General features: G+C 39.0%; 1 protein-coding gene across 1 annotated transcript; it reads left to right on the top strand.

The window, feature by feature from the left end:
• The first annotated feature begins 1,989 nt into the window (after window positions 1-1,989).
• On the top strand, window positions 1,990-64,743 carry CALCRL (calcitonin receptor like receptor). The gene is made up of 13 exons (XM_041487596.1): window positions 1,990-2,466; window positions 34,721-34,820; window positions 35,826-35,970; window positions 37,454-37,564; window positions 38,473-38,585; window positions 40,628-40,719; window positions 45,764-45,890; window positions 47,244-47,397; window positions 48,603-48,663; window positions 48,803-48,869; window positions 54,327-54,545; window positions 54,908-54,949; window positions 60,672-64,743. Exons 2-13 carry the CDS (start codon window positions 34,770-34,772, stop codon window positions 60,891-60,893), a joined length of 1,404 nt encoding a protein of 467 aa, XP_041343530.1. The 5' UTR covers window positions 1,990-2,466; window positions 34,721-34,769; the 3' UTR covers window positions 60,894-64,743.
• The last annotated feature ends 38,157 nt before the right edge of the window (window positions 64,744-102,900 follow it).

Genomic DNA, 102,900 nt, shown 5'->3' with positions numbered 1-102,900 from the left:
CAATGCAGGGAGCTTTGCACATTTAGGTCTCCTTGAACTGCTCCCTCCTTCGCTGTCGGCAAGCAGGACGGCCTGTAAGGGTCTGGTTTACGCTCCTGGCAGCCAGGGGATGGGAAGATGCAAGTGAGACACTGCTCTCAGAAGTGCAAACTGCACCAGCTGAGGGGTCTCGGGTATCTGTAGGGCACGAGTAACCAAGTTTTAACGTTACCTAAATCAGTAGAATATAAAACTTTGTAAAAATAAACCCCAAAGCCCTCCAGAGCAAGCAACCAACTGAAAAAAAAAAAAAAAAAAAAAAAAAAAAAAAAAAAAAAAAAAAAAAAAAAAACAAACCAAAACCACCACAAACAAAAGTGCTCACTCAAAACTCCACTGACTTTGACCACCCAAATCAAACGTAGCCTGTGTAATATGTATCCAGCTAATTCAGGAGCTGTGAGCTTGGCTGGAATACATGGATTATTATCTAAGCTAGAGTGTATAATGTACCCTGTTGCAATCTACAACCTAGACCTAATTGGTGTAAAGCAGTGCCACCAGGCTCACTCCTGATGATATTCCTGTATCTGAGATGACACCACGTCTTTTAGAGAAGTTAATTTCCATCACTGTTCAGAATAAGAGCTAATCCCCAGTTTATATGTGTTAACATTGCCTAGAGGTTTAGAGTGCCAGTCCTTAGTTCTTCACTGATTATAGAACTCAAAAATTCTCCTGTTGATGAGAGATCCTAGAAGCACCAACTCTCACATGTGCCAAATCAGTATCCAAACCTGCTTTTTTGGTAACCCTGGAGTGGGATTTCACAAATTGTATTGTCTAGGGGCCATTTGAATTTTAAGTATTCCTGGCCCTCTTTTCCCTCTTCCAATTTTTCCTAACCCTGGATTGGGGCTGGGTTTTGTTTGAAGTTTTTTATTTGTTTTATGGGGGTTTCCCCCTTCGCTTTGTGTTTTTTGCTGTTTTCCTTCTTGAGGAAAATGTTTTCAATGCCCAGGTAAATTCCTTCATTCAGTTCACAGTGAGTTCCACAAATGATTCTGCTGGGGGAAAAAAAAAGTGGACAAGTGGCAGGTAGCGAGAAACAAGCAGAATATTTTATGTTGTTTTTTGAGCAAATTCAGTGTTATAATTTTGATAGATCCTTGTCACAATGTGATTTTTGGGAGACTTTTGTGGGGTTCCCTAAGGAGTACTGTCACAGGTATTCATGTAATTTGAGTTTGATGCTCCATGATCTCCCTGCTTGTTCAGCATAGGGTTGTCCTGTGCATAAAGTGACTGGTTATTGGTTTAGAGGGCACATATTCCCTGCCCATAGTACAGGGAATTGATTGTACAAAATTGATTGTTTCTGGTACAATATTCTTTGAAGCTTGTAGAAAGAATGCTATTAATTTTGTTTTGTCCTCTGTCATTGCAGTTTTCAAACCATTCATACTTGTGCTTTCAAATCACCAGTGTTTAGAAAAAGATAGCATGGAGATCATCACTAACAATGCTCCTGTTGCTTTTTTTTTTTTTTTCCTACCCTTGATAATTCAAAGACTTATTTCTTTAAATACTTTGATTTGCACCCAAGAAAAAAATAGTGGCACTATAAATGATGTGCCCGTTTGTAAGTGAAAATTTGAATCTGACCTTTGCAGCTGCCTTACATCTGAGGTAATACATGAAGGTATTTCTGTGCAGAGCTTTTCAGCCCTTACGCTATGGGGTGTCTGGCAGCCGCTGGCAGAGGCGGTGGGTCAGGTCGGTGACACTGAGGAGGAATGCATCTCTCCAGTGCCCTTTGAATAAAGGTCCAAACTAATCTGTTTCTATGGGTCTAGCTGGAGGAGGAGGACGAATCTCAGTGGCTCCATACGTGAAAGGACAGGTCCCGTGGTCTCCTCCTCACCAGCGGAGCAGCGAGTGAGTGTTTTGAGGGCAGTTCCGAGCGCCGGGCGGGCGAGCGGAGCCGCCCGGGGCCAGGTGCGGGAAGAGGCCGGGAGCAGATGGCAGCGCCGGGGCTCGAATGCCACGGGAGCCCGGCTTCCCCGGGACATGCCATTCGGGAGAGAAAAGTAACTTAAGGCGGCCGCAGGCGGGGTCGGGTGATGTAACAGGAAGCTCTGATGTTTCGCTGCTGCCGCCGCTCCGCGCTGCCAGCGGACACGCTCCCGGCGCTCCCGCACAGCGCCGCTCCGCCGGGACAGCCCCGGGCTCTGGATTACACCCGCCGGGCACCGCGCTCTCGGCTGCCCGCGGAGGGACCGGGCCACACGGCTCCGCACACCGCTCTGTCCGAGACAGCTCCGCACAGATTTATCCGAGACAGCTCCCACACAGCTTCATCTGAGACAGCTCCGCACAGATTTATCCGAGACAGCTCCGCACAGCTTAGTCGGAGACAGCACGCACAGCTTTATCGGAGACAGTCCCACAGTTTGCTCGGGAAGCGCTCTGGCAGGCGCGCTCGCGGTGAGTGCGGTTTCATTGTTTCAGCCACGAGCAGCGGCTCGGTGCCACCCGAGCGCAGCCGGAGCCACGCGTGTGTGTGTGCGCGCTCCGGCTGTAACCTCGGCGTGGGATGCGGAATCCGCGCCGACACGGGCTGCGAGGAAAACCTTCTTTTATTTTTAGCGAGCGAGGTGTTGAGCTGATTTTTATAACTGGTGTTGTTATCGTCTGTGCTTGGTAGGATAGATAGATAAAGAGATAAAATGCCCAAAGCAGCGCTGTAAAGATTCTGCCTGAAACCTCTGACATTAACTAACCAAATTTTTGTCTTTGCATCTGGAGAGAATTAGAGGCACGTTGACTTGAAAAGGGTCCTAGACTAATTCAGTACAACTGCAGCTCTTTCAATAGAGGCTGAATTAGGTGATAAAGTGGTGTCGGTTTGCTTACTGAGTATTTCTCTAAACTTAGTGTACCAGAAAGAGGTCATACTTGAGTTGTTTCATAATTAGGTTTTGTGTTGTAATTACAGAACTTAAAAGATAAAGCTACTGTTTTGTTTGGGCTTTCTGTTTGCTTGAGGAAAAGTTGGGCTGCTCTGAAGCCTGTAGGCGTGCCGGCGTGTTGCTGTTTGAGGTTTTTAACCGCAAACACCGAGCTGATTTATTGACAGCTGATTGCCCACTTTTCCTTTCCTCGAGAAACTATTGAACGGTGGCGAGTGTGTGATTCCGTGCCTTCGAGTAACAGCTGATGGGCAGTTAAAAGTCTTGCTGCTCCTTAAGCTTTCCAGAACAGGTGTGATACCCTCTGGTTTTACAAATGCGGTTGCAGTGCTGAGATTGCTAATTCTAGTCATTTGCTCGTGTGTGTAAGCAGTGGAGCCATAGAACCAGGAAAATAAATCTTGTTAGGCAATAAATCACACTTGGATTTGATCTGCAATGAATCCTTCAGTTATCCATGCAGTTTATAGGGGAAGAGAATTAAATAATTATGAAAATAACTGAGGGGTTTTTTTGTCTCTTTGCCTTAATAAACTTACGCCGGGTACCTTGGGGATGGACTTTGCTGCTCTTACAATTGCGCCAATGCAGTTTTCCCAGTCTTAGTGTGCCTGCTGGGGATCTTGCCATTCCCTTGCACTAATAGTACTTCTAATAGCTGAAACCTGTTCAGGATGTGCTCTGAATCTGAGCTCCTCTCAGTGCATTGGAAGGAGGAACTCTAGATCTAGATCAGTATAAGACCACATCTGAAAACAGATGTGTTTTAAAGTACACATGCTGTGGTACTGTCTGAAATTCTTAAAATTAGGAAAATTAATCTGCATTAGCATGGTGTTTCTTCTCTAGTTTGCTTAAACTCTTATCTATTTCACTGCATATAGGAGTAATCCCAAAGTCTTTCTCCAACTTTGGAAATCTTCTGCGCAAAAGGCACTTGGTGACATTGTCAATGGAGATGGCACTTCACATAAAAGGTGTTTATGTTGTTTTAATGATCAGTGCAAGTGGGAACAACTGTCTTTAGAAGTATACCAGCTAAATGATTTAGATTCTTGTTTTTTGTGCTTCACAAGCAGCTGGTGTAGGTTGAAGTAGGTTTGCCCACAGAGGATGTGGCAGGCATGTGTGTGTTTGCAGGCTGGATGTCAGAATCTATGTTATTTGCAGGTTAAAGCAGAGACAGGCAGGGCATTGATACACGACAGGGTGATTTCACTTTTTACTGGACAAAACAAAGTACCTGGATATCTAAGATAGATTGCATGTCCAAGAATTGCATTATGTGTGTCCTTTCAACTTCAAATGTTCCTGCACACTGAATTTCTGGTCAGTTGGAGCTTTTCTCTGCGTTAAGAGATGTAGTACTTGTCCCTTTGAATAGTCTTTTCTTGATACAACACAACTGTTGAAATCCTGGCCCACTGAGAGCCAGTGGGAACTTTTCCACAGGCTGTCAAAGGGCAGGACATTCCTAAATGTGGGTATTTTTCCATTGAAGGAATTATACATAGATGGTCATCCATCCAGGCACTTTACATTCTGCTTCTGTTGGCAGCTGTTTTATTTTTTTTTTTTTTTTTTTTTTGGTAATTTGTGTAAATTTTGAGCACTTCGGCTGAAAAACATGACCTGACCTGAAAAATAGATAATGTATGTGATCAGTTGAAAAACAGATCTGCATGTGTCTCGCTGGGTGACCAATGCCTTACCTGGGTCACTAAAGGGACTTAGTCCAGGAGCCCAGGATTGTTCCATGGGCTATCTGGGAACTGCTGTTCAGGTTATAGACCAGGATACAATTAAGAACAAAACCGAGGGAAGAAAGCACACTAAAAAATTTCCTTTGACACGCATATATTTCCAACTTGCTTCTATATTCTGTGCATTTGAGGTAATCATCTTTCTCCAGTAGCATTCCTGGTTTGTGTAGGAGCTGGGTAGGATTGGACCCACAGAAGTCCATGAAGCCATGCAGTCATGCAATTTAAATGGGACCATGATAATTTGGAAGAAATTATATGTTTTATACTGATATGTTTTTTATAATACCATGTATTCAGGGATATTTAAAAGAAGTGTATTTAGTCGCTGCTATAGTAAATGTTGGGCATAAGCTATCTATTAAAACCATTGAGGAAAGCCCAAAGCTAGGAAAACAAAACAGGATTTCTCCCTTAGAAGTTGTTCCCATCTGTTGCCAATGTGTTTACAATGTTCTTGATTTGGTACCAAAATCCCTTCAGTGCTCCAGACCAGCTGCCACCCCTGTGGCACGCACACAATATTTGTCTTACCTGGTGCCCTGGCCACCTCTGCTCTGCAAGCTGGGCGGCTCTGTCATTGAGACAGAGCAGCTTCCTCAGCCAAGCTTTATTGAAAACAGCCTTTACTTGCTCGTGGAACTGCTCTGTCCCTGGGAAGTATTTTAAGTGATTGGTGTAGCAAATTGTCAGAGCTCTGGAATTAGCTATATCCCTGGTACTGCTGGTCGAGGAAGGAATGAATACTGCTACTACTAAAACAGATGCGAGTTGGCAAACAAATAACTTTTAGGCAGTAAAATAAGTGTGCTTTTATATGTGTTTATGTGTATTGGACATATAATAACATATTTGGTATATTATTTCTACATACAACATATGCAGGTCCATTTCATGCTGATTTCTATTATTGCCAATGTAGCAACTAAAGAGAGAACCTAAGTTTACAAAGAAATTTTCAAAGGAAATTAACCCTAGACCTTATCCTTTGTTTGGAAAACTCGATATCACACGTGCTAGTATTCTGAATTGCATACATCTGAATGCTGCATCTTTCTAATGTTGGAAACAAAACAAACATTTCAAAAGCTTTCTGTATGTGGACACAACCCCTTATTTTTACCTTTTGTATTCATGTTGGCAGTTCTGATGTTTCCAGTGTAAAAAACTTGCACAAAGAGCGCAGAAAATAGCTTTTTTCTTACCTTAATGGAGAAGTCCACAGCCAGTGTGGTACAATAGAAGATCTTATGAAATTGGTTTCCATTAGACCATTTCTCTTTAGCAACGCTTTGTTCTATTTTAGAATCTGGGCAGAGCTGAAAGGCTAAACTTTCACGTTTTCAAAGTTTTGTTTTAACAGTTGTCTCTCATGCTTCAGTCTCCCAAGTTTGTTTATACTGTTTACATTTTCCCAGCAAAGTCATCCTTTTTCTGCCCTAGCTCTGTGCAAACACTTTCAATCATTTCTGCAGTATATGCTGTCCTAAAGTGATCTATTTCGAGTTGCTTTTCTTTGGAAACATGCGTTTCAAATGCACTTAACTCATTCTAATGCACCAAAAAAGACTTTGCAGGAGAGAAGCCATGTTCTTGCTTCAAGAAAATAAATCAGACTCTTGTGGTAAATTTGCATGTGTGTTTGAGGCTGTTATCTTTCAGTATATCCTAGGCGTCACACAGCCTCTTCTGGCAGTTTTGGTGATTTTTAGGTTGTAGCTGACCATTCTAAATGGATTTTAGAAAATAAAACTATGTTGCATTTCTGGATTTATGTCTGGGTCATACAGGCTACATTTGGAAAATAGCCCCCAAAAATTGGTGATGATTTTGTTTAATGAAGCCCATACCAGTCTGACTTCCCATGTAATACCATGAACAAGGAGCCAACCAAAGAAATTAACAATGTTTTTCTCTTGATTACTATGTTCAAAACACCTACACCTCCCTCATACACTCTTGTTTACCATCAGCTGTGTGTTTAGGCTGAATATCTTAGGTTCCTAAAAACTGCATCATCTTTTCCACCTATTCTTTGATACTCTCAGCTTGAAAACTGCACTATCTTGAATGCTTGTATGGGCACAAAGCATCATTCTTTGAATTACCATTTAGATTTTCTCCTTATTTTTTTCCTCCCCCATTACAGTGGTAAAATCTTGCCAATCAGTTTTCATAAATTTCATCTTATCCCAATGCTGGCAATTCTGGTAGAGTTTTAGAGTTTCATTACAGTAAAACAAAGGATGTACTGAGAACATTTATGTTATACCAGAACTAATTTGTTTTAGGATTTAAAAGTATTTTTTTCCACATAAATAGTTTCAGAAATTAATCTAATTTGTCACCAAATGTTGTGCCCTAGAATCCTTCCTAGATAGAAGTTAAAAAATTTACTTTTCAGAAATGACTAAGACCTTTAGACATTATACTTCCTTTTTCTGTGGTTGCATCATGTGTTTATTTAGTACCCTAAATGGAGGGAAAGTATTCTGCTGCACAGCCCTTTATTGATAAAATGGCATGTTTTTGCAATTATTATCCTGAAATATTCTGTATAATGGCAATATCTGCCCTTTAGTTTCAGTTAGTGAAATCCAGCAGGTGTCACTCTGGGGATTAAATAAGAAATATTACACAAACAGAAATAAGCTTTTTTAGGAGCATTTAGAAGTATTTCTCTTAATACAGTTTTCCAGAGTAATTTTTTGACGAGGCATACTTCCTTAAGTCTGAAATTTGTTTTTTTAGTTATATGATTTAATGGGTGTATTCATTTTTCTGTGTGTCCCCTTGAGCATGAAAAAGGACAGTCAGAACTTGTACCTACAGGTGATGTGGCTGAAACATAAAGAGCTGTGACTCAGTTCACTATTGCCTTGATGACATTTAAAAAATGTTTTTGTCATCTTCTTTGGGGACCAAAATGGGTCTTTTTGTTGGTGGACATTCTGTTGCATGAGTAACGTGTTTTCAGCTGTGATGAAGTCAAGGAGGTGCTTCTTCAAGTGACTTACATATTGAGACAGTCTACATACTGTCTGTGTTTGATTTAGCTGAAATTGGTATGTGAGGTGGCTAATCATCCAAACTCTCACAGTGAACAAGTTTGGAGGAGAGAAACTTTGCCATGTGTCATGGAGCTTCAACTGAAAGTCAATGTTGAATTTTTTGGTGTGGGGAAATAAAAAAGACTAGTTTATTGCTTAGCGTTTCTTTAGGGAATGATGTACTAATGTTGTATTGTGGTGGATTTTTATGTGAGTGTGGAGCTCCATATTCTGAGAGTTTCATACTGAGTGGAATAGTAATGTGATCGTTAAAAATTTGTGGGTTTCTAGAGGGGATTTTTTATTTCTTAGACCATTTTAATTCCACCTTAAACAGAAACAAATACCTCAGCAGGCATCTTTGGAAGGCAGTCCACAAATACAAGTCTCTCTTGAAATGGAAAGAAGCTTTTTTTTGTAAATACATGCATACATTAACGTATTTTTATATATGCATATATATTTTTACAGATATATCTTCTATATGTGTATTTTAAAAATAATCTCGTTCTGGAACTTGTAACCTCAGCCTACTTTAAACAATCCAGTTTCCTTTCTCTCACTTCTTTCTCCTGTTTAAGCCCCCATCCTGTTCCGTTTTTGATTCTATTCAACTTCCTTTCCTGTGATGACTCTGAGTGAGTCACTTTGCCAGGCATTAAGAATGTAGCTTGACAGTATTTCCAACAGCTTATCCTATGCTGGCTCATGCAGATGAAATTAGCCTCTGCCTTATCCTTCCTCTCAAAGAAATGTCTGTCTTCACACGTCCAGTTTCTTGGAAGGGGAAGGTGGGGGTGGGAATCCTTTCCATAAATGACCGTGGTGAACTTCAGAGCCATCTTCCTTGCAGAGCGTGCGTACCGTACCATCACCACGGGGAACCTCTTCAGCATTGATTCAGTGTGTTCTGGGCAAAAAGCTAGCTTCAACAAGTTCAGGAAAGCCAAATTCAGGCTCTTTCCTGAGCGCTGTTCAAGTACTCTCTGCGTGGCTGCCACTGCACATTCTTCATTCTTTATTAAATGTGTTGTTTATTGCATTAAAATGCGTGGAGGGCCACCAGGGCTGCGCTGGGTTTGTGTGTGGCTGGCAGCAGCTGGGAAAAAAACACATGCTAAGTAGGCACTTGAACACTGAGCTGAGCTGCTGCCTTTCTTGTGGTTATGTTCGTGCCAGCCTAGTGTGGGGCTTGCGGGGGAGGGTTTGTTTTTTTTCCTTTGTTTTGGTTTGGTTTTTGGTAGTTTTTTTTTTTTTTTCCTCTCCAGTTTTAGAAGAAGTGGGTAAAGAGGGATTTTAAAAAATTGTTTTAATCTGTTAATTGTATGTGTGCATCAGGAAATGAAAGCTTTTCTGCTGAAAGCAAATGGGAAATTATAGTCCTAGAAAAGAAGAACTTTAGAAACCAATATGCAAATAAGAGTAAGAATTCCCATCAAGTTAAACTCTGCTATTGCAGTCTTCTCCTTGTTCTACAGAACCCAAGGATCTCACTGTCCATCGTTTTTCCCTAGAGAAAGTGAAAGATTATATCAGATGTAATTTTCTGTGTGTTATGTCCTAAGTGCAATTAACATTGCCACAGATTACACACTGGTGAAAACAGATTTTTGTTTCCTATTTATTTGCTATCACAGTGTAGGTTTTATCTAAAACAGGAGTAATGGTTACAATTGGAAGCTCAAACAATTCTCTCTGAAGTACAGTCGTATTCATTTGAATGTACTTTTAGTTTCTCATTCTGGAAATTCTTAATTTCTGACTAAAGGATGTGATCTTGGTCCATCTTTAACCCTTTAAAGTCTCATTATTGGGCTGATTATGGAAATCACTGCATGGTCCTTTCAGAGCCTTTTGTTCCCCCAATCTTGCCTGCTGCATGTGTTATATCAGCATTTTGAGAGTACCTAGGAAAATCACTCCGATGTTTTTTAACCCTTCAGCATGATCCACTGGGGTAGCTGCTGGGCCTGGGTTTTCTTTTCCTTTTTCTCTCTCAGTTATTTCAGAAGATCTTGCAGAAGTAGAGCTCTTTCTCTACAGAAGACCCCTCTTCTGAAAACTGTGCATGCAATCCAGGGGAAGAATTCAGACAATGTAGTTTAACTGGACACTTTTTATTTAGGGCTGCAGGGATAAAATAGTCTGCTGACATGCTAAGCTTTTCCTAGAGTCACATTACAGACCAGTGAAGGACATGGCAGTAATTCAGGGTTTGTTGGAAGGCTGGCAAAATACTTGTGCTGTCTTTGTGGGGGCACTAGGGCACCAGAGCACAGAAGTGGCTGCTGCCACCTCCAGGGTACACAGCACCAAAAGAGCCCTGGTTCAAAGCAGGTTTTAGGGAGCAACCTTTCTAAGTCAGCATAGGCAAGGGAAGAGAAGTTTATATTGTCCAGTGAAGACAAACTGGCGTGACAGAGTCATGGGTGATAACTCAGCTTCCTCAGGGAATGCATGTGAATGAACCCAAGTGTTCAAAAATAGCTTTATACCATACAGGAATGTGGGATTTTTTAAGCCAGAGGTTTGTTTTGTTTTGTTTTATTTTTACAATTTCTTTATCCCTCATGTTTCATAGAATTCTGAGCTTTTATATTTTTAAACGTTTACAGATTTTAAGCAGGACATTGTCCAACTCCTCCTTCCTTGAGTACAATTTAACAGTAAAACAATGAAGCCTGGTAGCAAGGAAGACTAAGTGATGGAAGGAATAACAAATGTACAAAGGAAAAAAAAAAGTCTGAACCTTAAAATATTGTTCCCATAGGAAAGTGAACTGAACAAATCAGTAAATGGAATGATGTTGCCTTTAGCATGACCCTTGCTGCAGAGACAAGGCTCAATCAGATGTCCTGTGCTCAGTCAGACTTCGATAAGCAGAAAGATTCCTTTAACTGGTGAGAAACATGTCTGTGGCATGAATTCACAGATTTGAATGTGAATATGAAATCAGTATTTTAATTGGATAGCAAAACCAGATGCTGGGTTTCAGTCTGTGGTCTAGTTAAGGTGTCAGTAACTGCAGTGCTGTTAGCTCATCTTTCCTCATACAGAGAGCAGGTGAAATGCCTGGTTGTCACACTTGGAAGATCTTTATTACCTCCTTTCCTCTTCATCTATGGAACAGAAGGACACCTCCTGTTTCTTCCACCATGTATTGTCTAAAAGACTCCACAGTCTCTCAGAATTATGATTTTTCCACTCTTCATTTCTGCTGTCCCTGTAATTTGCCCTTGACAGGTAAAAGGATTCTACTCCCTTCTCAGTTTACAAACCATTCAGGCACTTACAGCTGAATATTTTTGTCTCATTCAAGTTCTGCAGCCATGTGGGGTTGTTGTGCAGAACTCCACATCCAGTGAGCAGCCCAGGAGTACCAGGGCTGTCTCCTCACCTCCAGGATGGGGCAGGATTTGTGCACGTGCAGCCCCACGCTGCGTTGGTTCCTCCGCTGCCACGCATCCGCTATTAAAAAAAACTGCTGAATGACAGCAATAGAGAGGAACAATGGGCTATTACAGGATGTTCAGACAGGGCCATTACAGTATATTTTCTTGTGCAATCTTGTTATGAACAAGATTCATATTTACCAGCTTGTTTTATTTGTCAGCACCCTGTTATTAATTGGTGTTGTAACGCTGTGAACTGCTCATATTCTAGCAAAGGTCAATTTAATGAAATGAAGTTTTTTTCTAATAGCTCTGTGGAAAGCTGCTTTTCAATATGTATAAGAAATTTATGGATTTTGTAAGTATTGGGTATTTACTTATCATCACTGGTAATGACACAAAAGAAAAAGTAAGGAAGTTTTTTCACTGTCAAACTGCAAATTAGCCTTAATGTACTTAGCACAATGAAATCACAGAATCTTGTGATGGGGCTGTTGTATTGGAAAATTTAGGTAGATCATTTAAAAGAAAAATACGTTGCTTTTGAATTTTGAAAAGAAAGCAGCTTATTTGCAGCAGTGCTTTTTGACATATAGGATATTTTCCATAGTTTGCAACACTTGGAATCCAAATGTTCAGTTTTGTTTAAAAGGCAAAGATGAAAAATAGCACCTAGTTGAAGCAACAATTGTGGACTGTTTCTGTGTGCAGTTGAATTAACTTTCTGCCTGAAAGATACCTGCTAATGGGCACAGTTGCAAACATTGGAGATGGTTTCCAGCTAATCTGAAATAAGGAGCTCAAGCAAGAGGGGATTCAGACAAATTTGGGAAGACATGAATTTGGCATAAGGATCCAGGAATTAGTAGAATAGACTAGAAACCAGTCCATAGGGATTTGGGGTGCTGATGAAAACTGCATTTGTTCGGCATTGTATGAAAATGTTTCAATTTTTTATCAAGACACATCACTTTCTTAGACGTGAAAACGGTTGTCTTTGTGTTCCTGGAATAAACACAGCCCAATTTGGAATCCTGGGCTATATTTGCGTAAGAGAGGCTAAGGAATGGAAAACTGAGGGTACTGTAGGTCAGGGCTGAGGTTAGCAGGGCTGAGAGGGGAAGTCTGGCAGCCGAGGATCCCTCGGCGTGGCTGCGGCTGCCTCCTTTGCACGCGAGCTGGACACAGCAGGGATGTTCCTGCAAGGGAACAGGGGACATATCCACAGACACGAGGTGGCAGTGGGTGAGGCTGGAGTTAGTGCTGCTCCTTGAAAGCTTTTGTAGGCTGTCCTGCGTTTGTCCAGTTTGGCAAATGGCTCGTTAGAGACCAGTCATTTTTCCTCAGCTCTCTGACTCCTTTTGAGTCTTCAATCCTACAAAATCCTTCAAGTCCACACACTTAGTGAGTCTGTGTGGATGATGCTCAGAGCATGAAGCAAGGTCAAAGGTTTGCAAATCCTTTAAAAGCAGTAAAAATCAGGGGGGAAAAACTAGTGATGAGCAGGAAATGTTGAAGAGTAAGTATGTGATGCTGAAAATTCCTTGTACACTGGGTCCACAGCACTCCTGCTTTTGAAAGGTGAGATACAGAGGGGGCTCAGTAGTTATTTGCTAATGTTACTTGTATCTGCTTAAAAAAAACCAAAAACTGATGTATCACTTGGTATAGGAAGGGCCATGTGCACCGCTTAGTGTAAAAATAAAGAAACTAATTAATGCAAATCAACAGTACTTCTGTCTCAATTGACTGCAGCACAATAGTTAAGATGTTCCTCCTAAAACAGCATATCATCTTATGTGGATGAATGCAAGCAGTTTTATTCAACTTTAAAAGCTCCAAGAAATACATGTGAATTTCCAGAATCCATTGGTAACTTTTTTAAGCAAACATTTAAATACTCGGAGCATCAAGCATGACAAAAGAATTACAGGTGATGATTTTTTACATCAGCTGGGTTTTCCTAGATGGTGACCACTTCAAAGGGCACTGGGTTTTTTTGGTAGATATCATTCCAGTAAGGGGACCACAAAGCAGGTTAAAACCAATTTCTTTTGGGTTGCCAGAGGGGTAACCTGTAAATGACTGCTGAAAATGCTTGTTTTGATGAGAGAAGAGAGAGAAAGGCTGTAAGCAAACTTTGACAGAAAATAAATTAGTTCCAGTCCTAGAGAGAGGGAAGAACTCAGTTTGTCACAGACAGATAGTTGTTTCCTGACATTGGGCATTTGGTTAACAACTTCCAGTGTTTGATGATGTCATGGGTCATATGGATTCTGTGTGTTTGGGGCCCTTTTGGCTTAACAGGAAGGGCACCAACTTATCTAGCAACTTCTCTGTTTGAAGAGATTCAGCTGTCCTTCCTGCCCCACTTTGCAGAGCCTGAGCTTTCAAAGACAAGCCAGTGCTGCTCCTGGGAATTTGTCAATATGTAGACCTTTTTTCCCAGCTGAAAAGGTAAATACCTCAAGAGATGGAAGTAATTATTTTCATTTTGCTTTGTGTTCCTTAGATCCTATTGACTCTTCATCTGCCAGAATCTGTGTAATAACCAAATGTGTCTTCATTCCTTTTCCTATTCTCCAAGAGTCTAGGGCTTTCCAAAGATGCATTTCCAAAGCTGTCTTTATCCACAAATGTCAAGATAAAGGATTTCCACTTTTCTGCAACCCTCTGGAAGAACCTACTGTTCTCTCCCCATAAAACCAGAGAGTATGTGTTGTAATAAAACAAAGCACAGAAGCAAACCTATGTCAAAAACACAAAAGGTGTTTGAGCCAGGAACCTCCTCTCCCAGAAGACTTTTTAATTAACTTTGTCTTGACTGCACGAGAGCGTGGTTTTCAGAACACCAGTTTCTAAGTTGCATCTCTTGCAAAGAAGTGCAAGATACATGAGTGGAAGTTGTGGTTATGTCATTGTTTTCAGGAATGAAATGCCTCTAGTTTTTTTGCCAGCACTAAAGAGTAACAAAAAATCAGTTGTTAGGTTGGCTTTTTTTTTCCCTTCCAAAATATAGCGTGTTATTGTTGTTGCTGATGGAAGATCCCTTTTCACAGTCCTGTAATGACTTTAATTTTTTCCTTGTTTTTTGTGAGGAAGGTAACCTTTGCAACATCCTGCTTTATTTCCCAGCCATATCTGTAAGGTGCAGGAATCCTTCCTGTTCAGCTCACAGCACAGTGCTCAAGACAGAAATCCTTGCTCTTCATTAGAAAACCATTTGGTAACCAACTGAATAGTGCTGTGACTCCTGTCAGGCGTTTGTTTTAAATAGCACCAATTAATACATTTTCAAAACTAGAAAAGGCTGAAGTGACTTGAATGAAATCAGAGTTCTCTTGAGTCTTTCCCAAAATTCAGGCTGTACCATATTGTGCACTGGTCAGGAAAATGGGAAGTTTTGTGACTGATCTCTCTCTAAGTTTACACAGCTCTGCAGTTCCTCCTCTTTTGGTGGAGTTGGAATCCAAGTACAAAACTACTATGGAAAAAGGCTGCTCTTGCATTTTTTCTGGCAGACTTATAACCTGGGAGTATCTAAAATATCATCAGAAAGCCTGTTCTCATGCAAGTCCTGTCCAGATTTCCAACAAATCTGGAACATTATCCAAGGAAGCGTAGAAATCTACACAATCACACAGTTTCAGAGGAGCTTGTGGTTGAGTTTCTTTGATGTGGTGTGGCTTTGTTGGGTGTGTGGTTTTGTTGGTTTTCTTTTTTGCCTTTCGGGTTAAATTTTTTTTTCTGGTTGCTATTCTTCCTTTGTCACTTTGTATAAAAGTACTTTTGTATAATTTTAGCTTGTTTCTTTGTCCCCTTCCCTTGTTATTTTTTTTTTAAATTCAGATTGATAATTTTCCATTCTCTTAGAAATAAGTGTCATCTTTTTATGAACAAGGGTCTGTTAAGTTGGAGGATGATGAGAGTTTTGCAGAATGAGCTGTAGAACCAGTTCATACTAATTTTCTAATTAGAACTGGATCGCTAATGAAGATTCACTCAAATTAGTGGGTGGATATTATTAAATAAAATAGGGTTTGTTGCTTTGTTTCAGGTAGATGTAGTACAGAGTTTTATGCTAGTGGTATATCAAATTGTCCTTGTCCACAAATCTTTTCTAGATGTACATATTTCATAGTTTGGCATGGTCCCCTCCTTAGTTCTAATATTGCTCGAGATGCGCAGTGCATGCAGAACTAATTCTGGAGAAGCTCTGCGTGGAGGCACTGAGCACCATGAGCAAAACAGGCTCTTTGCTGGGCAAGGTGAAGCAACTGTCAGTGCTGGGGCTGAATTAATTACTCACCAGTAATTAATTCCATGGCCTGAGCAAGAGCGCTCTGAGACCATGTTATCATTCCAGCACAGTCCTGCCAAGCAGCTGGTGCTGCTCCTTGTTTTTGTTTTCTTCTCAGGGAAGTAGGATTGAGCTCACTGGAAATGTTTGTCATCCTTCACTGATATAAATCAGTAAACATAATCATTCAAAGAAAAACACATTTGCCACACATTACCTGTGTGGACAAATAGATGTTTTCCAGTGGTGACTCCTATTTATGGTTCCTGCGTTCTGTAATAGGTAAACTAATAAGATATGTGTGGTTTAAATTTTATTTATTTATCAGCATCCATATTCTCCTTAAAGAAAGTTTGATAATCTGATTAGATTAAATTAATTAGCCTTTTAGGAGGAAAGCTGTGTGATGAATATGAGGTAGGGGAAGCATTGATCAGCATAACTTGTGGTTACAGAATGTTTTAGGGTGCTCTTTTAGAATTTATCATTATTTACTTACAGGTGTTGTGCTGGGGGAAAAAAAATGTATTTTTCTAGCATCTACATACTGTTGCAGTGGCTCATGAAGAAGTGTTAACAATATTCCTGCATTAGGTGAGAGACAGGAAAATACATTCACTTCTGAGGGAGTAAGTCCAGCTCTTGGTAAACTGATAAGTGTTTTTGCACTGAGACCTGTCGTAGCATCATCTTATCAGCCTTAGTTCAGCAAACATTCATAAGCTTAGTTTCAAATTGCTCCTATTTGATAAATTATTGTGCCTCTGTGCACTCTGTTCATAATATGATGGAGCTTGCAAGAGCATTAAATATACAAAAGGCTACTTGGCTTATCCAACTATGCAGCTTCTTATTTGAGGAGCTGAATTTGTGCATCCATTCCTAAACTTTGGGCACCAGCCTCAGCACCATCTCACCCCACTTACTCTAAATTTGTACAAAATTTTTATGTCCCAACATGCAGATCTGCAGCTGTAGAAACAGCATATGTAAACCACATGTCTCCAAAATGAGTCAGGTCAGAGAGAACTTGCTACTAATAATCTGGTCTCAAGTCAAAGATGGTTGTATTTGTTGATAAACTTGGTTTTGTTTTCCTTTGCTCCTAATTTGTGATTTGGCTCCTGGCTATTGCACCTAACTGAATAAGTAGTTTAGCTTTTACAAATTTTAAGTGGTTATTAGGTAACTTTTGTAACAGAAGGACCAGAAATGTTCAGGCTTGAAAGGTTCCAGGGGGTCTGTATATGATCATACTCTATGTTCATACCATGTCCTGTGCATATTTGTACCTTGCAGCTGTAGCTGGAGAATGTTGTAAAACTGATAAACGTGCCAGGTTTCCAATGAGCTGAAGAAAATGTGCCAGTTTGTTTCCAGATACTGGGATTGAGCTCTTTTCCCCACTGTTACCTTCTGTCCCATCCTGATGATTCCTTTTTTTTTTTCTCCTTAAGTTTTTAAAAGTTCGTCTCCACAACAAATTGCTCTTAAGACCCATTAGTGTTGTGGAAACAGATGTTTTTGATTTGTTAGCTGTGACATGTTGTTTTCAGGGATCAGAATATTTCAGGGGTCAGGATATTATATTTTTGCAATGCAATTCATGCTTTTCGTTTATTTTAGAATACTTAATATTGTTTCACAGGTGTAATTGAATTGAAACCTTTATACTCAGGACATAGAATTTCCCATCCTGAATCAGATATAGACCAGTGAGCTTTAGTGTCCTGCTTTTAATTTCTGTATATGCCTTGTGCATGATGATTCCTGAAATGGGGGGAAAAAAGTATATGACCCCTTAAGAAACTGAATTTAATTGTTTTCAATGACTTGTTTACAGAAAAAAAAATAATTTCTCCTTAATAGTCTTGGGAACTACTTAGTACTTTGATACTCACATATCTTTAATCTAACTACACATTTAGCTAACAATGATAGTATGTAATATTATCCAGACTTGACTGAAAGGAGTGGAATGTAACATCTTCAGTGTTTATGAAAGCTATATGCTGCACTATATAAAGAAACACAGTATTTTTATAATTATCAGCCATTAATTGTGTTTACTTCCTTCTCCTCCTAGAATTAGCACAGAAAGGAAGGCACGCTTGTGTTTTGTTTGAAGCCTTGATCAACAACAACTCCCTAACTTTCCTTTTTACTTTACTAAACTTGTGGGTCAAACAGAGTCAGATTTTGTCAGAGCGACAAAATTCTTATTTGCCCTCTAAGCATTTGCTCAGAGTACAACTTCACTTCTCCAGGAATGGTGAGGAGCTGTGCACAAACACCATTTGAACATCTGGGTTATTGAGGGCAGGATCAAAATTTTGCTTCTTCCTTCATCCACAAGACATTGGATTAATAATGTCAGCATCAAGCATTGTGCATTTTAATAATTTTTGATGTCCTCAATAAGTTAGTTACATTTCAATAACTGTGTTTTTCCTCATGATAGTAAGGCCAATGAAGTATAGAAAGAATAAATGAAACAAGATCACAGTTTCTGTAATGAAGAAGGTTATGAGGGGAGAGCCAGGATCACACTCAGGTTTCTTCTGGGCAGGAAGGGCTGGCAAGGCACAAGGCACTCCAGGGGAGTAACCCTGCAGAAATGCCACGGAGCAGTCAGTTCCCAATGTGCCATCAAGCTGTGAGAAGTAGCCCAGGGAGAATGATAAATGTGTGAAGACTCACATTTGTAGTTGTCTCAACAAGTCTGTCTCTGCAGTTAAATTAAAATACCTTAATTCAAATTAACTGCTAGGTGCACCAAAAAATGAGACAGCTCAGAGAACTTCACAGTTTTGAAGAGTTTGTAGCTCTTTCACTCTTGCATGGGATGTAAATTTGTCTTAAGAGTGTAAAGATTTGCCTTTAGAAATGTTAGAGTTTTATAATTTAGGCAGCTCTGCTTTCTTACTTTTATAAGCTTCAGTACAAATAGGAAGTAGCATGCAATAATGAGAAATTATTGAAGCATTTCATCCCTTGGACATAAATGCAGCTAATTCTGAAATCCAGAGCTCAGACACTGGCTTTCTGCAATAATTCCTCAGCTGTCCCTCTGGGGTGTAGATCCAGCTAGGACAGGGAATGCTGACAAACCTTAGGATGGAGCAGCAAGTACGTCATAAACACTTCTGCCAAGAAACTAATCCAGTCCCACGGTGATCATCTCCACCTATGTCACAGTCCTGCAGGAGAGGGGATGGTGCTGAGAGAAATGCATTTGAGAATGCATTTCTACCATAAAAAAATATTTTATGGTAGAAAACAGCAGGAGATGCATAGGTTTTCAATGACAGTTTAACATAAACTGGGTGGGGTTTTTGTCTTGTTTTGTTTGAATTTTGGTTTTGGTTTGGAATTTTTTTTTTGCCTTGAAGCCTAGAACAGATTGTCATAAAGAAAATTTCAAGTTACACTAGTAAGAGGTCAATTACAAATGAAAGTGAAGTTAGAAATAGACTTTCCACAGCCTAAATTGTGCAAATTATTTTTCCCAATAAATATATTAGAATTACGCAGTGTACCTTTCAAAGCTCACTACCTGAATATATTGAGAAACAGGATGTAATTAAAGTCATGTTCGATTTTTATAGAGTAGGAACCTGTTGCTTAAAGTGTAGGATCTTTCATAAACAAAACATTTTTAACATTTACTAACGAACATTTTTAATAGCTAAAGTGGAATTATAAGAAGGCTCCATGAGCACACAGGGCAGTAATGAGTGATGCTCCTAACACAGTCCCCAGAGTCCTGGCTTTTGGAAGGTGCATTGTCAGGCTGGTGGCTGGGACTCAGGATATCCCTTTCAGCCTTCACAAAAATCTCTTGGACCCTTAATTTCCAGCTGAACAGTCACCAAAAGGCCCATGGAAGAGTCCTTGAGCAAAACTTAGAGCTCACAGAGCAATGTGAGCAGAGGATGCACGGATGCACTTCATTTATTTATCTATTTATTTATTTATGTATTTTTAGTGCATGTTCTGTTTGGGTTTTTCAGCTCTTCCAGATGTGGTGAAAATACTTGAGAGCACCAGTTTAATAATTGTTCAAGGGACTATCTAGATTCACAGCCTGGTTTTAGTGCAGAATAGCATTTCCCCTTGAGTATACACATCTCTTTGCCAAATATTGTCTCTACCAAGATACATTTCTTGGAGCTCCCTTGGTTAGCAGAGAAGGGTGCTCCTGTACTGCTTTTGGAAGGTTATACCTTCAGAGTTGCTGTTTTTAGGGCTGCTTGGCAAAGCTCATCAGTGTCAATTACAGCCTCAGAAACAAGAGTCTAAGCTCAACAAAGGATCATATGTAAGTAAAAATGATCTTTGATGGGAAAGAATACCACCCTTTCCTCCACCTCCTCTCTGCACTTAAAGATCACTTGACTCTTTTGGTCCCTTCAGCCCTGGGAGGAGCCATTTCCTGCAGAAAGGGCTGTGTAAACAGGACAAAGTAAGGACAGCCCCAGTGCTCATCTGTCCTGGGGCTGCTCCACTTGCAGCCACTGCAAATCTGCTCCACTGCAGCCACTGCAAATCTGCTCCACTGCAGCCACTGCAAATCTGCTCCACTGCAAAACTGCTCCACTGCAGCCACTGCAAATCTGCTTCACTCGTGTTCCAGATGCTGACAGCCCTGCTGAGGTGAGCGGTCAGCTCTGTGGTGGGAGCTCACCAAAAATTTTCATCCTTCTCTCTTGACTCTTATTGGGGTTTCTCTAAAAGCTGTAAGTAGCAGTGTGCCCTTTATTTGCCCCTTGGAGGTGGCCCAGTGTGTGTACCCCCTTTTCTCAGGACCTTTGTTTCTGACTCGTTTGCTTCTGCTGTGCCATGTAATGACTCGGTGACTTCAGTGAAACTGAACAGAATGCAAACATGCTGTGTGATTTTTTTACTCTTCATCAAATTTTTGGTGTGGGTTTAGTTAGGAGGGGCTCATTTAAAAAAAAAATTGTTATTATTCCTGTTCCTTCAGCTCAGCTCCTTGTAGGGGAAGGGTTTGTAGTGTTCATGTTAGGGGTGGAATGGGATGACCCAGCACTCATGCACCTGCTGCTTCCTGGGAAGCCCAGCAGGACTGGCTCAGTCCAGCAAGATGCAGCAGATCCATCAGGGCCAGGTTTGGCAAGTGTCTCTTACACCCTCAGGGCATCTCAGAGGAACTCTGTGAGAGGCAGGGAATTCAAATTCAGCCTTTGGTCTTGATCTAAGTGCAGTTACAATTGAGAGCAACCACGGTGTAAATGGAGGCTGGACTAGAGACTGATCGCCCCACCTGCAGGCTGGAGAAGGCAAAATGAGAGACAGAGGTTTATTTCTAATGGTTCTGTGCTCTCTGCAATATTTGTATGTGTTGGTCACCTTTTGCTATTGTAAAAGGTAAATTTAAAAAGGATGATCCTAATTAGCTGGGTAGGTCCATTTCCACTGCACCAGCAGGTAGGTTGTAGATGTCTCTGGGGTATTTTTTGGAGAGCAAAATAGCTGATGGTGCTGGTACTTAAAAAGCTCAAGTTAACTTCCGAAGTTAACACCCTTTCAGTTCCTTTGTTTTGTTTGGAGTGCGGAGATTTGAGAATTCCTTGGTGTACTTCGACCACTGTGAATAAATTTCCCAACTAAAAGGACCGTAGAGTTTTTCAAAACCATTTTTAGTTTGAGTGTTTCAAAATCTAAGTGAAGGCTTGACTCTGATGTCTGCAGATTTTAAAATTTATCCTCATTAATGGTAATTATCAGGTGTTGGATTTTGAATGTGCTGTGGTGTTAAATGGATACTTAGCACTAACATTTTACACGAGCTATTTTAAGGTACATTGTAGGGTTTTTCACATTTTTGTCTAGGAATACATTCTCTGACAAGTAATTTTCTCATGGTTCCTGTCCTTCCTCAATATTCTTGTCCTCTGTCAGGATGGCCTGCTTAAGAGCTGTGATTGCTTTGTGATGATGTGTAAAAGAAATGAGAAGGGGATAGAGCTGGAGGCAGGAGGTCACCTTAGGTCGTGGTGCCTTCTCAGCATGGGAAGAGTCTCTCTCATGTTTCTTAGGAGCAAAGAAAATGTTCCGGTAGATTGTCTCACTTGAGTCACACATAGCATTTCACACTTAGAATTCCTTGTGGGAGATGCTCCTTTTAACTCAGGTGTCCCTAGTGAGAGGCATTAATATCCAAACCACAGCCTTAGAAGGGATTTTTGTCCTGAGACCCTCTCAGAGGCAGTACTTCACAACTCCAGGTGAAAAGCTGGTGCAGATGATAAATGACTGCTAATGTACTAGCAGAAATATTGGTTTATATTTTCCCGACTTTTAATTTCTCTGGGTTTTCTCCTAACCCAAGGAATTTTACTCTCCATTTGCAGTTCTTCTGATGACAATCCCAACAGAAATGAATGATAAATCAATTGCCAGTTGCTGAATGGATATTTAAACCTCAGTTGTGACACAGTGTGCAAAGTGGTGGTGGGCAAATAGCTTAAATTCCTTTCTTTTTTTTAATTTTTTTCTCCAACACATTAAAGGTTTTATTACTTATGGCCTTCAAAACTGCCAGTTTTTGTAGGCTGCTGAAAAACTGTAAATATAAGTGGACTGGTTCTAAACACACTGCACTTTCTCACTGGTACTCACTCCTATAGAAAAGGAAAATTATATCTGTATTAGAAGCTGAAATCTATTTATATTCCACAGACTGTCAGACACGAAACTGGTTAAAATACCACCCACAATAGATATGTCTGTAAGAGCCACACATGCCTTAAGAATTCCTTCACAAAGCCCTTAGTGAATATATCAACTGACTCTCAACTCAACTTTGATTTAGAATCAGTTTATTTAAATTCTCTTCCTCTTGTCTGTCCTTTATATTCTTTTTTTTTTTTTTTTTCCAAGAATCCAGAAGTTATCTCTGTGACCTTACAAGAAAACTGCATTGAAGGGCTATTTTTTATGATTTTCTTGCTAGGACTGAAACCATTTTCTTCACAGGGTAATGATTTTACATTTTATAGCATTTGTATTTTCAGTAGCTGACTTGGCTCCCACATTTGGATTAGACTGAACTTCCCATCACTTTGGTAGTCTGATTCCCAACAGATGTAATATTTCATGTAATGTCTGACCCTCAGAGATCACCAGCCAAGTGGGGTTCAGAGTTCAGATCTCTGGGTGATGGCCACTCCAGATTTCAAGTTCTCTGTTCCTTAAAAACACTCATCAAAAATTTCTTTCTGTTCTCCAAAGCTTTGTAAAGTGGTGTAATGAAGCAGCCTGAGGATCAACAATGATTACAAAGATAGATAGAAGTTGCCTGGTGGCAATGACAAGAGAGTGGATTTACTTATTCTGGTGGTTGCAAATGATGCTTTCTGATATCTCAACATCTTACCAAATTAATATTTGGGAAATTATGTCTTTTAGAATAGAAACCCGAAACACAGATAAAGTTTTCAGTGTCCTTCTTAATCAAGGTTTTTATCTAATCCATTCTTGGCTTAGACAAAGCTAAAAGTATTTTTCTTCCTTCTCTAAGACATTGGTATGATATCTGGAATAACTAATGCTGTCAGTAAAATGTCACTAGTTTTGTAATGATGTGCAGGAAGTGTTTGGCACTGCAGAATCAGTAAAGGCTTGGGATATCACAAGGGAACACCAAGAATAAAAATGATTTTGTGGTTTCTGTACGCTATACTCATCGCTGAGTGGTAGTAAAATAGACTTGTGTAGTACTTGTTTTCTAATGCTCTCTTGAGAAAGGGAAATAGATTTACTGGTCGGGGAGGAAACCAACCAGGCTTTAATTCCTGCAAATTTGCATTTCTTTTGGAATCCTGGAGGAGTTATGGCAATGAGAAGTTGCCTCATGAAATGTTGCCTGTTCTTGGTGTGGTGTAGGCCTGTACCAATTGCCAGGCATTTTTGCTTCCATAAAATCACTGACAGGGCCAGTAAGACACGTACCTGTTATGGAATTCACCTGCCAGCAGGACTTGCATCCAGTTAGAATTCAGTACAGAAATCCTGTGTTTGTTTTCTCCTTTGGAAAAACACAGCCAGTTGTTCTTAGAGCTTCGGAAGAGAACACAATTCTCTCTCCAGCATAAATGCTGACTAATTCAGAATACTCATTCATCACCTGCTTGTTTCAGCAAATATCCTGCTCTATCAACAGCAGGAGGAAGCCAATGCAGGAGAAATCTGGATTTCACCAAAGGAAGCTTGGCATAAGCTACCATGATAGAAATAAATGCAGGAGATGTTTTATTTGTGAATGGTTCCCTCGCATGGAGCCGCTTGGGCGATGTTGTTTCCGTTGGCTCCAGCCATGTCAAGGCCATTGATGATGAAAGTTCTGTACTGTTTTTCCCTATTGCTTGGAAAATTGTCTCTCCCTCCTCCCTCCCTCCCTTCCCTCCCCATCCAAATCTCTGCCAAGCAAGCAGCTGTGAACAGAATTTCTCAGCAAGATGAAATTTGAGTTTTCACATGCTCTGTGGGACAGGATACACAAATACAGCTTTGAGAGGGTCGCAGTTGAGGGGTGCAAGTCCAGAGTTTCTGCAGGTGCATGAAATGGATGAGCCTTTGAGGTGTCTTAAGTTAAAGAATATAGGAAAAAAAATGAAAAATGCATGCCAAGTGCATTACTTAGTGAGTTTTGGTAACTCAGTCTGAGGAAAGTAATGCCTGCAAGTTTGATGTCCAAGCTGTGCATCAAAGCCAAACTAATGCCTGTGAGTTCTGCACTGGCATTTGAGATACTGACTTAAGGATGGCAGGATCTGCTCTGTGCAAATACAAACTCAAATGATTCTTTTTTAACTTAATTTGGGTAGACATCCTTATAAAAGCTTCCCATCAAATTCCATGCATTTTGTTTCTGCCAAGGACTCTTTTCTGGAGTGTGAAATCAGTCTGAGGCTTCTGTGAGGTTTATTTTTCTCAAGAAAAATAAATGCAGGATGTGAGTATGCAGAAAATATGGGCACCTATTTAAAGCCATATAATATTTTCCATGCTTGCAGGGAAAATTTTCATTTGCTTGCAATTTTGACAAGCTTAAAACTGAGATTTTCCATTACACTTCCTGCCTTTTATATTATTGATAATATTACATCTGGAGGGGAGAAAATGTGCTTAAATGAATTTATGTACAAATAAAATTTGCATGCAATTCATAACCAGAATAGCTGTGCTTGATGCACATTCCTCTGCTGTAGCTATAATGCTTGTAATGTTTTATTATATTTGATATGTAGTATTTCATATTCTTGTCCAAGTGAGACTCCAGTTTATCAAGATAGAGATTTTTGTGTCTGGTTTATGTAACATTTTTAACATCCACAGTATTTTGTTTTGGTTTTCATTCAGGTAAAAGAGGGCGGGATGCTGCAAAAGGATATGGAAAAGTCTGTTTGTAATTAAAGGAACACTAATTGGACTTCAGGGACCGCGTGTAAGATAGACTGGTCTTTCCCACGGCCACACCCTGAGCATATGATCTTCAACTGAATTCATGGAAACATTCACACTGCTTCCTACAGATTGCAGCTGGCACTGTCCGTGACAGCTCTGCCTCCCTGTGCAGGGAGCACAGGGCTTTGTGTGACAGTGTGGGATGCAGACAGAGAGCGAGGCACACAGAGCCAGCGTGCACAAGGGAGGGATGTGGCACTGCCCCTGGCTCTGGGCACGGCAGCAAGGGCTGTGCTGACCCCCAGAAATGTGTGTGTGTGGCTGTCAGACTGTGCCAGCCAAATTGTCAGCTCCCCCACCCACTGCTCCTGCTAGTTCAAACTCTTCACGGCAGCAGAAGCTCTTGTGCCTGCCCAGTTTTCAGCACTGTTGCTCTCTGGTATTTCAAAATGGGAATTAAGGCTTCAAGATGCAGTTGCTGGACAAATTTGAAAATTAGAAAAGGCTTAGCTTCTTACTTTCAGGTAAGGAATATATGCAGTTTCAGGTGGAAGAAATTTTGCTGAAGTGGTATTTCAGAAAAGATATAGAAATGTATTATTTCAGTTAGTGATAAAGATTTCTACTTAGTGATAAAGATTTCTACTTAGATACTTAGACTAAAAGACTGAGCTCAGGCAAAAAAGAAATTACTCTTTTAAAAGTAAGTGCGCATTAGCAATGATAGTTCATAAAGATCAGCACTCAGATATGTTCTAGGTGGTTGAAAATGGCATTGCCTGTCCAAACAGTCATAAGTGCCCTTTGGGGGATCGTATGTAGCAAAACAAGCTGAGACAATCAAGTTTATTTATACTGCTGCCAGTTATTTTTTGCCCTCTGTGTTCAGATCAGAATGAGGAATACTGAGAGGGGTTGCTGCAGCCACTGGGTAGCAGTTTGCCTCTGTTCCAAGGATCTCATTTTGTTAAGATGGTTAGATAATTTCCCTGATCCTGTAATTGACTTTTAAACTGACAACATCTCTAGCAAAGTGTTTCTTTTCCCTGGATGCTTTGGCCCATGTCAGAGTTTTGCTTATGTTGGTATTCCTGTGGTGTGGATGGAGCTGAAGGTAATTCCCATTTAGAAGACTTAGAAACAGCCATAGGTGACACTTTGCTCAGTTTGGCAAAGCTAATGTTAACTCAGATTGACAGAAAATAATGTTGATGCAAAATACACATTTGCTTTAGCAATATCTTGGTACATACCATCTGAAGGAAATGTGGGCAGAGGGTGGGAAAACCTTCTATCACTGCCTACTTTATGGCTGCCTTAAGATGACTTCTGCAGCCAGTCTGTGAGGAGAAAGACAGAGAGGATCTCCCTGTACATATGATAAAAAGGCAGGCTCTGGTTCTAGATGTAAAGAGAAAAGCTTTGATGTTGTTGTGTTCTTAGTCTGCCCTTTGGTGATGTGCATCCCTGATTTTCTCCTGTTAGAGGTCATTCCCAAGCCTTTGCCCTCCTCTGTGTGGACCTCAAAAAATACATATACCAATATGCATGTATAGAAAAAGATACAGAAGGTAATTTCCTTCCATACTGTTGAGATTATCTACCTCTGGTTTAACTTTGAGTCTCACTTCTTTACAGCCTGTGTGAGCTCAGCTTAAAGTGCCATTTTAGTGATGCAAAGACATAGGAAAGATGGGGAATATCTGCATCTAATTAAAGTAAGGGAGGCAAGCTGCACACCAGTAGAATTCAAAAGTTTGGTTTTGGCTGCTGCTTTTTCTTGGCTTTTCTACAGGATGGATTAGTAGTTTTGATAATTTAGCACAGCATAACATGTATTGTCTAATATTCAAAGGGTGAAATATTCCAGAGCTTGCACTTTTGACTTCTGGCATGCGAAATTTTAAATTTAGGAGGAAATGTTCTGAACTGTGGTGACTTAGGTTGACCTGGTAAAGGCTTTGAAGTAGCTGGTGGTTTATTTTCTTTTATATAAGTACACCAAGCTTAATTTTTCTAAAGCTGCCTTGAATTTACCTGAAGTTTTTTTTACTAGTAAATGCATCAGAAATATCTAATGAGAGAAAATGTAAATATTTGGCATGAACATTCCATCTGAAATTTCATCCTTTGCCAGACTAAAATTATTGTGAGTGAAAGCTGCCTTGGGGATATTTTAGTTCTCGTTTTGGGGTTTTGTTTGGTTGGTGTTTGGGGTGCTTTTTAAGTAAAAAAAAAGAAGTGCAACACAAAACCAGAAGACTATAGTGCTTCTGACATTTCCATGAAGAGTTTGTTGCTACACTTTGTTCATCAGTTCTGGTCAAGTCATTGACCAAAGGTGAACCCAAAGTTGGGACACCGGTTCTGATGCAGTGGCTGCACCAGCCCTTTGTTTATCCTGGCAAAAGCAGTTCCCTTTCCTGGCCACCTGCTCCCTCCCCATCCTGCTCTGAGCTGCTGCTGTGCCACTGTCCACCTGAAAATTAACAATTGCATTTAAAAAATCGTATTTTGAATCTTTATCGCTTTATTTAGAACTGAATGAGAATATATTTGTGCATAAATATTCACACTTCTAAATTCTAAATGTACTGAATTCACGTTTAGATTCCAAATGTGAATCCAAAGGAAATTGGTGTAAAACCTGTAAGTTTCATAGGATGTGCTCAGCTGCCAAACTGGGCTGGGGCCAATGAGAAAAAGCCTGAGTGGCAAACTGAAAAAAACAAAAGTCCTGGTACATTTTGCTTAACCCATTTTCCCACTGCCTTGTTCTGACCTTGAGAAAAGTCTTTGAACTGTGGAAATACTGTTCTTGTAAAATTAGCATGTGTCAATGAAGAAATAACAAAAAACTATTAAAACTCAGCCAGTTGAGAAAATTGCTTCATGCTGTAAACATTTTCACAAAGAAACCTTTGGGTCTCTTTTGGGTCATTACTTGGTAAACAGCATCAAAAGGAGTCATTCAAATAAAGAAAGCCCTGCCTGGAAGGGGCACACAGAGCAGCAGTACACTCTGCAGCTTTTAAACAGCACTGGCTGGGAAAAAAACCCCACTTCAGCATCTCAACCAGGGGTGTTACACAAGTCCTAAGGTCTGTCTGATGAATTCATAAATTCATACTGCTTTTGCTTTAATTCAAAACAGAACTAATTTTGCTTGAAGGTGGAGAAATTTTCTTTGGAGGACTATACTAGGTTTTCACATATATTGTAGGATTTCTGAGGTCAAAAGGGACCATGAGGCTCATTAGTGCATCTCTCTGCTCCTGCCAGGACTACCTAAAATTAAATCCTATGGCTAAGAGTATCATCCATATATAAATGTATTAGGTAACAATACTTACATACCTAGTAACAATGTGGGAACTCTCCAACTTGTTAATAGCATGAAATCCATGGAAAAGAGCGAATGTTATGAGCTATTCCCTTTTATTTGAAATAGCATGTTAATTGGAACATCCGTGCCACATCACAGCAGTTGTTTTGGAAGAAGTAAAATTTCAGGGAAGTTTACTGGATATATTTCAACCCACTTTAAAAAATTATTATAACAGGAATATAATACAGTTTAAAAATTTTTTAAAAGGGAAGTACCAAAACTAAACCACCTTGACCCATCAGCTATTAGAATTTAATATTTCGCTATTCTGCCATCTCCTTCCTTTCTGTTAATAGTTGTTTCTGGGATGTTTGATAGTGGATTTTTACAGATAACTTCATTCAGCAGAGCAGCCTCCCTTTTAATTTGCTTTGTGCTTGAGTGATTACTTTGGAATTTCAGTGCTGTGGCTCACAGAACTCTGAAGTGAACATGGGGAATTATGCCTGGCAGCACATGTGGCTGTGCTGATGGATTTTAGGCATCAAGATACAGCTGGGTTGGGGCTTGTAAAAAGGGTTAAGCTTGTAAAATAAGGAATAACAATGTGCTTACACAATAGTAGTCAAATAGCACTCATTGGAAACTCTGGAGGCATTAGGAACTATAAACTGTTGGGAATCACAGTTGCATCTCTTGACAGCAAAGCCCCAGCAGTCTCTTGGTAAAGATTTTATTTTGCCAGAATCTCTGTTGCCTTCCTTTAACAACTAGTTCCTCAGGAGAGACAAATAATTTTACTTTGCATCAATATTTTTAAAATTCCTCTGCATTTCTTTGGCAGGGTTAGATACCCTGCTGACTTGTAACTATAACCCTCAGTGAGTCCTTGCCATTCTTCCTTGTGGCATTGCACCCTCTGTACTCCTGGATTCATGTGTCCTGAAGTCAGTAGGAAGTTCATCATACTGGACAAGGAGGGACAGAGCCTTCATAATTTACAGGGGAAGCATGGAAAGCACAAGGGCCAAGAGAAGACTTTTCAATGTAAAATCAAGGAGAAAATATTCTTACCATTTTTATCAGTGGAAATCCTGTTTTATAGAGCCAAAATTGGTGTGATGGACAAAACCACAAAAAATCTACTCTGCAGCCTGCTGTGTGGAGAGGAGAAATGTTGACCAAGGGCAGAAGTTGTAGAATATGCGTGGGGAAGAACCTTGTAGACATTCCCTCCTCCAAAATCTTATTTAAAGAGCTTTGTTGTGGTGGCACTTTTTGCTCAGTTTTGGGGTTTTTTTTTGTTGGTTTGGATTTTAACTGGATCTTCTCAGAATAACTTGCAGTGTCATCCACACCTGTGAACTGCTCAAAAGAAGTGCTAGAAAACAGAGGAAAACTAGCACCACTATCACTCTGTCATAGGTTCTTACAACTTTAGGCGTTATTGGAACTGGCCACGAGTGTTGCCAATTACTGCTAGTAATTTCTCTTGGGTGCAGGTGACAAAACTTATCTGAATGGTTGCCAAAAGCTATTCATGGGAAGAAGCACCCAGGAGTAATTTAATCTCTGTAATCTCATATGCAGATGGTTCTGCAATCTCTGCGAGGCCTCTGACATGCAGCCAGAGTGGTGCAAAAACAAAAGCAAAAAGTGTGCTAATAAAGAGGATACAAGATGTGAAACATCCTGGTGAGCCAGTCCCAATTTCCTGCTTGCACAGACCTGCACCATGAGACCAGCACAGCACATGGCCCAGGAATTTAGCAGTGAGGACTTGCTCCTGCTGGGCTGACCTGCCACCTGCACAAGGAAGGTGCTGTAGAATAACTCGGGGATAAATTGGGATATGCCACTGTGTCTATTTCTTTTAATCCTCAAGAAGACAGTAAATGCCATTGTGTCAGAAGTTCTTCCTAGGAAACTCCTGGAAAGAAAGGTAGAGAGAGAATATTTGTGTTTTATGAGAGAGAATGTTGTATTTTATTTACCTTTACTTTCAAGCTCCATAATTGTCAGGAGAATGGAGTAATTCCCACACATACAGCTGTGAGCAATTATGGGATACCATTGAGCAGTTTGTTCAAATCCTGGCAGAAGTGATTCCCTCAGAAAAAAAGGCTGATTACCCAAATAGGAAGATTTCCAGACTGCCTTGCATTGTTCTCTAACGTAGGTGTGGGGATTTTGCAGTCCATGTCCAGGACTCAGTGAATCTGGTGTGTATTATTGCTTGGCTGGTGCTGCCCACTTGTGAAGCCTTTTTAGTCAGAGATGTATTTCCCAGAAAGTTTATGTGAGTGAAGATACAAGTGGAGACTCTATCTGTAATTCCATTTGAGGCTACTAGTTTTGTTGGTTTGGGGGAGTTTTTTATTACGAGTGCAGTTTGAGCAGAAATTCAAATTAGGGACACTTTGAAAAGTAAAGGTTTTGCCTTTATGTTGGGCTGAAACAACCAAACACTGCCCGAGGTTTTAAATACTTGAAGTTGTATGCCTCCCTCCAAAAAGAACCAGAAGCAGCAAAGTGTCAAGAAAATACCCATTGTGATCCCGTTTTCAGATGAAGGCGTGTATCTGTATGCAAACATGTTCAAGTCCAGTGTTACAAGGTTACAGCACGCTGCAAGGTAGATAATTCACACTGCACAAGTTTTGTGGCTTTCCCTTTGTTGTCATTGGGAATGGTTGTTTTTTTGGCTTCTGGGCAAATTAAAGATTACCAATTAATGAAAAATGTTTGGGCATTTATGGATGGACCTGCAGTGCCATAAGCTCTCCCTCCTGTCCCACTCCCACAGAGCTGCATTCTCGCTTGAAGTCAGATTTGAGAACTGCTTGAGGTGGAAGCTGTCTATGCTTTTGTTTTTTACAAAATGTGGTTTTCAAGTTCAAAAAATGATTTTTTTTTCTTTTTAATGACTCCTTTTTTTAACCTTTTACTGTATGGTTGAAAGGGGAAGTGTCTGGAGCTCAGCAAGGGTGCCACTTACTCCTGGGAGGATGGGGAAAAGTTAAAAGTAGAAACAGCTGATGAGGCAGGATGGCTCTGTAGAGAAAGCAGGAGGAAGAGAAATGGGAACATCTGTTAAAGCTATACCAGTGACTATTTTGGCTAAGTCCAGCTTGCAGTTCCTTTTTAATTCCTCGTTCTTCAGTAGGTGTCACTGCTATCAGTGACAAACACAACACAGGCCTTGGGAGTATCATTACTTGCAGCTCCTTTTTTGTCCTTGTTTTGTTTTGTTTAAGTTATCCCAGTCTTCACTAAATGCACAAACGTGCACCAGAAATAAAAATGATATTTCAAAGATCTGGAAGATCTGATTTCCTGTTAGAATTCCACATTCTTTTCTCTCTGGTGTTCCCTTTTAGACTGCCAGATCTCAGTTTCAGTCAATACCTGCCATGTAAACCCCAACCCTCCTGACTTTTGTGCAGATTCCCACTGTCACTGAGTGGATTCATTCAGGACACTCAGATTAATCTCAATCCAGTACAGGTCTTTTCTCTGCCCCATGATGGACTTGTCAGATTTACAATAGCAGAACAACTTGGGAAGCATCATTGTTTAAGGAAACCTAAGAATGGTCTCTTTTCACTATTAATTTCTTGTGTGCCTAATACCTCCCAGCTTTGAGAGGGAAGGAACTTCCAGAGAATTCGTTTTGGTTTGTATCTCATCAGAGCAGATGATTAATAAAAGCAGCTTGACTTTCTTAGCAGTACTGGCTTTCTGCCTCAGTCAATGGAATATATTGCTGTCCATCCCTAAGAAAGTTCTTCATTTTCCTTGGAAAGGTCTTGTCCAGACTAACTGGAATAAATGTTGAGTGAATGAATTCATGTAGTGATGCAAGAAATGCTTTCCTGCAGTTCAAACAGGCATCTGAATGACCTTCATCCTGCATTTTGTAATTAAGTCCATAAGTAGTGATGTCTAGAAAAGGGCAGTGGTTGGGGATTTTTTCTCTCTGTATGTTAGCAACTGAGAGAAATGAGTAGAAAGCATAAAGTGCATTATAGGCTTCACTTAACATTTTATCTCCTGGGAAGACTTAATAATTTAGCAGCAGGTACTGGAGCAGTTGATAGGAAATGTCTGCAGAACTACGAGGTATGAAAGGACTTGGACCACTAAAGGAACTGAGCTAAGGGATGACTTTTAATACTGTGAAACAGAAATAAACTTGGACTCTGAATCAAAGCAGATAATTTCTGCCTTTGTTTATATGATGTTGTATCTTCTAGATAAATTAAAATAAGCAAGGCTAAGTGAGAGCAATATACAAACGTGCATTTTGAATTTTTCATCCAACATTTGTTTTAGCATAAGGATTTTTGGAACTATTGTAGAGAAAATTATTTTGAACTCTTGTGTACATGTATGGAAAAATACACACTAAATTATTGTTGCTATTTTCTACTTGGTTCATCTCTCAGCCTCTCCTGTGTGCATCATTTGTGGGTTTTAACCCTGCACAGATGTGCTTTGTCATACTTGGGAGAGAAAATATTATTGAATTACTTTACAGTAAGTTATTACTTCAAATTTCCTTACAAGGTCAGGGGTTTTTCCCCTAGGAAAACAGACACAGCTGTAAATGAATGAAACATGTGATAAGTTTGAATTAATCACACTTGCCCCCAGTTGTCATGCAGAATTCAGCTCATATTGCCCTTCTGTTAATTTAGATATATTTTAAAGTCTGATTTTAGTCAAGCCTTAGTCACTTCACAAAGATATTTAAATTTTTCTTTAGCTAGCAGATCAAGGTCTTTAAAGTTATCCATTCACTTTAGTTCTTATCATGTGGATTTTCCAGGCAGTTAGTAGCTCAAACCAAGGATATATTTCGTGTGTACTAATTTGTCTTCCTTTAAGAGTTTTAAGATCCTTCAGATTTGAGTTTCAGAGCCTCACCTGTGCAATTTGCAGCAGTGTTCACCTGTGCAATTTGCAGCAGTGTTCCAGGACTGCATGCCACTGGTGAAAATAGAAGGAAGGTTATGGATACAACTTCAGTCTGGGTTAAACAGGCACAGCTGATTTTACAACACATTTCTTGTCTTTGCAGCAGGCTGTGCAATAAACACCAGTGACCTCATATTTAGTGTTAATATGTCCTGCAAGAAGCTGTTTATTGTACTGTAGTTGTATTAGGAGGACCCAGTCCCAGCAGAAGAGTTGGATGTTGAATGTTTGCTTTTTGTGACTGGGACAGGGGTGAAATGAGCTTTTTGTGCCGTAATCTCTGTACAGCCAATTGTTTGTCATGCCCCATTCTCTCACAGCACATCACTGCTGGAAAGGAAAACTTGCAGAGATGAGAGCAGCTGTGATGTGAGGGGAGTGTGGCTTGGGCCAGGATGCAGGTTTGTGTGCGGCACAGCACCGCAGCCCTCTGGATTCTCTGCCAGTGGGCTCTCTGAGCTGGGTGAGGATTTTGGGCATGCAAATCCTAGAATGTGTCTTAAATCACATTCTGAGAGTTGGAGTGAATTCATCTGTGCCAGGGAGCCAAGCTCATGCACACACTATTGCTTTTATTTTAGCTGAGAATAGCTTCATTAATGCTGCTGCAGTGAGATACCTGGATTTTGGAAATGTGCTGTAGTTGTAATAACTAAACTGGGTATTCAGAGGTCTTTTGCCACAAAGCAATCAGAAGAAAAGGTCTTATCTCTGTTCCAGGCTCAGCTTTGTGATCTTCTCAGGATAATTCAGGACACTGAAATATTAAAAGACAAAACTCCTTGACATTTCCCTACCTTTTGAGGCACTTGTCACAGAAGGGTTACACTGAATAGGTGTTCTACATGCTTCATAAATAATTGTGTGTATTTCATGCTTTGGGTGAATTTTTCACTTCAAGAATCAATTCCAAGAAGAGTCTACAGTGTAAGGTGGTCATTCCTGGCTTGGGTATTTGTGTTTTCTTCCAATGACAGGTAAAGAAACTACAGGTTCTGCATGTACAGAAACTAATTTACAGCTCACAATGAATTCTTGCATTGCTAATACCATCCTTGCAAGGCTGGAAGTTCGGGACGAAGTGGCTTCTCACTAGATCAGTTATTCCAGAAATGTCAAAACTAAATAGCAGGAGGTGGGAAGAAAATGGGAAATAAATGTGTGTATTTGAGGGAACTGACCTGCAGTTTGCTGTGGGCTCCCAGAGGCAGAGGTGGCCAGAGTGCAGTTTGTGTCTGGGGCTGTTTGTGGGGTTGGTGGCAGGGTACAAACCCTCTGGAGGTGTTGGTGGAGGCACTGGAGGCAGCAGAGCAGGAAAACCCTGCTGCTGGAGCTCAGTGCTGGGGAACTCAGTGCCTTGTTTTGGGGCATCCCCATGTATTTCACATGGCATCACTATGCATGAATAGAAATGGAGAGCACCTCCATCAATTTATTTTAGTTCAGAAATAAAATATGAAACTCTTTTATCAGTGTTGGCTTTCATTAATTCCTAAATTTCTTTCTTTTTTTTTCCTGTTGCAGTTTGAGTTCATTCAGCTACAACATAAGATTGACTGCAGCAGATATAAAAATGACAAAAATCTGGATCACATTTTTGCTGCTCCTCTTATTGGTTACTATGGTGAGTCTTATGAATTTTTTAAATCACTTCCAGTTTTAACAACCCTATAGAGAGTACCATAGAAATTATTAATATGGAAGCACAGAAAGAGCTAACCTTGTGTTCAGATGTAGCTTCTGCATAACAGGATCTTTATCTTCTATTATCTGTTAAATTCCTTTGGCAAAGGAACAGAATTAGTTTTTACCTCTGCTGAATCCAGCACATTCTCTGCTGGCTCAGAACAGTAGCAGTGGACAAGTGACACAGAGGCAGTACCCTGCAGACCCCAGGAAGAGGAGGAGAAGACAACTAACTGGGATTCAGAGGCATCCTCAGAAATTGTAATTTCATCCCTTGTACAACAGTGGTACAGTATTTCAATCTGCAGCTTTGTTTTTCTGTGAAGCTTAGAAGCTTCCCATAAAATATTTAACTACTATTAAAAATGCATTTAAAAGGTTCAGGTTTTGGTCAAGATCAACTTTCCTAAGATTTTTTTTAATTTTTAATTTTAATAACTATCAAAGTGGATGTCTTGTCTTTTGAATAACATTCTCTATTCTGAGGGTTGACTTTATGGTTCACCTGACTGCAGAGAAACCAAATAGCTCTGGACAAGCTAAATGCTTCAGTGCATAAAATATATGGAAGGTCTTTTTTTGCAAAGGTTCTTTCTGGGCCTGACTGAAAGGTCTTTTAAACTAAACTTTGTTATATTTCACTGGGTTTTACAAAAGCTGGTCATATGCTTCTGACTGTCTCCGTGCTTTCTATGCATATTGCTATTCTTATTTACAAATATTGCCAATTGTTCCTACCCTATGCTCATTCAGCACATGTTTATCAAGATTCAGTAGCAAGAATTACCATAAAAACATTAAATCATATTGTCAGTAATAAGATTTGAAGATCACTCTCTTTCAGTAAAACATTTAAGTACAATATTTGCAAAGATTGATGCTGAAAAAGTTTGTATTGGAGCTTGTACTTGTGGTTTGCTAAAAGAACTGTTTTTCCTCTTAGTTTTTTGCCACTGCTTCTCCAGCTGAAGGACAGCAGAACTCCACCATGGACTTTGTCCAGCTGAGCGTTACCCGGAATAAAATCATGACAGCACAGTATGAATGCTACCAGAAGATCATGCAGGACCCTATTCACAAGAAAGAAGGTAGAGATTGCTTTCTCCTGAGCTTTTACTAATGCAAGTGGTCAACAGATATTATTGTAGTAATTCAGGGTCCTGTAGTTATATTAATTTCTTGTCTTGCTAGCAATCATTTTTTAGGTTGTAACATTATTTTCCCAATTTTTTGTAAACATCACTTCAGGATGCGTGAAGTAATATGTTATACTATCTGCCCATAGCACCACTTCAAATATACCACAAAGCTTTTCTTTCTGATGAAATAAGAAAATGTTAATTTAAGTAGATGTCTACATTAAAAAAATCATGACTAATTAATCTTACCACCTTATTTCATTTCATGCTCTTTTTATACCTCTGTCTGCCTGGTCACATCTGCCTTTAAAAATTGTAAGTATCTTAATCCACACAGTTTCCCTGCTCTGAGGGTTGTGCTGGTGTCATTACTGCTTTTCCTGATAAGCCACTCAGGGCTGACCTCAGCCACCCCACCTGTTGCTGTATTCACTTGGAAGCTCCTGGAAGTGCTGGGTGGCTTTTGAGGCAAGGAAAGGTGATTGTGCTCTTCTACAAAGAGGTTTTTCCCTTCTGAAATGCTTCTTTGGAGGAAGTGAGTGCCTGGAGGTCAGGAGTGGGTACAGATATGGCAGTGTAAGCTCATGCCCACGGCATAAGGGGGCCTCACAGCTTCTGAAGGACCTGCGCAAATTGGAAAATATCCAGATGAGGAGGAATTACACGATGTTTGAGAGCTGCAGCCTTTGAGATGGGGGCATTAATCAGCCTTTAAAAGAAAACTGAAGCGAGATTATAAAAACATCTTGAAATTTGTAGGGAGGCACACAGTCATTCTGTGTGCCTTTTGGGAAAGAAGCTGTTTGTGACATGCCAGCTCATTCTCAAGGGAGGTTTATTTAGATGTTGAAATGTGTGTGAGCAATGAGGCATTGGAACAGGCTCTTGAGGGACACTGGATTCCCTGTTCCTGGGGCACTTAGGGAAGTGTTTGTCCACAGTGGCTGCTGCAGGCTCAGCCCAGCCTGAGGCAGAGCAGCTGGGGCTGCCTCCCAGCCAGGCTTTCTCATGGCTTCTGGGATAGCACTGTGTTTTCTGTGCATGAGCAAACACATGTACAGGCTTGGTGTACATCCAAAATAGAAATAAATTCAGTAAAGCCGACTTTGAAAGTGTGAGGCTCTTTGCTAAGGTACATTATTGAGCGTGAATCGATTCAGGGGTTTTTCCCACCATGTTCTAGATCTGAGGTTTGCCAGTTGTAGATGTAGGCCATTTCAAGGTGAAGGAGAAAAGATTTTGAAATGTGTTCAAAGAAATGTATGTATAAGGAACTGTCTCTGTTAAGTGAAGTTTTAATCAACCACTGCCAAATCTTTTCTCTTTTTTTCCCCATTGCTGCAAACCTACCTTACCCAGTCCTATATCTTACCTTTGAAAGACCATTCTGAAGCAAGAGTTATTTTATTCCCAGGTCTCTCCCTCTTTGCAGGTCCTTACTGCAACAGGACCTGGGATGGCTGGTTGTGCTGGAGTGACGTTGCTGCCGGAACCGTGTCGGTGCAGCGTTGTCCTGACTACTTTCAGGACTTCAACCCATCAGGTATGAGAGCATGGACTTCTACATCAACATATTTCTCACTGAAATGGGAGTCTGGGGGCTTGATGTCTCTTGTTTCCCTCACTCAAGTCATTAATGCTCCAGGATTTCAGAAACTCAGGACAAGTTATTGGCATTTTCCTTTTATCTCATAGAAAACTGACAAGTTAGTTATTTTCTTTTCTGAGCTGCGTCCCTGAGGGATTCTGTAGATTAGGCAGTAGGAATTTAAGTTAGATTGCACTTTTTTCCTCTTAGAGATGAGCTTTTCTGACAGACAAGAAGAAATACGACTTACTGCTTTACCTCAGTTTAACAGTTGAAGTTGACGAAGGGTTTCTCCCACTTCGAATCATTTCCTGTTTCTGTGGGCTAAGCTTTGTAAGCACGTGGAAAATATCATGGATTTCTTTGTATTTCCCAGGCTCTTTCCATGTCTCTATTTGATGATAGAAATCACTGTGTTTCCAGTTTGGTTCTTAGAGCAGTTTTGCTATTTATGTTTTCCTGCCTGTCCAATACTAATTTATACAGGTAGGATATTAGGCTTCAGTTTCCATCTTGGATGTTAAGCAAGACATTTAAATATTCTTGTTGCTTCATCTGGTAGTTCTCTAACAGTCAGTTCCATGTATTTTGATACTTAATGGATTGGAGAGGGAAAATCTATTTGTTTTCTTAAGGAGAATCACATCATCGGTTGCCCTTGCCAAGCAAAAGCAACGGCCTCAAGTTTCTCAGAATTCATAGTAACAAGCAAAGTCTCCCTAGTCATATTAATAAAGCTGTCATTTGTTTGCCAATCTTTATTAAATACTTGGCATCAGGAAAGAGAATTTCAGTGCTGACTGTTGTGTTTTTCTTTCACTTTTCTTCTTTTGTTTTTTTTATTCCGTCAACTTTGATTGCAGAAAAAGTTACGAAGATCTGTGACCCAAATGGGAATTGGTTCAGACACCCAGAAAGCAACAGGACCTGGACAAACTACACCCAGTGCAATATCTATACTCATGAAAAAGTGAAGGTAGGAGAGGAATGAGTGCATTCCCACGTCAAGAAACTGACCTGAGAATATTTACAGGTTTCTATATATCAAAAGTAGGCTCTGTACTTGTGTGGGTCTATGTATGGATGCTATTTTTTTAGACTTCAGTTTATCTTGAACATGCCCATCCATTAAAAGATTTAGAAAAACCAAAATCTCTAGATGAACTCTTAGAGTTACTTTGTGATATATGAGGATACAATGGGCAAAATTGCAGATTTTTCCCCATTCCCCAACTCTATGTCCACTAATATTCCTTATGTTTATGAAACATTCAGTCATGGGAAGAAACAGTAAATTGAAACTGTAAATTTCCAAGAACCAGGAATACAGACCAGGACAGGCTGTAAATTAATTTAGACCTCATGTTAAAGGGCTCAGTAGTTGCAGACTGTGTCAAGACATCTGACTTGTAATAGTTTCTAACTACCTGCACCATTGCTCTTGAATGCCTATGGGTACTTACCTAAAAACCATATTGGCCAAAAGATGGTTACAGAAGATAAGGCACTTTATTATTGCTATTTCTCAAATCATGAGTTTATGATTGTAATGGCAGTTTAATTCTATTAGCAGAATTGCCATAATTCATTGATTCTTGCTAATGTTTGGCTGGGAATGGAGGATATTATTCAGAAAGGAGCAGATCTATGACAATCCCTCTTTATGAACAGTGAGGTAGTTCCCCTCAGGCTGTTTTGCCAGCATATTTCAACTCTGTCACAAACCTGAAGCCATTGTATGGAATAAGAGCTCCAAAGACAGCCTTGCTGCAGTTGTGTGTTGTTTTGCTCAGCAGCATGATCTCCTCACTGTGCCTGGAAGGTGGGTGGGACACTGCGCAGTAACTGGGGCTGTGCTGCTTTGTTAATTCTCATTTTTACTGCCCTCAGCAGTGCTCCCTGCTGTACCACGCTTTTGTGCATGTTCTAATTTGTGGGGCAATCTCTAAATCCTTAAAATGCACCTCTGCCTGAGTTGGGCCCTGAGTGAGGGAGTGATACAGGATATGGCCCTGTCACAGAATTGTCATTTATACATCTCAAATTTTAGCATTGTGGGGTAACACTTGATTTTCTCACTCACAAATTGTTCACTTTCCAAATTTCACAATAAGTTCCATTTATACCTATTGCATTGATTTTTTTTTTTTTGAGGAAGCTATCTCATTTTAAAAAATAATTATAATTTGAATATTTGTAGCGCACATCAAGAGTTAACCCTGGTGTCATCTTACAACCTACTTAAAGCTTTACCTGTAATCCTTTTATATTATCTCAAAAGTCAGTATATATAGCAAGCTGCAATTGCTCTGTCCTAACTTGGATTGGTAAGTTCAGGGGATACACAGAGTTTGCAGTAGGGGAGCATTTGGATGCTCTCTAACTCTCCCTATGGAACCCAAATAATTGTGCTTTATTGTGAGAGTATAAGGTTCAACCTGAAAGTCTTCATTTCCTTATGTGCCAAATAATAACCTTATATTTGTTGCAGCAAGGGTTTTTTGCTAGACAGATTCCATGACTGAAAGCAAAGGTTAGTTACTTTCTTATAAAACTAATTAGTAAATTAATATATTGATCTACAAGAATTAATGATAACATGACCATATTCCAAATATTAAATTACCAGTTCCTTTTTGTTACCTTTTGTATCTACACATATTTTCATAATTCCATAATTGGTAGTAGGCTTATTTAACATAACATAATATTGAAACATAATTATGACTATTTAACATAATAGTCTTCACTATTTTTGAGTCATTGTCAATTTTTTTCATGTCCTTCCTGAAATGCTCAATAAAAACTGAATTTCCAGTACCATAATCATAGCTCACTTTGAAGGAAGTATCTTTAAATGCTGAGAAATGACTTGTTCCATCATTACCTGAAATGTTTGGGGTTTTTTTTTTCGTTATTAGTACTGTAATCACTTTAACTGCAAGAAGAGAGGTATAAATATGTGCTTTATCAGCAGTAGCTCTGTCTGAATCACTTGGCTTTGCTTTTGTGTTGCAGACTGCTCTGAACTTGTATTACTTGGCCATCATCGGACATGGACTTTCAATTGCATCACTTCTGATCTCTCTTGGCATATTCTTTTATTTTAAGTAAGTATATTTAAAATCCTTTATCAAATCCCAGTGGTTGCCACAATCCTGGTTTCAGTGCTTTAGAACACCAGCCATCCAAAATTCATTTAGATGGAGCAGGAAGGTGAAGAAAGCCAACATAGAGATTTGCCACTGGACTTTATTTTGTAACAAAAATGGAGGTTTCTTTTCTCAGAAATCTAAAATCAAAAACCTGCTACCCAAAAGCTGTAGAATATATTGAAAATAGGAAATGATAAAATGTTTGTTCATTTTGGGTTTGTGATATCTGGATTTTTGTGGTGATAAATTACAGCGTGATACTGGGAATTGGTCTCAGTGATCCTTGTGGGTCTCTTCCAAGTCCGGATGTTCTATGATTCTGTGTTATGCCAAGCATCAACTGACCTAAAGAGCAAGTGGAAACCAAAATAGTGATGACATTGGATAGGTACAGTAACATTCCCAAGTGGTGCTCACAAAATATGACAACTGCAAGGGAAGTAAGGCTAAGAGCTACAGTAGAAATGGAAATAATAAGAATAATCCCATTTTTTGATTCACTGTATTGTGTATGACAGGCTTGTCATCTGCTGACTAACAATTATGTCACCTTCTTGAAAGGAAGTTAGAGCAGTGTGTCACCATTGTCCCAACAGCTCATAATATAATACACAGGCCTTTTAAATTAGTCTTATTACTTCATATTTGGTGAACTTTCTTTGCTTCCCTATGAAAGACTCCTTTTCTTTCCTTTTTCCTTTAAGAAGCTGCTGAGGCCTGGTGGAAAGGTGAACCCAGGAGTGTTGCCACATGGGCAGAGCTGAGAAAGACAAGTTGTTCCCTGTGCCAGCTGCTGCTGCGCCCAGAGCAGGCTGCCCTTGTCAGCCTGCTTTAATCATTTCATAAACACCTTCTCCTTGGCACTGCACATCTGCTGCTCACACTCTCCTGCCCCTGCACCCTGCTGCCTCGCTCCAGCCTCCATTTCCTCCTGACATTTAAATACCAATAGCAGGTACACTGCCAGTGGATGCTGCTCCTCTCATGCTGTGGGCTTTGATTAGGTGGAGGCAGCTGATAGCTGATTAAAATAAAAAGTTCTTTTTAGTCTGTCTGAAAGCAGTGCTTCCCCTTTAGCTGTGCATTACTTCCCCAGGCTGTCACAGCATTCCTGCAAATCCCCAGCAAACAGGAGTGTTTCAGCTTTGTAGCCTTTCCTTTGAAAATCCAGTATTCAAGATGACATTTCAGTTTTTTCTGATCTCGTTTCATGAGGAAAACACCTATAACTGTTTTTCAATCCATTTATTTTTGTATGATCTGTAAAAACAATGCTTCTCCTTTCCAAATTCACTTTGCTTCCACAAACTCAATGTGTGAAATGGCTCTGAGTCCTTATAAGAACTTTGATTTTGCATAAACATGGTCAGTACTGTTGCAATAAATGTCACAAATTTTAGCAAACTAAATATCTCATGGGACAGGAAAAATGCTTTAACACAGGGGAAGAGAAAAGGATTTGGAGTAGGATATGATTTTATAAGTCCACAGAGAGTTAAGCATGACTTTTCTATACCATAATATGAAAACCAAAGTAATTTCATCTTTGCTTGTGGCACTTCCTGCAATATCAGGTGATCTGCTGTGCTGCCATCCTGTGTCATCTTTGTCTAACCATCCAGGGATTTCCTTCTCTGGGAGCAGGATCATCCTTCCTCAGAGACCGCATGGAATGAATCCAGAACCACAAACCACATTTTCTAACTGTGGTTATGTTGGGATATAAAAGGAAATTACAAAATTCAAAGGAAGCTAAAGAAAGTCCTCTGCAAGCTGTTCTCTTGGGATGTACAGTTCCTCTAAAGTATTTTTAGTAGTAGAAGGGTATTTAAGGCCCTAGATTAATACCAGGATGTATTATGTATCAGCTAAGGCTTGGATAATTATTCATAGCTTTAACAGGTGGACTTTTCTTTTTCCTATTGTGGGGGGGTGTCTTTGAATTTGTCATTTCCAAAACATTTAATCTGTAAGTCAACTGACAAGTTTCCAGACAACATTTGCTGGATTTCTGATCATTAGGATATCTTTAGATTTGACTAGAAATTTGCAACTTTTTCCCAAAGGAAATATCAACTATTTGGGAGTTGAATTATTTTTTAGGACTAAAATTTTTCTGCATTTTACATTTTGAATTTCTACAGTTTACATTTTGAATTTTGTTTTTTCTTCTGAAATTTTCTCCTTAGAAATACTTGTCCAGCTTGTGACTTGTTGTCCCCAAGTGCACTGGAGTTCTTGGTTTAACAGAAATTGATCATAAACTTGGAACTCTGAACATCTCTGAAAACTCATCTTTGAGACACAAAAGTAGCTTCTTGCAGTGTCTCTGCTTTCTCATTGTTACATACTCGGGATCATGCACGTGTTGCAAATGTTAAAATAATTGTATGGTTTTCATAAAGAATGAAAAATGAGGCAAGAGAATACTTTTAAAAGCAGTGATTTAGGATAAAGGGGAGCTGCAGTTTCAAAGGTGCCCCCCCACTCCCCACAAAAATCAAAGCAGCCCAAAAAAAAACCAAACCAACAAACAAACCCACGTGAAACGGAGGAGTTGTTGATCAAGTGTCACATCAAATGCCATGACAGCATCCACAGGGGAGAGCAGCAGTGTGTTAAAGAGAGAGTGGGCAAAGCACTGATTATTTGGTGTTATGGAGACAGAGCTACCCAAATCACTCAGTTAATGTCATCTGAACAGATAATTCCCCTTAGGTGCTTACTGGCTCTCAGTGTTGAGTTTTGCAGTATTGAAATACCTTAAAAACTTAGATCTCAAACCCACTTACAGGCTTTTGAAAATGTCACCATTTTTTTCTTTTGGAGAAATTAATTGTTCCCTAATAACCAAGATATACAGGAGTCAAAAAAAGAAGGGAAATAGATAATATACTAGGAAGTCTCTTTTTATTTGAGGTTTAATTGAGGGGTTGGTCATTCAAATGTACTTAGATCATAAACATGAGAATTAAGTGATTAAAGGATATTATGTCATTAAGAAAAACAGAAAAAAGGACTATAGGAAGGATAACAGAAGAGAGAGGGTGGGGGAGCTTAGGAACAATCTTTTTATTACCAAAAACAGTCTTGGTTTTTAAATGTCATCAGTCTTTCTGTTTCTTGTCCGGTGATCCTTTCAGTCCTTTCATGCATGGGTGGAGGTGGGTGTGGATGGGTGTGTTTGAATATTCAACAGGAACAGCTGCGGGATGACCCGGAGAGATGGCCCCATTAGCTGTACGTGCTCTTCCTCGCCTGAGCCTTGAGTCTTAACAATAAGCAGACAGAATTCCAGAGCTTTTCAGGACTTGTTTACACAAAGCCCTTCGCTGGAATCTAGCATTGTCTCTCTTTTCATATATAAAACATACAGGGGAAAAAAAAAAAAAAAACCATAGAAAAATACATTTTCAAAGAATGTAAGACCCTGCATGTTACAATAATTAAATTTTATCCTTTTGGGGCATTAAAACAAGACTCAAATAAAATCTTAAAGAGCCTAATGCAATATATTTTTCCTCAAATTCATATGCAACCCTGTTTTCCATATTTTGGAAACTTTTTCTTTTGTGTTTTCTTCAGCCAAATGACACGTGGCAACCAAAGTTTCCTGTAGGTCCCTGTTAAATGCCAGTGCCGGTTTTTAGAGGGGTTTCCTTTTCCTCCCCCTGTTTTTAGTGCCATGGGTTTGGACTGTCTCAGGGCTTGCACAGTGAGCACTGTGAGCTCAGTGCAGGCATCTGTGGGTGATTTGTACACTGCCCTTGTGAGAGCTGCAAAGGATGCAGCCAAGCTCTGCCCTGTGGCCAGGCTTTTGGGGTCTTTTTCCTTTGGGTCACCTTGATTGTTGTTTCATCTGGCAGCAGTTTTCAATACACTCCTCCAGCCTTTCTGAAGATTCCCTATCTGCATTTCTCTGAAAAAATGTAAAGGTCTCCCTTCTATCCTCTCAAATTAAAAACGAATCACCGATGTCCCTCCTTTGTCTTTTCTTCCAGGCATGCTATTTGAAGAGGCCAGAAAACTTGATTTTTCTTTTTTCCCCCCCTCCTTGGGTGACAGTTTAGACAAGTCCCCTGCTGCCCTTTTGAATGTGTTTCTAATTTCTCTCAGTGGCATGTGTGTAAGTGGTGGATTTTCTCCCCCAGTTGGTAATTCCCAAGGGTCAGTCAGCTGCACTCCATCTCTCTGGCCATTAACTGGAGACGGGCAGGGGTGGGCAGTCTGCAGCAGAGGCTTCACTCCGTGCTGTCTCTGAAGCAACCCAGGAGTTCACTGAAAAACTTGAATGAGAAGCAGTCCCTCCTCTTTGATTACACTGAGTTGTTCCTGCTTCCTCTAGAATGACAGAAAAACAGAAAGTTGCTGCACCTAAGTTTAACATTCTTTGATACAGATGAATTTCTGGTTTGTTTTGTTTTTTAAGCCCTTCCAAAGATTTTCTCTCTTTAATTTTATTGCAAGATTAAAAGCAAACTTTAGAAATTAGCACAACTAAATACAGTTCTCTAGGGATTTTATAATTACATCCTATAAATTGTTTATAACTTAGTTATACACAACAATCAGGGGGAGATTTGCATTACTTTGCTTATTTAGATATTTCTCTAGCTTTGGGCTGAAGGAAGAAAAATGACGAGAGTATGAGTAACAGGAATTAGCCTCAAAAGATCTGAACAGATCTGGGTAAATGGAAACAGGGTAAGACAGCTTCATCAAGCACAGCTGTGATAGCTAATTGGGAAATTCTAACTGAGAAAATTATCGTCAGTATTTAAATAATTTTCACTGTAAGCATAACTGTAAGCATATTGGCTATAAATGCACTTGCTTTCTTCCTTTTAGTGTATTAAATTTGCTCTGGACCTGAAGAAAGGGTTGATGTGGGACTTGTTAGTAAAATCAAGAGCTCTAACATTTCCAAATGTCAGAGCTGTCCCCAAGTACACATAGCTGTCCTCCCATGTACTCATTTGTTCTCGTTTCTCTTTTCCAGGAGCTTGAGTTGCCAAAGGATTACCCTGCATAAAAATCTGTTTTTCTCTTTTGTTTGCAACTCTGTTGTAACAATAATTTCGCTGACGGCCGTTGCCAACAACCAGGAATTAGTTGCAACTAACCCAGTAAGTGAAAGTGTGTTTGGCCGAGTCTGTTTGTTTGTAGGTGAATGGCTCAGCAGAGGTGCGAGTGCAGAGCTGCTGAAATGCTGTGTGCAGCATTCCTGACGCCGTGTCCCTGTGACAGCAGATGTCTCACAGTGCCTGGCACACTGCACTATCCAGCCTGTGAAACAGTGAAAGTGGGACTGAGCTCACTGAATGCCTCATCCCAGCTCCACAGAATGGCTTTTGCCCTGAAACAACTGCAGGAAAGCCTATTCTAGATGGTGTCAGGGAGGCTGATAAATGAATTCACCACGGAAGGGCAGGAAAAAAGGTTTAGCAAGGTATTTTGGATCTGTCTTCTAGTTTCTTATGGCTTTAACTCGGCCATCTTCAATTAAAATAAGAATAATTTACTTTTGCAACACAATATTCTAAAGATAAAATACATAAACAAAAAAATCCCTAGCTCTGGCTTTATTGTTATTTAGACATGGAAGAGAAATCTTAATTCTGTGGAAGTTAGGGTAAAAACTCCAGAAACTGAATCGAGTAAAAAGATAATTTCCTTTTCTCCTGTAGAAGCAGTCGTCAGTGTGCTGGAAAACATACCTGAGATAGCTGCTAATAATCATCATCAAGTGAGTTAGGTAGCAGAAAATGGTAAAACAGTATCGGGTTTTGGTTTGTTTTAAGCCAAGTGGCAGAAATAGAACAATCAAACAGCCAGCAATATTGGAAGGAGGGGGAAAAAAAGGATTTAATGTGACCAAATCTGCAAGTTAGCTGTTGCTCCTTGTTCACAACCTCACATTTTAGACTTTCCAATAAATTATTTTATAGCATTTGAACTGTAGAATATATTTTGAATGAAGCTAAATACAAATAAATGCCAGGCTCCTCCAGAACCTACCAAGCTCTCAATCCCTATGTGCAGTTATGAGTAAGTTAAAACTGGAAATACTGTAAGCATTTAAAAAACATTAATTGTTCTCTGGGGTAGTTATATGTTGTGATGGGTGAAAACTGAGAGGGGATTGCTATCAGAGAATTTAAGGATTTGGAATGGTTAAGTGTGGTAAGGTTTGCAATAAGGCAAAATATCATAATAGCATTCCACCACGGTGGAGGATCTCAGGGTCCTCGTGTTTGAATAATAAAAATCCAGACTCAGTTATTAGTTTTATGTCACCATAAAGTAGCGGATCACAATGTCATGAAAATTCTATTTTTAAAAGTAAGTAAATATGCAATTGCAGTGTAAAACAGAATAAACATTATTTGGAGTGGTATTTTTTCCACTTTGCAAATAAAGCTCTGAGATTTCTGGAAATTTAAAATTTATGTTATACTCTGCTTTTTCTTCCCCTGTAGGTTAGTTGCAAAGTGTCACAGTTCATCTACCTGTACCTGATGGGTTGCAACTACTTTTGGATGCTGTGTGAAGGCATTTACCTGCACACACTGATTGTGGTGGCTGTTTTTGCTGAGAAGCAGCACTTGATGTGGTATTACCTTCTTGGCTGGGGTATGTGATTTCACCTTGTGCATTTTCAGGTCAATGCTCCTCCAAGCACTCCTACCTTTGCCTCTCTGAGCTGTAGCGTTGAGTGACCATGGCACACCCCAATTCTTTGTCTGTAGTGTTTTAACAAGCTTAGAAATATTAATGTAGGAAGCTGTGTGTACCTCTGCTGAGAGAGAGATTATGCATTTCTGGAGTCAGGAAGTGACTCCTCCTTTGTATAGAGAAAATAGTCTCCTATTATAAAAAAGACCTTAAGAAGTAATTATTCATTGTTCCTCACCTCGAAGATGTTTATTCAGGAATGAATGTTTGTTTTCAGAGAAGTCTCGCCGTGCTGAGGGTGGAGGGTCAGAACTGAGTTAGAGATGGCCGAGGATTTATTTTTCCAGCACTTCCATTTGACCTGTATTGTTCACTAAGCAGACACAGAATAGCTGTAACTGAAGATCTCAAGTAGTGTCAGTACCAAAACCAACAAGCTAAGCCTGCTCACTTCAGATAATGCCTAAGGGCTTGTTCACAGAGTGAAAGTGCAGGCTCTGTGCCTCCCTGCACTGGCACACTCAGCTCCAAGGTGGCTGGGTACCTGGGTCACTGTCCCACTGCAGGCACAGCTGGAAGGTCACAGGCACTGAGCAGCTCCTGAAGATCAGGCACCACCAGGGTGTCAAGGGCCCCACATGACTAATTTGCTTATTATTTTAATTTTTTTCATTTGGCTTAATTTTCTGAGTCTAATTTCAAAATTGTTTTCTCAACACAGCAAGGTGTTGACACTGTCCTCGTACCAGTGAGAACATGCTCTCCACTGGCCATACTGTTAAAGCTGTGCTCATGCATGCAACCAACCATTTTAATATTGCCTTCCTATTTGCTGTTACTGCAGATTGCAGCCTGAAAAGATCTGTTAATGAAGGGACTTGTTATATTCTAAAAAGCTGATTTGCCTTTTCTGTGTGTTGCTGTGGATTTCTTATCAAGTCAGTGGGAATAAGGTTTCAGCCCTCAGAAAGAAGTCTAAGAAAAGAAAGTTTAAATTGGTCCGTGTTAGTTTATTTTCTCTGCAGGTATATAGTTTGAGGTGAAAATATAGAAGATTTCCTGCAAAATATGCAAGTTTACTTAGTTATTAACCAGGTTTTACTAATGAAGAAAATAACAAAGAAAAAAATAATGAAGAAAATACTGGGTTTTTTTCTCCACAGGTTTTCCACTGATCCCTGCCTGCATACATGCTGTTGCAAGAAGCTTATACTATAATGACAAGTAAGTAGCTTCTGCTTCTTTTGCAAAACTTCTTTTTTTTTTTTTTTTTTTGGGGAAAAAAAAAAAAAACCAAAAAAAAAAACAAACCACCAAAGCTAATAAATGCCTTTTTTTTTCTTTTCATGTTTGTTTTCTGTAGTTGTTGGATCAGCTCTGATACTCATCTGCTTTATATCATCCATGGCCCTATTTGTGCTGCTCTCTTGGTAAGCATTTTTTAAATAATATTTTTGTTTTCTCCTTTTTTTTCTGGCTGCTCTCGATGAGCTTACAAAGGTAAGAGCCTTAAGCTAACATGTAGAGGTCAATATCACTTGTGAGTCTGCTGCTTGACCCAGCAGGTGCCTCAGACACACAAGATACAAGAAGTCTTGTCCTTATTAAGGATCTGTGCCTGTGTTCCTTTGAGAAACTCAGGGTTTGCAATGTTGGTTTTCATTCCACTTAAATGCTAGCAACAAGGAAGGACTAAACCTTACCTGGAGTACTGGAGGGGAATTTAAAATCCTTCCTTTAGCTGAGAATGCCTCTGATGGCCAGACTAATTGCCAGGTGGACCCTGCTAGGAGCCTCACTGTGTCACTGTGCTGTGGCCAAGCAGCCACAGACTGACTGAGGTTCAGGGAGAGGGGCTTTGCATCCAGGACTGACTGTGGGTGGGAATATGGGATGGAGAGAAATCACAGCAGGTGATTGTGAGAAAACCAGTGCAAGTGGTTCTGCCAGTACCTGTGACTGCCCCTGTTGTGGCCACTGGGGTATTGCAGCTCCTCTGTTTCTGGAGTGCTCATGAAATCTTAGAGCACGGTGTTCTGTCTGACACCCCAAGTCAATGCCAGCTCTATTCACTGTTCACTACTAAATGAAATTCTGGGTGAGTAACTGAGGACATTTCTGCATACAAAAATCAATCTTGTATGTCAGTTGCACTAGGACTGGATTTACCCTGTGGAATTCAGGCAGTAGATTATTGCTAAATAGAAATAGATGTGCACTTAACTATTGCCATAATTAACAAAATTAGCATAGAAGCATTCCATATATGATTAGCCCCTGACTGTGTATGACAGTAATTTGTTTTATTGTAGCAGAAACCTCAGGCTGATCTGGCCAAACCTCTGAGTCCACGGCTGCTGGCTTTCCTCCCCACTTTTCAGTTCACAAAAGGAAGTTCATTAGGAGTAAAAACCTTTATGGAAATTCCTTCCTAACTTTATGGAAATAATTTCAGTTTCTGATCTACACTTTGCCCTTCTGTTAGCTTGTTGATGAATGCCTGTGGAGAGCATTCAGTGAATAGAGAATTCTCTCAGAAGACCATTGCATAAATCCTGGGATTCTTGTGACTCCCTTTTTCATTCACAGTGAAATTAACTAGTGAACTTAAATTTTGAAGACTGTGATGATACCATGACACACCTGAGCACCTGTGTGTGAGCAGCCAGAGCAATGCCCATGAAGTTATGGAGGGCTGTGACCCTTGGGGTGTGAATTATTGCTGGTAATTCTTATCCTGTCAGACAGGTCTGCTCTATCTGTTCATATAAGGATCTGCTGTGCTCTAATCTGTAAGTTTAAACCCAGTTCTAAATTCTTTCAGTTTTTATTGTCTCTGCTTTACACAGAAGATGAAACACTGTTTTCAGAGAAAAGTATAGGGTTCTTCATGGGTTGTTACTTCCATTCTTCTGGCGTCTCTTCAGAGATATAGCACTTAAGTAAAACTCTTTCAACGACAATTTGTATTAGAATTTGCTCTAAATAGCAATGTAAAAATTTGTGTAAAAGCTATAAGACTGTACTGTCTTCCATGAAGTGATCTCATTTTAGGATGCAAGGTCATTTTTTCAGCCTTCTAAGCAGTGGCCTCCACAAAATCACACTGCAAGTGGCCAGACTCCTGTGGGATTCAAATGCTCTGGATCCATCCCAAATGACCAAGTCTTGTTTCTATTCAAGGCCACATTCAGAATGTTCTTTGATTTTACTGAAGGCATAATAATCATCTCTGTGGGGTTGGTCTGGGCAGTGTCTTTGTCCATCCTCTTTGCAATTTACAACTTTGATCACCTGATATTTCTATATGTTTTATGACCCAGCTAAAAGTGTTTCTCTTGTATTTTTCTTGCCTCAGTACAACGAGTAAATTTATTTGAGAATCATGCAGGAATAACAGATTAAATTGTACATCTTGCCTGTGATGTGAAAGTACTTTAAAGGAGTTGCTTTCCTTTCTGGAAGCAAAAAAATAAAAAAAAAGATTTTTTTTTGTTTCAATTCAGAAAAGACAAGGCAAGACTAAAGATGTTAGATTAAATGCATGTGTTTAGGCTTTGTGAACAGAACCCTCATTTGCCTAAGCAGCTTGCTTGCCAGATACAATTTCCACACTTTACTAAGCATGACCTGCTTTAGTAGACATTTAAGCAACAACATTAAACTGCAAATTAGATAACGAGGGGGAAGACACTGTTTCTATTTGCAGGAGCAGATCTCAAAGAACGTGAAGGGGACTGTCAAGTGGATGCCAGGGAGAATTGGCAGAAACCAATGGGAATTTAACTCTTGTACACCACTGAGAATCCTACAATTACATAAAGTTAAAAACAACGCTGCTTTTATGGTCCCTGTTGTTACGTAACTGTGGTCAGTTCTTCTGCCAAAGAAACAGGAGCAGACACAGGTTGCACTTTGATTGGAATTGTCTTCAACTGACCATTAAATTACAACTGTCTGCCCAAGCATTCACAATTAAAGAAACAGAGTGGGAATGAGACAGTAGAGGGTGATGTTAGTTTGCATGCTAGACAAATATTGATCAAAATTGAGGGGTGAGGGAAAAGGAATTGGTTTGCACTTGAATGAAAGCAGTAGTGATTTCCTTGTAGACTTCAGTGCTCTTGTGGTTTTGTTTGGGTGCCTCTGGATTATTTAGCTATGCCATTTTTTATACAAATATTGTCCCAGGGATGTTCCTTTCTCCCTGCAATAATGTTATGTATTGGTGTTGCAGTCTGACAGACCACTAGAGATGCAGGTTCTGAGTGAAGGTGTGCTAGAAGGAAGTTCAGGTGCTTCCCACTTTGTCTTTCATGTCCTTGTGTTTAATGACTTTAAGCTGAACTCAGTGCTAGGCTTAGTTTAGAAGTTGAAAGCTCAGTTTTGTCCATGAAGGCAAAGATATGGACCTGAATAACTGTACTAAAAGCCAGACAGTGGCTACCAACCCATATCTAAAAATATCTGAGTGCCTCGAGTGAGAAGGGCCTGTTTATATCATCCTAAGGAAGAATTGAAACACAATTTAAACTAAAAGGATTACTATAATTACTTAGTGCAAACTCAGCATGGAGAAAAGTAGAAATATGAGGAACATGAGGAGAGTTTAATTCAAAAACTGCAGCCCCTATTGACTCAGGAACTTGGCTTCAGTTCATTGCCTCTGTCAAGCCAAAACCTAAATGCTCCTGAGTTTCCAGTATAGGCACCAACACTTTTTGTGTGTGTGTGTGTGTCTAGGATTGCCTTCTCTGCCTTTGTTTCTATTTTTGCTCAGTTGCCCTGTTCAGTTTTCAGGTCACTGTGGGGCTGTTGCTGTTTCACTCTGTGTTCATTGTGCAGATAACACAACAGAGCTCCTTTGGGCTTTTCCAAACCATCACAGTCAATTTGATGATAATGTGCATGCAAGGAGTTCCACTGCCCTACTTTTGCTTAAATGTAAAAATCTACTCAGCACCTTACTTAAAACCAGGACCTGCTTTCATCACTTTAATTAAAAGTTCAGTCCCTCCCAATCTCACTCTTATTTTCTGACAGAGGAGATATTCATCAAAAATTGGTGCTACATACTTGTACTGACACTCCTCCTGTTCTACTCAGCTCTGTCCTCTGCTTTGCCTCCTCCAGCTTTCTGTTTGCCCTTTTTGCTGTTTACAAACTCTTTGCATGCTGAATTTTGTGCACTTTGGTTTTGGTGGGAAACAAATAGAAAAACTCTGTGCATATTGTAAAATAAACAGCTCATTGGATGCTGCTATTTATGCCTGGCTGCTGCAACTTTCATCTTCAGTTAGCACTTAAGGACAGTGTTACAGGAATTGGCCACGCTACCAAAACGCGAGAGGACAGAAAACTCAGGGTTTGAGACGTGTTAATGTTGAACAAGTAGATTTGAGAAAGATTAAATTTAGAAATGGAGGAAGGACTCATTGTCTGCACGTACCATAGGAAGTTGGATAGGGATCGTGGGCTACATAAAATCTAAATAAATCCCTCGAGAAAGAATCAGAAGACCTTGGCTGTTTAAACAAAGCTTAAAGGTAGCTGGAGGCTTCCAGGAGAACTCCATGCAGTAGTTTCCTATGTAAAACAGCTTCCTGTTGGAGTTATTTAAATAGCATGTAAGTAGAATATAAATAACATCCCATATCTGTAAAGGGCCATGTTGCTATAATAGCACAGCTATTTATTCTGAAAGCCTGAACTGACAAAAAGAATTCTGCCAGGGCTGTGGAGCGTGACAGCCATGGTCTGAAATGCCTCCTCTGCTCGCACTTGAGCTACAGAAAGACAGAGCCTCTTCCTAGACCAGGAATTCTGAGGTGTTGGAAGGGAGTTGTCTGTCTGTCTGTCTATCTGCCAGCTTTCTCCCCTACCCCCCTTTTTTCTCTAGCTGTTGGCAAGGGCAGACAATCCTGTGGGGGCAGAGATAGGAGCAGAGCCTCTGTCCCTTCCACAGAGGCTCTCCAGAGCATCTCTGTCCTGTCTGTGCCTGGGATAAGAACAGGGACTGGCTGCAGCTTCCACCAGGGGCTGCACAGGAGGTGAGGATGGGCTGGGATCATCCCTAGGGCTGCTGTGGCTCTGGTTCCAAATCCCTGGGGGGGTGTGAATGTATCCACACAATATCTGTGTGGGTGCATCCATACACATATCTCTGTGTGTGTATCAGTTTTGTGCTTGCTCACAATGACAGTTTAGGATTTTTTTTCTGGTCAAACTGAAGGAACAGAGATAGACCATTTCTAACCAGAAAAAGCCTTAGTAACTACGGAAATAAGCAAATTCAGTAGTGCAAGGGAATGACATAAAGCATCATCTCAGTGCTTGCCCCACTGGCAGCTCTGCTGAAAGAATAAAAGATCCAACCATTGGCTACTGTAAGAAAGCCAAATCCACTGTTTTTCTAGAGGCATACACAGTTCCTTGTACCAGCATTTTGGTGATTTTCTTATTATTACTCTGATTTTACCTTCTCTATAAGTCTACCGAATTCACATTTGGAAAACAAGAAGTAGCTTTTTGAAGAAACATATTTAAATGCAAGGAGGGAAAAGCATCATCCTCTCTCTTGACCAGCATGAAAAGAACCGATCTTTCACCCATGCACTGTTACTGGCAGCAAGAGAAAGTGTGGGTTGTTACCACTGGCAGGTACTTTGCTTAGAGAGTGTTAGGAATGGGTGTGCATAGTGGAAGTCAGAGCCACATCTCAGTTACTTTAAGGTGTTTTCAAAGATGTTTATCTGATATCTCTTGTATAATCACAGGGTGATTATGAAAGCAGTGTGAGTTTGTGTTGTCTGGTTTCCAGTTCCACAAATCAGTGTGTGGGATTATTTTCCAGACCTCTTTCTCAGTGTCATTTCCTTTTCCAACAGGTGAACCTTTTCTTCCTGCTGAACATCGTTCGTGTTCTCATAACCAAGCTGAAAGACACCCACAAGGCTGAGTCCAACCTGTACATGAAAGCAGTGAGAGCCACCCTGATTCTTGTCCCTCTCCTTGGCATCGAGTTCGTGCTGTTCCCATGGCGACCCGAGGGCCGGATCGCAGAGGAGGTGTACGACTACGTGATGCACATCCTCATGCACTACCAGGTGGGAAGCAGCACGCAGCCCTGCCTCACCTGAGCTCAGAGCACTTGCCATGGCAATCAAATAAAAGAGAAATAGTCTCTGTGTTACTGCATTTTTTTAGAGATCTTCATCCAGTAGTCTTTGATTTCTCAGTGTGCTGGATTTTCATTTACTTGCCTTCCAGTTTTCAGAGAACGAAACATTGTGGCAGAAAGCTGGCTCCATGTTTTTAGTGATCTGTTTTTAGAAATAGTTCATCATGTTTAGATTTGTCCTGCATTTTCTGTGCTATCTATATCTGAATTTTATCAGAAACCTTTAATTATCTCACACCTGAAATAGCGCATATGAATTAAAGTAGAATCTTTGTTTTCATTTTACAGGGTCTACTGGTGGCTACAATTTTCTGCTTCTTCAATGGCGAGGTAGAGTAACAGCTTTTACTATATCTATAATAATTTTTCTTTCTTATATGCTTTTGTTTCAGCCATTAAGGAGGGTGAGGTAATTTTTTATTTTTGTTTTTAATTTTATGTATAAATTTGTATAAGTTAAAAGAAGAAAACAAAGTATCAGGATGCCAAAAGCAGAGCTTGGAAAGGACTGTGGGATCATTCATGGCACCATTAAGTGTGTTAGGACTGATTCTTGGGTGCTGAGCTATACACATTTGTCTTGATTAAGAAATTGAAGAGAGTTGCCACTTTGTTATAAAGTCCAGATAAATATTATAACGCTGAAAAGCAGTGTGTTGGAAGCTGTGCAAGATGTTCTCCTGGAGACTCACTTCTTGGTCCTTTTGTAGTGGGAGCAGGTATTGCTGGGCTGGGGTATGGCTGTACCCCACAGTAGGGGGCTGGAATTAGATGGTCACGAAGGTCTCTTCCAAGCAAACCCCTTCTATGAGTCTGGGATTGTTTTATGAAGCTCTCTGGGAAAATTTTAGGCTGAGGTTTGCAAAAGTGTTTTTTTAGCACAAATGAAAAGCAGCATTCCAACAGTCAGACCTTAACAGCTTGGTGCACTTGTAGCAGGAATTTGTGTGGGTCACAAGTGCATGTTTAAAGCACCATGATCAGCCAGTTCCAAGGACAGACCTTACCCTGACATTAGAGGATTGTGCCAGGTTTCAGCAATAGATGGTATTGATCTGTTGAATTAACAAGCTTTGCTGTTATCTTGGCTAGGTCAAGGTCCCTGGAGTGCACCGGGTGACTTTCATGTAGAAACTCTTGCCCCAGGCTGTAGAGAGTACACTTCCAGAGGCTTAGTGTCAAGAGATCAAAGTAGTAGGAAGGCTAAAAAAACATCTAAAATTGTTAATGTTGCTCTTGCTTGCAAAAAAAAAAAATCAAAAAAAAAATCCCAGCAACCCCAAAACAAATGAACAAAACTACCCCCACCAAAAAACTAACTGGTAATTTGCCAACACTTCTGGCAGAGGAACAATTACAATGCTATACTTATTCCTACACATCTGTTTGTTCATTTGTTCTACATTTAGTGTGGTTACAGTGTAGGCTGTAAGCAGAAATTTGGGAGTAACCAGATGTTTTCCTAAGACTGAACCCTTAGGGGTTTTTATCTAAAATTGTGCCAGTGTGTTTCTGTAGTGTTATTGGGCAGTAATTTTTACTCAAAGGTAAATATTTCACTAATGCTGGAATTGATTAGTGTAGATTGCCCTTCCTTCTCTTCCCAACTACAAAGCTGACAGAATTGCAATGAAACTACCATGGGCTTTGAAGGTTTATTTGTGTGTCTTTGTTGTGTGTATCCCCACCCAAATGCATGAGTCTCATTGATTTTTTTTTTTTTTTTTTTTGCCAAGGAGTCAGAAAAGATGAAGATAGGCTGGGGCAGGAGCCTTGATCTGATTTTAGCATAGAGTAGATGCAGGTTCAAGTTCCTGCTCATACATTTATTTCAAAACAATAATATAATTAAGTGTTCTGGATTGGATCTGATCACTTGCCCTCACTCTGTATTGACATCTCACACACTCTTTTCCCTTCTACAGAGCAGAAAGCTCTGGATGCCTTCCCAATGCCATAGCATAGTTCAGAATGCCTTCTAAAAGGTCTTTTGAAAAAAATCAGTTTGTTCTGCTCCACTGGAAAATTAAGGAGGAGGGGTGGAAAACCTTGAAATTTCTGCAGTTCTTATGAAACAATACTGTCTGCTGCTCAGTTCTGTCTTCATCCTTGTGCCTCTTCCAAGGCTGCTTTTAATTTTAAATTATTATTGATTTTGAGATCTATTTCTGTTATCTGTTAATATTTCATTGTTACAAAATTATATTTTTTTAACATCTCCTCTTCTGCTGTGTAAGAAAAATCAAACCTAAGTCATCCCCTAAATTCACCATGGGCTCATCAGTGGTAAAAGATGAGCTCTTCCACAACTCCTACAAATGCTAATAAGTGAATCACTGCTTGAATGTCTACTGGTAGAATAATATTTAAAGGAGGACACAGGTATTTAATATCTATTAATTAAGGAGTTCAATTTTTAGACCATAGACCTTGACACAGTTAACATGTCTGTATTTGCTTTCTAGAGAGTGGAAATTTATCCTTTTAAACCACTTTTGGGTTCAGTGATCACTATTTGTATTTATTTTAATTATTTTCAGTACACCTTGCTCAAGAAAGGACTCACTGCTTTATAAACAACTGTATCAGTGAGGAAATGCAAGGGGAGCATGTAGGTAGGGAAAAATGCCAGCACAGACAAAATGTCTTTCCTTGTCTTCTAAAAGGTTCCAGCCCCAGCAAGTGGGGCTGCAGGCCAGGGGTATTAGCAATTAAAAAATGCTAAAAGCACTAATTTCTAAGTCTTAGCCTATTACTGTACATTTTAGTGTGTTCTGCATCAAATATCAGGAGCCAAATCCTGTTCAAGCAAAACACTTCTGGCCAAAAATGAACAAAAGTGATCTGCTAGGATAGCACTTCAGTGAAGATGAATTAAGAAATGTAAGAAAAACAGCTGCTCTGTGCTGTTGACTGTAGCCAAGGAACATCTCCAGTCTGCTGAGCAGAGCAGCCAGGGCTGGCCTGTCAAATCCAGTTCTTACAGGCACTGCAGCTGCTGCTCACAGAGCTCCTCTAGACAGGGTGGATGTGCAAGCCTTCAGCTTGGATCCTCTGTGGCAGGGCTTCCCCAAGGACACTCACAGCCAGTCTGCTCGTGGGCCAGCAGCCCACAGAGTAAGATGCTCTCAACACATCATGTTTGCCAGCCTCAGATGGCCTGGAGTGGCTTTTGGGGTCGTACAGGCTGTGGTCAGAGGAGAAGCTTGTCCCAGATCTCTGATAAACAAGTAAGAAGATTACTGTTGAAATTTTAATAGCAGGTGCTATAATGACCTACATGATCTGTGTAAGCCTTGTGGGGTTCATCTGCTTTTCCTCCTTCATTTCACTGCTCCACAGAAATGTTGCCATGAAGAGCATAGTGTCAGGTTTGCAAGGTTATACCATCTGTTGTACAATAGATGAGATAGATGAGGCTGTGTTGTGGTTTGGTTTGGTGTTTTTTTTTCTCCTGGTTGACTGCTGAGCTGTTTAATTTGTCTGATATCCAAAATCGAGCTAGCAGTGTTATAGGGCTGACTGGAAGGAGTCCTTCCTGGAAACTCATCAAAACCAACCATTATTAAGTTATAAGGTGAGAAAGAAAGAAAGATTCTTCCAGCATCTCTGTTAATGACTGAGAAACACAATTATATTATTACAGTATTTTTCATTCAATGCTTTCCTTAACATCCTTTCTTGAAACAAAGTTACAAAGTTCTACCCCTCCTGAGCTGAATTTACAGCTCCATAACACTGCTCAAAGCTGAGGAGAAAGTGGTGAAAGTTCTAGTCTCACTTTGTGGGCAGACACACTTATTGTTAAACAGAGTGTAATTGATTTTTCTCATATTTTTCTATAAATGATTGGAAGGTTAGAGAAGACTGAAAGACACAACAGATGAAAGATATAAGACCCTACAAGAAGAGACACACAGCAGGACAGGGGTGCAGTCCTGAGTCAGCAGTACTGGAGAGGCTTTGGGAAGAATGCCAGGAATAGTGGTTCAGTCAGAAATGCATGGAGAGAGCGTGATGGGCATGGGGCAGGCAGAGAGGAAATGCTCTTTGCCCGTACAGGAAACCCTTTAGCTCTCTGTCCCTGCCATGGAGCAGCTGGTCTGCTTTCCCCTGGCAGTAGCCCCAAGACACTTGTCTTGCAGGGATGCTGGTGGCTCTCAGGAGCTATGGAATCCTTTAGGATTGGTTAACAAATGCTATTAACAAGCAAAAATAAGATGAACATTTGTTGCTGAAGGAATCAGAAGTGTGGGAGAGGAGTGGAGTGTGTAATTTGGCAAGCCTAGTTAATCTCCCAGCTCTGCCAAGAGACTCCTTTGACCTTGTTAAGCCATTTAGTTCCAGTTGCTGGCATTTTCCCCACTTCCAGCCTGTCTTGTCTAAAGTGAAAATTGCTCAACGTGTAATTTTTTGCATGTGTGTCTACATTCAAACTCTGAGCTTATTGAAGTAACTGACTGTGAAAGGAGAACAAATAGAACATAGCTTAGTGATGAACACAGATTGATTGAGTCCAAACTAAATTCCAAGCTTCCCTCTTGGAAAAGCTGGAATTTTGAATATGATCCTCATCTTGGCTTTAGGATAGATTACAGGAGATCGATTCAAATTGTGCAAAGACTTAAGGTTCTGTATTGGCTCTATTCTAAGGTTCTATGCAATGCATATACTAATTAATCAAAAACTTCCCATGCTGAAACAAGAACTCTGCCTTTAGGCTCTGAAGAAGTACACAATTTTGATATGAAAAGCAAGAAGATCTGAAACTCAAAAGTATTAACATAATTGATTTCTCAGTGTTTGAAGATTTGTGTTTTGATGTTTGGAGTGGATTAGAAAGTTTTTATGAAGAGTAAGAAAGAACTTCCTTCTCCTTAAAGTGCTAATTTGTTATGTTAATTGGTTGATACTACTTTCCTTACTCTAACATTTCCTTGTGAAGGATTTGAGAAAGATGAAGTTCTCCTTTCAACAGAGGTTTCTGATACCAGACTGCAGGAAGTCTAAAAACTACATCCCTTTTCTTGTATTTGTTTTTATTTTTCATGATTAAAGCCAGAGTAAAATTAGACAAAAGGAGCTATTGTGTGAGGGAAATGGAAAGCAAACATAAACCCTGAAGACATATGGAAAATCCTAAAAATATTTACCCACAATATAAACAATTAACTGGGGCAGTCACTGTTCACTGGTTAGCAGTTAGGACTGCTTTCTGTACAAAGTTTGGCTGAAAAGGAAATTAAATATTCATGACCTGTAGGCAGGGGTTTTTTAAGTAGAAATATGTTTGAAAAAGCAACAGGAGCTAAAACCATTGTTAGCATTCCCCACTTGGCATCTGGCCTGAAAGACTAATTCTGTGTGAATTTCATGAATGTGACACTTCATCGCTCCACTCTGCCCAGGTGTTGAACCATACTGGAGGGGAGGAAGGCCGTGACAAACATCACATCCTTTCAGTGGAGACATGTAAACCAATGGGGCCTTCAGCTATTTTATTAGCTTTATTTTTAACTCTGCTAGAAATATGGAGTTCAGGAATTTGTCCTTCTAGTCTTTTGCTTAAGGTATGGCCAGAAATTGGGAAAGACTGACTTGTGCCAAAATCATAGCAAATGTAAATTATGGTTTGTTGAGAGTAAATGAATTTACAGATGCTGAGGATGTGGCCTTTTGAAAATAAGGATGAACAGAAATTACCTTTTTCACCTCTGTTTCTCATCTGTCCTACACTGGACTGCAGTTCACAGGGCAGGAAGCAGAAAATTGTGTGGCTGCTGTTCCTCCTGTAACCTGTGCTTTGTCTGAGCAGCTAGTACACTACCATTGTAAAATACCATTACTTCACACCAAATTTGCTGAAAAATGATGCTTACCTAAGTGGTGATCAATTCAGAACGCCTCAAGTGCTAAATGGCAGGTAGGTAGGTATCCTTGCCCAGGATTTCTGAGCCTTGCTGCCCCATTTGCTGTGACAAAGAACAAAGAGACAAAAACCGAAGCCCCTGAGCCGTGGTTTACATGCATTTTGCTTTGTCTGGGGGCACAGGTGCAGGCTGTGCTGAGGAGGCACTGGAACCAGTACAAGATCCAGTTTGAGCACAGCTTCAGCCACTCGGACGCCGTGCGCACGGCCTCCTACACCGTGTCCACCATCAGCGACGTGCAGGGCTACGGCTACGGCCACGACTGCGCCGGAGAGCACCTCAACGGCAAGGGCTACCACGACATGGACAGCCTGGCACTCAAGACTGAGAAGCTCTACGGCTGAGGGGCTGCTCCCAGTGCACAGCTGATCCAGCGACTTCATGGCCAGAAGATCTCACCTACCTTGGAATATGTCGTTCTCCTGGATGATGCAAACTAAACCAACACGTTTCTCATTTATATGTGTGTGTGTATAAATACACATGTGCATATACGCTTATGTTTGTGTATCTATACAGTATGGACATCTGTGCATATATATCTATATATGTATGTGCATTATATAAGGATACAAACTTTGCCTCTTCAGTTTCTACTGTGTAGACAAAGTTGGCAAATTTTTCTACAAAGGGAATCAATGAAGGATTTCTTATTTTCTTGGAAGTTTGTATAAGACTGTGCTGTGTTGAAACCACTTCGTTTGCCTATAGAATCTTAGAGTGTAAATACTATACTCTGTTGTCTTAATTCAACCTAAAATAGAGCAAAGCAAAATGGTTTAAGTAGGTGCAATAATAACAAGAAGTTTTCCAGGTTCTTTTTTTGGTCCAGCATTCATTTGGGTGTCAAAAAAATGTGACAGGTAAGCTGAGGTAACAAATTCAAAGAAAGACAGATAGATACTGCTGTTTTGGTTAAAGAGACTGATGTTTTGCTTTGGTTTGGCCAGTTTGTTTTCTTCCCACTGTTTTACACCAAGCACAGAGACACCACTTCCAGTGTGAGCCTTCATGTACTTCTGTACTGCAATGTACTGTCTTGCACCAAGATTTGAGCAATTTTATTGAAGCTATTTCAGGATATTCAGAAGTGTCTCCTTCTCCTGAATTGTATGGAAGTTTCTTCTGGATTTAACAAAGACAAGACTGATGAGGCCTCACTGCCAGAGAGCAAAGGAGTAACCTGAGTCACTGTAAGTCTCTCCAGACACTTGTAGTAGCTGCAGCTGGTGGAACTTCACTGTGTGCTTAAGGAATTTACTCAGCTGGAGAAGATCACGTACAGAATTCCTTGTGGCATTGTTCTGATTTTACTTTTATGTATTTCCCTGACCATATGATTAGTAACTTATTCCTTCGTTCTTGGGGCAAAGTTTTGGTTAATTTTGTGGCTGTTTTTGTTGTCTGAGGCGAGTGTGCAAGACTGAACACAGTGCACATGATACACTACCTTTAAAGCCAGTATAAGAGACCCAGACTAACCAAGCAAACTGATGTTAGTAATTCTCATTATTTGGAAAATCCAGTATAAGTTTTGTATTATAAAGGTTCAAAACTTTATGGATTGAGAATTTCAATATTATTTTGGATTGGTTGATTCTGAATCTCTGTCTCAGTTAATTAGAACAGTACTTTATATGTTGTTTCTTTGGTTCTTCTGGTGCATAAAGGTCTCACTGAAAACCAAGAGGTTGTCAGGAAGGTCTTGAGAAAATGTGCCTTTATAGAAACTTACATTTTTCTTAAATCTTTACGCTTTAAAGAAATAGTAGTTTTGTTAAGTGAAATGACAAAAATGCTCAAGAATGACAGCATGAAACGAGGTGAGTTCACTGAAAATTAAAAATGTAAGAAAAAATTTTATACATTTCATTTGCAGATAAGTCTACTTGAAGTGGGGAAAAACCAAAATTAGGCAGAAGAAAAAGTAGATGCTGGAACTGTGACAGACTGTTTTGCCAATGGACATATTTCTGATGCATGTAGTCCAGTCAAAAAATTGGAAGACAGACCAGCTTGAAATAATTTTGCATACAAAATTATTGTATACAAACCACCTTGACTTTGACATATAAACATTTTTGTCAGTAGCTTTTCTCTATGCTTCAATAGTGTCTAGGTAATTTTCAGTGTTTATTACTTTGTGACTTCATAAGGTGTTTAATGCTTTGTACTTACAGAGAAAACATTAGGAGGATATGGCAAGGTCCTGCCACTTGCACCTTTCTTTAGTTTTTGGTTTTATTTACAGTTCTTATGTCTGGAGAGTAAACATGGGAAGTGTTTTATTAATGATATCATTTCACAATGTAGAATTTCAGCTAGGATGCACAAATGAAAATTTCTCCTTTTCTGCAGGGCTGTCTGGTCAATTGATGGGGATGATTTGAAGACTCTGTTGGATTGTGTAGAGCAGTGTGAGATCTGGCAACCAGCTGTCACAGTCTCTTAAAATTTAAGAGTGGCAGTAACAATGTCTGCTAAAACATGACTAGAGGTTATTTACAACTCTGCTTGCTGGTCTTTGTAGTGTTCCTTAATATTTGTGCCATTTGTTCTGAAGATATCAGTGGTGCAGAGAATCCCTGCTCCAGTGCAGCAGCTTTACATTTGTGGGACCAGATCATCAGCTGGTATAAATCTGTCTTGAGTTCCCTTTGCACAGTCTTCAGGTACCACTGAGACTCAAAGCCCAGACAGGTGTCTGTCCATTTAAACATGCTGTAAACTATTTATGGCATATTATTAGACAATTATTTCATGGTACCTGGTGGATTGTTGCTGTAATTAACACATATATGTTGATTTAGAGTGTGCTACAGTATTAGACTTTAACTAAGCTTCATTCTCAGAGAGGCAGTTCAAATTTAACAGACTACAGATTTTGTCATTTAATATATATTTCTATTAGAGAAATGTGTAATTCTAATTTAGGAGGGAAAACTGTTTTTATACAGAAATTACCCTACTTCTAGGTGGACATCACAGCTTCCTTCTAGGCACACCCTCCCAACTCCCATCTTCCCTTTGGATAAAAAACACAGCCAGCTGGATGTGCAACAAAATCTTTCTGGCTGTGAAGGGTCACATGGTATAGCAGAGCTGTTTTTCCCCTCTCCTGCTGAGGTTAGATAATCTGTTTTCTAATTTACATTGGAAAATACCAATTTTGTCTTCCTACCTCACCTTTTTTTTCAGTTTCTACATAGCTAAGAGAAGGATCTGCTTCTTAAAATGTTTTTCTGTCACCATAAGTTAAAAGCAAATTTTTAAGCCGGTTTCTTATGGCTCTCTTCTACTTTACAGAATGTTGTAGTCCATATTCTCTGGAATGGAGGTAAACTCTCTTTTGGTGGGGCTGTGAGATTCCTTTGAACATGCAGATTATTATTTGTTTAGTACCTGTTATTATTTGCTGTTTCCTTTTTTTTTAATTTAGTGAGGATTTATTGTATCAATCTACAGGGGCTACAGCAATAGTTGTCTTATATTTGTTATCAGTAACACCAGCATGTTATGATTCAATGAGAGAAAATGTCTATTTTTAATGCTACTGTCTACAATTAATAAATGGCTGCATTGCAGGGTCCCTCGGTTGGTTGTTTAATGTTGGCATTTATGTTATTCAGTTTTTCATGGTGGTGATCTACAAGAGTATTTTTCTGTAGAAATGCTGCAACATGTACTCCTTTTGATGTCAAGAAACATTTGGGCTGGCAACCAGGCAACATTCATTTATTGTACTATGTAAATAAGATTAATAGAAGCTATGGCATTGTATTTATTGCTTACACTAAGAAGAAAATGGAAAAAATGTGAAGTTATTTTTTTGGTTGTTTCATTTTCACCTTGTTCAAATGAATCATGCATTTTAATTGCTGAGAAAAGTATTGTTTCTGATCAATAAAATATTACTCAATTTATTCATCTCTCTTGTGCTGTAATATAACAAAGCTGATCTAAACTGGCTTTCACAGATGTCTTAACTCTGTGCTAGTTAAATATTAACCCAGGGAGAAAGTAATTACATAGAGTTACTAACAACTAGTCTGGTTTTCAGTGTTTTTCAATACTTGTATTTAATACTAGAGTGCTGAATTTCTGGAGGAAGTTTGTACAGGTAATATGAGATGACTGGACATAAAATTATTTACCTGAAAGTTTCATATTCCTATTTCTTGTCTTCTGAATCCACCTTTTAATAAAAAGTTATTAATACTTACTTACATTAAGCCAAAAATGTCTGTTTCATCGGGAACTAACAGCAGAGACTAAATTGAGTGTATCTATCTATCTTCTTTATCCCATCACTTTCGGTGGAGGTAGATAAGCAAACTTGAGCTCAAATAAAAAACCCAAGGAATATTTAACCACACCAGGGGATCTTAAATATTGGGTGTTAATACTGCTGTCTGCCTGTTACTCCTATTTAAAGTGTGCCAATATCCACCAAAAAAATGCATCCAAAACATCTCCTGCCTCTCTTCATGACTTCTAAGCAGCAGCCTGTAATTCCAGGTAGGTTTTTTTGAACTCCAGTTCCTAGGACCAATGTCAGGCAGCGGAAATTGTTACAGACTCTAAGGTGTGTCTGTTCCTTCAGTTCTTTACCAATATGCCCCCTTGTTGATCCTGTGTATGTACAGAGTTAAAACTGGTCCATTTAACAATTACTCTCTACTGTTATACAAGTAACTATAGAGAAGAAGTAAATCCAATCCCTCAAATCCAAAAGTTGCTCCTTACAACACTTGATTGTAACTCACACGCAGCAGTAGAAAAGAAGCACAAATTATAGCTAAAGTAGCATTTTCCAGTGCAGTACAGATGCCCAAAAAGCAATTAAATAGCAAAATGAAACCCAGCATCCTAACCCCCTCAGACTAAACTGTGATCCTTCCACTTTCTATATAATTTTTAAAGTGGAAATCATCTTATAGCACAAGATACTGAAACAAACTTATCAATATCCCATCAATATTGGCACAGAACCCTGTTCCACTCTCTGCAGGATACAAAGATTACTCCAATAGTGTATCTTGCACGTTCCTGTCCTGGCAGTCACCATTGAAGTTAAAGTTCTAAACTCTAATGATCTGACAATGAACATCTATGTGCCAAGAAAATACAAAATTCATTTTGAGCTAGATGAAATCCATTCCAAAGTGAGTCTGACTGCAGCAGTGACAGGCCCCTGTTTATAATCACAATTATCTATCAAATCACCCTACAGCTCTTTAATGTCTTTTAAACCATACTCCCTAAATTAACAATTCCAATTAATCCTCATGGAGTTCAAGCTTCATTTCAGGCAAATGACATGCAAGATTCTTTTTAAATTAAACTCAGTTTTATCACTGCCCCCTAAATTTTAAATTTTCAGCCGGTACTTCTAATGACTATTTCAAAGTTTTCTTCCCCTCAACAAGATTCACCACTATAAATAAAAACTTACAAAGAGGAAAGATCATATTATTATTGCTAATTCCTTTGAAGCTTAATACATTGTTTTATGTGAATTTAACAAAGTACAAACACCAAAAAAAAAAAAAAAAAATCAAAGCCTGTTTTCTGAAAAGTGCTTACACACTATTGTTAATTCCTGACTTAAGATGAATGATCTTTCCTGGAAATTCAGATTTCACAATCAGTATCAAAATGAAAAATTGCCATAAGGGAAAAAGTGCCCAGAGGTGCTGGTGCTGTCTGGTGAATCCAAGTTTTATTGGTGGATTCAGGCAATTTAAAGCAAGTTCTTCCCTGTGAAGGAGCCAAGAGCAAACCCTTCTATGCAGAGAACTGGTTTGGAGCCAGTGGGCCCATGGCCAGTGGTTGGGGCAGAGTCCAGCAGGGAATCCCTGAGCTGTACAGCAAATACATAATCATAAGCCATGCACAAATTATCAAAGGAGAAAACAGCCTTGAACACAAGTATTCATGTATTTGCTGAGCTCCTTACATTGATACTTGCAAATGAAAGGTGACAAACGTTTGCCTGTAGCAGAGAAACTCCTCCCAAAGGTTCTCTATGCCTTGGACAGGGATCACTGTAAAGTGGTGGTGTCTGGCACAGTGAAGTCCATAGACAGCTGCTCCATTTTGTGACAGCTTTGCATATAAATAATTAAGGAAACAAAATACTGAATTAGTAGGGAACAATATTTAGATGCTACAAAAAGTAGGTTGCACTAAACAGAAATAGCCATCAGAGAGTTAACACAATAAACATGATGGTAAAAAAACCATTGCTAGATATGAGGGAATTAGAGCAAAGGGGACAATAAGTATAATGAACTGTTCTGTGCCTATTTTTTTTAATGTGGTATAAAAAGTTTTCAGAACAGAGCATTGCTACCTTTCAAACCACATATATATATAGACTCAGAGAAATTATAAGGACTTTGTCCCTTACACTCCCATGGATGTAGACGTGAAACATCAAAGAAGAGCTAGGAAAACAAATACTTAATCACATTTTCCTTAGCTAACCTTGAACAGGAGCCAGATACGTGCAAATTTAGTAGAGATCCCCAAAGTGCATTTGGCAGGTTTCCTGGAGGGATCTGCAGCCACAGAGCAGGGCCCATACCCAACCTGCTCCTGTTACTCACACGGAGCAGAACTCCCATCCTGGGATGCCAGCTGGGCTCCAGCAGCTGTCCTCAAGCACTGGCTCCTTCTGGCACAGTTTGGGCAGATGATTGCAGTAAGGGTTTCCTTACTCCAGGGTTTGCTTCCAGAGCCTGCAGGCATTCAGCCATCAGAGATACTTCAGGATCTGCAACAAAAAAATTCACAGCAAGAGCTCTTGGTCTGAGCTGACCTGAAGATTCCTCAAGCTTATTATTAATTTATACTATTTTACTTTTTTTTTAATTTTTACTATTTATTTTTCTGGTTTATTATTTTACTAGTTTATTATAGTATTTTTCTAGTTTACTAGTTTATTACACTGTTCCATGGGTTACAGCACACTGCAGTAACAGCCCCTTGTTCTTCATATTCCCAGCCCTCTTACAAAAAGCATCTTCATTTAACATAACAGGGATACTCTTAATCCAGATGATGCAATGGAATGCTACAAGAATTTAGAAAGTTAGAATATCAATGCCTTCAAAATCTTCGTAGCAAATACCTGTGGTAAAACTAGTTAAATTTCAGATAAATTCAACATATGGACTCTGAGCCAAACAGTCCTTTCCAGTCCAAGTCTGCATTTGCTATGAGATGTAGAAATTGTTTCCCTTTCCTCTTGTCAGTGGAAAATGACAGCAGCTGTTTATCATGTAAAGCTAATTACCTCTTACTTTTCCCCACATGGGCTCATTTCTAACAGTCAGGAGTGCTCTGAATAGTCTTCTCTAGCTGTAATTAAGAAGCTTATTAGAATGATCTATAATTCATGTGTAAAAAATTCTGAGAGAAGAAGGTTCAATCAGAAGCTTTCACAGAAATAATGAAAATATTGAAAGCAAAAATAGAAACATGCTAGTAGCAAAAGTCTCTAAATGTATTTTTGTTGCAGACAACAACAGCACTACTTATAATTATGTTTATTATGTAATTATGTTTTCATTATATAATGGAAAAACATTTTTATCTTTTAAGCCATGTAAAGTGAGTTTTTTTTTAGAAGTACAAGCATTTTAAATGGTAAAATATACTTTCTATTTAAATTTTAGCAAAATATTTTGAGTTTTACACCTTACTGTCCATCCCATCACCTCAGGTCTCAGTATTTCTCCAGCCCTGGCATGTTTTTTATTATTTCAAATAAAATCTTCCTCCCATTTCTTAGTATTCACCAAAGGCCAGGCCTTAGCAGTTCTCTATGCTCTGCAAGATGCTTTCTTTTCCACCAGCCCTCTCCAAAGATGGAAGCTGGAGGCAGTGCTGCTCCAGCCCAGCATCCTTTCCCAGCTGTGCAGGAGCAGGGCAGGAGGGCAGTCACCAGCACTCCCCGAGTTTCGTGGCACAGGGATGAACAAAGTGCAGCCTCAGAGAGCCTTTACCTCACTCATTTCCTAGGCAGAGTTGTTCTGGCACTGGGGGATAACTGGCATTGCTCCTTCCTGCAAGGAAGGATGCACAGAGCTGGTGTCTGGCTGGACTCTCCCTGCTGAGCTGTGGAATCTCTGACTTTCTCCTCAAGCACTCCTTGTTTGTGCCTTTTAGTGCTGTTGAAACAACTGATGGCAGCAGGAATCCCCATCAGTTCCTACATGCAGTGGTGGCTGCAAATTAAAAGCCAGACAAATCTAAGAATTTATCCTATTCCCAATCCAGCAGAAGCATAAAATAAATAAAGCATAGAATTACTGAACATACAGAGCACGCTGAGGGCAAATAACACCAAGGTCATGGACTCAATCCCTGGACAGACCGTTCCCTTTGGAGTTGGACCCAATGGTCCTTGTGGGTCCCTTCCAGCTCAGAACATTCTGTGATTCTGACCAGAGACAACATTAGCATGCAAAGCTTATAGGGCAGTCTTACAAAAACAAACAAAACAAACAAACTGAACAAAAAAAAGCACAAACCGAAGAGAAAGTGAATAAAAGAGATGCTTGTACAGAAAGGGAGTGTCTCTGATTGAAGAATTCCAAAAACAATCTCTCTTCTGTCCTTGTAAAAGAATTGAACTTTAGAATAAAGAAAAATTGCACATCCATCTATTTGCAGACATTTCTCACTGATTTTCAAGTCACAGACATGCTAGTGAGAGGGAAAAAAAAAATTAAGAGAGGGCCAGGGGCTTCCTCCATTAGCAGCAGTGGGCACAACCCACTTAGCAGAAAGGAAGGGGCAGCAACTCCACACATCTCTTTTGCCTTTTGTTTCCCCAGTTTTCCCTTCTTTTCTGCACAACATGATATCATCTGGCCTTATCTACAGTGATTCTACATGATGAATTCCTTAGCCATCCAGCCCAGTTCCTAACAATGCGTGCCAAGACAAAGAAATAATTCTTATTTCTGTTAAAGCAATACTTACTGTCTGAGGTATTTACTGTAGAATTAAATACTATCTCCTTTGTCTAGGCTAGATAGGAAAGTTCCCATAGTGATTAAGTGAAGCAGTTTGGATAAAACATCCAGACCATCCTAAAAGTCCTGAACTGAGCAGGACCTTTTTAAAGGTTGAAAATTCTTTCTTTCTTAATAATGTCTCCCTTGGTTGCATCTGAAAGCAACAATCTATAGAATGATTAGCCTAGTAGTGGTTCCTTCTGAACTGGCACTAGCTAAATTGTAGAGGACTAGTGTGAGTTTGGGTTAAATACAGCTGGGTGTGCACCATTAAATAAATAAAACTTAAGAAAGCAACTTTTCCCTGCTTGCTTCCACCTACTCCTTGAACTAGCACTGTTGTCATTTTCACAAACCAGCAGCATCCATGCAGTCTGCCCATGGAACACCTTTTTGGCATGTTCCATTCACCAGCTTCTTAAAATCCACCGAGAGACCACAGATTCCAACTCATTTTGCATTCGACCAGCTGACTGTTCATTCTAAATCTCCTGTATGGGCTCTGTGCTACCTTTGCTGAAGTCCTATACATTTATTTTACAACCCTTATTATTCAGAGGCTGCTTGAATTTGAAGCAGCCTCTGAAAGTGCTTTATCAGCTACAGGCAGGAGAAACATCAGGTTTTAAAACTCTTGATAGGTGTGTGTCCTCTAATCAAGGGCATGGTAGCTGTGCACTCTGATGGACATGCTGTGTTTTTAGCAAGGAACACTTAGAGAATCAAAATTTTCTTCAAGTCACAAATAATTGACATCTACAGGAGAATGTAAGTTACAACAAAGGGAGAAAATATGCTCTGAAGTACATTAAAATACACAATGAAAGAATCAAGTTAATGGTGCCTTCAGAAAACTGACACTGAAATTATTACCTTTCCCTGGCCTTTGTGTTATGTTCTCAGGCCCACAATGAACTGAAAGATGTGATGCACTGAAATCACTACATGTACATCTGACTTCGGGACACAATAGGAAAGAACAGAGGGGTACCTGGCAAAAATGTTCCCTTGTTGCTAAGATCAGAGGGTTTTTATCACTGCTGCCTCATTGCCTTCATCATCAGGGTGCTGCAGTGAATCTCCTTTTCTAGACCCAGTGTGATTTTGGATAGTTGCATTGCAGATAATGCACTGGCTCGATAATTGCAGGTCCAAAATTACACTTCCTTGCTTAAGAGAGGTGTTTAAATTTAAAGGAGGATGCTGGCAGGCATTTCTGTATTGCCATTTTCATACTCCAATTTCCAAACAAGGCAGCTCAAAGGACATACTAAAGATACATGAAATATTATCTAGTATGTTCTTTTCAATGCAGAGAAAAGCCCAACAGATTTTCCTCATGTGAAATGTAAATAACTGTTTAAAAATTGAGAACAGGAAATCCTCTCACTAACAAATGCATGGTGAGGGCAACATGTTCTCATTTTAGTGATGACAGAAAATTCAGCAAAGAAAAATTTTGCTTTTCCCCATTTGCTTTGAGCTTGTCACTATATTTTTTGCAAGCTCCCTTCCTTATCTGTAAATACTTAGCATGTCACACATAAGAAATGACAATATTTTAGCCTCTCTAACTATGTGTCAGTAAAATCACAGCACTCTGCTTTGAGGCTGAGTTAATTCACCTGCAGATGAGGCTGAGTGCCTCTGAAGGCTGCACTCCCAAGGAGCTGTGAGCCCCAGACCCAGCCAGCCCTGCAGAGCTCAGAGAGCAGGAGCTGAGCTCTCAGCCATAAACAATCATGACAAGAGCCATTTTCACCTGTCGCTTCAGTGCAGGTCTCTGAGCACCCAGCCATCCTGGGAGTAAACTTGCTCAGGGGTCCTTTTTTAGTGACACTGGATTATTCTCTTCTTTCCTGCAAGCCATACAGGAACATCTGCAAGAGAAAAGCTCCTTGAGTCCTTCACCTCTCCTGCGAATTTGAACAGGGCCAAACACATTCTGATCTTTTGTTGTTTAAATATTTCATTTATTTAGCTATTTTGCCTCCTTTGAGTCTATCTTGGCTCTGTTCTAAGAGCTAAGATGTCCTTTTCTACAGCTAATATAATTTTCAGTGTTTTGGTTTGTTTTTTAAATCTGTAGCAGTACCCATCAGCAAGTGCTCCCTTCATACACTGGCAGTTTAGCACAATAGCTATTTCCAGAGCTCCCACTGAGAACACTCTTCCTCCAGAAAAAAACAGGTTTGTGGAGTTTTTTACTTAAATTGCTTTATTTCTGTTGGAAGAAAATATTTTAAACCATGAAGTATTTTTTCTGGAATATCTACTCTGGCAGATGTCCAAGCACAGTTGTCCCATCAGTAGCAAATGGGAAAGTAAAACAAAGATCTCCAGCAGCCTAGGACATATTTTGAATCTGTAAAGCAGCATCTTCTAGTATTAGGTCCTTGTTTAATAATTTTATGGTAAAAATTACTGTTCTTGTCCACTTGCAACATGCCTCCATATCTGGTATGGCCCACCATTCAGCAAAGAGTCACAAATATAATTTTTATGGGTAAAAACAGTGATGATATCTGGGTTGCTTGAAAGAATGAAAAAAAAAAAATGCCACAGCAAGCTTGTAAGCCTTCAAGAACTGTCACTCAAAATCTGTGTATGTGGGTTAATGTCTATTTTGCAAATGGACAAAAGCACAGACATTGGCAATAAAACAAATGCTACAGACTAAACTCCATTTCCACCATGACATACAGTAACTAAACTCCCCCCTAAGAAAATCAATCAACTACTATTTTTTTAAGTTATTTACCAAATTATAGTTTCCAAATATTGAGGATATAGTGAAGGAAATAATTGTTTACTTTTACAACAAGTTGAAATTATTCTTTAAAAAACTATTTTGTAAGGAAAAAGCTCATTATTTTTAAAAGGCTATGATAAAATACAGAACGGGATATCAAAATATTTTGCACATCAAAAATATAGACTATGAAAAGCAAAACTCTAAAATGCTAAAATTTATCATATTCTTTTCTCTCTGGTATGTTGTCATTTAGCCCAATATAAGTCATATGTCATTTAGACCTATATATATAGGGTTTATTCATCCCTAAGATTTTCCTTTCATCATTTCAAGCACAGTGGATTAAACCTACTCTCATCACCAAACAGTGGTGCATATCCCAGTTTTCAGATCCCTTCCTTGCACTGTTGCTCTCCCTGATAAACAACACGGTCCTGTCTAGAAGTCAGATCTGCTCTAACACAAACTCCAGCTGCCTCCTTCAGCTTCCAGAGGCTCTGCCTGGAGCTGTTTCCTGCCCTCCCTTCCAGCAGCCTGGTGGAGCTTTAGGAGCAGCCTGGAACAGCAGTGTTGAGTCAGCTCTGAGGAGCTGTGCCTCAGTGGCTCCTGTGCTGCCCACAGGGATGGGGCAGCCACAGCTTCTCTTCTTAATATTTAATCTAAGGATTAGATATTTCTTCCTAATATCCAATCTAAATTTGCCTTCTCTCAGCTTAAATTCCCTTCAAGGGATAACAGCACACTGATGTAATATCTTTAATGTTATTTTGCATCTTATTTCCTTGAACAATAATCCTAGATTTTTTAAAAATTCATGAATATGGTATTCATAATTGGGGCAAAATAAGAAAGCTGTAGGGTTTTTTTCATATTTTCTGATGTCACTCAAAGCAGAGAGATGCTTTGGGCTTTGTCCTTTTAGTCAGTACATTGAAATCCTTAAAACATTCCAGGTTTATATTCAATTTGTGAGTCATGCCTTATATCTAAAACACTCATCTGTCTGCTCTTGGAAATGAGAATTTGCCAAGATAATTTTTGCAAAAGAATATTTTTTGTCTCTTCAGACAATTTCTAACAATGTGGCCTGTCACTCTCCAGACTTTCTTTCCCCCAGCCCAACCCAATTAGATTACAAATATTTTTCTCCATCTGATCACAACAGCACTAGGATTTGTTCGTGCCTGTGATGCACAAGCTGCACGAGTCCAGTTCTGCTCACAGCTGGACCGTGCCAGTATTCTCCTTGGAAAGGTCTCCACACAGCTGAAGTTTACCCCTGTTGTCCCAGTAACAAAACCACTCAGCCTGCTCACCAGGAGCTCGGCCCAGCTCTCATCCCTCGCAAACAGCAGTGGCAGATTGCTGATTCATGCAGCTCCCATGGGCACAAACCTCCACCAGGGCTCCCTTCCAAGGGAACCGACAGCTGGGGCAGCAACACTGCTGGGACCCACCACAAATCTGCGTGCTCAGAAATCTGCATGCTGAGAAACCTGCAAATCTGCATGCTGAGAAATCTGCATATTCACAAATCTGCATGCTCAGAAATCTGCAGGCTGAGAAATCTCCAAATCTGCACACTCAGACATCTGCAAATCTCCATGCTCACGAGTCTGCACGCTCAGACATCTGCAAATCTGCATGCTCAGAAATCTGCATGCTCAGAAATCTGCATGCTCAGAAATCTGCACGCTCAGACATCTGCAAATCTGCATGCTCAGAAATCTGCAAATCTGCACACTCAGACACCTGCACAGCCACCTCTTTCCCCAGATCCTGATATTCAGTGGCACCAATTCCACTATCCTTTAGCTATGTGTTGGAACCCTGGATGCTGAGAATTTTGGGCTTTCTGTGCTGAGGGGTTCAGACTCGCAGGAGAGCACTGCATTTGACCTGGGGCTGTGGAGAGGGTTGCCAAAATTGTTTAATAGCACTGGGATTATGGTTGTGTAGTTGGTTAGAAGTGTGTAATATCACAGGGTGGAAAACTTAGAGTTTGTGGGTTTAGAATATAGTAATAAATATGAATCAAGATGGAGGTTCTAGGGGGGAGACAGGTTGTTCTTTACCTTCTTCTTCCTTCTTCTTCATGGGTTTGGGTGATATTTTGTAATTGGACAGAAAAGTCCACATTGCAGGCTCTTTGGGATCAGTTCTTGGGTTAAAAGAGGAAATAATTTAAGTGTCATTTCTTAATTGGATAGTTGAGCCTTAAAAGACCTTGTAACAAGAGATGGTTAGCCATTTTGTGCCTTGCTAATGAAAGACTGCAGAACTCAGGGCTGTGAGGCTGTGACACTGGTAAGAAACAATAAACACCTGAGTCTGAATGCCAACTATCATCTTGAGTGCCTTCAGTCCTGACCCCAACAGAGGTAGAAAAAGCAAGCAGAGAACCCACACTATGGGCTGATATTTCTGTTTCCTTCCAATGTTGCCCCGAGCCTCTGCAATTATCTGTTTCCTCCTTTAGGTTCCTAAATAAATCCCCACACTCTTATGGTGCTGAACACAGGGCAAATGTATCTGAAGTGGAGAAGTTGGCAAATCCTAGCTTGCTGCAAGAGAGAGTCCAAAGGGCCATAAGTTGGTATTCTGCCTGTTTCTTTAAATTAGTACAGAAAAACATCAACTATTGGAAAGATATCTGACATAGCATCTTTCAAATCCTATTTTTAAAGAAGGGAAAATTGTCTCTTTCTTACTTATTTAATTTTGAGTCTGTTCATACAACACAGCCCTTTGGATGAACTTGTTCTCTCCTACAGCTAAGTGCCCATTCTTGTTTCCCTGTATTTCTGCCCAGAATGATCAATGTCCATCTGTGGATTCAGGAGTTCTAGGCTCAGCTTACAGCTTTCTTCATGTCACCTGCAGCATGGCTATTTCACAGACCTTGCTGGCCCGTTGTTGAGCACACATGACAAGCACATTTGAGAGGTTATGTACTCTTAGCCACAAAACAACTAGAGGGTCCCTCTGCTATAAGCTGATATTAAAAAAATAAGGAGTTCTTTCCAACTTCTGCAATAAAAATGGTGATCTTCCATCAGGTTGTTGCATGTTGAAGCCATGCACAACACTCAGAGTGAAGCTATCTTGTCTTCCTGAATAAAATACAGCTGAATTTGACACTGGTCTTTTCCAACCCAAAGTATGGATAGTTCTTTTTTGTGAATTTGTGTGAAATAAAAACAGTAAAGACCATAAAAAATTACTCACAGACATTTGAAACTTTCTCCAAAGCTAGATTTTCTCTTAGGAGTGATAATTCTGTTGCCTGTCACTCAATCTTGTGAATTTAGTCTTATATTAATTTTTTCCTTCTCACTGACAGCGAGAGATTGTGAACTTTGACCAGTGACTGTGAAATGCTCTGAACACTCTCCAATCCTTGTCGTTATTTCAGTTTCTTAAAATGTATTAACAATAATATTCAGAGGGCACAATTACAATTTCAGCAATCCCAACTGAGCTTTTCACAAGGACAATGGGGGACAATATGATTCCCAAGCTGGAGATTTTCTAATTGCATGTCTCAAGGTGATCAGGAACAAAGGGTACAAGGCCCAGGGGCTGGAGGAATTTCCTCCAAACAGATAACTGAGCTATTCCTCCTGGAAATGGTCTCACTGCCTACAAGGCAATGATATATTTTAGGTGGTGTTAGAATTTTTCATTCTCCTCCTCCCACCCTCCATGACAGATAAGCATTCTGGGGTGAATCATACTCTATGTAGCATAATGAGTTACCACAGACAAGAAGCTGCAAATAAATGTTTTTCTCACATTGAGTTCATATGCATTTTCTTGGAAGGGTAAGAAAGGGAGTGCTTGATAATTGAATTACTGTGCTTCCTTACTGAAGTCACTTCCTGATAAGCAGCCAAACTAATTGGCTAAAATGAATGAGAGCTTGAATAACCCAGTCATGGCCAGTCACAACTGGTGCAGTGTTATACTAAGGCAACATACATTATTTACTTCTAAACAATAAATACCAGCCCAATAAAACCATTATTAATTTCTTGTAGCATTCATATTTCTACATTCAAAAAGGTAAAGACTTTTACAAGAAACCACTGTCAAAGATCTTAACACTATCTTTAACCTCAACCCTTTTTTTATTTTCTTTCCCAGAATCAAGTGCTCACATGAGCAGCTTTTACACTGTATTTTCATTAAAACCACATGTATATATATGAAAACCACAAGAAACACAAACATTCATCTGAAACTCACAATGAAATAAGCATAAGAATATTCCCATGGAAATTAAAAAGAGTTCTGTTATGCTATCTACAGACTATAAGGCTAAGTAATACTGAATATATTTGCAGAACTTTTTAATATACCTTAAATCAAGAGAACATGCAAGTTCCAAATATCCCAAAAAGCTTTTTTGAGAGTTCTATTAAAGTCATTCCAGCTGTGTTATTGAAAGTAGCTCCAGTCCCCAATGCAGTTCTTTCATGTTCTGCCACCATGTCAACGACCCTTTGTAATCAGTGCTTTGTCTTCTATAAGAAACCAAGCCACAGAAAGCAGCTTGCTTTTTTCCACTTTTCTAGTAACTACTTTTTTCAGTGTTATGACCTTAATTCAGAACATTTGGTTGCATTTGAAAAATGCTCATTTAATTTAGAGTAACAATCTTGAAAACTTTTTCAGAAGTTCTGCTAGCAAGAAATTGTTCTTTTTCTGCCTATTAGAGCTCTTAGCTACACAATTAGGACTGATAATTAATCTAATGCTTAAAAATTGTCTATCCTTTATTGGGAGTACCTTTAAATTGACAACTTTTGTGCTGCTGGAATTTATGAATTGTAGAGTGGAAGTAATAAGATTTACAAATGTTCTTTACCAAACCTCCCACCCTCTTGGCCCTTTCCTGCTGAGAATGTTTCAGTGGTTACCTGACTCACTTTGTCACAAAGTCTGAGGCTGGTTACACAAATTAAATTTCTTTAAACTTACCTTTGTTGAACAGGTGACCAGACTTTGCCATGAAGTTCTTGAAGAGGGTATCCACATGAGCAGAATGCTCCATGGAGGGGCTGTAACAGCAGCAAGTGTGTGTTTGAGACAGTACAGTAACAACATATTTCATTCTCATTGCAATCTGCAATGCTGGAAATCTTCACAGTGTAAATGTGGGGTTTTGTTAAAATTTGTAAAATTGTATTATGAAAATACAAATATGAAGGGGCCTCTCCATAGCATCAGGCACATTGACCCGGCTGCAGGGAAAACAATGAGGGGTTGTTGGTCACCAAAGCCCCTAAATGATTATGACTCAACAGTTTTTATACAAATTATTCCCTGCTATACAAGTGTTTTCATGAACTAAAGAACTGATACTCCATGAAGGAGCTGGTTTCACTAACATAAAAAATTTTAGGTGTAAAGCTCTTGGAAAAGCTAAAATATTCATGCTATTTGGTATAGTGGATCTGATATTAAATTGTGCATGGAAACAAACACAGGCACCGAGTTTGGTACTGGAAACTGAACTCTGAAAGAGGCAGCAGCATCCAAAGCCAAGTTAGTTAAGCCTTATCCTAAAACAGCACTTACTTTTGGTGAGTACTTTGAAGGATGGAAAGTCTGTTCCCAGCTTCTTCATGGGCTGTGTCCTGGCTCTGAGCAGCTCTGTACTGGAAGTAGGAGCTTTGCATGTAGAAGTGTCTCTGCCTTCAGCACCAATTTCAGGTCATCCCCAGCTGCCTTGTGCTGGCTGTGTCTCAGGCGTTCTGATGAGAGCCTGTGAGCAGCTTGCAGTGGTTGGGGGAATGGTGTCAAGGGAGTTTCAGACAGAGGATGACCCTGTTAGGGTGCTGCAAAGTAATAAAGCATATTTCAAAGAACATAAGGGAATGAACAAACCCACCAATAGGTTTCATGCACAAACCTCTGTAGAAAGTATTTTCTTCCTAACCACATGTGGAAGTCTTAATGATTCACTGTGTATGAAACAGTGGGATATTGCCAGTTATGAAACAGGATATGAAAAAGCCTATCAATGAAAACCAACATCTTTCATTAATGGCAGCCAAGGTGCACAGGGAATTCTAAACCATCAAAAGTTAAAATATTCTGCAACCAAGTTCATGCTTCAAAGTAGATGAGCATTTAACATCACTGCACAGAAAAATGATTACCCTTAAATATATTACTTTTTCATCTAAATTTTAGACCACTCTAAGACACCTTCACAAACTCTATGAATTTAATTTATTAAGACCTCAAAGCAGATTTTAACATATAGAAAATGCAGTCTCTTTATGGCAAATTTTAAATTATTTTTCCATTCAGTTGAAAGTACAGGGTGTAAATTTCTGTTTATAGAATGCAATTTGATCTATGACATCATTAATAGTCTAGTGACCACTCTGTCACACTGTGTACTGTGACTAAGAAAAAGGAACCAACCCAAAAATGATACAAACATCCAGTGGCAATTTCCAAAATTACACCTACATGTGATATCTGAATTACTCTGAGACTATTTTGATGAATATTATACACATATGCCTGAGCAAAACAATAATTTCAAGGCAACGCTGTGCAATAAGTAATAATTACTAAGCATTTCTTGTACTTTCTCATCTTTCCCTTACCCTCTTTCTTCCTGGAGCAAAAGTTCACAAACACAGGACTGTCCCATCTGTTTGCAAGATGACTGTTACCACTTACACTCTCAGCAACTTCAGTTTACAAATATTTGGCTGCAGTAAGAGGTGATGTGCTTTGCACTGTTCCATCTTTTTTCACCCAGACTGAACTCTCACACAAAACTCCACCTTAAGAGTGATAACTGGTGCTTAAATAAGTAGATTTTTTAATATGATGATTTCTTTTTATTCTGCAAAGTTCAAAACTCCAGAAAGGATCAGGAATAACCGATGGAGCAATCTGGAGAGGCATTGCTGCTACACTGAAGGGTTTACAATTTTATCAGAAAACAAACTTCCCCCAAACACTGCCCTCTCTTAAAAAAAAAAAAAGAAAATAAAAAATAAAAAGCAGCCAGCACAGAGCCTTGGAGCCCCACAGCAGCACAAAGCAAAAGCACTGAGTGCTGGGGAGAGGGGAAAAAAACTTTCCTCAGTTAGAATGCTCAACCTTCAGCAACTGGATTTTGTGATGGAGCACTCTGATGTTCCATGCAGGATGTATAAAGCATAAATTGCACATTTCTTTCACAGTTAGTGGAAACATTGTTTGTGGCAGAAATGACCACAGTGGGTATAAGCACCAGGACATGAAACACACCAAAATACCTTCTTTGGTGTAGAATGCCAGTGCAAAAATAGCATGCTTTGGAATGTTCAGGGAAGTGTCTGTAAAAGGTTTGGATCAAAGGTACTGATCAGTGGATTTTACCAACTGGCATGTGGAAGGCCAGAGTTAGTGCCTTTACATTAACCCTGTTATATTTACATGGGGATTACAAAGGATTTAATTCTAAATAGATGTACTACTCAATATGTCACAAGACCCAAAATAAGCATGAACTGTTTCTGTCAAAGGATGACCAGGCATGTACACATAGCTCTGAGCAATGTTTGAAAAGTCTCTCCCTTGCTGTAACCTTGGGGATGAACCTGCTGAACATTCATGAGCTCTTAGTGACTGTGGGGAACTCACCAAGTTATCCCACAGAAAAACAGGGCTTTATGTGCCATATAAAGCTCTCAGCCCATTTTTGGACAAAAACCAGTAGGGTTTGCTAGATGAACCTTTTAGCAACTGAATAATGGATTTTTAAAGACCAAGTACTTTAGGTGAATTTTTCCCTAGTCATAGGTCTAACTGAACAAATGCCAAGGTGAATTTTCATTTGCTCTCCTAATTAAAGAGGAAAATGTAATTTTATGTGATCAAGACTGATCTTCCATCATCTGACAATTCCCAAGTCTTTCTTCAGAATTCATTTAGAAATATGCTTGATGTGAAACACTAAATCAACTGGAAGCCAGCTGTAAAGTAACGGGGAAGCCAAGAATGCTGTGAAAAAAACATGGTTTCTAAACTCCAATTTCACCACTTGCTTTCACACCACAATTGTTATATTAAAAATATGCACTTCTCAAATATTGCAATTTAACTTTGGGACTCATTTCTCTTTGTTAAAAGTGTTTTTATTTTGTGAAAGCTTTGTCTGTTTGCTGAAGAAGAAATTTGCAAGGCTTCAAGATTTTTTTCCAGGAACCAGATGATACTTATGTTTTTGGAAACTCAAAACTGTCCAACATAGAATTCTCAGGAAAAAAATCTTTTCACAGATTCTTATGAGTACTTATTAAGCAACAAATTCCACAGATCAATTTATTTGAATCATTCATCAAAAAGACTGGGAATTCTATGGCTGTTGTGATTTCTTCAGCTCTTTAACTTTTACAGCAGCAGCTCAATGTCCCACTGCATGAGTTGTGTAAATCCAGCAGACATTTTCAAATAATCTCCAAGAAAAGTTCAGTCTCCAAGACAAGTTAAAATTATAAAATTTATAGTCATTTATATGCTGCTGAAATCAAGAGTATTGTTTAGAAATAAAAAAGAAGGAAAGAAAAAAATTCACAGCTGACTCCTGCTCATGTTAAGTTTATATATATATATATATATATATATGTATGTATATGTATATATATATAAGAGATTAATCTAACTTGGAACAGCAGACTTGAACCCTGAGGTTTTATTTTTATAATTTTTATCATTTTCAAGTAATGTAAATCAACATAAGTCTTTAGTGCATAATCCTAAACAATGAAAACACCTACTCTTAAATTACAGATAAAATATCTTTGAGAAGGAGCTGATGCAACAGAGGAGAAATTGAACATAAGAAACTTAATCAAAATTCATCTACTGCAAATAGATTCCTACTGTGGTCTCATTTCTAGTGGGCAGGCAGGAGGGAGAACTCCAAACTGGCAGCACCCTGGCTCAAACCACAGAGAGTGGTTTGCAAAATAGCCTTCACATCTGTTTTTCAAAGAGGTGTCCCCCATCTTCCCTCTTCAAACCAGGCAGCACATCAAGGACACAGCTTTAACACCCTGATTGTCTTCTCCCTCCTGTTACCTGTTGAGAACCTCATTCCACATCTCCTTTTTTCATGGGCTCCACAGCCAAGCCTCCAGCTAAGCACTGAGTGCAACTCCTGCTGCCACAGGATGATTTCTCCTCTCTCAGTGCCAGCCAGCACATGAGAAATGGCCAGAAGGATGCTTGAAGTGGATTGTTTCATGGCAGGAACATTAAAGAGCACAGAAGAATCTCTCTTCTATTCCTTACCCTCACAATTTGAGGAAACCTTTCGAGCTGTGTTTAAATGGTCAGAGCTGTACCCACCTGCACACACAGAGTTCAGCCAGCAGTGCCTGCCTGACAGCAGCTGAGGAAGCAGACTCCTAAAGGAAAAACAGAACATTCTGAAACAGATTTAGGTACAGATGGCCAGGGTAACAGCTTCCTTACATATCCCAGTATGTTAAAATATCAGTTTATTATCCATAGGCTTGTTACACTTCGATATTAAACTAATGACATTAAGCTTTGCCTTTTCAATGTAATTTTTTTTATTTGGGATTTTTTCTTAGACACAAAGAACTATACAATTAAGAATGTAGTTCCAGTACAATATTAAATTTTGCATTATTTGTGTTAGACAAATATGGTCATACAAAGCCAGGCTAGAAGCCAGATTTGCTGAAATTCAGTTATTTTACATCATACAATATTTAGATTGAACTCTTTTTCCTGGTTTATTACAAAAACAAACTGCAGAATTATGGGGATTTTTCTTGTTTTAAAACCAAAGAAAATCCAGAGTTGTTCTAATTTTAAACATTTTTAGAGAGGTCACTACACTCTTGATTTTGCTGCAGAGGTAAAAAAAAGGTAGATGTTACATATTCACATCACTTATTCTTCTAAAGAAAAATAAGTGATAAAGAATATTCTAAAGAAGAATAAGTGATAAAGATATTCTAAGAAAAAGATAAGTGATAAAGATAAGTGAAAAGATAAGTGATAAAGATATTCTAAAGAAGAATAAGTGATATTCTGCTGAAATATTTCAAAATGTTTCAAAATTAATTCCTATTCAATCATTTCTCTACAAGATTGATATAAAATGCCATAAAAGCAAAGCCAGCTAAATTCAGTTTTCATAGAGGTAGAAGTTCTAATCTTCAGTTCTTAATGCTTTGGAGCAATCTCCAGTAAGGAAGCAGACAGGTTTTATGGTTTCAGATTAAAGCCTCTCAACTTCCCTACATCTGAAAGTTTTTACAGTAAACTATTTCAACAGGAGCTGCTTTACAATGCTGGCTCACTCTCACATGTCTGCTAAAATAGAAATTACAGGTAACTGACAGCAAAGTCAGGATTGAATCCAGGGAAAACATTCAAATGAATGGGAAGAGAGGTAACCCTCTGCACAAAGCCAAGTTTTGGATGGCAGGTGTCCTAGCAACAGATATGGAAAGTTCCTGAATTCACCAGCAGAAGAAAGAAGGAATTTATCTCATTTGATATAATGTCCTTGAAATGATGTATTACCTGCATTCATGTTATAGTCTTCCCAATGTTCTTCCTAGTGAATTACTGTGGTCCCTCAATTTAATGCTCCAGAACTTTGTCACCCTTAGTGCTGTGCAAGGACAAAACAAAAGGAGAGCTCCTGCCCCAAAAGCTTTAATTACCATGATGATGAAGTCTCTGCTGGAAGACAACAGGCCTTAGGAAAATAAATTTATAGTCCTTCAAACCCATGGTCACTTTCCTCCTTTAAAGAGCAGTGAGCATTTCTCTTTTCTTCCCCTACCCCCACCTCCCTAGTGCTGTTAAATGCATCTCTGAAAATTCATATCTCTGCCTTGAATTTAACAATTTATAGCTCTGCTACTTCATGTAGAATAACCAGAGAGCCTGCTTCTAAATTAAGAATTTCTTCAATTATCTTATTGCTAGCTGCATGTTAGCAGCATTTAAATTAATGAGAAGAGCATTCATTAAAGATAGCTCAGGGACATGTCTGCGAATGCATAATGTGCAAGCTCCAGCTTTTGTCACAGTTACTGTACTAAGTAAAGAGAGTTCCACTTCAGCCCCCATTTCTACAGATTGTACTGTTCACCCTCCTATACACCTTCTATGGAGTTAAGCAACATATTTTCTTTTGTGAGCCCTAGTTTGCTCTAAACATCGACTGGTTTAATTTTAGGTAATTTCTTTTTACCAAGTTATGTATCTCTCAGGCTAAAGTCTACCCAGTTCAGCCTCCAGCAAGGCTGGGATTCTAATTTACAAATGAAGAATGGATTTTTTAGAGGTAAACTGTAAGAACATTTCTTTAGGACATGTACTGCTATATCACTGTGATTGGTTTTAAAGGAGTTTTCTGCAGTACACACTAGATAATGCTGAGTCCATAAAGACAGACTTTTGCATATATATTTAAAACCATTTCAGAGGCAACAGATTTATTTTTGCTCCTTCAGACTTAAACCATGTGTTTCAGGGTTAAATGTTAACAAGGGCTGCTTAGAAAAACAGAAATCCTGTGCAGCATTTTCTGGTGCTTATTGCCTGAAAGATAAACACCAATGTCTTCTGACATGATGCAGTCACTTTGATTAGAAAGAAATATCATTACAGTAGTGACACACTGAACCTAAAAATCATTTATAATCAGTGAGTTTCACTATAGATTCTTTTAGAAAATACCATCATCGTGGTAAAAGACAATTCACTCAATCAAATATACAGTGTGTGTTTCACCAAATCCAGGCTGTTAAACAGGTGGCCCTCACTTATTTCTCAAGGAGGAGAGAAAGGCAATCTGTTTAATGCCCTGCCTGGGGAGTCAGGCAGTCTGGATTCTGTTCCCAGCTCAGACCTACACCATTACTCAAGTCACATCATTGGTCTGCTCTTCATCCCACATTCTTAAATGAGATAATAACATTTCTCTTATTATTAGGTCCCTCCAAGTACAAGTTGACCATGACAGAAGCCCATTCCTACTATATATGTCTAACTCCCCTGTGCCTTGCATTTTGTTTGGGTTTCCTAAATGATTCTTTGTTTTACTAATGACAGTGGAATTCATCGCATAATTCATTTTTAAGGCTAAAACTTACAATAAAGCCCCTACAGCTACCTAAATAAGAAAGAAGTAGATACCCATAAAAATAGGTAAAAGAAAAAGGGGAGAATTCAAACTTAGAGGAAAATGGCCCTCTCATCAGCAAAATTACTCACTTTCTGTTGCAACTTGGCAGCCAAAAGCATCAAAGAGAAGGACAGCAAATCAGTGTCATTATGATCTGGTTCTTCAGAACAATGAGGAAACATATTTACTTTCAAAATTTAAAATGTTTAAATAAACTTCAGGGTTTTTTTTTTCTTTTTCTGCACCTGCTTAGCCTTTGTTTCTTAGTTTGTTTTTGTTCATTAGTTGTTTTTTCCTATTCTGCAGTGAGTTTTGCTTTTGCTAACAATAGCTCTCATTCAGGCCTCTTTTTTTAATCCCTTCATGGTTACACATATTACAAACAAACACAAAGTTGTATTCACTCAAGAACACATTCTCAGAATTGTCCTCATCATCTGGTTTTCTTCAGAGCATGCCTACTTGAGCTTCATGTGAACCCTTGTAAGGCCTTCCTGCCTACACTGAGAACCTGTAAAGAACTGAGGACCCCTCAGGATACATGGCAATCCTAATTCTGCTTGCAGTTAATGTATCTCCACTGTGGATCCTGTCAGTGGCCTTAAGATACATTAGACAGAGCACACAAAAAATACTGGTGTCTTCATGGGCTAACACTCCCAGTGGGAAATCTCATTAAAATTAGCGGAAGCTCCAATTAACATATTTCATCAGAGCCTTGTTCGGGGGATTAGTAGAGGTGTATACATTAGCTCTTTTTACAGCTGACACACTGTTCACAACCAAAGCCAAAGCAGTGGAGCAGCACCTGATCTGTATTCTGGGCCAGACACTGCCATCAAGGATTAGCCCTGCAAGGCTTCAGCACAAAGCCACTCACACAAGATTATGGATTGCAGGCAGGAAAAAGGGCTCGTGTTGGTCTCTCTGTTGTGAGAATATTAATTCAGTTTCTCAGACTGCACAAGCATGTAGGCAAGTTTAAATTTTGATGAAGAAAATGGGGTCAGTCCACCTTCACAACTGGGATTCTCAGGTTGTAGATGGACTGACTTTAGTTTATATTTTACTGCTTGCCCTGCTGTCCTACCGAGCCAGCAGCTTTCTTACCTGCACCTCTGTGACTGAGCAAGGTTCCTGCCTCACAGGGCACAAACTTCCTGTAGTCTGTAGGAACTACAGCTTGGAGCAGGGAAATCTGACTGTTGCCCTCTCGTGCCAATTTAAGCATTGCCAATGCAGCTTCACTGCATTGGCACAATATATTAAAACATTAACACACATAAAACATTAAATAGGAATTGAGATGAGATCAGCACATAAAATGACAAGATACAGCCCAGTGCAGGAACAAGTGCAATGGCCTGCTAGAAACTAGATTTAAATATGAGCGCAACATATTTTCTCTGACAAATATGAATGTAGGAGAAGGAGGTTTTTGTCTATGAAGCAGTGTTTCCTAACAGGATACTGTGTTTATCCCTTATTACCCCTGCCTTTCCCTCGGATTTGCAGTTATAGTTTGCTGTATAGTGTGTGTCCCACACTGGGAAAACTCAATGAGAAAGGAAAAAATGACAGAAGCTAAAATCAGCCACAAATCCAAAAATAACGGTTGCATAAAAATTGTTGGAATTTGTTTTCTGCAGCAATAAAATCATTAGCTCCTCTTTCAAAACTTAGAGTACAAACCAAAAACCACAAAACCAGAATGCAATAAATACTACAGAAGAAAAATGTAATCCTGGGGAAAAAGAATTCATTCTACCTAATGCAATGAAGAATTTGAGAGCAGCACATTTTCTAACAGCTGTACCTCAAGATAGCTTGGTGAACTTTAGCAGGGATTCCAAATTTAATGTCATTTTTAGACCATAACTGGTCTGGTCTAGTAAGTCTCCAGAGTGAGGAAACAGAGCATGAAAAGGCAAAGGAAGGAACTGTTCCTTCCACAGATTAAATTCTGTGTCTACAATTAGAAAGAAGATTTAACTCTCTCCCCGGCTTCTGCATTGCCTTTTCACCTGCCCGACATTTAGATTAAAAAAAATATATTGGAAAAATGCCACAATATTTTAAAAAATTAAAGAAACAAAAGATTCATAAAACTTGGTCTGTTCTACTTAGGAAGTTTCAGGCAGTATGTACAGATTGGCTTAATGTGCAGCACCACTCACTTCTGAAAATTAACTTCTCCCTGGAATTCCAGTTAAAAATGTAAGTTTGTATCCATCATAAGTTGACAATATTATTTTAATTTAAACCTACATTATAAATTCTAAATTATTTGCTCAGCCTTCCTAATGAAGGGGAAGGTGTCATTTTCTTGATAAATGCTATTTTAATGGAAAAGTACACTATATTAATCACGCTATGTTATTTTTAAGGCCGTAGAAAATGTAAAATATTTACTTAACTGACAGTGAACTGCTGTAATAAGAAGTTCTGAATTAAAAAGATTTCCCTCTATTTTGGTCACAAGTCAGACCAAACCTGCATCCTCTGAAAGTTGTATTTACTTTGAATAAATTAATTAATTTCATGAAACTTTTCCTCAAATAGGATTTTCACAATAGCAAAAATAAAGACAAATATTGCTATATTTTCACATATTTGGTTGGACCAAATATGCTTTTTTCCTAATCTTGAATGTGAAAAATGCCTTTAACATTGAAATGATGCAAATAAGCAAATGAACTTCTAGTAAGCCTAGAAAAATTACAATGTAAATATATAACTTAGAACAGTGGAAAGGAAGATTTTCTGAAACAAGAGTTCAAAGAAAATCTCTAGAGATGAACAGAATTTCATGGAGGAAATATTTCTTCCCTTGTTTTTAGCACAAAATCTTTACATACTTTGGGCAATCTCAAAAACTACCCTGTGACAATAATTTATGCTAAAAGTACACATAGCATGGGAAACTCTCCTCTTTTTCTGTATGAAGTACAGAAATTTTAAAAAAGCAGTATAAGATGGGCAAATCATATATGGGGGTGTGTTGATGGAGAAAGATAGGCTGGAGCAGGACATGGAAAAGCTTTGCTGGAGAAATAATTTGAAAAATAAGTTTTGATTAGATTGATTCCCTTGGTATATTTAAAACTTAGTGTACTTAAAACTCATACTTGTCCTGAATCAATTGGAGCTGAGGTTAACATGAATTTAAGTCCAGATATAATAAGAAATGCTAGAAACTGAGGAATACAACATCCCAGAAAGTGACTGAAAAATCCTAATTGTGTGCAAGCCATTAAAGGCAGGGAATTGTTAATACCACTGCAAGAGGGCTGTACAGCTGAAATTGCAGGAAAAGAACTGGCACAAGGGGAAAATAAATCAAAGGCTTCAAACAAAACCTTTACATAGAAGAAGAAAAAGAAATCAATCTAGAAGCTGTCAAGGAACTTGGAGAACGTAATGTACTGAATGAGGCAATGCCACAAGGAAACAAATGTGGAAAGAGATAAGAAAAGTGATGAGAATGCAATAGGAAAAGCGTTGAAGAGTGACATAACTGATGAAGTAAAACAAGAAAACATGGGCAATAGGATGGGACACATGTCAGCTGTGAGATCATCAGTGAATGCTGCAGATCATAGCAAGAAGGAACCTGCCCCAAAAGCAAAGATTTCCACAGATTTGCATTTAAGTTCAGTCGCATACATTGTATGTATTTGTCAAAATTCCTGAGAAGTGGTGCTCTCCAATTACATGAAAATTGCCACACCTTAATGGAAGTCTCTGCATTCTGAATTAAGTGATTAGTTATTTAGAAACAGAAATATCATCAAGGAGGAAAAGTTTAGGACCTAGTTTGTGATGAAGAGCTGTCACTCATGTTCTATAAAGCCAGAACAAACTAAATAACATAAAGAACATGACAGCGTCTATGCTATTTAAAAATAGCTCTGTGAACCCTGCGAAGAGCTGTATGGAGTCAAGTCATTCAAATTTCAAGTTGAGGTAGGAAATACTCACTTTTGTTGCTGGAACCAGAGGGGTTTGTACATTGACACCAGTCACAGGTTTCTGTATCCAGCTCCAGAATATCCACAGTTCAGAGCAGCTTCCTCTTCACTTCCAACACAGTGGTCACTAATGAAAATTAAGAATCAGAAATTAAATGTTTGTTCCTTAACCTCTGACATTTGGCTTTCATTCTGTCACTTTTGCAAGATGTTTGTATTTTGTGGTAAATTGTCCTTATGGCTAGAGTCTACTTTGAGAACTAAATTCTCAGGCAGAACTAGTGCCATGATCACTTTAGCCCTTACATATGTAAGCTACTACTAAAAGCAAGCCTCAATCTTTTTATCTTCTCAGAAATATCATTGTAAATTTTTCACTTGGAACTAAAAGGCTAATTTAGAGATGTGAAGACTTGCTTCTGCTTGTTTTATTTCCAGTGAGATTAACTTTGACATGCATATGCATTCCCATAATCCTGTGTAATAGAGCTCAAGATTAGTCCTGAAGTTCTGTTAATACATATCATTTGTCATACAATAAATACAATGGTGTTTTGGAAGGAGAAAGGCTACTGCTTGGCTTTGTTTAAAAGTCAGAAGTAATACCAGACAATTGCAATTGTCTTTAAAGCAAGCAGAGTTCCTTCAAGACAAGAGTTAAGGATAGTAGATGAAAAAAACGGTGGAATTGGAAGTCAGCAAAAAAGCCAGAGAATGAAAATGAAAAACATATTTAATTTACAGAACAGCAAATTATTTCAAGCCACAGAAACCTTTCATCTAATTATTAGTATTTTATACATTAAAAATGTATACAAATAGTACCATTCCTTAAAAATGTATACAAATAGTACCATTCATTAAAAATAGTTGGCTGAATTGAATTTAATAAAGTATATTATTTTCTTTTAGTACATGGAGCTATGCCTTGACATTGTCTTGACAACATGTGCAAATGATATGTTTGTCCAGGCTATCTGGTTTTCTGATAAAAAACAGCACAACCCATCACTTCCAACCCTGCAAGCACCCCAAGATCTGAAACCCCAGCTGTGTGCAGTCTCACATCATTCAGCACCAGTAAAGGTGCTGAAAATAGAAATGTTTTTCACAGAAATGTACCCAGATATCCCCAGTGTGTTCTGACTGCTAACACTGTAGATTCCATTAAAAATTACAAAATCTGAAGAACAGCTATCAGCTGAAATTTGGCACTAGAGTGAGATACACTAGAACCAACTTCACATTTGCTCCACTCTGCATATAATACCTTGTATATACACAACACACAGTGCTCTGTGTAACAGCATTATTTTATATATATATATATGAGTGTGTGCGTGTGTGTGTGTGTATATATATATATATATATATATATATATATATATAAAACAGCACAGTCCTACAATGGAGAAGAGATAATGGGTAAATTTGAAGGCCTGAGATGGGAAGCCAATTATTTTAATAGTATAATTATTCTTCTCTGGTCTTTGATAGTTGTAGGAACTCCCAGTGTTAGATAGACATTAAAGCACTGGCATAAAATTAAGTTTCATAACAATGCTTTTATTTGAAAGATATACTCTGTGTTCTTTACCAACTATTAAAGGAAAAAAAATATTTTACTGCATTTATTATCATTTATGCTAGAAAATAAATACTTATACAAAAGCATGTGATACTGGTGAAGAGAAAGTTAAAGCTGAAAAGTCTTAGTAAAGATTCTTAGTAAAGGTATGTTTAAAGAAAAAAGGGCTTAAAAACTTCATATCCACAGACTCATTTAAATGCCAGGGCAATTTGCACCAAATGTACAATTGAATGTACAAAATCAGTATGATGGGAAATGTACTGAATAATAGGTATAAAAATGAAATAATGTTCTCATATTCCTCCCACACACATACATGGGAAGCTGAACTGAAATTTCCTATAATCCCTCCCCACATTATATTTGCCAGCTGAATCATAAAGACTTAATTGCATTACAATGAGTATAATAAATAAAATCCACATATTATCTAATTTCCTAGTAAGCTTCAGTGTGCAATAATGAAATAAAATGCTAAGACAACCAAAGGAATCTGTAAGAACTCCAATTCCAAGATTCCCATTAGCAATTTGAGGGCCTTCTGCAGTTTATTGCCTCAGCAAGAACTCTTCCTGCTCTAACAGTAGCTGTAAGTTACAAAGTGTGTCTTTCTACACACCTTTTCCATCCTCAGAGCCTCATATGCTCAAAATAGGGGTTTTTTCATGTCACAGTAAAATCATTATTTGCAAATTTAAGGACATCTTCTAATCAGAACTTCTGCTGGCAAACCTGAAGGCCATTTTTGCTAGAACCAAGTAATAAGGGCATAACATAATATTGTGACTAGAGCCAAAGCAACTTTGAACAAGGAATTATTTTAAAAAAATTTACTGCCTACAAGAAACTTGGGGGACTTATTTTCTGTAACGCATAGCATAATACATTGCCTTAGGTTGAACAATACATTATTTTTGATTTCCAGTGGCATTCAAACCCTCTCTTCATTTTCTAGGAAAAAAAAAGAATTTCAAACATTTGGTCAGTTTTCCTCATTAAGAATTTATTGCAATTACTCTCCATATGAACTTCTAAAGGTAGTTTCCGTCAAAAAATCAGGTTTCCTAATAACTGCATTATGTCACTTGCTTTGGTGATTCTAAGATTAGGACAAGGCTATCAGCAGCTCTGAGTTTTAAGCCATATGATATTAGCTTTTTCAGCAGAAATATAATTTAGTTGTCTAGCTGGAAAGAAATATGGTTGTATCTTCTGAATGGGATCTGGTTGCAGACAAAATCTGCAATTTCATCTTCACTTTTAAAAAATAAGTACACTATAATATTTCCTAGCTGTGTCCTACAGGGAAAACAAAACAATAAAAGACATTCTTTTCTTATGCTTAGGTTTACATCTGAAAAAAACCAGAAATGTTCTTGTATTCATTGCCCCATTGTATCTCTGCTAGATGAGATAAAGTGGGCAGGTTCTTTCTGCCTTTGAAGTTCCACCACTCATCTCTGTGATGGAGGGATCTGAGCTGTTTATTTAGACAGCCTCTAAACAAAGAGCTTGAAAGGCATTGTGTGTAGTTTATGCAGCAATATCCACCCTTCATTTATAAGTACAAGATATCTTGTTCTGTTATGAAAGTACATGAATGATTCCACTGATCACTGAAAAAGCTCACAATCATAAGATCTTTACCATTAGACTGCATTGTTTCTTATCTGCAGTTTTTTTCCTGTCCCATGGGAACACTGCTTAAATTTAAACAACTAGCCATTGAATAACCATGGCAGGGGTTTTTAAGATATATTAGAATTCCTATTCTTCTTAAAGGCGTTAAAATTTTGCTGAGACACAGCATCCTGGAAAAAAAAAGATCTGATTTATTTTATTAAAGAAAAGGCAAAGTGGCCCTGTAAGTTATCTAAGCCTGGTATCAGCTGATCCTCAAGGGTACTTAAAATTGTAACACAAGTCTGGCCAAAACTAATGTGTGGGAACTCACTCATTTAACAAATATAAGGAAATGAACTACTTTGCTGTACACTTCCTACAGTTCCCCCTTTCTTTCTTGGTCCCATTTGAGTCTCCACCTTCTGCACCACCGCCTAAAAGGATTTTCCTATCTCTGCACACACATTCTCTTGAAAATCCAATGATGGAAAAACTGCAGGGCTCACCCACCAGGTGTTGATGCTGTCAGGATGTGGAAAAAAATTATTGCACAGCCTGGTGAAGAAAAGTGGTGGAAATGTTCCTTGGGTAAAGCAAATTCAAATATTCTGTCAAATCTACTTCTGAACAGTATGAAGAGTCTTTGTGTACATAAACTGATCTCACAAAACCCTCACCAAACTTCAGCTTTATGAATTAAAAATTTAGGTGAAAATCCTGAGTATTTAGAATGTTCCTGTTGTCTTAATTACACTCCAGGATTTGTTATATTTAAGACAAATTTGTACAGACTAATGGGAAGTTTAAAAATTGGAAAGGCATTTATCAGTATAACTGCATATATACTCACTTCTGATATGAAATATTTTAGGGATTAGGTTTCTTCTCTTTAATAACCTTTATTATTTTACTCTAATTTGAAATAAGTTTGGTCTCCCAAAGCACCTGAAATACTGAACTTTAATTATGTGCATGTGAGTACCTTCCAAATATAACTTTCAATTGCTGTTGAAGGAGGGAAGAAGGGAGAGGAAATCTCTGACAATTATAACATTAACCAATAAATTTTTTTTAAAAAAAATAGCAAATTGTAACCTACTTCAAAATGCTCAGGTAGTCAACAAACCATCCACAAAAGAAAAGAAAAATCTTTACAGTCTTTACAGAAAAATCTTTACATATTATAAAATAAGTTCCCAATTTTAGTTACCTGTGTTTATTGTCACCTGAAGGATGGCTAAGCTCATTAGAAGGAAACTAAAGCTGCCTCTCTGGGCTTGGTCCTCCTCTCACATGGACTTGTGTGAGCAGAAATGAATGTATTTTAGAATAATGAACTTTCCAAATCACATGTTCACCACACCTCAGACTAAAGATTCTATTTCAATCAAAACCAAGACTTCTCTTGGTTAATAATTACATACACATCTCAGGAAAAGGATTGTTGGGGGGGTGGGAGGAAATCAGGTTTTCCTCCCTTTTCCTTTGATATATTAGAAAATAATGGTATAATCAGAGAGAAATATACACGATTTGTTACCAAGGACTACCTATTCTTTTGCCTCCATTAGTAAAGCAATTTACAGTAATAAATGAGCAACTGTAGACTGCAACATAAAAGAAGAAACTCAGAGACACACTTTAGCAGTCTGATATCTTGCAACATGTTTTGTAAGCTAATTTTATCCTGTGTGAATGGGTTTTAGGGGAGAAGCCACTGCCTAAACATTCTTAGACCATTCAAGAGGCCTTTGCTTTGAGGTATTAACTGTTCTCAAATATGAACAGAAAAGCACTGCCCTGCTGCAAACACCAATCCTGGTTACAGCAGTGTGCACTAAACCCAAAGGTTCTGGTTCTGTGTCTGTGAGCTGTGCTGGTCACTAGGACAGCTGTGGTGGCCCATTTGTGTCACTGCACAGCCCCAGTGACTGGACACAGCTGGGGCTCTCTACTGGCTTTCCACAATGCACTGCCTGTGTTATTTTGATTTCTTTTCACCTTTCACAGTTTTACGTGGAATACAAGCCTAATGACCCCCTCCACCCGAGCCAGGTATTTCCTGGTAATTAATTAATGGCAGTTAAGGGATTTTAGATTTTCTGTTGGCACTCAGCTTAATGAATTATCCACCATCAGGAAGTACCCTCCCTACTTGTCCTATCTGCCAAATCATTAATTAAGCATCTAATGCTGAAAGGCAAACAACATTTTTATGTTGTTAGTTTCATGCATTTCAATTAAATTAATCAATTACAACTTGTAGTGCCTGAAATCTGAACAATAGACAATTTGCACTGTGTAGCAGCAAACACTTATTGGTGGAAACAGACTACAAAATAACATCAAAATATAAATGAAGTAATAAAAGAGATGGGTAACTCTGCCTATAATGCCTGTCTTTATTAAATTAACTATTCACTACAGGTATGTACAATATACTCAAATATTTCTTATACAGAGTTTCTCACAATAATTTTACAGCTGAGTAAAAATGCTAAAAGGCCAAAAATTTAATTGAAAATATTCATGTGTTTGATTTTTATTTGCTGAATACAGAGAAAGATGTAAGAAAAATAAGATAGAGGAAAGGAGGGAAGAAAGGAGAGGAGGAGTGGAGGGAAAGTGTTGAAATGTGTCTCATTTTGAGGAACTAAATTCACAAAACTACTTTAAAAAATGAAAGCAGAGTGTTGCTGTTCACCTTGCACATTGCAATTCAAAGATCAAATGGCACAGCCAGAATATTTGGGACCTCAGGTCAGTGCCTCTCAGCTTATGTGTCAGAACAAATATTTCCTCTTGAGCTTCTGGTCTCCTACAGGAGATTCTTATACTCTGCAGTACACATTAAAAGAAGCAATCCCTCTGCAGAAATTGTTCTATTTTACATAAAATGAAAATACATTCACTACACAAAAGAATGAAAGCAGGAGCATTAATGCAGACACCAAATCTCAAGCACCCCAACCATCCCATCAACCTCTTGTGTACCATGTTGAAGACAGAAGGAAGTGCCCCTGACTGCTGGGGTTTGAGCAGCTTCTTCATTTCTGTTGCAGCTGGCTGAACTGAGCATTAAAAAAGATAGAAACTTGAACAAAACATTAATATTTTATAGGGAATAAACTTCTTTTTGTTAAATATTAAAAAGAAATGCTTTCATGAAAACAAAATCAGTCTGTGTAGGAGTAAGACATATTTTTACAGCCCACTCACTTAAAGGAAATTACTCTGAGGTCTCACAGTTGTAAATGTCCAGCCCACTTTACTTAGGCTCTGTATTTATGTCTCCTACAGAGATCAAACCTAGTCTTAATTCTGATTGTCCAAAACATGTGCTCAGCCATGCTGGGGACTGGGTGAGGCAATCCTCAAAACTTCTTCAGATTTTCTTACGACCTTTCAGTCTCTTTCACAAATGTGGGGCTCTTGAAAATGTTCAGAATGGCAAGCCTCAGTGCCAATGATCACCTGACAGCAGCAGCAGAACCAGAGCAAGAACAATGGGAGCAGTTTCCGGGAATGATGAGGAAGCCTTTGTTTGGATTATCCCTTGGTGCAGCGGCTGCCATGGCACAGCATCTTAAGCAGTAGGTAATTGCTCATTTTTAGCCTCTTTAGTTCTCTACACTGTCATTACAAGAAATGAAGCTTTCATAGCCTTAAAACAAACACCACCTCTTGCTTCAACGTAAACTTGGCTTACACCAAATCAAGTGTTACAAGAGAAGTTAAAGAAAGAGGTATATTTTTTACATTCTTTTTACAAAAATGGATAAGAATTAGATTTATCAAACACTACTCATTTCCCTTCATTATCCAACATTTCAAAAAGTGAGAACTCCTCCTAGAAAAATTACACTTTTTTAATAAGATTGCCTTAATTAATTGTAAAAAATACTTTCTAAGCACAAATCACGTGTTCTTTACATGCTTAATTAGCAGGAGCGTGCAACAGTGCCTAGGCAGTCAAAGACCTTGAACTGAAGGCACTTAACGAACCAAAGTTTTTGCTATTTTTTCATCAAGTTTAATAGGTTTTTCAAGTTGCAAAGGAAAAAATGAGGGGTTGACAGAACATACAATTCCATTTCTTTTAAATCATTTTCTTTTCATCTTTTCAGAGAGATTTTCAAAAGCTGTTGACAATACACTTTCTACATTTCAGCTGAAATAGAAGACAAACTCCCTTTTAGCTTCAGTAGCAGTGTATTTTTATTAACTCTAAATTCTCTTCAGTATTCTGCCTGTAATTTTGTGTTTGTGCCTCAGCTACAGGTCAAGCAATGTTTTGCAGCTGCAGTAACAAAACCTCTGAGTCAGTGGAATTGAATCTTTTGGGGCCAGCAGGTACTTAACACATGTACTGTAATAAGAGCCAATATAATGTTAAGAAAGGAAGTTGATATATAGGATATACTAATATTTAACAATTTTGTACTATAAAGACTAAAGGCATAAATGTTAGGTTGGACTGCAGTTACTTTTTCTGTTAAAATGAATTCCTGTGTTTCATTCCAGAGCAGCTGAACCACAGAAAATCCCTTTCTCAGAACTTCTTTTCATGTCAAAAGTCTGCATCCATCTACTTTTTTTTTTTTTAAGAAGAACTGTGTCCTTCTAGATAACAAGTTTTTCCTTTAAAACCACCACATGAAAGTAAAGCTATGATTAAGAGAAGCCAAGTTTTAAATTATGCTAGAACTCTACATGCTTCTAAATGAAAGTTCTTACTTTCAAATATATTGGAATCCATTTTTAGGGATATTTTTTTTTTATGCACACTGAGCAGCAAGGTTTTATTCAAAGCATTTTTACTATGAAGTACTCTACTACTCATTATGATGATTCATGTTATCATAATGATATTATGATTATCATGTTATTATGATTCAAAGTATTGTCATTATGACTAGAAAGTGGAGCCACACAGAATAAAACAAATATCTCTATCCCTATTTCACATGACCGCTGTCCTTTTACTTCAATCCCAAGACTACTCTGATTTACAGCAGCAGTCAATGTCTCCAAAGAGCTGAAACTGCAGGAAAAACAGAATGAAACATCCTGGCCATTTTCCTTCTGAATATTAGCAAGAAAATCAAGAGAATATAGGGAAAGGAGACACCATTGGTGAGGTACAAACAAGTGCAACTTGTCTCTGAGGCATGAATACCAAAAAAAGAGACCATTGAGCTCCAGAAATCCTCCCATTTACATCAAGGTTGCATCTGCCTCTGCATCTACTACAGGATTTTATAATAAAATACATCAACCCCAGAACTGACAGATTTAAATACCTATGTTAAACCAACTTATGTCCAAGTGTAGGCATGTCGATGAATCCAGATTTTGTTTTTTCCTTCCCCAGCTTTAGAGAGAGCTGTCAGGAGCCTGTGCATGCAAGCAGCACATACCTAAAGGTATCCCACTCTAGGTGCCGACATTAAATGTAGTGACCCACAGACAGTGCTCTGATGAGGCTTGCACTGCCTGTGCACTTCATGCTCCAAGCTCAGCCTCAAGCCTTGCAGGGAGCACCAAGTGCATGTTGCCAGGACTGGGTAGGGATGATTGTGCATCCACTCCACCCAGCCCATGGGCTCTGAGAGGGCTCCCATGGGAAGCAGCATTCCCTGGATGCTGAGGGGCTCATGCCACACAAGTGAGGTTACAGAACTCCTGGCCAGAAGTGCCTCGCACCGGCCCGCTGAGCACACGGGGAGGGCAGGTTATAACAGCTTGTTCTTGTACTCTCACACAGCTAGGCTATTCCAGGTTTCCTCAAAACACTCATATAACTTCCATATATCTTCAGGCTCTGAACCTGATAGGAAGATGATTTTAGGCAGGGAAGAAGTAGTTTTAATGAGCAATAATCCACTTTGTCATCAATAAGGGAACACAACACTTGTTCAACTAAATGAGTATCCACTGAATGTCTGCAAAGGAAACCAGTGAATCAAACATTAAACTAATCCAACAATCAAAATGAAATATCTGTTCAAAGGCATCTAGATGTTGTAAAGCACATCAAAATGCAGATATGTATATTTTCAATTCAATTAATTGCCATAGCATAAGTTCAACACCTGATCTATTGTGGCTGCAATAAACAGGTGTGAGTTCCAAGCCCTACAATTGCGTGATTTTCAGATGGGCAGAAACACACAAAGTCAATATAGAAATAAGCAGCAAAGCAGCGGGACAGAAAACCTGTGAAACAGAGACAGATATTCCCACAATATTTCTTGATTATCCACTTGTTTTTATAAACATTTACCAAGTATAAGATGTTCGTAAACAAAAATCATTCAACACCAGAATTCATGAAGGTGCTAGTGGGCTGCAAAAGCAGTCTACAGCACTGAGTCAAATATTACATGATAAAACAGTAAAAAAATACACAAGTAAAAGTGTACACATACACACAAGCTTCTTTGCTGAAAAATGTCCTCATGTTTCCAGCCTTTCCAGAAAGTAACTTAAAAACAAGGTCTCAGATCTTTTGGATTGGCCTGTAGGACTTCAAGGTCAGAGAAACAAGCTGCAATTGGAAAGGGTGTAATGAGGTAAGGTCATGAAAAATGAATAGGAAGATGACCCAGCACCACAGAGCAGTGAGGTACAAAAACAAACGGGATGGGAAGGCGCCAGCCAGCAGGCTTTCCTATCTAATCAGCTGTGCCTCTGATAAAGGAGGAAGTAAGTTAAGGGAGGGAGTCTTCAGCACTTAAACAATCCCCAAGATTCCATTTCTGCACTGGTAACGTAGTGTCTTTAGGATGCAGGCCAAAAGCATAACTAAAAGGAAGCTTAGCAATCACAAATTGTCAGCTTCGTATTTGTTCATGGATCATAATGACCTCTTTGAACCAGGACAGCAGATATGGCTTTTCCCAAGTTGCTCAGCACTGCCAACACAGAGCTGCAGTCTGTGAAGCCTCACAAAACAACGTGATACCCATCTCTACCCTGGCTGTGCAGGGCTGTGCAGGTGCATTAGAGCACCCACTCCTGCGCTGATTCTCACTCTTCAGTTCTGCTTAAACATCCAATGACATTTCAAGCACGCTGTTCTCATTTGTCACTTTTGGCAACATTCACACGGTCACTGTGTTCTCGGAGAAATCTGGCTGAATCTGAGCTGTGAAGAAGTAATGTTTCTTCAGATTTCTCCAAATGCTGTGAAGGGATCTCAAATTCAATTAAATTAAGAGGTGATGAAGCCAGCTTACTGCAGCTGTGCAGGTTAACTAAGACCTGCCATCCACCCTGCATGAGGATGCACAGGCAACAGAGCCTACAAGAACCAGACATGCATTTGCTATTCTCTGTGGGCTAGCATTTAGGGCAAACTGAGCAGTAACACATTTCCATGGCTGATTACCTGTAGTTTTACTTTTGTAACAAGAAAAAGTTGGTTCCAACAGAAAAAGATCCCAGCAAGTCTTGAACTGCAGAAACAAGTGAATGGAGAGATCATTACTCATAAGATATTTCATTGTTCCTTGCTGTTCCTAATTTGCATTTATTTTTGCTATTAATTTTTCCCTTGTCAGCTACCAGATGTCATGTTTTGCTATGCTTATCTCTTATTTTAGTGTCTTTACCCTCCCGTGTTCCAGACGATCCCTGATGCTATTACTTGCATACTGAAACCCAGGATAGTTACTATTGCCTTCCCTGGGCTTTCAGCAGTAAGCATATATGATAGTCAAATGATGACAAAGGTCTTCAAGATCATTTCTTATTCCAATTATGTCATAAAAAAGCACAATCCACCTAAGCCTGCCCAAGAGCAACTGAAGTGTTTCTAGACTGCTGCTATCAAAAAAGGAGTAATGAATGACAGAAAAGTTTGGGTATTTCAAAGACTAAATGCTCCTTTCTTGTGAACATTTTTTCTTTTTCTACATATAACTTGTTTTAAGCCTCCTTATCTCTTTCAATATTGCCTATAAACCTGAAAAATGTATGAGTTAATTGCACATGGTGTTGTTGGGTGTCAGTTTCTGAACTAGCTGTGTGCTTTGGGAGAGGCTGATTTCTGTTGTCAAGGAGCAAATTTGTATGAAGAGGCATAGTTTTCTATTGCTGTACAAATTAAACAGAGCAGTGAAAAAGAATGGCCCATCTGTGTCCTCAACCTTCTCTTCCCATCATTTTAAAAGTATCCCTTTACTGGGATCCTGTGCCTATTACCTGGCTGGTTTTGAAGAGGAACAACAGCCAAATTCTTTCCATCCCTCACAGGATGTTCTCTTGCCAAATTGTCTGCATTTAATACCTGAGGTAATTTTACCCAAACTGTTGCAGTTTGCTCTGCATCTCATCCAAAGAGACAGGATTATCACCTGGAGCAGGCAGCAGGAAACCTTCTTACTGCATGGCCTTCCAGGATCTCTGCCTCCAGGAACAAAAGGTGACCAGCAAAGGAAGAAGGGAACTTGCAAACAAACACAGAAATTCTGTCCAAATGTTCTGATGCCTATAAGGATTTTCCAGTCAGCCTCCAAATTCTTCTGAGAATTCATTGGTAAGTATATTTCAGTGCTCTGCTGCATTGATTCTGAGCAGCACACCAGAGCAGAACTGCAACATATTTGAAACAATTGCCCTGGCTTTGATTCAATAATTACTTTAATGAGAAAAGTGAGCTGTTTATATTAAGATATCTTGCTTACATAAGACAAGCTGCTTCACCACAGCCAGAATTCATCAATCATTATTAAAGCTGGTATACAGAAAATTACAGGCTCCAGCTTCCCAGGATTAGGTATTTTTTAACGGCTTTTAAGCAAAGTAGCTCATTCATTTACATGCAGAGCAAACATGTTCATGAGCATTGATTTGAAAAACACTAATGTATTTGCCTCTTCACCTCTAAAAGCAAGTGATTGAAAAAAGCTATTTGAACATTTCAAAGTTAATGAGAATGGTGGTTCAACTGAATATTCCACTAAATTCTAAATTATATTCACATCCCAATAATTGTCTTCTGCTATAGCCTGGATAAAAACATTCTGAGATGAGTTCTGTGGTTTGCTCAGTTCCATGTGATCCATTATAATCATTTTATAGTCAAGTGTAAAACATCTTTTGAAAAACAATCAACTTGACAGTATTCCACACTTCAAAATTGCTTAAAACATGCTAGAACAACAAAACTAGAATCCAGAGAAGAAAAAACTTTCAAAAGTTTATAATATGATGAATAAAAATGTTAGGAAAAGAGCTAAATACATTATTTTATTTCTTAATTATTTCTAAGTCTCAGTATAAATTTTAAGACGACTTGTGGTAAATATTTACTTGAAGTGTAAAGGCAATATTCATAAATTATTAGGCTGCATGTGAGGCTGCTCAGCCCAGCATTTCTCTTTCAGCAAACGAGCCTCTCCTTTCACAGAGAGGATTATGAGCTGGGAATTATCTTGGGAAAGGCTTGCTCATATGTTTTTATTTGTTGCTACAGTCATTTTATTTATTTTTCTTTGCTTTCCCAGCCAAGTAAATGACTGTCTTGATGTTCTCTGGATCACTTCACAACTAGAATGTCTCAAAATATTTCGACAGCAGAGCTATTTTTTCTTTCTTCTTATTATAGGGAAAGGAGGAGCCCAAATATTCCTTAGGAACAAAAGAGAAATTTCATAAACTGGAAGAGGAAATTTCAGATTGTCATGACATGTCTATACAAAGGATGTTTTGAACCAGACAAGTGTCTGCTGTTCATATTCTGATGTCCTTATTATTTCAAACTAGGATGGAAAATGCACAAGATATAATAGTTTCTTTCTCTGAAATGAGATTCCTGGAGAGTAAAAATCAAGCAGTGAAGAATGACAGCTGTCATTTCCAAACTTCAAGCACATGGCAGAAATCAGCTGACGTGCTGGAAAGCCAAGCTCTCCACTCTGGGCAAGGAGAGGGCCAGGCAGCAGAATGAAAATCAGTCCCAAACCAGGAAACAGATTTGCTCTCTGCCTCTGGCTGGATCACAGGGTGGGGTGAATTGTGTCAGAAAATGTGGGACTTGGAGGCACTTCCTCACAGGGTAGGAAAGGGAATCAGTTCACCAAAGAGGGAAGCGTAAGAGTTAAGTAGCTTTCATAGCTCCTGGCTTCTAACAGACATGATAGAGAACCCAGCCCAAAAGAACAAAGTAAGCTGCATTACTGAGGCACTGATTCTGGAGAAGCCTTTTCACTCTGTCTCCTATCCACTAGAACACCTTTCCACAGTTCCTGCTTCCCCAGAAACTGCAGGGAGACACTTACTGTACAGCCTTCTTGCAACAGTCACTACAAGCTTGTTATTTTTGACCACATTAATTCATATTTACCAATCAACTACTCTTTAAATAATGGCTTGCCCCAGACAAACTGGTGTGATTCTACAGTCTGCTGCTGAATACCTTCCTTGATGAGCTCCTCCTGCTTTAAAACCTTTCACCATGACAGGAACTGATGTATTTATTTCTAAAGGCAGAAGGAATGGCAGCTCTTAGGATTATAATCTTCAAAAACTGTGCTCAGTAACGGAGGTTTTAATGCCTGCAACCAATGTACAACTATGCCAGCATTTCCAATGATATGCAATTTATGTAATTTTCGGAAAAGAAACAAAAACTACAGTTACTTGATTTACTGCTTCCTCTGATAACCCCTTGTCTATGCAATTAATCATCAGTCATGAAATAGAACCACAAGTTACAAATAATGTGATGCAGACACTTCTCCAAGCATATAAGTCACTTTTCTAACAGAAAGTTCTTGCTTGGTGTGAGGCTTTTGGGCTTTTCTGAATTGAGATAAAGAAAAAATAGACACTTGACCTGTCAGCCAAGAGGCCTTGAAACCCTTGATTAAACAAGCAAAGAGGCAGCTGGTGAATTTGCTCTTCATATATTTCAAAACAAATTAGTCAAAGAATTTATTAAATAACAATAGTTTTGTGAGTCTTTTCTACATTATTTTTTCCACATGTGCCTTAGTTGTGGTTCCAAAAGGACGCTTTTTTCTCAGCAAGAGCACATCTGCTCCGGGGACCTATTTCTCAACCAAAATAAGAGCCCACGATAAGCAGTATTAAAATTAATTACTATGTAAATGATTCTGTTTTGACAAGTATGATTTAATGAGGGGAATAAGTAGTCCTCAAGAACTAATTGCTTCTTTGTA

The sequence above is a fragment of the Pyrgilauda ruficollis genome, unplaced genomic scaffold, assembly GCF_017590135.1.
Source record: "Pyrgilauda ruficollis isolate IOZ18807 unplaced genomic scaffold, ASM1759013v1 scaffold81, whole genome shotgun sequence".
NCBI classification, from domain to species: Eukaryota; Metazoa; Chordata; class Aves; order Passeriformes; family Passeridae; genus Pyrgilauda; species Pyrgilauda ruficollis.
The sequence above is the reverse complement of the archived record's forward strand: the minus strand, read 5'-3'. Positions and strand labels throughout refer to the sequence as shown.

What these genes read in the sequence shown, in the direction of transcription:
- CALCRL (XM_041487596.1), top strand. Translation starts at nt 34,770, where the DNA reads ATGACAAAAATCTGGATCACATTTTTGCTGCTCCTCTTATTGGTTACT. An exon ending in AGCTTATACTATAATGACAA is followed by an intron (nt 48,664 to 48,802) that starts GTAAGTAGCTTC and finishes TGTTTTCTGTAG; the next exon opens with TTGTTGGATCAGCTCTGATA. An exon ending in TCTGCTTCTTCAATGGCGAG is followed by an intron (nt 54,950 to 60,671) that starts GTAGAGTAACAG and finishes CTGGGGGCACAG; the next exon opens with GTGCAGGCTGTGCTGAGGAG.